At 35.7% G+C, this 139,506-nt stretch overlaps 18 protein-coding genes, 3 long non-coding RNA genes, 1 other non-coding gene and 2 pseudogenes across 38 annotated transcripts in view; 9 read left to right on the top strand and 15 right to left on the bottom strand.

Moving 5' to 3' along the window:
• LOC111206807 overlaps positions 1-9,539 on the bottom strand; it is a 27,187-nt gene extending 17,648 nt beyond the window's left edge. For 4 of the 8 annotated variants that reach the window (XR_007325280.1, XR_007325281.1, XR_007325282.1 and 1 more), the window contains exons 1-2: positions 4,488-4,611; positions 1-3,632 (exon numbers count right to left, since the gene is read on the bottom strand). The exon at positions 1-3,632 is cut by the window's left edge. This is a non-coding gene — a long non-coding RNA (uncharacterized LOC111206807). Of the gene's footprint in view, positions 3,633-4,222; positions 4,240-4,299; positions 4,321-4,408; positions 4,424-4,487; positions 8,847-9,436 lie in introns of those variants that run through there. The other 4 variants (XR_007325284.1, XR_007325279.1, XR_007325285.1 and 1 more) reach the window with 4 other exon arrangements.
• Positions 9,540-14,533: 4,994 nt separating this feature from the next.
• Positions 14,534-15,399, bottom strand: LOC125589086. Its single transcript, XM_048761316.1, has 2 exons — positions 15,147-15,399; positions 14,534-15,080 (listed from the first exon to the last, which is right to left on the bottom strand). Exons 1-2 carry the CDS (start codon positions 15,271-15,273, stop codon positions 14,707-14,709), a joined length of 501 nt encoding a protein of 166 aa, XP_048617273.1. The 5' UTR covers positions 15,274-15,399; the 3' UTR covers positions 14,534-14,706.
• Positions 15,400-17,067: 1,668 nt separating this feature from the next.
• BNAC06G43660D (beta-arabinofuranosyltransferase RAY1) lies at positions 17,068-20,433 on the bottom strand. Of its 2 annotated transcripts, none has more exons than XM_013846144.3 (6): positions 19,699-20,433; positions 19,294-19,610; positions 18,975-19,230; positions 18,230-18,895; positions 17,910-18,156; positions 17,068-17,674 (listed from the first exon to the last, which is right to left on the bottom strand). In XM_013846144.3, the coding sequence occupies exons 1-6, from the start codon at positions 19,708-19,710 to the stop codon at positions 17,265-17,267; spliced, it is 1,908 nt and encodes a 635-aa protein (XP_013701598.1). In that variant the 5' UTR covers positions 19,711-20,433; the 3' UTR covers positions 17,068-17,264. The 2 variants fall into 2 exon arrangements, with proteins under 2 accessions (XP_013701598.1, XP_013701597.1); XM_013846143.3 differs by having other exon boundaries at positions 19,815-20,433.
• A 246-nt stretch (positions 20,434-20,679) lies between these two features.
• On the bottom strand, positions 20,680-21,948 carry LOC125589085 (coiled-coil domain-containing protein 124-like). The gene is made up of 3 exons (XM_048761315.1): positions 21,279-21,948; positions 21,071-21,190; positions 20,680-20,918 (listed from the first exon to the last, which is right to left on the bottom strand). The coding sequence occupies exons 1-3, from the start codon at positions 21,834-21,836 to the stop codon at positions 20,898-20,900; spliced, it is 699 nt and encodes a 232-aa protein (XP_048617272.1). The 5' UTR covers positions 21,837-21,948; the 3' UTR covers positions 20,680-20,897.
• Positions 21,949-22,390: 442 nt separating this feature from the next.
• On the top strand, positions 22,391-23,058 carry LOC106405628 (60S ribosomal protein L27a-3-like). The gene has a single exon (XM_013846147.3). It carries the CDS (start codon positions 22,484-22,486, stop codon positions 22,922-22,924), a length of 441 nt encoding a protein of 146 aa, XP_013701601.1. The 5' UTR covers positions 22,391-22,483; the 3' UTR covers positions 22,925-23,058.
• A 591-nt stretch (positions 23,059-23,649) lies between these two features.
• Positions 23,650-25,583, bottom strand: LOC106405626 (F-box protein At1g70590). The gene is made up of 4 exons (XM_013846145.3): positions 24,914-25,583; positions 24,715-24,848; positions 24,140-24,322; positions 23,650-23,919 (listed from the first exon to the last, which is right to left on the bottom strand). The coding sequence occupies exons 1-4, from the start codon at positions 25,461-25,463 to the stop codon at positions 23,752-23,754; spliced, it is 1,035 nt and encodes a 344-aa protein (XP_013701599.2). The 5' UTR covers positions 25,464-25,583; the 3' UTR covers positions 23,650-23,751.
• Positions 25,584-28,581: 2,998 nt separating this feature from the next.
• On the bottom strand, positions 28,582-30,028 carry LOC111199520. Its single transcript, XR_002653434.2, has 2 exons — positions 29,234-30,028; positions 28,582-29,076 (listed from the first exon to the last, which is right to left on the bottom strand). It is a non-coding gene; the product is annotated as an uncharacterized LOC111199520 (long non-coding RNA).
• Positions 30,029-32,030: 2,002 nt separating this feature from the next.
• On the bottom strand, positions 32,031-35,076 carry LOC106406022 (glutamate--glyoxylate aminotransferase 2). 2 transcript variants are annotated; one of them, XM_013846607.3, is made up of 12 exons: positions 34,852-35,076; positions 34,383-34,566; positions 34,120-34,303; positions 33,943-34,024; positions 33,763-33,850; positions 33,529-33,687; positions 33,278-33,451; positions 33,068-33,199; positions 32,930-32,995; positions 32,786-32,850; positions 32,466-32,714; positions 32,031-32,385 (listed from the first exon to the last, which is right to left on the bottom strand). In XM_013846607.3, the coding sequence occupies exons 2-12, from the start codon at positions 34,497-34,499 to the stop codon at positions 32,256-32,258; spliced, it is 1,446 nt and encodes a 481-aa protein (XP_013702061.2). In that variant the 5' UTR covers positions 34,500-34,566; positions 34,852-35,076; the 3' UTR covers positions 32,031-32,255. The 2 variants fall into 2 exon arrangements, with proteins under 2 accessions (XP_013702061.2, XP_048617271.1); XM_048761314.1 differs by having other exon boundaries at positions 34,857-34,898.
• A 4,361-nt stretch (positions 35,077-39,437) lies between these two features.
• On the bottom strand, positions 39,438-42,136 carry LOC106404922 (L-tryptophan--pyruvate aminotransferase 1). The gene is made up of 5 exons (XM_013845567.3): positions 41,930-42,136; positions 41,530-41,833; positions 40,283-40,572; positions 39,769-40,058; positions 39,438-39,655 (listed from the first exon to the last, which is right to left on the bottom strand). Exons 1-5 carry the CDS (start codon positions 41,989-41,991, stop codon positions 39,456-39,458), a joined length of 1,146 nt encoding a protein of 381 aa, XP_013701021.2. The 5' UTR covers positions 41,992-42,136; the 3' UTR covers positions 39,438-39,455.
• Positions 42,137-50,065: 7,929 nt separating this feature from the next.
• BNAC06G31740D lies at positions 50,066-52,076 on the bottom strand. Of its 7 annotated transcripts, none has more exons than XR_002653280.2 (5): positions 51,808-52,058; positions 51,613-51,712; positions 50,947-51,204; positions 50,770-50,860; positions 50,066-50,460 (listed from the first exon to the last, which is right to left on the bottom strand). XR_002653280.2 is itself a non-coding variant. In XM_022689153.2 (5 exons), exons 1-5 carry the CDS (start codon positions 51,924-51,926, stop codon positions 50,250-50,252), a joined length of 615 nt encoding a protein of 204 aa, XP_022544874.2. In that variant the 5' UTR covers positions 51,927-52,076; the 3' UTR covers positions 50,066-50,249. The 7 variants fall into 7 exon arrangements, 2 of the variants coding, with proteins under 2 accessions (XP_022544874.2, XP_013698927.2); XR_002653279.2 differs by having other exon boundaries at positions 50,066-50,447; XM_022689153.2 differs by having other exon boundaries at positions 50,066-50,447; positions 51,098-51,204; positions 51,808-52,076.
• Positions 52,077-60,835: 8,759 nt separating this feature from the next.
• On the bottom strand, positions 60,836-63,867 carry LOC111212658. Its single transcript, XM_022714237.2, has 7 exons — positions 63,145-63,867; positions 62,900-62,986; positions 62,607-62,816; positions 62,256-62,420; positions 62,116-62,169; positions 61,874-62,020; positions 60,836-61,540 (listed from the first exon to the last, which is right to left on the bottom strand). Exons 1-7 carry the CDS (start codon positions 63,508-63,510, stop codon positions 61,163-61,165), a joined length of 1,407 nt encoding a protein of 468 aa, XP_022569958.2. The 5' UTR covers positions 63,511-63,867; the 3' UTR covers positions 60,836-61,162.
• An 8,322-nt stretch (positions 63,868-72,189) lies between these two features.
• On the bottom strand, positions 72,190-74,194 carry LOC125588545 (annotated as a pseudogene).
• Positions 74,195-77,953: 3,759 nt separating this feature from the next.
• Positions 77,954-79,472, top strand: LOC106404636. Its single transcript, XR_001281051.3, has 5 exons — positions 77,954-78,173; positions 78,341-78,447; positions 78,757-78,822; positions 78,946-79,007; positions 79,101-79,472. It is a non-coding gene; the product is annotated as an uncharacterized LOC106404636 (long non-coding RNA).
• A 568-nt stretch (positions 79,473-80,040) lies between these two features.
• LOC106406552 (cysteine-rich receptor-like protein kinase 3) lies at positions 80,041-83,569 on the top strand. The gene is made up of 8 exons (XM_013847244.3): positions 80,041-80,656; positions 80,956-81,344; positions 81,755-81,868; positions 82,026-82,165; positions 82,263-82,473; positions 82,559-82,793; positions 82,863-83,007; positions 83,099-83,569. Exons 1-8 carry the CDS (start codon positions 80,256-80,258, stop codon positions 83,435-83,437), a joined length of 1,974 nt encoding a protein of 657 aa, XP_013702698.1. The 5' UTR covers positions 80,041-80,255; the 3' UTR covers positions 83,438-83,569.
• A 115-nt stretch (positions 83,570-83,684) lies between these two features.
• Positions 83,685-86,338, bottom strand: LOC106403340. Its single transcript, XM_048759944.1, has 2 exons — positions 86,231-86,338; positions 83,685-84,467 (listed from the first exon to the last, which is right to left on the bottom strand). Exons 1-2 carry the CDS (start codon positions 86,336-86,338, stop codon positions 83,685-83,687), a joined length of 891 nt encoding a protein of 296 aa, XP_048615901.1.
• Positions 86,339-90,386: 4,048 nt separating this feature from the next.
• Positions 90,387-93,837, top strand: LOC106406553 (cysteine-rich receptor-like protein kinase 3). The gene is made up of 8 exons (XM_013847245.3): positions 90,387-91,129; positions 91,340-91,728; positions 91,849-91,962; positions 92,102-92,241; positions 92,316-92,526; positions 92,620-92,854; positions 92,957-93,101; positions 93,188-93,837. Exons 1-8 carry the CDS (start codon positions 90,747-90,749, stop codon positions 93,512-93,514), a joined length of 1,944 nt encoding a protein of 647 aa, XP_013702699.1. The 5' UTR covers positions 90,387-90,746; the 3' UTR covers positions 93,515-93,837.
• Positions 93,838-94,814: 977 nt separating this feature from the next.
• Positions 94,815-98,448, top strand: LOC106405965 (cysteine-rich receptor-like protein kinase 2). The gene is made up of 7 exons (XM_013846535.3): positions 94,815-96,220; positions 96,693-96,806; positions 96,899-97,038; positions 97,125-97,335; positions 97,416-97,650; positions 97,731-97,881; positions 97,965-98,448. The coding sequence occupies exons 1-7, from the start codon at positions 95,464-95,466 to the stop codon at positions 98,292-98,294; spliced, it is 1,938 nt and encodes a 645-aa protein (XP_013701989.1). The 5' UTR covers positions 94,815-95,463; the 3' UTR covers positions 98,295-98,448.
• Positions 98,449-99,038: 590 nt separating this feature from the next.
• On the bottom strand, positions 99,039-102,550 carry LOC106405968. The gene is made up of 8 exons (XM_048761311.1): positions 101,268-102,550; positions 101,140-101,173; positions 100,710-100,922; positions 100,541-100,630; positions 100,398-100,463; positions 100,224-100,315; positions 100,099-100,146; positions 99,039-99,913 (listed from the first exon to the last, which is right to left on the bottom strand). Exons 1-8 carry the CDS (start codon positions 101,690-101,692, stop codon positions 99,790-99,792), a joined length of 1,092 nt encoding a protein of 363 aa, XP_048617268.1. The 5' UTR covers positions 101,693-102,550; the 3' UTR covers positions 99,039-99,789.
• Positions 102,551-106,411: 3,861 nt separating this feature from the next.
• Positions 106,412-107,611, bottom strand: LOC125588544. Its single transcript, XM_048759943.1, has 2 exons — positions 107,480-107,611; positions 106,412-107,392 (listed from the first exon to the last, which is right to left on the bottom strand). Exons 1-2 carry the CDS (start codon positions 107,609-107,611, stop codon positions 106,412-106,414), a joined length of 1,113 nt encoding a protein of 370 aa, XP_048615900.1.
• Positions 107,612-108,612: 1,001 nt separating this feature from the next.
• On the top strand, positions 108,613-109,999 carry LOC106405966 (phenolic glucoside malonyltransferase 2-like). Its single transcript, XM_048759942.1, has 2 exons — positions 108,613-108,690; positions 108,740-109,999. Exons 1-2 carry the CDS (start codon positions 108,613-108,615, stop codon positions 109,997-109,999), a joined length of 1,338 nt encoding a protein of 445 aa, XP_048615899.1.
• A 1,623-nt stretch (positions 110,000-111,622) lies between these two features.
• Positions 111,623-114,541, top strand: LOC125589081 (annotated as a pseudogene).
• A 12-nt stretch (positions 114,542-114,553) lies between these two features.
• Positions 114,554-116,230, bottom strand: LOC125589082. 2 transcript variants are annotated; one of them, XR_007325278.1, is made up of 3 exons: positions 115,136-116,230; positions 114,936-115,043; positions 114,554-114,848 (listed from the first exon to the last, which is right to left on the bottom strand). XR_007325278.1 is itself a non-coding variant. In XM_048761312.1 (3 exons), the coding sequence occupies exons 1-3, from the start codon at positions 115,438-115,440 to the stop codon at positions 114,725-114,727; spliced, it is 513 nt and encodes a 170-aa protein (XP_048617269.1). In that variant the 5' UTR covers positions 115,441-116,230; the 3' UTR covers positions 114,554-114,724. The 2 variants fall into 2 exon arrangements, 1 of the variants encoding a protein (XP_048617269.1); XM_048761312.1 differs by having other exon boundaries at positions 115,160-116,230.
• Positions 116,231-121,607: 5,377 nt separating this feature from the next.
• LOC125589307 lies at positions 121,608-121,714 on the top strand. The gene has a single exon (XR_007325495.1). It is a non-coding gene; the product is annotated as a small nucleolar RNA R71 (small nucleolar RNA).
• Positions 121,715-126,397: 4,683 nt separating this feature from the next.
• LOC125588543 (phenolic glucoside malonyltransferase 2-like) lies at positions 126,398-126,952 on the top strand. Its single transcript, XM_048759941.1, has one exon. The coding sequence runs from the start codon at positions 126,398-126,400 to the stop codon at positions 126,950-126,952; it is 555 nt and encodes a 184-aa protein (XP_048615898.1).
• Positions 126,953-139,506: the final 12,554 nt, after the last annotated feature.

Genomic DNA, 139,506 nt, shown 5'->3' with positions numbered 1-139,506 from the left:
GTAACCCATCATTTCAGTGATAAATAAAACAAAATGAAATTGAAGTTCTTCCTACATCAGTATAAGGATATAAAACAAAATGACATAATTAAGGATATTAACTTCTTTAAAAAGATTTGTGTTAATGTTCACGGACCGATATTACATGTACATCCCCAGAGATGGATCCAAACTGCCAATCAGTATATTCTTAGCTCACTTAAAACATTATAACGGAACGAATGATCCAGAAAGCAAATTCATTCACGAGATGCATAGAAACCCATATAGAATCAAATCAAAACAAGCAGTGCGAATATGATTCGATTCTTTGGAACCCGTCACGCATTCTCCGAGGTAACCTTTCTTCACCAGCATCCCCATCAAATCTAGCCATTCGGGTCATGGGTGAGAGCTTGAATTATCAACCAAACTTGATCTGGCAATCTCGGAGTTTTGGGTTTTAGCTAGATCGTGGATATGTTGTGTGTCACGGCGTTGACTGGTTTTGGGTAGAGGATGGTTCGACGAAGTACTGTTGCAAAAACCATCGTCACGTTTTGCCTATTGGCATCTTCAAAATCATTTGTGTTAATACGGTCGGACCAAGTTATAACTTTTGTATAACCCATTTTCAGAGTTAAAGTTCATAATAAAAGAGATAAATTTCAATGTACAGTACATGTACATTTTCTTTTCTGCAGAAATTAGTGCCCCCACATGTATGCTAAGTTCTAGGGATGTTGTTATGGACAAAAAAACCCGACCCGGCCCGAACCCGAATTAAACCTGTCCAAAAAATACCATAAACTAAAAAACCCGAAAACCCCGAGTATCATTAGGGTAATCCGCGAAAAACCCTAAAACTTTAGGGTTACCCACGGATTACCCGCGAAAAACCCTATCTATTGTTTTTTTCTAAGTTTTGTGGGTTTTTAGTTAAAATTTTATATTTGCTCAAAAAGTTAAAATTTCATAATTTTAAATTAAATTTATATGCTTTCAATATTTAATTTTAATCATGTTTTGTATATAATTTGATTCATTTTCAATTTGCAAATTTATTTTTTGTAAAAAGTAACAAATAAATTTTTCAGCATTCATAATTTTTAATTTGAAAATTTATACTAGCATAATGTATGTAAATAAATAAGTTTTATGACACATTCTTGTCATCTTTTTCAGAATTTTTATTCTGTTTTAGCAACAAAAAGAAACAAAAAAAGAAAGAAAGAAAGAAAGAACCCCACATCTATTCTTCTAAATTTATTATAAAAATGGTTTATACCCACTAACAAAACCAACCAATGATCTATAGCACAAAGATAAAACCCACTGACATTGACTTTTCTTTTGCAAAATTCAAACTTTTTTCAGTACAGTAGCGACGAACACTCGGCAAGTTCTTGTGACGGATATGAAGTTTATTCAAAACAGAGTATCTATTTTTTTCTAGAAACTTTCAACAAGAGGAACAAACCCTACAGGCAAATACTTAGAGACAAGTAAATATTATGATACTGTCTTATCTCAGAACGACCTAAACGAAACTCAAAGGGAGGCAAACGGATGGTTAGAGGGAGAGAGAAAAAAAAGGCTTATTTTCGTAATAGCCATATTTCATAGAGAAATCAAGAGAATGAACATGATTTTGACAGAATGTAGTGACTGTCTTTTTGCCATCATTCCAGCCGGTTATACTCTTCTTAGTAACAGGTACCCGGTTCCTTCACATAAAGTAAACGACATGGTGATTTTGTGACCCATAGTAACAATGAGAGAATTTTGGAAGCGCGTGAAATGAAAATCAAAAGAAGAAAAATATGCAGAGAGAGGAATAGATGAAAAACGAAAGTGTAAAAGAAACAACGTTAAACAAACGGAGAATGCAAAAATCGTATTACCATACTATATATTTTACATAGAGTAGTAGAAATACAAATATAGTTCCAATTCAAATAGCATATACATAATATAGCGACAGTTGATGTCAGCATAAATAAACTGATGCACTTACTCAGTCACCCAACTTGGAAATAGAACATCTCCGCTCAGTCACCCAACTTATGCTTGTTCTATTTCATATGAGGGTATTTACCATTCTATCTGCAAGAAATATAATAGATTTACAGTTTATTATTTACTAATTTAATCACGAACAAAGACGGTGAAGTGTGCGGTTGGGGAGAGGCGATGATGTAATTAGTGCAATAAATTTGCAATTGTGGGTTACAGCTCTTCCATATTAAAGAGTAGGGAAAAGCCACGTAGAAAGTTAGATTTACTGAAGATATTTTTACTGTGGAGAGGTAAACGAGTGGTGGAAATGAGCACCGCTAATCTTAAATGGTGAAGTGAAAGAAAACCATAAATGGTGTATTCCATATAATAATCATTGTAATCTATGTGAAGACCCTCAGAAGCAACAAAGTGAAGGAAGTTACAGATTCACTGTTTGGAAGCAAGAAGGGGTAAGTTCGTGTGAGAATATTCTAATAAACCTAGTTTCATAGGAAATTTACTCTTTTCTGATACAATAATACTATTTTGAATCTGTAATGGAATAAATTTTGAAATATAAATGGATTTTCACTTACTTTTAATTGCAGATGAATAGCGAAGATAAAGTTTTACTGGTTGTTGGATCTTGGGTCAGTGGCATACATAAAAGATGGGTGTTCGAACCAGACCATTCCTTCATTGGTGAGCACTACATTAACCTCTACCGTGATATGAACATGTCTGATTTAGTCAGAGGAGTAAGAGAGAAGATAGATCCAACTTATGAAGGAGTCCAATTGAAACTATCTTATCAATACTACACTTGACATTAAACACTAGCTGCAGAGTACATCATGTATATATTTAAGTATTATAATGGGAGCTTGGAGACATGTATTTACATTCATAATGAGCCAGATGAAATACAAAACTAACTGAGGTGATAATAGAACAATTGAGAGTAATCACTAAACCCAAGTTAGGGGAATATAAACCCCAAGACATAGGTAACGGAACCCAAACCTTTTTGAAATTAAATCCACCTGGCATACTAGGGGACATATGTATTTAGACGCTTCATGAGCAAAATAAAATACAAAGATAGGGGTATGATAATAGAACACTTGACATCAAATACTAAACCCAAGATAGGGAAATATAAACTCCAATCCAGCACAGAGAAGCGAAATCTTTGGTAAACTAAATATGCGTGCATTAATACACAGAGATAAGTATTTACATTCTTAATTAGCCACACGAAATACATAATATCAGCTTCTGGTAATACAACAGTTGAGTATAAACACTAAACCCAAGTTACGGAAATATAAACCCCAATACATAGGGAAACCACATCTTATGAAAATATAAACCTCATGACCACATGGAATATGCAGTGAAAAACGTAGATACAAATTTTAGAGTGACATGTATATATTGTTGTACCTTTTCCATTCCATATACTGTATACTATGTCACTTGGATATAAATCTAATGGGGGAGTGGTAAACTACTACACCTTATCCTCCAATGCACTCTTTATCACTTCAATCCAACGGAGATTGAAATAGTTGTTAACCCTTTTCTTGCCAGTGGGTTCACAACCTGTCTCAAACAATCCACTTGGAAGCTCTAACTCGTCCATAACAAACCTGGATGTTATCAAAAAAAGATAGACAAAGAGTGAGGATGGTTCATCGTGGCAAATGCAATATATAAAAGAACAATGAGCTAAACAGAGGATGAACCGGGAGAAGAATGGAAAATCATTATGAGTGACTTTACTATTCGATATGAAATGGAATACTTTGAAAGGCATACTATTTGATTTGTTTAGAATATCTGAATACTATTCCACTTGTTAATAATAGGAACAACAAAACGTACATGAAGAACCTACTAATCAAACCACACCCAAACACCAATTGCAGCAAATCAAGAATAATGAAAACCTATAGTCTACGACATACAATGATATAGTGGGTGACGAATACTATTACATTTGAAATAGAAACCGGATCCTGAAACTCATACTATGTGTACTGACAGGATAATTCTATTGAATGATATGCTACAATCTGCACATGAATTACTAGACCACTTATTTAGAATATCCGCATACTATTCTAGTTGTTAATAATATGAACAGTATAACGTACATTAAGCATCTACTACTTAAACCACACCCACATACCAGTAGCAGCAAAGCAAACATAATGAAAACTTATACTATACTACATACAATGGTTGAGTGGTTGTCGAATACTATGACATTTGAAATGGAAACCGAATCTGAAAATTCATACTATGTGTACTGACAGGATAATTCTAAGGAATGATATTCTACACATCTTCATATGAATTACTACACCACATAGTTCACAGCATCGACATGAAACAATTCAAATTTAAAGTTCACAGCATCTACATGAAACAATTCAAATTTAAAGATGCATGGTTTTATGGATTACGCTCCTGTTTCTTTTCTCTAGAAACATTCTCTCAACCTCTTAGTCTTTCATGCACCGCGATGCTTTAGCCATATATAGCGCATTATGTTTTTTTTTTATTACTTCTATTTTTTCAATAATAGTTTTGATTGTTATGAATACTGGTTCATAAATCATAACTCCCTTTCTCTCTGTGATTTCCCTCAATTTTAGATTATCTATTTCCTTATTGGTGTTGCTTGATTTTCTAATAATAGGGAAAAATGAGAAGTGTACCGTAAACTGAGGGATATCTATTTGTGAATTCTTCTATAATCAATGGTTATCATTGAATTCATTTTATAGCCATACTGTCTTTCATCTCTATCTTCAATTTATATAAAGCAAACTTTTTTCATTTATTCACCAGAACAAAAGTTCTCAACTCCAGAGAATCCAAAAACCATAAAAGAATACCTGCTAGTCCTTTTTCAATCCTCCAAAAATGAATACAAAACAATCTAAATTGATGTTTTTCTTCTTAGCCCTAATCTTCACGGCATTGTCGGAAGCAGCAGCTAAAGTGGAATATTGTTCGACAGGGGCCATAGATAAAGTGCCGGGATGTTATGATTCGTTGAAATTAGCAGCGGAAAATGATTACAGATGGGTAAGAAACGATTGTTGCAAAGTGGTGTACTCATTTCCTCATCATTGCTTATTGCCTGTCATGAATCGCCGACATAAGGATATTAACTTCTTTAAAAAGATTTGTGATAATGTTTACGGACCGATATAACTTTTATGTAACCCATCATTTCAGTGATAAATAAAACAAAATGAAATTGAAGTTCTTCCTACATCAGTATAAGGATATAAAACAAAATGACATAATTAAGGATATTAACTTCTTTAAAAAGATTTGTGTTAATGTTCACGGACCGATATTACATGTACATCCCCAGAGATGGATCCAAACTGCCAATCAGTATATTCTTAGCTCACTTAAAACATTATAACGGAACGAATGATCCAGAAAGCAAATTCATTCACGAGATGCATAGAAACCCATATAGAATCAAATCAAAACAAGCAGTGCGAATATGATTCGATTCTTTGGAACCCGTCACGCATTCTCCGAGGTAACCTTTCTTCACCAGCATCCCCATCAAATCTAGCCATTCGGGTCATGGGTGAGAGCTTGAATTATCAACCAAACTTGATCTGGCAATCTCGGAGTTTTGGGTTTTAGCTAGATCGTGGATATGTTGTGTGTCACGGCGTTGACTGGTTTTGGGTAGAGGATGGTTCGACGAAGTACTGTTGCAAAAACCATCGTCACGTTTTGCCTATTGGCATCTTCAAAATCATTTGTGTTAATACGGTCGGACCAAGTTATAACTTTTGTATAACCCATTTTCAGAGTTAAAGTTCATAATAAAAGAGATAAATTTCAATGTACAGTACATGTACATTTTCTTTTCTGCAGAAATTAGTGCCCCCACATGTATGCTAAGTTCTAGGGATGTTGTTATGGACAAAAAAACCCGACCCGGCCCGAACCCGAATTAAACCTGTCCAAAAAATACCATAAACTAAAAAACCCGAAAACCCCGAGTATCATTAGGGTAATCCGCGAAAAACCCTAAAACTTTAGGGTTACCCACGGATTACCCGCGAAAAACCCTATCTATTGTTTTTTTCTAAGTTTTGTGGGTTTTTAGTTAAAATTTTATATTTGCTCAAAAAGTTAAAATTTCATAATTTTAAATTAAATTTATATGCTTTCAATATTTAATTTTAATCATGTTTTGTATATAATTTGATTCATTTTCAATTTGCAAATTTATTTTTTGTAAAAAGTAACAAATAAATTTTTCAGCATTCATAATTTTTAATTTGAAAATTTATACTAGCATAATGTATGTAAATAAATAAGTTTTATGACACATTCTTGTCATCTTTTTCAGAATTTTTATTCTGTTTTAGCAACAAAAAGAAACAAAAAAAGAAAGAAAGAAAGAAAGAACCCCACATCTATTCTTCTAAATTTATTATAAAAATGGTTTATACCCACTAACAAAACCAACCAATGATCTATAGCACAAAGATAAAACCCACTGACATTGACTTTTCTTTTGCAAAATTCAAACTTTTTTCAGTACAGTAGCGACGAACACTCGGCAAGTTCTTGTGACGGATATGAAGTTTATTCAAAACAGAGTATCTATTTTTTTCTAGAAACTTTCAACAAGAGGAACAAACCCTACAGGCAAATACTTAGAGACAAGTAAATATTATGATACTGTCTTATCTCAGAACGACCTAAACGAAACTCAAAGGGAGGCAAACGGATGGTTAGAGGGAGAGAGAAAAAAAAGGCTTATTTTCGTAATAGCCATATTTCATAGAGAAATCAAGAGAATGAACATGATTTTGACAGAATGTAGTGACTGTCTTTTTGCCATCATTCCAGCCGGTTATACTCTTCTTAGTAACAGGTACCCGGTTCCTTCACATAAAGTAAACGACATGGTGATTTTGTGACCCATAGTAACAATGAGAGAATTTTGGAAGCGCGTGAAATGAAAATCAAAAGAAGAAAAATATGCAGAGAGAGGAATAGATGAAAAACGAAAGTGTAAAAGAAACAACGTTAAACAAACGGAGAATGCAAAAATCGTATTACCATACTATATATTTTACATAGAGTAGTAGAAATACAAATATAGTTCCAATTCAAATAGCATATACATAATATAGCGACAGTTGATGTCAGCATAAATAAACTGATGCACTTACTCAGTCACCCAACTTGGAAATAGAACATCTCCGCTCAGTCACCCAACTTATGCTTGTTCTATTTCATATGAGGGTATTTACCATTCTATCTGCAAGAAATATAATAGATTTACAGTTTATTATTTACTAATTTAATCACGAACAAAGACGGTGAAGTGTGCGGTTGGGGAGAGGCGATGATGTAATTAGTGCAATAAATTTGCAATTGTGGGTTACAGCTCTTCCATATTAAAGAGTAGGGAAAAGCCACGTAGAAAGTTAGATTTACTGAAGATATTTTTACTGTGGAGAGGTAAACGAGTGGTGGAAATGAGCACCGCTAATCTTAAATGGTGAAGTGAAAGAAAACCATAAATGGTGTATTCCATATAATAATCATTGTAATCTATGTGAAGACCCTCAGAAGCAACAAAGTGAAGGAAGTTACAGATTCACTGTTTGGAAGCAAGAAGGGGTAAGTTCGTGTGAGAATATTCTAATAAACCTAGTTTCATAGGAAATTTACTCTTTTCTGATACAATAATACTATTCTGAATCTGTAATGGAATAAATTTTGAAATATAAATGGATTTTCACTTACTTTTAATTGCAGATGAATAGCGAAGATAAAGTTTTACTGGTTGTTGGATCTTGGGTCAGTGGCATACATAAAAGATGGGTGTTCGAACCAGACCATTCCTTCATTGGTGAGCACTACATTAACCTCTACCGTGATATGAACATGTCTGATTTAGTCAGAGGAGTAAGAGAGAAGATAGATCCAACTTATGAAGGAGTCCAATTGAAACTATCTTATCAATACTACACTTGACATTAAACACTAGCTGCAGAGTACATCATGTATATATTTAAGTATTATAATGGGAGCTTGGAGACATGTATTTACATTCATAATGAGCCAGATGAAATACAAAACTAACTGAGGTGATAATAGAACAATTGAGAGTAATCACTAAACCCAAGTTAGGGGAATATAAACCCCAAGACATAGGTAACGGAACCCAAACCTTTTTGAAATTAAATCCACCTGGCATACTAGGGGACATATGTATTTAGACGCTTCATGAGCAAAATAAAATACAAAGATAGGGGTATGATAATAGAACACTTGACATCAAATACTAAACCCAAGATAGGGAAATATAAACTCCAATCCAGCACAGAGAAGCGAAATCTTTGGTAAACTAAATATGCGTGCATTAATACACAGAGATAATATTTACATTCTTAATTAGCCACACGAAATACATAATATCAGCTTCTGGTAATACAACAGTTGAGTATAAACACTAAACCCAAGTTACGGAAATATAAACCCCAATACATAGGGAAACCACATCTTATGAAAATATAAACCTCATGACCACATGGAATATGCAGTGAAAAACGTAGATACAAATTTTAGAGTGACATGTATATATTGTTGTACCTTTTCCATTCCATATACTGTATACTATGTCACTTGGATATAAATCTAATGGGGGAGTGGTAAACTACTACACCTTATCCTCCAATGCACTCTTTATCACTTCAATCCAACGGAGATTGAAATAGTTGTTAACCCTTTTCTTGCCAGTGGGTTCACAACCTGTCTCAAACAATCCACTTGGAAGCTCTAACTCGTCCATAACAAACCTGGATGTTATCAAAAAAAGATAGACAAAGAGTGAGGATGGTTCATCGTGGCAAATGCAATATATAAAAGAACAATGAGCTAAACAGAGGATGAACCGGGAGAAGAATGGAAAATCATTATGAGTGACTTTACTATTCGATATGAAATGGAATACTTTGAAAGGCATACTATTTGATTTGTTTAGAATATCTGAATACTATTCCACTTGTTAATAATAGGAACAACAAAACGTACATGAAGAACCTACTAATCAAACCACACCCAAACACCAATTGCAGCAAATCAAGAATAATGAAAACCTATAGTCTACGACATACAATGATATAGTGGGTGACGAATACTATTACATTTGAAATAGAAACCGGATCCTGAAACTCATACTATGTGTACTGACAGGATAATTCTATTGAATGATATGCTACAATCTGCACATGAATTACTAGACCACTTATTTAGAATATCCGCATACTATTCTAGTTGTTAATAATATGAACAGTATAACGTACATTAAGCATCTACTACTTAAACCACACCCACATACCAGTAGCAGCAAAGCAAACATAATGAAAACTTATACTATACTACATACAATGGTTGAGTGGTTGTCGAATACTATGACATTTGAAATGGAAACCGAATCTGAAAATTCATACTATGTGTACTGACAGGATAATTCTAAGGAATGATATTCTACACATCTTCATATGAATTACTACACCACTTAGTTCACAGCATCGACATGAAACAATTCAAATTTAAAGTTCACAGCATCTACATGAAACAATTCAAATTTAAGAAACCCTCACACAACACGGGAAAACTCAAACCCTAAAAAATTTTAAGAAATTCTGACCTCCGAGGATGGAATTCCGTCACCGGAAGTATGGTATCCCGGTTCCTTCACGATGATACAGACAACAAGTAAAAACCCTAATTTTGACGAGATGGAAAAATCAAATCAGAGAAACAGAGAAGAAGCATATGGAGTCCTGAACTTACTGCGGTGTCAGAGATTTGAGAAACCCGTTACGCTATGAAGTTGGAGATACCGGTGGTTTAACTTGCCTCCACCGAGACCGGAATGCAGTAGCGAAGACGGAGACGAAATCGTTAAGCAGTAGAGAATACGGAGACGATCAGAAGAGAGAACGACGGAGATGCTCAGGGGATTGCATGCGGAGGCGAGTGGGTGGAGGAGAATTACGGCAGGGGCGTCTGGAGTGCGAAGAACCACCGATGAAGAAAGTGAGAATGGAGGTTGTGTGGAAACGGAGAGGACACGATTTACTTTGGAGGTAAAAAATATTTTATTTTTAATTTTTTTTTTCTAGAAGGTGAACCGGTAAATTGGAGAGTGTATCACAGTAATATTATGTATATAAGACGCTGTGTATACATCCGTTAGGGTAAACAGCTAGTCTGCTAATTATGGTTTTTTTCATGTCTATAGGCCCCAATTTCCCAAAAACAAAATAGCGTAAAAAAACAATAAAACGACGGCGTGTAACTTAACTTAAAAAAAAAAACTATAGGGTACCCGAAACCCGACAGTGTAAACCCGATAGCGTAATTTACAAAACATGACCTACCCAGAAAAAAAACCCCGCCAATTTTAAAACTTAAAAACACTGATTTTGGATTTCAAATTTCAGCAGGGTTCAGGGTACCCTATGGGTTTTTTTAAGAGGATGTTCATGCATCACGTTGGTATCGTTGATACAGTCATATTTTTTTCTCAATAATAGTTTTGATTGTTAGGAATAGAGTTTCTGCTTCATAAATCATAACTCCCTTTCCCTCTGTGCTTTCCCTCAATTTTAGATTACCTAACTAGATGATAATTTGCATCCTTCGCGGGATGAATTGTTTATAAAATATATTGTATTTAAATATTATAAATAATATACATTTTGTAATCAATAATTTTTTTTTTACATTAGATTAGAAGTGAGCATTCAAGTATCATTTTGGTTCGGTTCGGATCTTTTCGGGTTTGGTTCGTGTTTGGGTTCGGATAACCTATTTAATTTTTTTCAAAAATTAAAGTTCATATAAACTTTAAATTTTTCAAAATGTCAAAATAAAATTAATATATAAAATATAAATTTGAATAATGTATACCAAAATACTTAAACTTAACATAAAATTTTGTTTACCTAATATTTGGATAGGAAATCAATAGATATTTTTTAAGTAGTTTAGGTATTTTAAGTATCGTTTAGCTATTTTAAAACATGTACTTATAACTATTTTTATATATATTCGAGTATTTTGGACAACGTAAAAACATCTTATATATTTTGTATATCCTTTGAGATATTAAATTTAAAAATAATTAATATATTTAAGTATATAAATCTGGTTCGGATATATTCAGATATCCGAAATATTTTGGTTCGGATCAGGTTCGGCTCTGGTTTTCTAGATACCAAATTTTTGAATCCATTCGGATATCTAACCAATTTTGGTTAAAGTTCAATACTATTTTTTGGGTCGGGTTTGGTTCGGTTTTTTGGATTTGGATTTTTTTGCCCAACCCTATATTTTTATTGTAACAAAATTTTAAACAAAACTGTTGATGGTTCATATTTATTTTGGGTATGTAACAATTTTTAAACCAAAACACATTTTACTATGTACGTGATCCATTTAGTTAATCATTAAAAACTGTTCTAGACTCATTTAAAGAAAACAATGGGTTGAACTTAAAAAACGTTACTATTTCAGATTGTCAATCGACATTTTCATATACTCTTCATATACTCTTCGTCGGTGTTGTGACGAATATAAAGTGGGTTAAAGTTAGGAAAACAAATTCGTTGTGCAATCCATTTTCTCGCTAGGTGATTTCAATAGCTTATAAATAAATCTTCATTGTATCGATCTCTTGTTAGATTTTTGAACAATATTAATTACTAAAGTCTTACACTTGCTAAAATAATCAATTGTTTCTCAATTAATATGTAGGAGATTAGAGTAACCACATAAATTAAAATAATATATCTTGTTTATTTACAATATTTTTATGATAAATAAATTAAAATAATCATTTTATTTATTTTATATGGTATATATTTAAATATAAATATTTATTATTGAGACTTCCAACTCATATAGTTTTATTAACATTTGTATATTTGATGTAACAAAAACGTTTAAACCATTAACCCAAATTTTTCGATGTGATTTTTTTTGATGCAAATTTCAAAATTAAAATATTAATGTCTCGAAACGTTTTCAATGAAAATTTCAAAATTAAGATACATATTTATATATATATTATTTAATATTTAATATGAATATCCATTAAATAAAAATTTATATTAATATGATTTTATGATCATTTGTATCTTGTTACCAAAAACAATTAAGCCATTGATCACAACATTTTTAAAGTGAGATTTTTAACATTTTTTGTAATTTATAGTCGTTTTAAAAAATTTTAAATTTAATATATAAGAAAAAAACTAATTTTTTTATTATATGTTTAATGTGATTGAATAATTTCTTTTAATAATATAAAACTAACAAAAAAATGAGAAAGGATACCAAAATTGTTATCAAATTTTTATTATTCATAATCACTAGTTATCATATATATTTTAATCATATTAGATAATACCGTAGCTTTTATTTAAGAAAAAAATATAGGCTTTTTATATTTTGGGTTAATATAATGTTCCCAAGCAATTAGATTTTACACCTACAAATTATTCAATTGATTATTATAATGTCATGTAAGCCAAATTGATATCATAATTACGTGACATATAATTAAGTATATTTTATAATTAGTATAAAATATAGATTACAATTCCATTTTAAATGATTCTCAATTAATATATAGAGAATTCTTAATTGTTGTTAATCTTTTTTTTTGTCAACTAATTGTTGTTAATCTGCCATGTCCAAATTGATATCATAATTAAGTGACATATCATTAAGTCTATTTTAAAATTAGTATAAAATATAGATTACAATTTCATTTTAAATGGTTTTCAATTAATATACAAGGAATTATTAACTTGTTCCCTTAATTGTTTAACAATACAAAATGGGAAGTGTACCGTAAAATGAGGGATATCTTCTTCTTTTTTTTGACTGAAAACATCAAGGATATCTACGTTATCAATTTATTCAATAGTCAATGGTTATCATTGAATAAGTTTTATAGCCATACTGTCTTCATCTATCTTCTATATATATAAACCAAACATTTTTCATTTATTCACCTCAACAAAAGATCTCAACTCCAGATACTAGCTAGTCCTTTTTATACTAGCTAGTCATTTTCAACCCTCCAAAAAAATGAATAAGAAACCATCTAATTCGATGTTTTTCTTGTCAGCCCTAATCTTCATGGCATTGGTATTCCAACAATCGGAAGTAGCTGCTGCGAATTATTGTTCCGCCATAGATACAGTGCCGGGATGTCACGATTCGTTGAAATTAGCGGCGGACAATGATTTCAGGTGGTTAGGAAAAGATTGTTGCAAAGTGGTGTACGCAATATCTTATCCTTGCTTCTTGGATGTCTTGCATATTAATTTAACACACACACACACACACACACACACACACACACACACACACACACACACACTGGTTCAAATGTAGACGATTAACAAGATGTTCAAATGTATGGGGCAATTCACGCACGATATATAGCATATTCAATGCCTTTTCTCAAAAAAAAAAGAAGAAGATATATAGCATATTCTGTTTTTATTTGATTTCTCTATTTTTTTTTTCTCAATAATAATCTCATTACAATTGCAAAATAGTCTCATTACAATTGCAAAATAGTCTCATTACAATTGTATCTCGTTATTCAAAAATCGTAAATAACCGTTACGCATTATCGACGATTTATTGAATTAAAGAAAAAGATCAAATCTTAACTCTGTGAATTCATCTTCTTTTTTTTTGTCAAACAACAATTTCATTAAACTTAAAAGTGGCTACACTCCATAAATGAGAAATTGTTTCAGAACAGGACAACATTAAAAGACAATCACATTGACACTACTACATAGAAGATAAAACAACTTGATAGAATCAGAGGAATTACACAGCAGTGTACCAATTCATTTGAGATGATTAGGGAGGCAAAGTTGAGAGAATCTGAGAACACGTTCTGAGATCTAAAACCAATGTCTGAAGCTGTAGACAAAACACAAGCAGCCGCCGCATCTTCAACTAATGAAATCCAGTCCTCGAGACTTGGATAAGATGAGATTTGGAGGAGGGCAGAATTGAAAACCGCTTTCTTTAACCCCAAAGACCATTTAATGGTCCGTAAACGCTCGAAAGGCCAGAGCCAGTGCCATAAAGGCTGAGCTTCGCTCCAACAAGGAAGAGCACAATGCCGGCTTGAACACCGGAGACGTTTTACCTCTCATGGAGAGGGAAGATGCGGGAATGTTTCTCACTACCAAAAGATAGGATGATAAAAGTGATCTCTCCCAAAGGGAGGAAGGTAAGTATAATCTCTCCCAGTGGGAGGTAATTGAAAGAACAGTACTCTCTTTATCAAAGAGAAACTGCTGAGATATTTCTTTGATAAAGAGAGTACTGTGACAGAGAGAAACTGCTGAGATACCTCTTTGGTCATATCATTGGTCAGACCATATTCTCTCTGAATTCATCTTAGTTAACCATTTCTTAACAGTTTTTCAACCTTATATTATCTCGATTCTGTTTCTTGATTTTCATGATCTTCGCGGTCCTACAATTACATAAAACAGAAACTCTCGAGTTCACTTCTGCCTTATCCGAAACTGATCCTCACGGTGTTAAGATAAAAAACTCCTAAGAATTCAAGAATTCTAGTCACTGCCACACTGTAAGTGATGAGTTTCAATTGCGGACAAGATAGAACTGATCACGGCTCGGACTTCTTTGAACGTAGCATCCCTTGTTTGTGTTGCGATGATGCGATCTCTCTACACAGACCGGACATGTTTTCGGGCTCACAGTTGACGGAGACGAAGGAGAGCAAGAGCGAGAGGTTGATGAGTTCGACGAAGAAGAAGACGACATCGTTGAAAGCGGAGGAGAAAGGAAAACACGGATCTTAAGCGCCGTCGCAGCGAGATCATATTCCTCCATGAGGTTGGCTAGATCCTCGTCCGATGATACGGTGACAAGCCCGTCGAGATCATCCGCTGGTAACTGACACCGGAGACTGCTCACCTTCATCCCGCATACCTCGCCGAGCTTAACCGCCAACTCTGTTAATAAACACCGTCAGATATAGAGAGACAAAGAACTTGAAAGGGAAGAGAAAAGAAGCTTACCGGCAAAAGATATGGAGCGTTGTACGGAGAGGACACGTGTGTGGCCGCCGTGGTAACGTAGCTTGTTGTCGGGATAACGAGGGATGATTCTCCCGCCGTAGCTACAGAGGAATTTAACGGTGGCCATTGCTTTGATGGTTAACTGCAAGCTCAGAGGAGAAAAGTAGTGTGTGTATGGCTTTTGTTCAAGCCAAGCTAATATAAGATTCAACACTTTATATATAGAGAGAGTGTGTTTTCATGAAATGCAAAGGCGTGTGAACCGAGGAAATATGTTTGGTATATTCTCTTTTAGTGCGTGTGTGTCCATAAGTTTATTAGATTATTATTTTTATTTCAAAAAACTATTTGGCCGACGTTATATATTTTTGGAAATATTATTGTGAATCTGAAAAAGAAATAGAAAAGAAAAAGGTGCAAACTTCATAGGACAAAAAGAAGATAGCATATCACATTAAGATACTTTACCCTCGTAGTTTTACACTTTAACATACTTTATGTTTGCAGTGTATTTTCGACATGTATTGGTCTTTTTTTATGCCGAAATTGTCCCTAACAGAAAGTAAATACTTTAACATAATAGATTACAACATTGGTTCGGTCCTAAACACTAGTTTGTGGTTACTTGACAACCAAGTTCGTGGTCACGGTTTGTAAGTCTTGTTGGACTTGTGGTCATTGATTAATGTTGAAGGTATAGTCACAAGACAAACGTAACAGTTAGCCTAGTCGTAGTTGTGGTCAGTGGTCAAAAACAACTTGAAATTGTGGGCACTAGATATTGGTAAATCCGTAGATCCAGGCTGTTGGTTGGTGTATTTCCATCTTTATGGTCACTGCACAAAATCTTATTGCTCTGGCCATACCATAAACACTTGGTGAAAAAAAATAGTAATTAATGGACTCATGAAACGGTGTTGTATATTCATCTCCCACTGTAACTGGCCGCCAATACCACACCTTACCTCGTAAGCTTCTTCCAATTTCCAGAACCTCACATCGTTCACCTGACCCCTGCCCATAGTTGTCTTCGTACAAGCAATGTTCCTCAAGAACCTTACATCATTGTTATTATGAGCGTCACGCAGGTAATGGCTCCTCGAAAAATTTGATTCAGAACCATCACTATCACCATCTTCTTCAGCCACGAGTGTTGGAGGAGTGAGGGTTTATGGTGGAGTTGGACGAGATTGAAATCTTGCGGCGATGGAGACATAAAGAGAAGAAGATAAAGTTTTTTAAGTACAAAGACTTTTTGGGTAAATTACAAGAACAAAGTATATGACCAGTCCAAAGTATGTGTGAGTGTAAAATAAGAGGGTAAAAGTATGTCTAGATGTAATTTTTTTCAAAAAGAAGCCATAAAAGAACAATCAGATTCCATTTTGTTTGACAAGCGGACTTGGAAGGAACTAGACAAGTATGGATAGTTTACGGTCGATGATCTACGGTAGATTCTTCTTCTTCGTTTCATGTATGGTTATAAAGAGATATCATTTTCAGTGCCACAGCAAAAGTATAGATATTTTTCCATATCTTTTCCATTAAGAAACAATAATATGAGTTTTTTATTTTCTTTCGTTTCCTCTAGCAAACGCTATTTGATATTTTTCCATTGTCGTGTCTTGTGCAACCCGGTCCCTTGAAAAGCCACAACGACCACGAAGATTTTCATTAATGTCGTAAAATTCTTGATATTTACAAGTGAGTAGATATTTTACTAGGCACTCACATAACTTGCCTTTATAAGAATGAATATGCAGATTCGATAAACATTGGTCAAAACGTCAATTATATCGTCATATAATATCTATTTCTATTAGATATGAACTACCTACAACAAATGAAAATATTGAACGTAGCATTTGTATAGAACTTCAATCTAAATCCGAGGCTGACAAATGAAAACATATGAGCGTAGTGAGTACAATATCACCAACATCCTATAAATGTTTCATTTCAAATAACTTGCTGCTTGCAAGTTCATATATCCTAAAACTATTTCATAAAACAATACAACAAATAAATACATTTTTTTTGTATAACTATACCCAAAACTAAGATGACTTCAAATAACGTATATTTTTTTGTATAACCTTTCCTCTTTATCTCTATCCTCTACACACACATCCTCATGGATGCGTCATAGTCCCAGAGACCTTTCATCATTTGGCGTTCAAGTTTCTTCAATCTCCCACTGATCCAGTTATTATGTAAAACATAGCAATGCTTCTTCTCACACTCTCCTCTTACATCTTCCTTCAGCCATATGTCTCCGTAAGCTCCGTTAGGAAACAAATCTCTGTCCAAGAAATGAACGCTCAGATTCGTCTCTGGCTCAACGCATCTATCGTTTCCTACACGGTGGACTCCACCTTCTCCACACAATGTATCGTAGAAGCTAGGCTGCTCTGATAAACCAGAGGTTGCAGCATGTTTAACCACTTTCTCCATCGCTACTATCGTTGGTTCATCTGAACGTGCGAAGTAGAATCCTGAGTTCAACCGTCTTGGTCGGTTTATCGGTACTGCAAAAAACCAAACAAAACCAACAATTCATTAGTCATTTCGAACAAAGGTTGGTCCAACTAATGTTCTAAAACCGCAAATAAGACGCAAACAAAACAATTTTTTTAATTAAAAAATTGGTCTAGGCATTCAACAAATCAGTCTAGACATCCGCCTAATCAGTAATCTCCTACAAAACGTCTAATTACCGCCTAACCATTTCTTGAACATTGGATTCATGTCATCATATATCACCTGTTGTGTTGTATTCATCAGACTGCGCAACGAGAACAGAAGGACCAAAAGAGTGAAGCAGAGGCAATGGGTTTCTGAACCAATACACATCTACATCGCTCAAGAGAACGTTGTAGCCCATCTTTAGTATCCTCAAAACTGTTCTTGACTTGACTTTGGTCACTCTCTGGAAACACTTTGATCCAAAGTGGCAATCATTGAAGCTAATGTTCTTTGGTGCGTATGGATCAAAGAAAACTGGCAGACCCTGAACACAACACCCAACTTGGTTATGAAACTCTCTTCAATGTAGTAACAAGAAAGAGACTATTTTTGTTTACCTGAAATATAGCAAACTGATAGGTTTCGTCATCAAGTGCACAGACTAAGAAGTTTGGAACAGCGAGGCGGCGTGCCCTGCACACCCAACTCATCAGCATGTCCTTATAGCTAAACCCAGCAACTGAAAGCACAACGGTTCTGTTCTTGTCTGCAACTAACGGGAGAAGAGACTCAAGGTCATAAGGTAACTTCAACGGCGGCAGTGCCTGATCTTTCTGTACAGGATCTAACTTCAAGATTCTTGATTTGCTTCTGCTGATACAAGCTGAGATCTTCTCTCGCGTCCTAAAGCCATCTGAAGCAGTAACGAGTATGTAACGCTTGTTACACTTCAAAAGCTTTGGTAAAGCATAAGACTTGGACAAGGACCCGTAGAGCTTCCCGAGATGAGAGTTTCCTATATACTCCCAGCTTCTTGTATCATACTTCCTCTCTGCATTGCCTATGGAGACGCTAGAAATGGTGGACGTGGCGTCAAACACAAACCTTCTTTTACACGACAAAGCCTCGTTAATGATCCACTGATTGTGAGTTCCTCTTTGGTACAAGAAAGGAGGAAGCACTCCACAGTGCAAGGGGGAATCAACGTTGTTCCACGCCATGATCATGTTGCTTCCTTCACTAGAATTCGATTTCAAACTTCGTAGACTTATCATCTTCTGCAACTGTTTAAAGAAAACAAAGAGTTTGAATTGAGGGATCAGAGAATCATTTACCAATAAAAAGTTTGTTTCACTTCATTACCTCACCGAATCTCACTCTTTTCCCATTGTACTGACGCCAGAAGCGTCCTGTTTGGTCCCAGTGGAATGGGAAACGAGGAATGTTTACTGAGGAAGAAACGAGAAGCCAATCACGATCAAGCTCGTGGTCAGCGTAGTTTAGAGCGGAGATGAAATCTGGTAGAAGAAGAGTGTGTGGATCTATTAGGACAGCTATGTCGGATGCATAAGCTTCGGTTCTCGCCAGCATTGAGTGTAGAAACGGAGTACCAAGAAACCTAACAATTGAGAGAAGAATCAGCTGCGGAACCAATCATTGAAAGAAGAGAGAAAGAGCTCACGTGAAATCGACGGTGGAATCAAGGAGAAGACGGGAACCAAAAGTGTCGGTGAGGGAAGAGTTGTTGTTGTGTTGAGTGAAAAGAACAACTTTGACTTGGGAAGACAAAGCTAGCCATGAGTGAATAGCTTGGCTATCAAAGGATGAGGAGGAGGAGCTATGGAGAGCAGTGAAAATGGTGATCCTGGGAGAAGTGGAAGAATCTGAGGAGAAGGAAGGGTTATGGAGAGAAGGAGAGAGAAGAAGAGTGCCGTAGAAGGAGAGAGCGATTAGGAGAAACCCAGATAGCCAAACAGATATCAGCCCAGCTCCAAGTCCCTGTTATAAGAAGATTTCAGACCAAAACTCAAAAAGTGAAGACAAGATCTTGAGAATAACACCAAGTGAGAGAGAGAGAGAAATGAACCTTGAGCTTCATTGAAAAATTGAAGAGGAAGAAGGAGAGGAGTGGTAGTAAGAAGAATTAAAAGGGGGAAACTAAAAGAATGGAACTTTAACGAAAAAGGGAGAATGGAGAAGTACCAAAACTACAGCGGAAAGACGGCGAGAGGAATGGTATGCGAATGGAGAAAGGAAGAAGAAGAAGACATGTGAACACTTTTCGTCATCTTCAAGAAAAATGTGTTTAATATTTTTTATTTTTATTCCAGTAGTCTTCTTCTTCTCCATCAGAAAAGTAACTTTTCTTTGCAGATTCGCCTAACGACTTCGAACACGAGATGCAGGCACAATGTCACTGTTTTTGACTTTCAGACAACTCTGTCAATAACTTTCTTTTTTTGTTTGGCACAACTCAATTATAGCGTGGTTTGGTTTTCTTCAAAAAAAAAAATAGTATATAATTTATTAATATTTTGTAAAAAATGTGGAACCTGAAACACATGAGGATCCTATCACAGATTTGCCCAAGTAAAGCACACAGAAAAAGGTTCTGGAGAGGTTAAATAGCCTTGATCAAAGTTTCTAACAACTCTCGTTTCCTGGTTAGAGAGAAAATCGCAAGGAGAAGGATCATCCCTAGTGTCTAATCTATGTGTGTTGTTCTGGCAACCAGCTATCACTAAAACGCTTACACAGCACATCACCTATGCACATGAGGAACCCGTGGAGTTTCAAGTTACAAAGAAACCCACATAGATTGCTTGAATAGGAGCTCGACTGAACCATGTTCCAAGTAACTGTGTCTACACAAAGGTACCTCCTGCTGATATGTGTTTCTTCATGTGACAATCTAGCTAGCTAGGTTCTCGATCTGACAGAGTTTTGTTTTGTTAAGGTTTACTAGGAGCGTTTTCTTGCGGTTAACTACCTACCTGCTGTTTCTAAACGGCAGAGGAAAATAAATGAAAGACAAGGCATATTTCTCTAGACGCAAATTCGAACTCAATAAACGCAAAGAGTGAATGCTTAATGGACGCATACAACAAGGACAGTACTCAAAATGTATCTATCCAGTTTTACCTACTACTTATATCATAGAGTTTTTACAATGTCAGGCAAAATATGCCCAAAGCAGCTCGCTCACACAAAAGTCTCTCACACTTGACAATATCCTCTCTTCCCCCCCTTATGAGACCTTCCCTTGTTCTGGTTACGAGTTGCATTTCACTCAACAGCAGCAGCAGCCTGTTCAAGGCATATAGTTCAGCTTCCTCATTGTTTTCAACAATCCCTATTCTATTCTATCTTCCAAACTTTTTGGTATAAATTATCAACTAGACATACTACTTCTCAAACAGTTGAACAAAAGGCTGAGCTGAATGTAGTATTTAGTTAACCTGGTTAAGAGGATTATCAGGAGACTTCTTCCACATCTTCCAAATCAAATCCTTGTACTGAGTGTGAGTAAGACCTGGCTTCTCCTCCTTCAGCCTCGGCATCTCAACTTCTTCATAGGCCTATACAAATACTCATCAATCAATCAAACAATTCTCATTTTCCACCATACAACAAACATCAAAAGTATAAAGAAGCCATAGATTAAACCTTAAAGGAAGCCTTGAGCCTTTTCTCCGGGTGGCGATCAACGGGGAGGTTATCCGCGACGCTCATCTTCGCGAGCGCCTCGTCAACGGTACGCGCATCGATGACTGAATCATCACGGTTCGTATTGGACACCAACACCATCTTCTCGTACTCCTCTTCCGCCGCCATGCGCGTCTGTTTCTTCTTCGACTCCTCCGCTTTCTTCGCCAGCGCCGCCTGCTCCTCCTCGCGCCTCCTGATCAGCTCCGCCTCCGTCACCTTGGGGACCGGCGCAGAGACGCGGCTGACCTTCTTGTCCGGCTTCTTCAGAGCCTTCTCCAGCTCCCTCTCCTCCTGCTCCGCCAGGCGCTTCGCCTCCGCTTTCTTGGCGGCGGTCTCGGCCTTCTTCTCCGCGTCCTCCTCCCGCTTCTTCGCCGCCTTGGATTTGGGGCCCTCCGCCTCGCGCCAGTATTGCTCCTCCTTCTCGCGGGTTTGGCGATCCTTCTGCTCCGCCTCGGCCGCGTTCTTGCGGGATCTGGCGACCTCCGCCTTGCTGTTGACTCCCATCTTCTTCGGCATCTTCGTACGCTAGGGTTTGATTAGATTAGATCGATCTCTCGCGAATCCTCTCGATTTTACTCGCTCCACCGCAGAGAATTGGTTTATCTGTGAAATGATTTAGCGTGCACGCGACAAAGAAGATATCATTCGGTTTCTTTTCTAATCTAAAAAGCCCATTACATGTATTGGGCTGGCCTATTAACTGTTTTGGATTTGACTTCAAAAATTCTGTCAAACTGCGTGTCGTCTTGAACGTTTTCCTATATTTTACCTGGAAAACGGCACGTAGTTGATACTAATCACTAATTATAAGAAAACGCTGTGTCTGTACTATGGAGTATGGAGTGAAGAATCAACAAAAAACCTAAACAACCTTCGTAACCTAGGAGTGGAGATTCGATCATATGGTGGTGAACTCACTCTTCTTTGAAGGAAACCTTTCTGTTCAACGACGTCGTTTCGAGAGCAAGGCTCAAAATGAAAACACATGTTTTATTGGGCTTTTACCGCACTAGGCCCATATCACAAAAGGGTCCAGCTAAAAATGAAAACCCTAGGAATGCTCACAGAGAGTGAGTGAATATCCTCTAGTCTTTATAATCTGTGCTTCTTCCTTCTACAGAAGCCCTAGCCGCAGGAGGGAAAGGTTCGAGAGATCGGCGAAAATGACGACCAGATTCAAGAAGAACAGGAAGAAGCGTGGCCACGTCAGCGCCGGACACGGTCGTGTCGGAAAGCACCGAAAGCATCCCGGAGGTCGTGGTAACGCAGGAGGTATGCACCACCACAGGATCCTCTTCGACAAGTACCATCCCGGTTACTTCGGCAAAGTCGGTATGCGGTACTTCCACAAGCTTCGCAACAAGTTCTTCTGCCCGATCGTCAACCTCGACAGGCTTTGGTCGTTGGTCCCTGAGGATGTGAAGGCGAAGGCTACGAAGGATAAGGTTCCGTTGATCGACGTGACGCAGCACGGGTTCTTTAAGGTGTTGGGGAAAGGTCATTTGCCTGAGAACAAGCCGTTTGTGGTGAAGGCCAAGCTTATCTCGAAGACTGCTGAGAAGAAGATCAAGGAAGCTGGCGGTGCCGTGGTGCTCACTGCTTAGGTTTATCACAAGTTTTATTTTCTCATTTTTGCTTTTTATTGTTGAATCTTCACTAAAACTTATCCCTGTTTTGGAGATTGGAACATGGTTGTTATGTCATTGAGATTCTGGAATTTTTGCCTTTCCATTTTCGCGGGTTCTTGTTTTTTTACGCAATTCAGTAGATTTATAATTCAGATTAAGTTATTAATCAGTGGTTGTGTCACTATACTGGCATGATTGTTGATCTGAAGTTCATTCATCGTCAATTAAATATTACTTGGTAGGACCATATGCATGTTTGGAACATCTTCAGATCGATACTTGCATTCATAGTTCATTTCTCTTGTCGTTATAATATTGTGTAGATTGAATTTGATCAGTCAACCAAATCGTAGAAATTCTCAAAACATTTATAATTTGGAGCATGATCGGTTATGCGTGTCTTGCTGTTCCACCATCGTACAGTAAAGCTTGTGGAGTGAACCAGTACTCAGCTTGTTGATAATTCATACTATTGTTTGTACGCAAGATTTGGTAAACCATCCGCCATATTATATTTTATTTATATATGAAAACTATATATGAAAACTTCTTTCATCTTTTCATATGTACCGTTAGTCCGTTACTACTAGCTCCTTTATTGTTCATAAACTTCGTTGATGTTGGGAGATTTTTGAAAGGTCGACTCACATTAGCTGCTGAAGTATTGAATAATTGAACTCTGTTAAGTGAACGGGGAAAAAGAGGCAGGCACAAATTTCATATATGATATTTCGTATCACCAAACTGTTATTACAAAGAGCTACTATGACTCCTCAATGTATCTGTACTCAAAAGATGGAGACTCAGCGAGTAGCTGGTAACGCACGCCAGTTATTGGCTTGGTTTATGGCATGATCACGAGAAGTTGCAGAAAGCTGTTGGTGTATAACTTCTTTGACGTGACCCGCACCCGTCTCGCCACCACGCTCAGCGAGTTCTAAGTACATTACTGCTTTCAACAACGCTCTTTCCTGCTCATCAAAATCATAGATTCATTCATCATCAGTTCAATCTCAAACTCCTTGCATAAGCCTAAAATCGAAAATCCAACTCTATTGCAAACTTCCCCAATTTTTTTTCATCTAGTCACACACAATACTCTAACATGGTCTATATAACCAAAAGTAAAGCTTTAACACGCCTTTTGTTGAATTGAATTGATTATTGAGGTATGATTAGAGATATACTTACAGAAAATAAGGCAAGGCCATGCTCAAACTGAGCTTTACTGTGTCCATGATCAGCTGCGCGTTTCATCCACCTTCTTGCTAGCTTACGGTTTTGTGGTAACCCTTCTCCAACCGAGTAACAAAGCGAAATGTTATACATGGCTCTTACATACCCACCTTCTGCTGCCTTTAGGTACCATTTAGTCTGTCAAAAAGGAGAAATGATCAAATCACATGAGAAAGTTTGTGGATAAGACACAAGGCAAAAAACATTTCCACAAATGAACTAACCCACATGTCCAAACAAAGCATTATCACACTAAACCGAGTATGTGCAGCAATAAATATACAAAAAAATGCAATTTTTAATCGAGATTGCGTGCAGCACCCCGCCACAAGAAGACATCTATATATAGAAACTCAATTAGACAAGGAAAGAAAAGATCAGAAGAACAAGAAGACAAAAAAAATTCCACAAATGAACTACCAAACATAGCATTATAAGACTCCACTATGAGTGTGTGCAGCCATCAATATACATCCACATGGAAGACAGATATATAGAATCTCAACTAGACAAGAGAGAAGGCAACATACAGCTTCTAGCAGATTGGTCTGCACGACCCTGCCTTGGTGTAAACAAAGAGCTATCTGATACTGTGCTCGAACATAACCGTTCTCCGCAGATTGTTTCAACCACTTCATCGCTTCCTTAGGATCTGAAGGTTGACCTGAAGACACAAAATCAACCAAATTCGAACCCTAAACAACTCTAATTACAACAAGAATCCCTCACCTTGGAGATAAGAGATCCCCAAATTGCATTGACCAACGGCATCACCAAGCTCCGCAGCTCTCCTATACAACCCCACCGCCTTCTCCTTCTCCCCCTTCTCCCAATACACAAGCCCCGCGTCAACCATCGCGAGCGTGGATCCACGCGCGGCTCCTTTCAGAAACGAATCGAGAGCCTTGTCCAAGTTCGCCTTGACGCCTCCCCTCCCGTGCTTGAACCGCTTCCCCCACCGGAGAAGCAGCATCGACTCCCTCAGCGGCTGGAGCGCGTCTCTCCACGATCGGCACACCGACGACGCCGCCTGGAGGTTCGGGAGGCTCAGCGGCGCCGCGATTTTCGTCAGGATGTCGAAGGGGAGCATCGAGAAGTCTCCGGCGTCGTTCGTCGGAGGCGGAGGCGAGGAGGAGGAGGATTTTGAGATTGACTTCGTCGTCGTCGCTGCTCGGATTGAGAATCTGCTTCGTTTCTCCTTGTCGTGGAGTTTTGAGAAGGATAAGGAGGTGAATCGGGATCCTTCCGATGGGCCTGGTGGCCACGTTCTCTGCTTCATCTTCTTCTCCGACGAAAGTCCACCGTCGATTTGGGCGTGAGTCAAGAGAGGTAAGTAAAAACGGATTCGCTTTTTTTTTTTCTTTTTTGTTTTTCCGCGTTTGTTTTATTCCTTTTTCTTTTTCTTTTTATTTACGTGGTGCGACAATCGAACGGCTGTGCGATGAGTAACAGTTAATCTATGAGATTAGAGTGTGACACGTGGAGATCTTCAACCGCCAAGAATATTCAACCGAAGTGGATCAATCAAACAAACACGAGCCGTTGATATTTTCTTTTGGGCTGGGCCTTAAATTTATTGTTTGTGTACGTATTACCCTATTTAATTAATTTTGTTTTTGTGCAACCACCCTATTTTAAAATTAAAAGATGAAATATCGTTGCTAAAAATGCTGGTTTATTATCTATTCTATTAAAAATGATGTGCAAAACAATATTTTCCTATTTTAAAATGATTTCTTACTTCTTTTTCATTTCTTAATTAATTTTATCTACTTCATTTATTGTTTTTTTTCCAAATAATTCGACACATTTATTACAAAAGTACAAAACAAAATTTACCTAGTTTAAAATATTTTATTACATTTTTTATATTTTTTTCATTATTCGATGTCATTTATTTTTCGTGTTAACCATAATAATTTGACATGTTCAAATGAAATTTTTCATTAGCAACAAAAATTCAAACCGGCTAACAAAAAAAAAAATTTCATGCATTTACACAACGAGTTAGACAAATGCATTCATGTACAAGTTCATATAGAGATCAATTTTTCAGGTATCAATTTTTTTTTTTTGGATTTTAAAATTAAATTTTTTTCGGATTTTATAAATTTTCGGATGGAGTTCGAGTCGATTCTTCCGAATCTGGGTAAATTTGTAGAAACCTAAAAATATTTATATAACATATAGAGAAAATCTCTAGGATAACCATTTTTAAGTTTTTGTCACAAAAATAGTCTTTAGTGAAGAAAATGACCAAAATAAATTTTATTCAAGGGTTAACTAATCTAGATTCAGGGTTTAAAGTCAATGAATGATATTTTGGGGATAGAGTTTCAAATTTTAGAAAATAAAAAATAAATACTAAAATTTTCAAAATAAAAAAAAACTATTTTGGTTATTTTTTTAAGGTTATTTTGTGACAAAAAATTTAAAAATTGCTATTTGAGAAAATTTTCCATTCATATATCTATATGTTGTATTACGTCACTGAATAATTTATAAATAAAAAAAGGTAAAAACTAACATTTGCTAGGTGCGTGGAGTTTTTGAGCCTTGTTATATTATAAATAAAGAGTTTCTGAGCCTCTCGTAATAAAGAGTTTTTTATATAAAGAAATCATTCATTTCTTGGCAAAAAAGAAATAATTCATTTAGTTTATTATGTAAATATATCATCATTAAATATGAATAAATTAACCTGTATAAATCTGGGTCCAGCATAGGCTGATTTATTGTCAGTGCTGATATGGCTGTGACGGAGATCCTATGGCGTTTTTATGGTTGATGGACTGATGGTGATGTTTTTTCACTATTGGTGTTTCTGTAGTGTGTACGTTTCAAAAATAGTTTGAAATGTTATTTTCTTTTTGTGTGATAATAATCTTTTTGAATAAATTAACAGTTTAACCATTGACACAGTCACACTCTTTTGTTACACATGAAAAGTGCTGGTTTCTGTTGCTCAAAAAGAAAAGTGATGGTTTCTTGATCACACACGTCAACTAGTTTTGCCAAACACAAATATAAACGGAACTGTGAAATTTTACGCATTCAAATTTTAATTCCGAAGCAATCCACATTTTGAACAGAAAATGCTGATATATTTAAATACTTTGGTTTGGGAAACTACCTCGAGTATTTAAATCAAAATTGCTGCATGAAACATCATACAACGGTATAATGAAATTTGCTGGACATTGTTGTTCTCTTCTTTGGTATGAATATTAGCTCAACTACTAACAAATAGGTTTGATTGATCAGTGTGGATATAAAAGTTTGGCCACTAGAAAAGAACTACAAAATGTGATTGTCTAAAAGTTTCCTACAAAATGTGATTGTCTAAAAAAAGTTGCATGATACTACAATTTGTTTTGACTAAGGGCTAACATGATACTACAATTTCTCATGGCAATAACTATGATATGAAATCTCTGAAAGGAAAAGAAAAATAAATACAAAGATCTCCAATAGAATAAATAACATTATATAGTCTGAAATTATTGACGTAATAAAGCATAGGATTCTTTTCAGCTCGAAGCTCTGACTATTCAATTTACTCACCATTACCAAACATGATATAGACCTCTATTTAGACTTCAAGTAGTTGTAGTTGTGTGGCCATGTGGGTCAACTTTCCCTAGTTTTGAATATTTTCTTCAAAACTCTAAAGCTTTTCATTAGTTTGTTTTAAAAAGTTGAATTGGATTGAAACGATTTTTTTTTTGTCTAGTTGACCAAATTAGTGTTGATTTTGGATGTTTAAATCCAAAAATAAAATAAAAATTGAAACATGGGTAGATTGAATCTCCTTAAGTTGAATCGGTTCATTGTAAGCAAACAAATTTATGATAAATAGTTATGCAGCATAGGAATAAGAGAAGAATGAATCAAACTATGAATTCAAGTTCAAGTCTCGAGAGAAAACAGAATGTACCATTTTTTAAAAAAATATTAACTATATATAAACTTCCACCCGAAAAGGATAATAGAAGAACGGGTTACAAGCTTTGTTTGAACAAAATTTCCAAATTCAGTCTATTACAAAACTAAATTCTCCCACCCATTAAATCCGGCACAATCCGCTAATCGGCTTTTTGATATTTTTCGGAATCGGTTGTCGTTTTCAACCATAACGAAGATCACGAGAAAGTGAAGTTCTTCTTGTTATTTCAGATGCCGGATATTTCCGTGTTGTCTCCGGAGTAGCTGACTCCCGGTGATCTCCACCGAACTTATAACCATCATCGTCTAAGAAGCGCTTGACGTATGAAAGAGAGAGAGTTCCGAACATGTTATGGTCAGAAGATTCTAGATCAAAAGACTCGTACGTTTTCTTCAACCTTATTTGTTTTGCAGGATGAAAATTAAGTATATGATGAAGTTTACAAACTGAATGAGTTGCATCATCATCTATGATACGATGATAGATAAGACTAATTATATAAAAAAATATACAATAAAGAAAGAGGTCAAGACAAAGTTGTAACAAAAAAAACACATAATTAGAATAAAATTAAAACCCCTGATATTTCTTCGGTTAACAAGTCATTAACGTACGCACTAAGAAAAAAACTCAAGAGTCTTTCTTCAACTATGTCTGTGTTCTTGTGAAGACAGTGTTCAAGTCTTGAGCTTTGACTGAAGTAAGCCTCCGTCCGGTAGATTTTTTCCGGCGTTTGTCGATCTTCTTCCGCTTGAAGCTGTCGCGCCTCGGAGCCGGAGGACACACAACCGGCGGCGGAATTTTAAACTGCGGCCCTGATGGAGTTGTGAACCCATCTTCTTCTTCTTTATTCTCTTCTTTCTCCGGTTTTGGATCAACCAGAGCTTTCACCGAGATCGTCACTGCAATAGACTTTTCCATGGCCCGATCCAAGAAAACTTATGACCTAAACAAGGAAAAATAAGAGGGGTTATTAAATACTAAATAGGCCTTTATTAATTACAATTTAACTGGTAAAACTTTTGAGCGGGAAAGGTTTTTATCTAGAGTTTTCTCTGGAAAAGGAACAAGAAGAGAAGGTTTGAGTTTAGGGTTTATTTAACTGTATCTAATTGAAGCGTGAGTCCTGAGGAAGGAGAACGTACCAAGAAGAAAGAGACAAGAAAAAGAAAGAGGTGCGGAATATTTTGATCTGGTGGGGACTCTATTTTTCAATTATTAGTTTAATATATATAACGGTGATTACTTTTATTCTCCCGTGTATAAACTTTATATATAATCAAAGATTCGATAGTGATAATGTGATATACTTTATTTAATTATATCTCTTCGTTTTCATAATATATATTCCCTCCGTTTCAAAAAGTTACACAATTTAGAAAAAAAAAATTGTTTCGAAAACTATGTATTTTTTATATTTCCAATGCATTTGTTGTCAATTAGTAATGAAAAATTGTAAAATTCAAAAATATTAAACGCATTTTTTGAAGTCTTATTAGTTTAGAAATATAGAAAATATAAAATTAAAAAAAACTATGCATTAATAACTAAGTTTTATTACTCCCTCGTTTCTGAAAAAAATATTTTATAGAATATTCACGCATATTAAGAATATAATAAATGTTTACAATTGAATTTATTATTGATATCACTATATTTTCCAATAATTAACAACCAATAGTATTTAATTAATTCTGATATTTTCAATTAATATTTTTTAAAAATATACAATTTATCAGCATTAATTATTAAATGTACCTTAAAATTTTAGAAAATCTATTATTTTGGAACAAAAAAATAAATTTAGAAAATTTCACTTTTAGGAATGGAAGGAATATGTTTTATTACGTTTTATTTATAAGTGTGAAAATCCTAAAACATGGATTATTTTGAAACCGAGAAAGTACTTTACTCCCTCCGTTTCGATTTAGTTGTCGTTGTAGAAAAAAATTCGTTTCAAAATAAGTGTCGTATTAGAGTTTCAATGCAAAATTTATTAATAAGATTATCAATTTTATTTTTCTATTGGTTGAAATATGGTTAGGTGTATTGGTAATTGTGTTTTTGTTTTGAATCATATGTTTTATTAATCTGTATGCATAAAACTAGAACGACAATTAAAATCAAAAAGAAAGATTATTTAATTATAGGGTTATATCTCTTCGTTTTCATAATGCTTAATAAAAATAAACGATCGTTATCATTCTCTACCTAATAATTGGATAATTATTTAATTTTTAACTTCACCAAGTGGAATAATCAATATCTTTTATTCCGCATTAAATATACTTTTGGATAAGCTTTCTAATTCAGGGTAAATTCGTCTGATAATTCTCTCCACTTTTTACTAGATGATGTTTTAGGATTATTTACATAATTCTTTTACATTTTATAAGCAAAACATCATTAATTAATTTATCATCTAATATTAATGGTCATATAAAATAAAAATTTAATAAATTTAACATTGAAAATTAAAACTATCATCTAATTTAGAATATATTTTTTTCTAAAACTTATTTTAGTAAAAGAAGATAATATAAATCTAGGGGGGTTATTGGTTAATGAATTATCATGTATTTTAGAAATTTTGAGATTCCATTGTTATTGATTTTTGGATTTCAAAAGTCTTAATAGAATACATTGTTATTGGTTTAAGAATTTTCAAAATTCATTCAAATTATTTGTCATTCAAAAAGTTTAGTTATTATTGATTCTCTAATTTTAACTAAATCTAGTGTTATTGGGAGATGAATTTTATTCATTTTTACTCATAAGAGTCAACTTTCAAAATATCATATGTATCCATGTGATTTTCAAAATCTATGTGATAAAAATTAGAAAACAAAATAGCTATTCTTACCAAATATCTTGTGCACTTTAAATCAAAATTATATGTCCAATACTATAGTTTATAACAATTTTATATACTTTTACATTTTAATATACAATTATATTTATATTGTTTTATCATTTTTGAATATATAATTATATTTATAAATACGAAAATTTAAAAATAAAATTTTTAAAATAGTTTCAAAAAGCATTTTTGAATTTCAAAAAGATTTTTTTAATCGAATTTTTTAAAAAAACTTCGAATTTGAAAAATATAATTCTAAACTAACAAAAAAATAAAAATAATTCGAAAGTTATTAAAATTTATAAAAAGTTCGAATTTATAAACATATAATTCCAAATTAAAAAAAAAACCTTTTTATAATTTTTATTGTTTATATATCTATAAAGCAATGGGTAAAATAGTCTTTTACCTTTTTAATGAAATCTCTTTTGATCATTGCCCAATTTTGTATGTGTCACTATTATTATTATTTTTTTTAATTTGAAAGAAAAAAAGTAAAGAATCATGTTATATGATTTAGAAAATAAATAAATTATATATTTACTTGGCAAAAAAATGATAGAAAAAAGGTAAATACAAATTCATGAAAATCTATATCAATCTAAAAAAGTTATAATCAAATTTCATAAATCAATCTATATAAATTTTCACAATCCACGTAATTTTTCTTAAATCAACCAGCTCTTAAAATTCACAAACTCTATACAAATTCATCTCCGAATATGCTTTTAGTCATTCGTGCTTGGCTAAAAACATAAAAACAACCACGCGTTAGTGGTCCAGTGGTGGTACTCAACCTGGGAAGTCATGGGTTCGAGCCCCGTTGGCGGATGTTGCTCTTGAGGGCCTTCGGGCTCGATACGGACACTTCCAACTACGCTGGCCACTGGTGGGATTTACATGGGGTGATCACCAGCCCTCGTGGATGCCTTCGGCGGGCTCCGGCGGACCGTTAGTGGTTCAGATTCATCCGGACGGTCTTTAGGTGCTAGTCGGATCCCCACGGAGCATTCGGATACCACCATTATCAAAAAAAAAAAAAAAACATAAAAACTCTTTTGTTTAAAGATGTCTAAATAGAACATTTTAATACATCACTGAAACTGATGAGATGGTTTATGTTTGTTTGTTTCGGTAGATACAAAAGATTCTAAGACCATAAGAAAAGTTGTACAAAGTAGGACCAGTGGCTATAGCTTTTGAAGAGTGTGCATTGATAATAATAATGTCGGTAAGAAGAAGAAGTGATCTCAAACTCTTTTCTTTCACATCCTTGAGTAACCAAAGTTATCACCGTACTGAGACATGAACTCATCATTAAACTTCTTGAAACTTTCCATAATCTCTGGCATCTCTTCTTCTGCAGGCAGAATCGTTGTCCTCAGATGAAACACCCTGTAAGGAAACAAGAAACCAAGTTAAACACAAAAGAAATTTACAAGAACATGAATTGAGTCTGAAAGTTTTTCACTCACCCTTCTTTCTGTCCAAATCCAGAGCCAGGAACAGTGGAGATTCCCGTGGCTTCTAAGAGCTTAAGGCAGTAGAAAACATCAGGAACCTTTCCAGCTTGTTTCGCTGCTTGGATTGCTTTCGGTGGCAACTTTATCTGAGGAAACGAATACATTGCACCTTCCGTGAAGTTACAGACAACGTTTTTGCAGCTGTTGAACCCATCAGTCATGATCCTTGCTCTTCTTCTCAGTGACTCTAGTATTCCCTTGCTGTTAAAATAAAGTTTCTGAAATATCTTGATCCTTAATCAATTCAATGTTCATCTAGAGTATAACATTACCTTTCACGGACGAACTGGTCATATGAAATGTCTCCAGGCTTTGGTGGACTAACCATTAAACCCATCTGCACAAAGACAAAACCATAGGCTTCTTCAGCCACGGAACCGTTTTAGTTACTAAGAAAACTAACAAAAGAGCCTTACAAATATCTGCGCAGAGACGTTGGGACTAAGAGCTATAGATGCAACCTTGTATATCTCCTCAACGGTCTGCATTAACCAAAAAATTATTACCAAAACAAAAAACGTTATTACCAAAACCAACACGGTCAGGGCACAAACCCTTGGGGGGATGTTTGTCATCTCGAAGTAACCACCTCGTTGCCCACATTCACCCCAGTATCCTTTTGAAACTGTGTGGAAAGATATGAGCTGAACTTCCTTGCTCAACGGTGCTCCCATATCCATCAAAACCTTTTCTAAGACAAAAAAGATTAATCTCACATATGTTATGTTCCCATAGAGTAATGAAACACAAATGAAAATGATTACTTTCTTGGAGCTGATGAAGGGTCTTTCATCTTGGTATATGTTCTGCTGATAGACTTCGTCTCCAAGTAGAACCAATCTCTCGTCACAACAGAACTTCAATATCTCTCTTAAGTTAGCTTCGCTTAGACACTGACCAGTTGGGTTTCCGGGGTTAATGATCACCATTGCCCTTACCTGCCATTAGCCATGTGTATTAATCAAATAAAGAAGCCTCTGCATCAAAACAGTTTCGAGAAGAAGAATATACTGACTGTTATTCCTTGAGAGCGAGCCTGAGCAACAGATTGGCGAAGGTTGTTAACATCAAGTCCCCAGTTGTCAGTCTCTTCAAGATAGTAAGGTACAAGAGTGCCTCCTAACAGAGATATGGTAGCTGAGTAGAGTGGATACTGTGGCACTGGAACCAGAATCTAACCAACCAAGAAAAGCTTGTGAGCCTAATAAAACCAAAAGAAATGTCTTATACAGAGAAACAGGTTCATTACTCCGTCTTTCTGGTTGCGTATGATACAGTTTAAGATTTGCATCACTCCTTTGCTAGCTCCATCAGTTAGAAATATGAGTTCCGGATCGCTGTAGTTTGATGGTAAGAAGTCAAAGGCTTCAGGATATTTTTTAAAATTATTATTAACTTGGGGGTATCCCGGACTTGTGGAAGATATTACCTTGGATATCCATCACGCCGTTGGATGAACTCAGCAACTTCCTTTCGAACTCCGGGAAGGCCTCTTGAGTCACTGTAAGCACCTGATTTAAAGATTAAAGAAAAATTGCTTTTTAAAAAAAAACTTGTAGACATAAGCAATGGATAGCTACTGAGTTTCTGTGTAGTAAGGACATACCAAGACCACCAGAGGTTAAGGAAAGATAATGCTTAGCTCTTGCAATAGCGTCTGCTGGGAATATCATGCCAACATTTGGATTGTCTAGCAGAAATGGAGCTTGGCATAGAGCAACCACCTGACGAGGAAATGTCAGAGGCTTCTGTCCTAACGCATGAGGGTTTCCAACGTTTGTGAAAATGATCTGTTGCATATGTTAATCAGGTTAATAAGAGCAAATGAAAGCTCATGAATTTTGCAAAGGGCATAACAGAATCTGTTACCTTTTTGCCTTCTTTCTGAAGCTCGGAAGCACGGAGATAGAGTTCGCCTCTGACTGCATACTGACAGTTCTTCACGTTTTCGTTCAGTGATTCGTAGTCTAATGCCTTGAGAGACATTTTCAGAATTGACTTTTTACGCAGAAAGCAAAAGACCTTGCTTAATCACACACTTAATCAATAACACCTACAAAACCAATACAAGCAGGTGTATAATAAGTTGATGAAGTAATCACAGATTCACAGCGGCAAAAATTTAAACTACAAAGACCAAAACAGAGTTTATAACGAGACTAATCATAAAGTGAAACGGAGCTAAACCCTTCTTTACTCCTGGGTTTGTATAGGTACTATCAATAGAACTAATCGTGTCAGTACTCTATAATAACTATTCATAAACACAAGATTCATGATCTAAAACAGAGATTTGACTTTTGAGTCGATTAAGAAAAGTTATCAATCTTAGACTTACCTAACCTTCGGCTCAGTTTCGTCACCTCCAATCCAAAGAAAGACTTGAGTGCGCTTGCTTGCTTAATGCATTACTTTATTTATATGAGATAATTTGTGTAAATAATATTCAGCAGATTACAATTGGGTGTCTGACGTGAATTTGGACACTCGTCGAGATCACGATCAGATCATGTGGCATTAGGTGAGCGCAAAAAGACGAAACAAAAGACTCTTTGTAGCTTTATGCGTATCTATTTTCTATTGATGCTTCACAACGGATAAAACAAAAGTTAGAGACTTTGTATGGACTCTGTTTCTTTATATTTTTGCGCCACAACTTATAGAACCGTTCCACGTTCATTCTCCGGACACTGACTCTTTTGTTTCTTTCCCATTGTCTTCAACACAAAGAGCGACTCCCTCAGAATCTTTGACGTGACTAATAATCCTCGAGCTGAATAGGAATCATATGAAATAACTCCACTACGATGAATTGTTAATCACATATATAACACTTCTTCACCAGATTCTGTACATGCATTCACAACAATCATTTATGTTGTGTTGTCCACTCTGTAACAACACTCGGTTTTCAACAACAACCAAAACAGTAGGTTTCTCTATAAATTTAAAAAAGAACCGGAATGGTGTATGTCGAGACTCCAAACTTTATACAAAGCTAATTAAGAACCAAGAAGGGTATCCAAAATCATAACCAAACAAGCTGAAAATTGTATAAAGTTTGAAACTTTCGATAACTATTTAAAGTCCAGTACCCGAACATGAGCTCACCAATGGATTTTTAAGTCAGATTTAGAGAATGAAAGATGGTTGGTTACATGATCTTAACATAGTATCAAACACCTTAAAAGCCTGTTCATCACTAAGGGGTCTTGTCTGAGACTTAAGTCTCTAATACATAAGCAGTACTACCGTGCCTACAATTTGAGAGGCCTAAGGCAAAAAACATGATTTTTTTTTAATCCTACTGCAACAAGTATAAATCATAAGCCCTTTAACAAAACAAAAAACTAGTATAAATCATATAACTATTTTATGAAAATATGAAGTAATTTAAAATTAATGAGTTAAGAACAAAATGTAGAAAATCATAAGAGTGCATACAGCAAAACCGAATAATGAAATCTAAAAAGTTTTTTCTTTGTAAAATTAAAATTAAAATGAAACATATATTTATATGGAATATATACATGAACATAGTTATTTCTAACAATATTTCACATAACTTGTTTATTGTGCATTCCATTAAACCATAAATGAATGCATATTTAGTAAAAATGGGGCCCTAAATTGTAATTGAAAAATGGAGGCCTAAGGCTGTCCTTTTTTCCAACAAGGGTGAGCATGCCCCGTACACAAGCACTCTTCTAACAATTTGCTGTCACATCTTGCTCTTATTGTCTTTTTTTAAACCCAACGACTGTTTTTTCTTTAAACCCAAAGATATTTGTTATCTTCAGACCACCGGGGAGCTTCAGTCGCCACGAATGTGAATGTCGGCCGTTGCAGTCGGTGAAAGTAAACCGGAGACATGAAGAAGAACACAGCGAGTCGACGTGGAGAGACTTCTTGATTTAATTAGAGATATATATTCCACATCGGAAATTTATTGAGACATTAAATAATATATAAAGGGTTAGGATCAATCCACTGATCACAAATTTGTTTTAAGTTGGAAGCCCATAATAAACTCGAATCTAACATGGTAGATTGGTCCGAACCCTTTATATATTTCTTAATGTCTGAATGAATTTCAGATATGGGATACATATCTCTCGTTGTAAACCGTTAGAATACGTTTTTATTACATAAATTCAATCAGACCAGTTACTTGAAATTAATATGTTATCTGGCTGCTGAGATCAGTCACATTCATTGAAACTAGGCCTATTTAATAATGGGCTACAGTTTTGTCGACCAACTCTGAGTGGTTTCTTTGAAGCCTATTACAAGATGGGCTTATTAGACTCAAATAAATCATCTTCACTTACAGAACTGATAAAATAAATATATAACCTTTTAACGAAACGAGTGCCTGATCGTTTAGCTCATTTGGTACGAGGGCTATGCTCGACCTCAGGGTTCGATCAAGGCAGAGAATAGAGAGAGAGATAGACTGAGGAAGAGATGATGTAGTGACAACCAATGAGGTATTCAAAAATACCTCTCTTTTATAACTGGTGTTTATTCTTATTAGACAAATTATATTCTTCTTCTTTTTTCATTGTAAATTATAAATTCAACCTTAATATAATGAGATATTCCAAAATACCTCTCTTTTATAAGTGGTGTTTTTTTCTTATTAGATCAATTATCTTCTTCTTCTTTTTTCATTCAGCCCATTTTATTGGATTTTATAGATATTAATCTTTTAAATTTAATTTTTTCAATAGGATTTAATTCTAACATTTGGATAAGTTGAAACTGGAACCATTTACCTAAAAGTAAATGATAAATTTCACCTTAATATATTTACGTTCTATGTCCACATAATGTGAACGTTTATTATTTCTGCATATTCTAGATAACTGAGTATAAATATTTTTAAAATAACGAAATTAATTAATATTTTATTTTTATTTGTTTATAAGCTTAAATCATTTTTTTTTATACATATGAAAAGCAAACAGAAAATATTTGTTATGGAACAAATATATATATATATATATATATATTTGATTAACATGTGTTATCCCGAACCTATGAAATGGTTGGACAAATCTCGAATACTCCCGGACAAAAATAAATTTATTAAATATTGAGATGTTATCCTATTAATTAGACATATGATTTTGAACATAATAATTATGATCAAATCAGTTATTCATTTTAATATGTTAAGATGCATATATTGTGCCAAATTAAACCATATTGTTAATGCATATATTGTTAATGGCATTTGGTTTGGTTCTACATCTTTACTGTACTTTGTAAATATATAAAATTATATGACACCTGATATATGTTTTCTCAAAACATAGAAAACAGATGTGTTGATAGATTGAAATTAGATTAGCAAACATATCGATTAATATTTTGAAAACACATGCACGAATATAAATATTTACAAATTTAAATAGATTATAATAATTAGTTAATATTTTATTTTTTATTTATTAAGAAAATTAATTAATTTATAATATATATACATATATATATAATAATTAAATAGAAGCTTTATTTACTATTTGAATTAGATATATGAGTTATGGTATAAAATTATAAATTGGTTTGATTTGACAATTCATCTAGGATAAGCTAAAAACTACTAGTAAAAAAAGACCTTAGAGCATCTCCATTAGTGAATTTATGGGGAGTTCACTTAAACTCCAAAAAAAAATATATTAAAATAATGAACAGTGACGAACCTGCCTCTCCTCAGTTCTCTCCAGTGAACCTGCGTCCGGCGAGTTCATCACTGTTTCACGGGCCCCACGAAATGTGGGTTCGCGATTGGTTCGATTTTTTTTTAAATCAAACAAAAAAATTAATAATAAAAAATTATAAATTTGAACCCACTGGGGATGCTATTTGTTATATGGCTTTTTCATAACCATTAACTATATACCTTGTTCGGAAACTCGCTAGGCGCTACGCGTGCGGCACACATGGGCCTAGCGATTTTTTGAAAAACCGGAAAAAAATCGGGGAGTACGCGGGGAGGAATTTTTTGTACTATTAGATGTATAATTCATGTATAATACGGTATTGTACGTATGATACCACATTTCATACATATAATATAAAAAAATTATATAATACTTATTTATGAAAAACACATCATTGATACTAAAAGTCAGAGGAATAGATACCAATTAGATCACAAAATATAATTCTACTTCTTTTAGTTCACATCATACAAAATATAATCCACTTACAAGAGACAAAATATATTGTTTTGATCTTGAGAACAACAAAAAGAAATTTAGGATTGCACTTTCAATCCTCTATTCTCCAAAAATCAAACAAATATATTAATCTTGATCTTGTAGTGGAGTTGATGCGTTAGAAGAAGTCACAGCTTGATAACATGAAGTCACAACTTATGTATCTGAAAGTGAAGACAAAAACAGGAAAACATGTAAAATCCTAGTTAGAGAAACTAAAGACAGACAATGCATTCAATTTACCTTGTCGAAGAGGCTGTAAATTATGAAAGACAGGATTTTCCTGGAAGACATCAGGTTCAAACTCCATGTCCACAATATCTTCATCTTCTGATTCAAAGTCATCATCATATAGATCTCTCACTCTTGGGGCTTGGGTGGTAAGAACAAAACCAACGTCACTGTCCAAAGATTTCCAGTTCTGTTCTCGGGAAAGGGAAAAATAGGTGAAAAATTCACTTTTTTATTACTAATGGGCCTTTAATATTGGGCCAAATTATACTAAGTTAATATGACCGATTTTTTTTGTTCCAACGATTTACAATTCCACGCTTAAAATACGGTCTCCGCGGGTATAACTCGGTGGACTGTAGAAACCAACCGAATTGGTTCAACTCGCTACGGTGAGCACACGGCTTACGATTACTCGGCCGATTACTCGGCTAGGCGACCGAGTTTTTGAACAAGGACTATATACATATGAAATGAAAGCTTTTTATAGGTCAATGCTTTTAATGAGCTTCATGTTTGCAAGCCTCTCGAGAAACACATTGAAAACATCTTCATGACTAAGCATACTGACTCTGACATGCTTCTTGTCAGAACCACAACGTTCACCTGCTCTGCTCATAACCTTACGTCTCCTCAATTCGTTAACCAGATCCGTCTCTTCTTTCGTCCCCAGCCACGCAAACGCTGCAACCAAAATTAAAACACCGACCGTTACGTCTTATTCAATTTACAAAACAACCATCTGCTACAACAAAACAAAACACTTGTCGTCAAGTGAATAATTTATTTTTAATTACCAGGATAAGATCCGAGTGTTTTGCCAAAAAAGTTGCAATAGGCTTCAGGGTACTTAGGAAGAGAGAAGACATCGCTTTCCTTCACCACTCCACGAAGCTTCTCCCAACGGTTTTTCATCATCTCATGACCATACTCGAAGAAGTTCTCGGTTTCGCTCTTACATGTCTCCTTAAGAACTTTGAGAATCTTAGCGGTTCGAATCTGTGACTCCTTAGACACACCAATGGAGTTCACTGTTATGTACTCAACCATCTTCTTTGCCACCTCCTTGTCCTTCACTAATGCCCACCTTCACCAGCCAAACAAATTAAAGAAGCCCATTAGTTAGGTTTTTAATGATGTATTGTTCTAATTAAGTTTAAAGAGTTTAATGATCAGGAATTCAGGATCATAAAATATCTAATGGTCATTACTCGGGTTCAAATTCAGTAAACATGCATGTGTAATCCAAATCTAGTTTAATGCATGTTATCATAAATGAAAGAAACTAATGCATAACCCATAATATCTTACCCGATGCGGGACCCAGCGTGGCCTGTGATCTTGGAGAAAGTGAAGAGCATGATATCATGGTCTTGGCGGCGAGTGATTGGAGTGTAATGTGGCCAGTAATAGGCAAAGTCATGGATCACTTTGCCTTCGTCGTCATCTGGACGGTTCACCACCGTCTCTCTGATGGTGCCGTCTGGGTTATTGGGTGACGTCACCAGCTCGATGTAAGGACCTTTCTTGTCGAAACCCCACGCGTCTCCTTCCCACTTGTACATACCCGACCGAACATACGTTGTCTCCTCCACATACGTCTGTTCAATTATTATTTTTTATACAAAGTATTTTTATATTCTCCAAAAATGAAATAACTAAAGTTTACAAAAAATGAAATATTTAAGAAGAGAAAAATGGTTTTTGGTAAAAGCGACAAAAATGCGGGCATGAGCATGTTACTGATGTCTTTGCACATGAATTGACAACACATGTAGTATGAAAAGTGTTTCTGTAAATTGCTAAATGAATAAGAGTGAAAAAGATTGGTGAATGTGTTGTGTTTGAGAAACATGTCTGTCACTGTGTCTTTTAGATATCCGACCTAGGCTTTAAAAGCAAGATCCCCTTAATCTTCACATTAAATCAACACTTTGATTAAATAACGGCTTCGGATTTCATCTAAAGTTAGAATGAAAATCATTGAACAAGACCCTAGTAGCTAATGAATCTTTGAGAACTTTTATTTTACGTAGATCAAATAAGAAAATAATTCTTTAGTGTTTGTTTTTCATAAATGTTATTTATGTAATATATGACATCCTAAAAAAAAAAAATACAACTGCTCCTTTGTCGGGTTTACAGTTAGTTAAAAACTGTGTATATATTTAATATTTACGATGTCTAGATTTAGTTTATTTATCTAGCTGATTTTAAGTAACTACTCTCTAATGCAGCCATGAGCCATGTATAAAGTTCCACAAAATATTTTCTCACTTAATCAAATTTAATTTAATAAATAAAAACAAAGCACCCAAGATATAGATCTGACTTTATCAAAACCCACTCGAATTAAAAAACAATCAATCACAGATTCAGAGTTGGGGTTTGTTTAGCTAAAAAATCTGTTTATTAGTCTAATATATTTTGTTAGTTGCTTAAATAATTAATAATAAAAACATTTTGTCAACGGAAAAAGGAAGATTTAAAATAATTAAAACCGAAAAAGATACGAGGAGGAAGAGCTGAGTTTTAGTTCATTAGTGGTGGGGACTTACGGAGTAATAAGGTGCGGCGGCGACGACACTAACAGGTTGGGTCCCAGCGAGTGAAGATAGTGCATGGACGGCCGCTTGACAAAGCTGGGTCGAACCGGTCCCAACCACGATGTATCTATCCTCCGTCGCTGCGTTTCCGACCGCATCATGCAACTCCTTGATGGCTTCCGCAAGCGTCGGCTCAAGGAACCAGCACATGTTGTTCACGTCGCTGAAGTAACTCATCAAATCACAACCACGTATCGTCACCGTACACCTGTCACCAATCTTCCTCCAGTATTCTTCATACGCCGTTGGATCTCCACTGTAATAATTTTTTTATAAAAGATTTTTATTCGAATTTTTAGCCGATGATTTTGCAATGCAGTTAGGGAATAAGTGAAATTAAAAAAAAACGTACTGATCCAGATTGATGACGGAATCTGACAAGGAGATGTTCTTCATGTTCTCCAGTTTCACCATCTTCTTCTTCTCGGTTTTGCTTATTCTTTGTTTGGTTTGTAACAGAGTTTAATGATTAGAAAGTAGTGCAGATGTGAGTGTATTTATAGAAGGAACGCGATATATTATTTCAAATGGGAAAAATCTTACAAGACATTCATTTTCTTACTAAAGATATTCATTTTTTTAGAGCAAAGAATATAGGTTTTAAAGGTGGGGTTCTTACAATAGAGTTTTTAGAATCATTAGCCCAGTCTTTTAACTGGGTTCTTAGTTTCGGCTAATAGACAGTTTTTAGTTTTTCTTAGATTTTAATTAAGAAAAGTTAAAAACCATCTCTTAAGTTAAAAATCATCTCTTAAATAAGAGATATAAGAGTCGTCTCTTACCTGAAAAATGTAAAAACAAAAAAAAAGTGTCAAATCATAAGTTAAGAATTTTTAAAGTATGATTATTGGGGGTTTCTTAGAGTGAGGTTATTAGCGGAATATAAGAATCCGTCTCTTAACTTTTAACTAAAAAAATTAAGAACCGGCTCTTAAAACTCTTATTTAAGAACCGGTTCTTAACTTTTTTAGTTAAAAGTTAAGAGACGGGTTCTTATATTTCGCTAAGAACCTCATCCTAAGAACTCCCCAATAATCATGTTCTTATTGGTTCCATTTGTGTGTCTGTCTTTCTCTCTTGCCTTTTTCTGTCTTTGTTGTTTCTTTCTCTCTTAAGAACTTCGAAAATGTTCTCCCATTGGATATGGCAAATTACAAAGGGTTTTAAGCTTCACAAACTATAAAATTTACAATTAAATTAATCATTAGAACCCATGATGAGTTCTAACCATTGGAGATGGTCTTAATGGAAAAACTTTTTAATCAATATTCAATTGTAGAACAAAAAAATAGAAGTAGCTGCCAATATACAGCAAGAAATTTAATACATATGTAATATTAATCTTTTGAAAGTATTTTCCAAAAACATGTCTTGTACGACTTTAATTTTACTTAGGAAACTTGCAACATTAATTTATAATTTTGATTTTATGTTTTTGACATTTGCAGTAATATCACTGAAAATGTTAAATATTACAATTAAAAATTAATCTATCAGCACTAAAAAAATATTATATATATACACAAAACCAACAAGTTACCATGTTTTCACTAATAAAGTTTTATCTGCTAATGGATTAGTATATCTGTTTTTCTTGTGATCATATTCTGACACGAAGATTATATATGGTTATATCATTTCATAGAAACTCCTAACCCTACATTGAAAAAATGTTTCTTTTTTACTAAAACATTGCAAAAATGTTGAGGTAAATAAATATGCTTTGCATCTCCAAGTCAGATAATAGCAATATTAACCATTACATCATCTTTAATTTTTTTTAACTAATATCCTCTAAATATGTTATAGTGCCAAAACATTATAGGGTTTTTAACTAAATTATCATTATTTGGTGTAAATTTGAGTTTTGCCCCGACTGGTTAACAAAGTGGGTTGTAATAAATGACCGGTCCATTTTTTTGCATTAGTCGGAAAGTATTCTAGATTCGGATCAAGAATCTATTCTATAGCATTACATATATTCTTCTTGGGGCCGGTCGGATCATCCGATAGGATATATATAAAAAAAAACATTATAGCGGCCTTGGCTTATCAATGCGTTTTATCGAGTAGACCATGATATGCCTACCATTTTAAAAATGTCGCGGATAAAAGAATTCTAAAAGTGTGCGTACTACACTAAAATTTACCAAGTTAATTTTGATCATGAGTTCAAGGTATGTCTTTTTGAAGGATCGTGTTAGCACGTGGAAAGGTTGGATATGATTATGTGTCTTCCATATTAGCTTTGACTTTAAATTGTCCACTCTCTCATAATTGCAGTTTCACCTTCCTTTTAATTCTCCTTAAATGTTTCATAATATTCTAATTTTATAAGTAATATATTATCTGAGAGTGTTGGCCAAATGGCGGGCTTAGTTTAGTTAAAACGTTGAGAGAAAGGACAAGAACATGATTAGTCGGTTTGCATGCTTTGTGCTCCCACTTCACTCGCCGTTGTTCTTGTTACTTGTCGACGTTAATTAAACACAAACAGATTCAAATCATATTCCCACGTTCTTTCATATGGATTAGTCCCGAATTTTTTTTCTTCTTCTTTTTATTTTAGATAAGTCTTGAGGATCTATTCTATTAAAACAACAACATGACTTATTGATATAAGTGTGATCCAACTATTTTAATACAATTATTAAAAAAATTTATTAATCATTTAAAAGAAATATTATACAAAAAAAAATAACTAAAAACAAAAATATAAAAATTAAATTTTTAAAAAATATAAAATAAAAAATATATCCGCTTTTTTCAAAATCTAGTATTCATTAAACGACCAAACCCATGACGGATATCGGGATGAAGTTCTAGAATCCACCGATTTTATATCGTAAACTTTGTGTTGCCCCAAATTGGTCAAGGCCGTATATCTAACTAGTCCCATCCATTTTCAGCTACGTCTATTAGGACTAATAAAGGCCCATATTTCTTCACTCGTTAAGAAATTCTAATAACAGCTGCTAAGGGGAAAGTATATCTATGTCTAACACTCTTTTTGGTTAAATGAAGAAAAGAGTTCAACACTTCTTTTACTCTATGAGTAGTAGGCGTGGGCATATTAACCGAAACCCGAACCGATCCAAAAAACCGAACCGAAAACCGAAATTAAAAAAAACGAACGGGTTTAGGATTCAACCAGTCCGGATACTCGTACCCGATTGGTTATATCCGATACCCGAACAAATTATCCGAAGTACCCGAATATATATATATATATATATATATATATTACTAACCCTAAACTTACATTTTTCATTCCATTCATCTTTCAGTTTTCACCTTCTTCGATGTATATGTTCAGTACATACTTAAATTCATTTTATGACCGATTACATGTATGAATCACTATACTTTGCGATTTTGATTTATGTTTGATTACAAGTAGGATTTGTGATTTGCTTTCTCTTTGCTCTTTACACAGGCATGAGCTCAAACATTCGTGATTATCCAGGTTTGACTTATGTTTGATTTTGATGCCTCTTTGATTTTGATTTATGAATAGATGGATTCTTTACCATTTTCTATTCAAGATAATACAAATAGAAATTACACAAGAAAAAGAATACGGACTCGTGTTCCTCAACGTAATAACAAATCAGAAAGATCATAAATCTTAGATTAAGTTGTTCAATCTTCTAACTTCAACAATATTGTTTTTGGTCTCACAAAGTCAAATCAATGATATATAGAATTTTTTTTATTATATGTTACACAGTTCGGTTATACCCGAAATAACTCGAACCCGATCCGAAGTATAAAATAACCTGAACGGGTTCTGTACCTCTCTATCCGAAAATCCGAAAACCCGAAGTACTTGACCCGAACGCCCAGGCCTAACGAGTAGTGTGCTATGTTTAGTTAGGTTTTAGAGGTTTTATGAACCGAGTGAAAACTTATTTGTATATATATACTAGGGCCGGCTCGCCCTACGAGCGGGATGTCTATATTTGTATTATGGTAATTTGTATAATTAATTTTGTTGGTTTTGGGATTTTAAATATATGGTTGAGGTATATGGATTTTTTTGGGTTTTTTTTTGTCTTTTTTTAACTAATGATCTTAGGAGCGTGGTTCTGCCTTTATGGTGTCTTTTTGAAAGAAATGTAGTTTATATATTGTATTTTGATGTATTTATGTACTTAGATATCTGATGTGTTGGGTTTAATATTGTCACTATATTGAAACGTTTAGATGTTATGGTTTAGGAAGGTTGTATTATTTTTGTGTGTTGCTATTGAAACGCATTTGTTGTATATGAATCATATGATTGAATTACGTGGAATTTTTTTTTGCTATGAAATTATAGTTAAATAATATATTATAATTTGAAATAATATATTGCTCGATGGTAAATACTAACAATTTTTTAAATGATATGTATCTATAAAGAAAGTTTGTATTTTAGAATATAATAAAATGTGAAACTATATATTATATATATTATTGTTATATGTTTAAATTAACAATCAATTTACCCTTTATATTGTTGGATCGGAAGTTATTATAATATAATTCATGTGGTGCATCTAATAATTTTTTAGTAGATATTTCTTTAACATTTTAGAAGTAACTAATATTTAGAAAATATGCGTTATGACTTCATAATATATATATTTTTTCAATGATAACATTGCATTGGCGTGTCTCATATATAACAAAGAGCTTATGTTGTAATTGTGTGTACTTATTTTTGGAAAGAAATTTTATGGTTCTTCATGAACAGTTTGGGTAGTACTGATTTTTAGTCTCAAGTTTAGGAATAATAGGATTCATGTTGATTATATGGGTTTTTGGCGTATTTGGTGTTATTGGTTTGATTAATAATTCTACGGGATTGGTTTTTGCTATACAAATTAATTGTTTGTAATAAATCTTATGTATATTTTTACCAAATTATTAAATACATTATGCATTATTATTAATATAAGCTTTACAATTGCACAAATATAATTATATGATGAGATTTTTTATTTAAAAAAAATATAATTAAATATATTTTACTATCAATTTGGAATACTAAATGGTGTATGATATATTCAAATATCAAGATTTTTATTAAAAAATAGAATAGTGCCGTCATTTTTTAACGTAATACAGATTAAATTATTAGAAAAAATATTCAGTGTACGTATATCAAATCATTAAAATACATTTTGCATGTCTGTGGTTGGGTGGTCAAGGCGTTCCGCGGATCCACAAGGGACCCGAATTCGAATCCGTACCACACCAGATTTCCAAACGTGTGGCCACCGAGGGTTTCATATTCTTTCTGGGGAATGGTTTACCATTTTTTTCTTATTAATTGGTGAAGTGCGTTGACTCGTTTGTATCTGTTACTAACATCATATAATATTAGACTAAATAAACTATTAAGATCATATACGTTCATATCTTGACGGCATAATCATAAAAGCCCTTGTTTTTTCTTATCATTGATCTTATGGGCACTACCGATAATAATTATGGTGTACTAGGATAGGATAAGATCCGCGCCTTGCGCGGAATTAAGTTATTATTTTTATTATATTTTGGAGAATGAAACAATAGTTTGGCTTCATTTGGATTAGGGGTGTTCAATCCAGATATCGGGTTGGTTTCGATTCGGTTCGATTTTTTTCGGTATTTTGGTTAGTAAAATATAACTACTATTCTAAATCCATATTTACTTTGACTTTAGTCTTTCACATACTTTTGAAAGATTTCAACTGGACAACTAAATTGATCAGCCAATCTTGTTGCTTTAAATCATTAGTATATATATATATATTATTTAGTTTGAATATTTATTAAATAAAAATTCATATGCGTTATATTTTATGATCATTTGTAACTTATTATAACAAAAAAAAAAAATCTATTGATCACAAAATTTTCAGAGTGAGAATCTTCAAATTTCTAATAATATATAGACGTTTTGAAAAATTCAAAATATAACATATAAGAAAAAATATAAATGTTTTTATTATATATTTAATGTGATTTTTTTAATATCCTTTAATAATATAAATTAAAAAAAGAACTAAGATACCAAAATTGTTATCAAATATTTATTATTCATAATAATTAATTTTCATATATACGTTAATCATATTAGGTAATTTCGTAGCTTCTAATTAAGGAAAGTGCAAAAACAATATTTGGTAGATTATTTATCAATTCGAATATTCGATAGTTAGTTTAATAAAAAATATAATGTAAGTTAAGATAGACCAACCTATTTTTTTAAGAATAGTATATTTTATATAGTCATTTATTAAATGAGAATTTATAATCATACACTTCTATGATCATTCATATCGTTTTATAACTGAATATTTAAATCATCGATAACAAAATTTTCAATGTGAAATCTTTACTAAGTTTATAATTTATAAATGTTTTTGAAAATTCATTGAAAGTTTTAATATTAAAATATTTATGTAATCTTATGGTATATAGTTTAATCTATATATATATATGTTTTATTATTAAATGATATTTTTTACTCATATGGTTTTAAAATCATGTGTATCTTCTTATAATATTAAATAAAAGTTCATATTAATACAATTTTATGATCATTTGTAACTTATTATGACAAAAAAAATAATCTATTGATCACAAAATTTTAAGAGTGGTGAACTTCAAATTTCTAATAATTTATAGACATTTTGAAAAATTCAAAATATAACATATAAAAAATATAAATGTTTTTTATTATATATTTAATGTGATTTTTAATATATTTTAATAATATAAATTTTTTAAAAAGAACTAAGATACAAAAATTGTTATCAAATATTTATTATTCATAATAATTAATTTCACATATATGTTAATCATATTAGGTAATTTCGTAGCTTTTATTTAAGGAAAGTGCAAAATATTTTTTGGTACGTTATTTATCAATTCGATAGTTAGTTTAATAAAAAGTGTAATATAAGTTAAGATGGATCAACCTATTTTTCTAAGAATAGTGTATTTTATATAGTTATTTATTAAATAAGAATTTATAATCATACGGTTCTATGATCATTCATATCATTTTATAACAAAAAATTTAAATCATCGATAACAAAATTTTCAATCTGAAATCTTTAATAAGTTTATAATTTCTAATAATTTATAGACATTTTGAAAAATTCAAAATATAACATATAAAAAAATATAAATGTTTTTTATTATATATTTAATGTGATTTTTAATATATTTTAATAATATAAAATTTTTAAAAAGAACTAAGATACAAAAATTGTTATCAAATATTTATTATTCATAATAATTAATTTCACATATATGTTAATCATATTAGGTAATTTCGTAGCTTTTATTTAAGGAAAGTGCAAAATATTTTTTGGTACGTTATTTATCAATTTGATAGTTAGTTTAATAAAAAGTGTAATATAAGTTAAGATGGATCAACCTATTTTTCTAAGAATAGTATATTTTATATAGTTATTTATTAAATAAGAATTTATAATCATACGGTTCTATGATCATTCATATCATTTTATAACAAAAAATTTAAATCATCGATAACAAAATTTTCAATCTGAAATTTTTAATAAGTTTATAATTTATAAATGTTCTTGAAAATTCATTGAAACTTTTAATATTAAAATATTTATGTAATCCTATGGTATATAGTGTTTAATCTATATATATATATATATTTATTTATTTTATTATTAAATGATATTTTTTACTCATATGGTTTTAAAATCATGTGTATCTTCTTATAATAAAAATGTTAAACCATTGATCATTAATTTTTAACATAATAATTTTAATAGTTTTAGTCATTTATTGTCGTTTTTAAAAATTCAAAATATAACATATACGAAAAAATCTAAATTTTACTTTTATAGCTAATTTGATTGTTTAATTTATTTTAATAATATAAAATTAAACAAAAAATGATGGAGGAGATATAAATTGTTATCAAATCTTTATTATTAAAATCATTAATTGTCATATATATATTAGTCATTTATGGTAATTTCGTAGGTTTGATTTAAGAAAAGAAAATAACATATCATATCATTATATCATATAGTTTGACCAACTTATGTATCTAACAACATATAAAAATCGAATGTGGACCTACTTATTTTTCAATTGAATGTAATTGACTACCTAATTGAGTGCCACCTATGCATTGGGGGCTATTTTAATTAATACAAAATTAAGGTTACATCTTTTTAAATGTTCCTCAATTAATATATAGGGGATTTAATGGGAGAGCATGTAGACAGTTAAAAGGTCTACGCGTGTAATGGGCCTTGAACTTAAGACGATGAAAAACTAACAAACCTAAAATCTAAATTTGGAAAAAAGTTTGGATGCGCATCTTTTTCTCTATCGGTTCTGCACCAAGTCAATTACAATTTACAGCAAAATACGTACACGTAAGCTAGGGGAATCCGTTTTGATTACACTGTGTTCTATGGAAATTGGAGACAGACGTAGAGAGTAGATAGCAACTAAGAGGATGTATAAAAAGATAGTTTTATAAATATTAGAAATTGCGAGTGTATTAAACTTAGAACCAGAGGAATGATTGCTGCGAACATTGTTCTGGAAACTAGGAAAAGTTTAAACGAACCTAAAAACGGTAGGTGGTCTGAGTGAGTGTGTGATGAGTAGTGCATGCTGAAGTTACTTCAGTTCAAGGAACTTCATGAACTTCGTGATTTGTTTGTAACAAAACAAACTGTGCATGGGCTGTCAATATCTCCAAGGCTACATTTTTTGGGTGGCATGATTAGCATCAAGTTTGTCCCGTATCTGGCTCTCTTCATAATTGGGACGCGCAATGATAGCGTCACTTGTTTCCAGCATGTGTTAATGCTGGGTAGTTGCATAATCCTTTTTTTCTTCATTGTAATTCTCGAAAGAGTCAAGCCATTATAAAGACATTGGTTTTGGCTCTTAAGTAGACTCAAGTTCAAAATATTTAACAAAACTTTCATGAGTCAAAAGATAGAAACGTATAAACATGTTATTGTACCACATCACTGAAAAAAACATTATTAGTTGGAGTACGTAAGAAGACAGAAAGTTGAAGATTTATTCAGAGCTATTTTCCTTTCGTGTTAAAATTTACAAAATTATCTTACCATGAAAAATGTAAAAAAATATAATCAGTAATATTTATTATTGTTTTCCTATCTATCCCATCGTCTAATCTATGTTTACCTGTTGCTCTTCTATCTTCGCTTTGTAGAGACGAATGCCATTGACAAATGGCCCCAGGTTTGCACGCATCAATGATACCATTGGCTCCAAGCTGTACACAAAAAGAAGAACCAAGATGGTTAAAATCATCTTTCATTAGTATGTAACTACATAACACATAAATTTCCCTTGAATCACCTTTTGATTTTGATTGCATTAACCCCACTCATTTCGGGTTCCATCAGTTCATAGACCATGAAGTTGTCAACAGCATGTTGACATCAAAAAAAAAAAACAAATAGGACAAAAATCGGATAACAATTCTTTCACTAAAAATATAGTTTCTCACCTTATAGACATCCTTCCCAAGGTAGTCTGATCCCCCATCACTGAGCTCAAGAGTCTCGTAGATACCAGTGGAAGCTCCACTCGGAACCACAGCTGTAACCTTGACACCTTTGATGTGTGGACATCGACATATACCGTGAAACAAAACATATTACAGACACATCATGAATGCATTTTTAAAAATATTTTGTTTTCACGTCTGCATTTCACATAATCTTTTATATTCTTAGTTAACCTCTTGCAATATAATCATTAATAAGCAATTATAAATACCAAAAAGGCCAATATAACATTGCAGGAGATGATGATGATCAATATAATAAGAACACCAATCAAACTGATTCCACTCATACTTTAAAAAAACTTAACCGTTAGAAACACAAGAGTTTGGGGAGCTTGAAACTTCTAAAACGTAAATCTGACTTTGTACTATGGATTCAGGACGGTGGAAATGCCTAAAGAACTAACCGGTCAAAGACTCTGTATATGAGCAAAAGGCGGATGTAAATAACACACCTGAGAGTCCAGTAGGAGCATATCCACTTCCATGGTGGACAGTCCTAGACTCCCAAAAACATAACAAACGGACTTGAACAGTGGAGGAGGAGTAGCCAGTCTGCAGATCGGAGAAGAAGACCAAAACATTCACAGAATTAGCTCACTGGTTAGTTTTAAGAATGAGAGGATGATTATCGAAGGAGGAAATCATACCTTTTTATAGATGAACCTCCACCGCCTTGCAGATCCTGAAATCGCATTGAGTGTAGATCATGTGTGAGAGAGTAATGGAGGGTTTTAAGGTGATAACCCGATAACACGTAACGTTGCATTACTTTGAGAAAGAAGATGGAAGATTGATTTCGAAGACCTAATCGACATCTGTGTTCTAGAGAGGTGAAGAAGAAGGAAAAGGGGTAAACCCTAACTGAAACGACAAAAAAACCCGACCAAATAACTCAACAACTAAATGAAACATGAAGCCCAACTGAAATAAATACACGGATAACGTTTAAGGCCCAACAAACTGCAAAGAAAATGATACAGTGAGTTTCAGCAGCAGAGACACGTGTCGTGCCCAGGATACACGAATTGATGACGTGGAATCCGACGTGTCACGTCCAGGATTGAGAGAAACTGTACTTTATATATAAAGATTTCAAATTGATTTAAGGGGAATTGAGTTGTATAGCCACAAAAAATATCATAATTAACTATCTAACAAAAAGAAAAAAAAAGTTCCTCCATTATTTATGAAATATATATATTTTTTTTTTGGAACACTACTTTTTTTAACTTCAACTTGCTTGATTACAAATGATAGAGGGAATTGTCCATCCTCTTTGATTGAAAACATAAACTACAGTAGCATAAGATAAAAAAGATAGGTCTTCAAAAGAAGAAGATGACAACGAATTCAAGACGGTGCTTGAATGCGTCAGTGTAGCCTTTCCGACATGGTCGGATAGCAGAGAAATAGTCATCTTAAATTGTGACGTTAACATCCAATCCGCACCTCGGAAACTCATCGAAACGAATCCCGCTGCATCTTCAGGCCCCGAACAGACCGCTCCACAAGATAGCAAGACAATTATAGATATGAATGAACACCTCCATAAGATTGGAGGGAGAACACTCCTTATAAAGGAGGCAAATGATGGTAATGATGGTCCCGGTGAACCCACCGGTAAATGGTAAGATAGACTACTCTTAAAACAAGATACATGAAACCTTATATGCAACTCTGTCTCCGTAAAAACTCCGATGAATCCACCAGATATTTTTAGCAGATTAATCAAAGCGACCAATCCACCCCACATCAAAGTGGGCTGTGAGACTGCTAGGTTGAGATGGGGACCTTGGAGTCTTGTTGGGCTTGTCAAACCCACTGCAAAATGAAAGTGGTCCATCTCAAGACCAAAAGGACTCGTCCTTCTTCGGTCAAAGAACCTGATGAACTGCGAGGAATGATGGCCGAGCAAGGAAGAGGCGATGTTTAAACGACACGGCGGCGGAGTTGATGATGATAGAGGGGCGAGCGGCGTAGGAAGGCTGATTACGCGTTTAAGCACACACCAATTAACCTAATGTGCCAACAATACCACAATCGAATGGTATGTCATTGTAGCATTTTAGGATCGAATCCACAGAGAACTAGAGATTTATAACACCAAGAATACACAAACCTTCCTAATCTAAGAAAACAAGAAGATAAATGATTTGTAACAAACTAATATCCTAGAAATATAAACAAGGTGATCTCAAATCCAATCAAGAAATAAGTGCAAGAATTCAATCAAATACTAAGGATGGATCCATGGTAAGGATAATTGATATAAGGTGATCAAGGTTCAATCTAAAGGTGGCAACTTTCAATCAATCTATCAACCTTAGGCTTAGACACAATCCTAAACAAACTCTATCTCTAGATGGATGTTCATTCACTAAGATAACTCAAGCATCAAATCTCTTTGGTTGAATATTATCTAAGCAATCATTAAAATCAAGTCTATTAGCAATTTTAACACCTTTAACAACAAATCTCTTTGGTAAAGAGTGTTAAAAACTTAGGAGAGTTGGTTCAGACATTTCATCAAACACCTTTCGGGTATGAAATGTCTAGAGCTCAATTTTAGAGAGGCCAACTCTAAAATAGCATTAAGATCACTCAACAAGCAAGAAATAAGAAGGATCTACAATAAAACACCCTAAATCTACACTTAATCACCCTAATCTACCTTAACCCATGAATCCAAGGAGTGTCTACTCTCTAATCTCCATGAGAAACCTCAAACCCATGATGGATTCAAGGCTCATCATGTTTATGAGAAGGAGAAACAAGATATAATATGAAGAACTTCCTTAGATTATGATATAAGGATTCAAGCTTTTTACAAAGGAGGCAATGTTCTTGAGAGAAAAATGAGATTATCCTCTCAGATTAGGTATTAAAGGTGTTTATAGATGTCTAAAAATGAGCTGGGTTAACCCAACAAACCTGGGTTAACCCACAAAAACATAGATATTTTTCTCCGTAGTGACCAGAAAAGGTCGCTACCAGAGGTCACTACGCCTGTAGCGACTTGTCATGCCCGCTACGTGTAGCCGCTAGGATACTTGGGAAATTTTAGAAGTCTTGAACGCATAGCGACCTCGTAAAGTCGCTATGGCTGGCCGCTGTAGAAGGCGCTTCAAATCTAGCGGCCTCTCCATCCCGCTATACACGCCCGTTATAGTACTTATCTTCTGTAGCGACCAGCCTTTGCCGCTACGCCTGGCCGCTAGGATCCTTCAACGACTCATCTACATTCTTTGGGCATCGAAACACTCCTTGGGGCACATAGTTCATCATGAAACTCCCTCCAACACCTGATAAGGACTAATGCATGGAAATGCAACCTAAACATGTGTAAATGCTATTCCAAAAGACCAATGTGCACAAGAAAGGATAATTAAAACAATGTAAATATGCAAGATATCAACTCCCCCAAACTTGTTCTTTACTTGTCCTCAAGTAAACATTCAAGATCAATTAAAGAGGAGGGAATTGAAAATGGAAACACATAACCAAAAGAGACACTTTCTAGCCTTCAACCTAACATCCTAAAAGAAACATAGCAAATAGCATGAACAACTCTCTAGTGCCCTCTAGTTTCTCAAGGCCTATTAAGACTCTTTTATCTATACACAAGGCTCATTGTCATCCAACCAACAAGTTCCTTAGCCAACTCTCACATTCATTCACACACACACACACACAAGTTGAATTCTTGCAAATGGATATTTGATCTCAATCATTTGGTTTGGTGAGAAAGAGTGGTCTAGTGTGAAGAAAAATGGGTTTCAATTGCATCATTTATAGTGGCTCACACTCAACAATATGAGCAAGATCATTATGCAAAATTTATCTAAGAAAATGAGCAATTCATGCATACAATGCTTGTTCTCATCATTCTACCATTTTCTTAAGTAGCTTTAAGTTCTACCATTCCTTTCTTTCTTTCCTTTGATTTAACTAACTAGAGACTTGTTCTTTTGAATTTAAACTTTTAGACTTAGCTCTCTTCTTTTCTTTTCCCCCACTCAACTATTGTTTCTTTGATTCCTTTTTTTTTTTATATTTGGGAGGGGGTTCTATTGATACTTTAGAGCTTTTCCTTTATAACTTTCTTTGTCCCTAGGGGTTTCTTACCTTAAACACTCTTTTTGGTTCATCTCTTTCGCTCAATCTCTCTCATTCCCAAGATCAAAAGAATTTAAGCTTACAAACCCAAAAACAATCCTAGAGGCTAGCTCAAATGAAGTCCCAATGCTAGCCAAAGATTAGAACAGCCCCATTGTCGCTCCTAATACTTTAAAGATTTTGCACATGACATGCTATCAATAAAAGACCTCACTCAAGCAAATTAATGTTGGCTTCAAAGAATGGTGAGGGTTAATGGGTATGAGAGTGCCATTTGGGTTAACAAAGATTGGTACAAGGAGAGAAAGATAACTCAAATGTGTATAATATCCACGATCAAGTATGCAAATGCCCATATGCAAGAGAGATTAAGTTCATTAAGCCTTAGTTCATTTGGAGTTGGTTTCAAAAACAATGTCAATCATCAAGCAAGCAACATGTGTCAACAAGAGTTTTCAAGGCTCGAAGCTTACAAGCTTTTTCAAAAGATGCTTAAGCTACTTGATATATTTAGCTAGGATGTCAAATCGAGTTCTAGACATGTGTTCTTTACAAAGTCTCCCTATGCATGAATACAATCTAAATGCTTCTAGACTCAATCCTACAGATGCAAATGATGCAATTAAATTTTTCATTTTTGTTTTGTTAGGTATGCACAATGGAATACATGAGACTCAATGACAAGTAGACAAAACAAAACACAATATGAGATAGTAGACTCTCCCCCAAACTTACTTCACACAGTCTCTTATGTGAGAGTAAACTTGAAAGAGAGATCAAAGGAGAAATAAAAGATGAAAGAACTAAGTATTTACAAGGGTGGAATGCACTTACTTGAAGTTGGCTGTCATGATAGAAGGGAAATGAAGAGGGAGGACTTGTTGTCGCCTTGGAATTTTCGACATGATCTTTGGGAATTTTTGAGAATTCCCCCAAACTTGTCCCTAAGCTTATTCAAACACACTAAAGCAAGAACAAGATATACAAAAATATATACAAAGGATACCATGGGACTTCCTCCCAAGTGAGCTTGTTTTAAGTCTCTAGCTTGACTTTGTGTGCTTGCTAATCATAAGTATCAAAAGGCTGAGCCAACGCACCTTTGGTCTTTCTCCTACAAGAACAAGAAACCAAGTGTGCAAAGAAACACACTACTGTCCATAGAAAATAGACAGATTTTTCCTCAAAGAGCTTCACTAAAGATATGACATGAGTTATGAAATGCTCCTTGAGGTTCAGATGATCATGAGAATCAAAAGCATTAGGTGGAAACACAAAATCAACTACAGGTTCAAACGAGGTTTTAACAAAGTAGTCAACTCTATCTCCATCAATCAAATAATACACAATGTTCACATTCTCATGATAGTTTTCAGCATGGAGGTTTTCTGTCTCAAGCAAGAGCTTATCCACATCAAGTTCATCCCCTAAATCAGCAAGTTCAAGAAGAGGTCTAGAATTCTCAAGCAGCAAAAAGTTGGACTCACGATCAAATGAAGCACAAATATAGTTCTTGACAAAGCAAACTTCAATGTGATCTTTAGCAAGTTTTTCTACTCTCAATTCATCTAGTTTCCTAGTTTCACATATCAGATCAAGACATTCATTTATGAGCACAAGAGAATCAAGATCAGGGGCGTTATCCTCACCACAAGGCAAGCAAATTTTCTCAAGTTTAAGTTCTAAAGTAGAAATGCTTGTACCTGCCAGCTGGGGTGGTGGAACCCAATACATTACCTCATCAAGGGCACAAGCAGCATCAAACTCATACTGAGTAACATCTCTTCTTTCAAACTCTGATCTATCCCTAATAAGGTGTATCCGGACCATTTGTGCTAGGTGTCTTATTGGCTTGCCCCAATACTCTTTCGTTCTCTGAAGCCGGTGTAACTCCACTCTCTGATCTGGTGTGAGTATGTGTATATCAAAGGGCGGTGGCTTCACATATGGCTGATCTTCAATGTGATCTTCAGATGTCTCTTCCTCTTCTTGTGGCTTCTCAGAGTAGCTTGAAACCATCTCTACAAATAACAAAAGCTAGAAGAAGAGGTTAGTAGCTATACAAAAGCAAAACAAAGCATAAGAAAATAAAGTTTAATCTCAAGAAAGTTTGAAATCCTAATGACAAATCTACTTGGTTCCCCGTCAACGGCGCCAAATTGATTACGCGTTTAAGCACACACCAATTAACCTAATGTGCCAACAATACCACAATCGAATGGTATGTCATTGTAGCATTTTAGGATCGAATCCACAGAGAACTAGAGACTTATAACACCAAGAATACACAAACCTTCCTAATCTAAGCAAACAAGAAGATAGATGATTTGTAACAAACTAATATCCTAGAAATATAAACAAGGTGATCTCAAATCCAATCAAGAAATAAGTGCAAGAATTCAATCAAATACTAAAGATGGATCCATGGTAAGGATAATTGATATAAGGTGATCAAGGTTCAATCTAAAGGTGGCAACTTTCAATCAATCTATCAACCTTAGGCTTAGACACAATCCTAAACAAACTCTATCTCTAGATGGATGTTCATTCACTAAGATAACTCAAGCATCAAATCTCTTTGGTTGAATATTATCTAAGCAAAATTAAAATCAAGTCTATTAGCAATTTTAACACCTTTAACAACAAATCTCTTTGGTAAAGAGTGTTAAAAACTTAGGAGAGTTGATTCAGACATTTCATCAAACACCTTTCGGGTATGAAATGTCTAGAGCTCAATTTTAGAGAGGCCAACTCTAAAATAGCATTAAGATCACTCAACAAGCAAGAAATAAGAAGGATCTACAATAAAACACCCTAAATCTACACTTAATCACCCTAATCTACCTTAACCCATGAATCCAAGGAGTGTCTACTCTCTAATCTCCATGAGAAACCTCAAACCCATGATGGATTTAAGGCTCATCATGTTTATGAGAAGGAGAAACAAGATATAATATGAAGAACTTCCTTAGATTATGATATAAAGATTCAAGCTTTTTACAAAAGAGGCAATGTTCTTGAGAGAAAAATGAGATTATCCTCTCAGATTAGGTATTAAAGGTGTTTATAGATGTCTAAAAACGAGCTGGGTTAACCCAACAAACCTGGGTTAACCCACAAAAACATACATATTTTTCTCCGTAGTGACCAGAAAAGGTCGCTACCAGAGGTCACTACGCCTGTAGCGACTTGTCATGCCCGCTACGTGTGGCCGCTAGGATACTTGGGAAATTTTAGAAGTCTTGAACGCATAGCGACCTCGTAAAGTCGCTATGGCTGGCCGCTGTAGAAGGCGCTTTAAATCTAGCGGCCTCTCCATCCCGCTATACACGCCCGCTACGGTACTTATCTTCTGTAGCGACCAGCCTTTGCCGCTACGCCTGGCCGCTAGGATCCTTCAACGACTCATCTACATTCTTTGGGCATCGAAACACTCCTTGGGGCACATAGTTCATCATGAAACTCCATCCAACACCTGATAAGGACTAATGCATGAAAATGCAACCTAAACATGTGTAAATGCTATTCCAAAAGACCAATGTGCACAAGAAAGGATAATTAGAACAATGTAAATATGCAAGATATCAAAGGCAGCGACAGTGATGATGGAGGACACACAAGGTGAGCCCAGACAAGACAACCCCCGACAAGCTTCCAGATCTAAAATCCGAGTTAAATGTGGAGCCCCACGGACACCGGATTTACAGACATAGGAAGCTGAAGCTTGAAGTTGGACTTGGAGCGGTATGGAAGGCGGATGTCGGAGGGGATTTTCTAGCCAAGGAAAAGTCGTAAGGAGGAAATGGAGCCTCATAGATCTGACTCCTGACGGAACCGGACTAGCAGAGGTATGGTGGTGACGACGTTGAGCAGTGGAGCCGAGTGGAAACGGTAACCGGGAGCCCCCGGAGAAACACGAAATTGAAGACATCTTTGACCCAGAACAGGTTTTACAAGCGGCGAACGAAAGGCGAGATCTTGAACTTGAGCTGATACGAAAAAAGAGAGGAGGACGCGGAAGTTGAAGGGCCCGACGCCGGCAAGCCGTGGCTCTACCGGCGTCGAAGTGAGATGGTTGAAGCGGCGCCTCGATTATAGGGACAGAGGGAAAATATTTAGGGCCACCTTTTTATTTATGAAATATATATATACTATATTACCCTTCTTAGTTACCGGTTAATAAAAAAATACATTTTTCTTCTTCTTCTTTGATTATCATCTATTGCCACTCTTTTTCCATCTCCACCACCTTACCCTCCGTCACCGTTATAATACGCTATCACCAACTTCACACTTTGCTTTGTATTTATTGTGTCTTTAATCGCCACATCTTTTTCTTTCATCATCATTTCTTTTAGTTATTAACCAGATATGTAATTTTCGATTTTATAGTTTTGCCACTAGATCCTTCAAAACAACCACAATCTTTTTGATACCGGTCTCCATTTCTTCCGCCGTAACCACCACCACTCGTGTATATTATAAGTTACCGATTGTACTATTCTACTTGAACAATATGTACTATGTTATTTCGTTGTTACTATTTTATTTAGATCTGCATATTTTGATATTTGGGTTAGAGTTTATATTTCTTTTTAGGGTTTAGTGATTAGTGTTTTAGGTTTAGTTTGTTGTAGGTTTGAGTTGATGTTGGGGTAAGCACTACCTCACTTCTTGCAATCATAAATATTTAAAAATTTAAACAATATGTACTATGCTATTTTGTTTGTTACTATCCTATTTTGATAATACTTAATACTATGCACTATGTGCATATTTTGATATTCGGGTTAGGGTTTATATTTTCTTCTAGGGTTTAGTGATTAGTGTTTTGGGTTTAGTTTTCGAAAGATTTGGGTTGAAGTTGGGTTTAATTTTATTATTTTGGATATGTATAGTATATTAATATATTTAAATCATTTTATAATTTCATTAACATAAATTATACCATTTAGCATGGTCTATTCTATTTATATACTATCACTTTAATCAACGTAGATGTCATAACCACCACTAGTCTAATAATATTTTTATTTATTTTTATTAAAATGACAGATGTTTTTTGGATGTTATTACCGGCAACTGGCTTAAAAAAATGAGAGAACTGAAAGAAAAAAAAAACAAAATACTATGAGATCTAATAATCTCAAATCATATGATATATTCTTAATTTTTACTCCAAAATTGGCTGTCTCACCAATAAGCCAGCCGGAGCATCCTTAGCCTAACTGTTAAAAGTTTGCTTTAAATAGCATCTGGATGCATTTAACGAAGACCATTAAAATCTGCATTTTAGTTTATGGTACCACATAAATACATCTCCACCTCTAATTTTCATCTTGCTTATTAAGTCTTCATTATAATATTTATTCAAAATAGACAGTTCATATTTGTGACATGAATGTTGAATCTAATCGTCAGAATCAATATTTATAACCATCCCCAGTTAATGATTCGGTCTCTGCTACAGCTAATTCATACTGTTTCCACATAACTGCCTTCTGGTCCACAAATGACGAATCTCACCATTGTAGATTTTTTTCAAAAGAAAAAATAAAGTTGAGAAGAAACTTAATTTTGATACGAGTATAAGACATGACAATACAACATTCGGTCTTATGAATAGTCTACATTTACACATTACAAAAATCCGTAAAATATCACAATTTCCTAAAAATAAAACAAACAAAAAATATAACACTGCCCAACTTTATACTTACCATCTGTGAAAAAACAAAAACAAAGTGCCCTCGTGGTGATAAATTCATCCACATGATATTTGCAAACACACCTAGCCGCAAAGATACTTGTAAATTCCTTTCTAATCTCAAAAATCATTAAGCCACTACATGTAAAGAATAATAGTAACGTACGTTTCCTGATTCTTCATGGACATCTAGGGTTTTTCCCTGGACCTCCATAATAAAAATAATTACCCCACACACGATTCGTCCCACCTCTTATATCATAACAATTGGGATGATCAGCGAGAATCTTTAGATTCGAAACGGGAAGAAGAGTATTGTCCCAATCAACCACTTGGAGATTCCGGAAATACGATGCTTTACCAAAACCTTCACCGGCAAAATGGCCACTGCCCATTTGGGTCGAAGTGTGTGAACCACCAGGTCGGGTATTCACAATCTCGCCTCCGAACTGGACCATGCTCCCATGTTGCTTTAGATGCGTGAATAGAAACGCTGGCCAGTAACCGACTAATGTACCCGACCCGAATTGTAGCCACCAGTGACCGTGCTTGGGATCCTATAAATAAGTAACATATTGTTAGTATTATGACTAATACAAATTTATAGTACTTTAGGATTCGTGGAGACACATCTTATAAAGTACAATGAGCTGTGTTGACTTGACGCAGGAAACATTGATGTGAACCATGTGCTTTGAATTCTTTTCTTAACTGTTAGATATGATTGGTAACGCTATTGAATTACAGAAAACATATATAAAATGAAATAAACGAGATAATGACTGATGATTCACAAAAGTGTATGTTAACTATGTGATTGGCAACTTACAAACTAAAAGAGTATAAGGTAAAAGTTTAATTAATAGATATGGAGGAGTGTAGATGATTACCTTCCAGATTAATAAGCTTATATCGAATTGTCCACCTCGATACGAAGATCTAGGAGAAATTGCAGCTCCTATCGCGATTCTCCGGTTGGTTTGAACAAAACCGGAACACAACAAATTGTAGCAACCCGTCGATCGGTATGCATCGGACTGAAAAATCATCATCAATACCATTGTTAGCAAATGTTAATTCAATCAAACTTATTTACTTTAGCATAGTAAAACAAAAGTAATTAAACATTTACCGTCCAATAGGTAAAGAATCTTGGGTAAGTATCTCCGTATAGCTCAGGACTAATCTGTAATCAAATTGCCACATTAGTCCATAAAAAAAAACTAATAAGAATCGCAATATTATCATTATTATACTATGTTAATGACGTACTTGCCAACCGGCTTCGATGGTATTAAGATCGTGAGTGAACGAACCGGCGATAACCCAAATCTGAGAAAGACTGAACTCGTGTTGGCTAGCAACACGTGGCGACCATACGTTTATACTTGCTTTAGCTCCGTAGTATTGTCTCCCGGATACGTATCCCACCGCATGCTACAAAAATGTATTCATTTTTATTTTTTATATTGAAAATCGAATTGTTTTTGGAGTTTGGATACAAGTGCGTGCAAAGAATTGCGTAAAAGCTGAACTTTGGTATCATTATATATCTTTTTCTTTATAGGAAAGCTCTGACTTTTTGGTTGATTGTTAGCATAACATTAATAAAATGGTACTTACTTCGTGTCCGTTATTTGTGGAATCTCTCCTCACGCGCCTGATTTTCCGACCAAATCTCCGAACAGAACTTGCTCTTAGCATGTCTTGTTCCGTTGTTCTTCTTACCGGAATTGTGCCTTCCGGGCAAAACTCGCCGGATAAACTCCATAGTTGAGAATCTTCGTAGGATTTTTCATCTTTGATGTATCCTTTGGGGAGCTCAGGTGGATCCTAATGGAAGAAAAGTTGAATTCTTTACTGTCTTATGGTTTTTAAATGTGGAAAGACCCAAAGTAAATGGAGAAGTAGTTTACCATTGGTCTCTGTCCCTGTAAGAGAGGATGATCGAAAGCAGGTTGCTGATGAGACAAAACACAATCTATTGTATCTCCATCTGAGCTCTGCATAAACATAACACATAGAGAGAAGAAACAGAGTAAGAAAACAGAGTATCTGCAAGGAATTGTTTTTTTTTTAAATCAACTGAAAATAGAGTTAACAAAGAGATCTTTCTAAATGCATTGATCATATTGACAAATTTGGAGAATATAGAAATTGCCTGAATGGTTTTGACGGCGGGCTTGTTGATTTTTTGGAGTTCTTGTCTAATCAGTTTCAGCTTCTGGAGCTCTTCTTGCGGCCTGAGAGTTTGATCGGCGGCGGTAGTATTTGAGGGAGAAGCGGTGGAGAAGGAAGAAGAGACAAGACATAGTAATAGAACCAATCTGAGGAAGCTAGAAGAAAACATGGTAATGGACTTGAATGAAACTTGGTGCGGACTATGATGATGATGAAAACATCTGATGTGCTGTTGTTTTCTTCTTCTCGAGTAATTCAAAAGACAACATTTAATAGGGTTCCTTATTGTTGTTGTTCGTCTCCTTGATGTTTCTGACACATCTCCCAACAAACACATTAAACACATAATCACTTTCTCTAAGAAACCCCAGAAGAACAGAAAACAATAAAGAATGATTCAACAAAAAATTATTAGGGTTGAGTGTTGCGAAAGTTTTGGGCATATGGGTACATAATGGTGATATTAATACAGGGTTTGTGATGGAATCAAAAGTTTATTTTATCAAGGGTTTTGCAAATTTTTAGAAACATTAATAAGTAAATGGATAAAAGAAGAGGTAGAGAGGGAGAGAAGAGAAGTAAACTTTATATTATATGAGAATAGTCATTTATAGGGGAAACTTGGATTTGGTGTAATCATTCTTTGGTTTGAAGAAAGGGACCAGGGTTCAGATGAAATTGAGTACCTTTGAATTTGGGTTTCTTCAAACTTTGTTGCTTTCTGGTGTTACCCTCTCTTTCCCCATCTTTTATGTTTCTTAAACAGTTTATGTAGTCGTTAAAAAAAAAAAACAGTTTATGTAGAATCCTGTAAAATTTACATTTATGTTCCATGTTACAATTAAGAAAATATTAGAAATCTAACATTTTTTATTCCACCGCAGTGTACTTCTGGAATATTATAATGTTTATGAATTCTCAAAGCAAACAATCTAAGATGACTTTTTTTTATTAAGAAGTGTTGAGTTTACGGTACGTAGTCTATTTATCCTTAATTAATCAGAGACTAAAGTATGCTTATAGATTCTCTCCAAGCTGGAAGAAGAATATACCACAAAACAATGAATTTGCCAAATGTTAGCCAAAAAAAAAACAATGAATTTGCAGAAAACAAAGCGAGTTTAGTGATTCAAAAGTATTATAATACCATAGCTAGTACGCGTTGTGAAATTTAATTGTCGAGACTCGAGAGTGTCTATCCTTTGAAACATAATCATGTTGTCTCTCAAACTCGAGGGATTGATTTAACCAAGCATGCATACTTGAATCGTATGTATGTTGACCAAACATTATAAGATTCCAGCGACAATATTACAATTTTCTCCGAATATAAATATATAACATCTCGTTATAATGCAACTACAATGTATAACAATACATATACTTTATTTTAAGATAATAATTATATGTGGGTCGTTCTAATGAAAGGGGGTCAATAGGTATTTAAGTGGGTGCGGTCCTCGTAGGGACACATATACATTGATGATCGTTTGTTAGGCCATTTATTTTCAATTAATGGGTCATCGCCTTCCCATTTTTTAAACAATTTTCAGAAAATACTATACCATATAATTTTTTTTGGTTTTTTTTAAATCTTTTACCATAATGTTTCTTTTTATTGCTTTTAACTGAGTGTACAGGGTTGACCATATGGAAGCTTATGATTGATTTCAGTTTGGCATAACATGCATTATCGTAATAGTAGCCAAATTCAAGTTCACAATTCTCATTTATATAGGATGTTCGATTCCCACTCATAAAGCTTTTCACTCAGAGTAAATGATATACAAATCTACCCCATCTTCAACTAATTAGATATCTAGACATCCACAACTGATGAGTGATGATGATAAAACTAGATCATCTAGACACATGCAGTAGCGAATCCAGAAAATATTTTGAGTGGGGGCAAAAAAAAATTATTTGATACTTTACATAAATGTGTTTTATATCTTTAGCATAGATAACATTTAGAAGAAAAATAAAATAAATAATACAGCTAAAAGATTTTTTTTAACTGAAAGAAGAAAAATAATGAACCCACAAACAAAATAAAATGAAAAAAACTGGAACTATTTGTGAGAAACAAAATTTAACTGAACGAAGATATCTGCTGACAAAAAAAAAGGAAAAGAACGTGTGAGGAGAAAAAAAAATGTAACACATGAAAAAAAGAAGAAGGTAAATGCACATATTAGTGGGGAAGGTAGGTTTTGAACCCAAACCTAGTGGGGGCAAAGAAGGATTTGGCCAACTAAGCTGCAGATAACTCACATTTTCTAATGCATAAACATTTATTTGTAACCTTTTGTGGGGGCAGCTGCCACCTTCCTAAGCTACCTCGATCCGCCCCTGGACACATGAAATGAACACTAATTTTGTTAACATACACATATTAAAACATTTGAATAATGCAACGAATCATGCAGACTGAGTCCTAATAACAGTTGAATTTGGATAATGCTATAAGAGGAGGAATTGAGGAAATGGGTTAACTTTTATCGTTATTAAACTTAAATGCATACTTATTTAGGTCAATTTTAGTAAAAATGTGCTTTTAAAAATTTGAAAATATTTTGCATGATTTCATGGAGTTGGTAATTCATACATCAATGCATTTCGGGTTTTCTACTATGATAGCTATATAAGTACTCCTCCACGTTATTGTTATAAACCGTAGTTTGTATTAATTAAAAAATGTTATGTTGAGTTGTCATATAATTGGAATGCTAATTTTGTTTACGTGGCGGCTTGAGAATCAATTAAAATTTTTGTCCAAAATTAAATTGCTAGAAAATGTTATATTATATAGTATCTCCATTATAGATCATTCATTTATCAAACTGAAATTTATTATATATTCTTTTCTTAAATAAAATCTACGGAATTACCTAATGTGATTAAGATATATATGACAATTAATAATTTTAAATAATAACGATTTGCTAACAATCTGTATACTTTTTATCATTTTTGTTTAATTTTTTTTATTAAAATAAATTACATAATTACATTAATCATATAATAAAAAATTAAAATTTTTGTATATGTTGTATTTTGAATTTTTTAAAACGAGTATAAATTACTGAAATTGTTAAAAGTGTCACATAAATTTTCATGATCAAGGTTTAAATTTTTTTCTATAATAAGATAAAATGATTGTAAAATCATATGAATAAATAATTTTATTTTAATAGGTGTTTATGTTATATATATATATATATATATATATATTTTTCATATCGTTTAAATTAAACTATACATAATATGAAAATACATACTTATATTTTGATATTTGCATTCAACATATATTAAAATTTTAATATTTTAGTTTTGAAATCTTCATTGTTTTTTTAAAATGATTATAAATTATTGGAACCACTAAACATTCCACATTAAAAAAAAAATCTTTGGTGTAAACTTTGTTACACAAATATGCAAATAATCATCAAATCATATGAGTAGAAATCTCATTTAATAAATATTCATATTAAAAGTATACTATATATCTATGTTTATATTCCCTCTGTTTCATAATAAGTGTCATTCTAGTTGTTTTTCTTGTTACACAAAAAGTGTCACTTTATAATTTCAATGCAAATTATACTTACTTTCAGCTGAAAATTAATTGCAAACTGCATTGGTTTTATAAATAGTTTATTTATCTCAAATACTATTGGCCAGAAAGATGTAATTAATAACAACTTACATATATTTCCACTACTTTCTTAGTCTGTGTGAAAAGTGTTCAAGTGACACTTATTCAGAAACGGAGAGAGTATCATTTAAATTTAATTATATATCATATACGATAGATAAAATTGATTGTTTTGATTTAGTTACCCTAAAATGATTGTGAATAAACAAGAGCTGTCGTTTGATTTATATGCGCACGCCAATTTATTACTCCTTCCGTTCCGAAATATAAGATGTTTAGAAGAGTTTTTATGTTCCAATATGTAAGATGTTTTCATATTTATATGTAACTTTAAGTTTATCAAAAACTGTGTAACCAATCAAATTTAATAGTTCTATTTTGTAACTGGTTGAATAGTTTTTAATTTAAAATTTTAATGATACTTTTAGATAAAAAGTAAATTTCTTAATAAATGTGTTTTACCTAAAATATCTTATATTTAGGAACCGAGAGAGTATATAATAGTAATTGATTTCTTAGTTATTTAATATATAATTATTATTTTATTATTTTATAATATGCAGAAAAACATAAATAAGTAATAAATACTCCTTCCGTTTCAGATTACTTGTCGTTGCAGAGTAAAAATTTTGTTTCAAAATTAAATGTACAAAATTAAATGTTTTCTTAATATGTGTGCCGATGTCTAAAACGACAAGTAAATCTGAAACGGAGGGAGTATAAAATACTTATTCTACACAAAGCGCAGATCTTAACATAAGTATGTGTATCTCTTTAATAATTTTAAATCTTAAACATTTTCTAAATCTCAGGCAAAAAAAAGAATGAAAAAGAATAAACTAAAAAAAATCAATATTTATATCGAGTAATAACCAAAATGAAAAAAAAACGACACAAAAAAAGAGAAAAATATTGAAGATAGCTATGATTGGTACGTGAACGTAAACTTCTCATAACCATAATTAACTTTTAAATTGCTAAATCATGATATAAAACCGAGCTGACATAGTTTCATTGTAACCAAATAGTAGACCTGAGATTTTTCGGCATAAACGTTAGGTTCTTATGCGATAAGTGATTTTTTGACCTAAAATATTTTTAAAAATGGGATCAGCTCATCAATCAACAAATTATGTAATTAACGAAAAAAATTAATTTTTTTTAATGGCTAAAAATATTAATTCGATTAAGAATATAAATTTTATTTTTCTATACGATATTTCTTAAATAATTTTCATATAAATTCGCCTTGTACAAGACGCATGTCTTATCCTAGTTATAGTCACAGCAAGCACGTCATATTAATTTTGGAAGGATATGTATATATACAATTTTGGTTGTTAGTTTTTAAGGCAATTGAAACATCATTATCACAATAAGTGTGTATATATATAGGTAACACAATACTAGTAATTAATTTCAAATTTTATGTATTTCCAGAATTGGTTAAGTGGTTGAGCTTGGGCCATACGCATGCGTGCACATATATATAAAATTTCTAAATACGTACGTAGAGACACTTACGGAAAATACATGTAGCAGAGAAAGTATGGAGAATCATTACCTGAACATATGGCCTATTATGACAGTGGATCAAACTTAGAACATACTAATCAAGATTCTAATATAGTAAAAGTTAATATTCAAAAAGAAAGAAAATATCATAAAAGTTGAAGAAATGAATCCAAATAGTGAATAATGTGAAAGTAAAGGTCTTCTATAAAGCGGGAGAATTTGATTCCTGTCAACAAAAAGAAAATCATCTAGGCGATATAGCTTTGGTGGCTCATAGGAGTGTTATTTTTTGTATATTATATGTAAATCTCTGAATTATGACTCGTGGTTCATAGGGGAGAATTATTGCGACCACTAATTGAAAAATGAATCACCACATGTTTTCATTAATCGACCACTAATTCGAGACTATAAAATCATCACTTCACGTTTTGCTTTTATTCTTGCCAACGTTTTGACGTAGTATTACGTAGGATTCATTTTTATAACAACTTTTGTCGATTCAGTTTTTAATCAAACCTTCCCTGCTCAAAATAAAATATGTCTCACATGATATTTTGTCGTTTTCATACTCCGGAAAACTAGGCATAATTCAACAAAGCCGATTCCTCATCATAAATTCCACTACACCATCTCTGTGTGAAGTGCGAACAAATTTAAATAACTAAAATAAAATATACTAGCATTTAAACGGTTCTAAAACAGTCTAGTTTTTAAAAGAAAGAAAATATTTTTACACAAAAAAAAAGAAGAAAAATAATCATACAGTCTAGTTTCCTTTTAACTAAAAGAGGGAGAAAGAGAATATGAGAAAAAAGGGAAGAAAAAGAGGAATATTGAAGCAAAAGGAGGATACAACAATTTGATGCAAGACCAATGATGCTGTCTAAAGCCCGTCCCATGCTCAGCTTTTTCTTCCTCGAGGTTAAAATTTTATTTTATCTGTGGAAATGCCATTAAGTACTACTCTCTCCGTTTCATAATACTTGATGTTTTGTAATTATGCACAAAGATTAAGAAAATTACATTTTCCTAGAAAAATATTTTAAAGATATAATTTTAAAATCAGTTAACCAATTATAAAAAAAGACTGTAAAATCTATTTGGTTAAACAGTTTCCAATAAAGTTAAAGTTAACTTTAAAATCTCAAAAATTTCTTGAAATCTCAAAACTTTATGTAAATTGAAACAAAATAAACCTTCTAAAACATCATCTATATTGAAACGGAGGAAATATTTCATACAAGTACCGTCGAATATTTATATTTATACTATATGATTCGGCATCCGACTATGATTAGTCGTCATTTTGTGTATGAGGTGTTTTACAAAGAGGCGTGATTATAGTTTAGGACCACGCACATTATTACAGCTACATCATCATGATACAATGCATATGTGACCATAGCTTTACTTAAAATTGGGCCTGGAGTTTTGTTATATTGGGTTTTATATGGGTTCTTCTAACCCATCCAGCTACTCTGCTCAAACTTACATATAGTTTTTTATACATTTTCTTTTTAAAACAATAACATCATCATCTAAAACTTGTTATAGCAACCTTAAAACAGAGATATATTTAATGTTCATAGAGCTTATTGACAAGGAAGCCTTAGACACTGGCGAACCTAGGTAGAGAACAATAGGTGCACTTGCCCCCATAATAATTTAAAATTTTAGTATATTTCTTAACAAAATTGATGTCTACACCTATAATCATATGTAAATTTACACCTATTCTAGCATTTGTGCACCCACCGAAAAAAATCTTTAGATTTGCCCATGGCCTTAGAGAGCTTTATTAAGACACCAAGCAGAAATATATTTGATCTGTATCATAAGAAAGATGTATAGAAGGAAAGTTGCTTGAGGGCAACTCTCTAGGTTACTCACAGAGTTCTCATAACATTCCTACTTAAATTAATCTACTTGCAATGAAACCCTAAGTCCCTAGCAAAAATGTGTTCAAAATAGCCATATTATAGCCGGTGATTATATTTACATAAATAACCGTCTGTTTGATTGTCAATCCGTGTTTGGGCTTGTCCGTCTTGACGTAAATATCTGAAAGAGACTTTACAATAAGAATTAATATACAAATTTGGGCCTTTTCTTAATTGATAAAACCTATCATCAAAAATATGTTATTTAGATGTGCCAACATTTTAAAGAAGCCAAACGCAAGAAATATATAGAGATGAGTAGCCACTGGTCAACAGTTATAGGAAACAAAGAAGATAAGAATTTATTAAAGTTTCAAGAACTTCAAAGAAATTTTGGTGAAATAGAGATGGGAATCTGGACGCTGATGCTAAGAAAGCATAACTAGATAAAGAACTCAAAAGCCAACAACACAAGCTTCCCATTGTAAGCCTATTAATTTCCAAATGTTGTAAACGAACATTATTTTGTCAATTAACAAAAATCATAGAGATGTCACTAACATTATTTTGTCAATTAACAAAAATCTTAGAGATGTCAAAATGAGTTTTTATAACAACTTTAAATGGTTTTTAATATAAATTAATATATATTTAGACTCATTTGGTTTAACGGATTTTAAATATATTATTCTATTAAGACACATTTACATAAATATATTAGAAATAAAAAGTTAAAAATAAATTTTACACTATTTTTAAAAAATTAAATTAAATCAAACATAATATAAGAATATTTATGTTTAAAAATCAAAAATATTTTTTTAGATTTATAATTAAAATGGATCTAAATGGATCTAACCATATGTACAATCATATTAGATCTTAAAAACATTGATTTAAACGGGTTTGGAGTTTAAAAATGGATGAATTCTAAATTTGACGAATCTAAATGAGGCAAGTTTGCATATTTTGATATTTTTTTAACATATCATTTGATCATTTTCATTTAATTTTTACAAAATAAAAAATCATGCGCTTTAAAAGCGCGGATCAAAATCTAGTTTTTTTTTAAAAAACAATAACATTATCACCGAAAACTCTGGTTTGTGATAGGAAATTAAAGGAGAGATAGATTTAATCTTTATAGAGCTTATTGACAGCCTTAGAGAGCTTTATTAATTTACACTAGGGGTATAGCCCGCGCAAGCGCGGAAACGAATAAGTTATTGATCGTTGTGTAGTTTTGTGTACGGGATTTTGTCGTTTACTTTTTTCCACTTTTGTTTTTTCGTGTTGTATATAATGGTGATGAACATAACATTTGGAAGTCACACAGTTTGATTAAGTTAATATAAGAATGACCGGCGAATTCATATGCATTATTTTCGTAATGATTTGATCGACCATTAGCGTTATTAGCGCTTTCATGTTCAAAAGATAAAGTTTATGAAGTTGTTTAGTATTTACTTAGGTAGTTGTTAGTATATAAAACAAATAGTGTAAGGAACAAAATATAAAATTTGAACTCAAAAAATTAAACAATTTATCGAACAATAAATTAAATTATTTTCTTATTTTACCTAAATTAATTTCAAAATATAGAATTGTAATAAACTTTTTTTTTAAAAAAAAAAATTAATAACTCTAGAAAAATTTATAAAATTATACGGTTGCAAAATTATTTATTTTTAGAGTTTTACTCGACTTTGTTAAAAATAGTTTATGGTGGACAAAAAAAATGTGAGAAATAGGTAAACCAAAAAAATACACCACTGACAAATCTTGTATGAGTTAGAACCAGTCGACGTTTCATTAATAATCCAAAATAGAAATAAAATCTCCAAACAGAGAAAACATGCAAGGGAAAAAATATCCAAAGTTTATGATGGAAAACAACGATAATAGCAGTTTTTAAAAATGCATAGAAAAGACGTTGACGGGCTGATAGGAATATAATAGATATTTCCAATCAGTCACGGCAGCGCTTGCGGTTGTTCTGAGCGTCTGAAATCTCTGGAGGATCTGCTGCAGCACATTCCTCATCGACCTTGTCTCCCAAAACAGACGGGCCCAATGATGCTGCCAATCCTACGTCACCTTCACTGCTTGGAAGAATGTTCTCACTGTGCTCCTGAAATACATGAACGTGATGACAAGTAAAATTTGACAACCTTGCCATGGTTCTCTATGATGGTATCTTCAGTGATGGTGGAGATAGTGAATGTACGGTGATTGCTATTAATGGCTTCCATCAATTTGAGAGCTCTCCATGTTTTGGGCTGGATCTTGGCAAGTAGCTATGAATACATCGACCTAGAGGGCCTGCAACAACATAGACGGTGAGGTTCTTGAGTATATTGAGCTCCACCAAGCTAGACACACTCGTTTTCAACACCTTGTTCCCTATCTGTCTTCTAATTACTGCCATGTCCCTCGATGCAGTTCACCGCAGCAGGTTTGTTAATGTCGGAGAAGAAGTTATCTGACCAATAAATTTCAAGTTTTTAAGTCTCAAGATGACACTAAGCTAAAAGACATTGTTTTAAAATCAAACCAATAACATATAAAAGGAACTCACCATAGATTCCGATCACATCCATGTCAGGGGAATCATCGCTGAGGAACTCAATAACATTATGCACACCTTTGGTTACCATGTCCATCCCCATTGCACCACACCGGTGTTACAACTGAACCATACATAGCCATTTTTTCCCTGCCAATGTACAGTGAACAATTTGTAGCCTCGTAAATCTAATTAACATGCATCCACAAAATCATTATTTCATCAGCAAAAGTTTCAATCTTGAGTCGAACCACAGCACAAACATAAAAAAATTTACATCTTGGTGGTACCTGTTGAAAATGACAGCCGACGTTTCGAAGTGATCTTGATTCTCCTAGGAAGGCTTAAATTCCATAGCACGTTGGCACGACAAAAACCGGACAATAGGCGCTCTAGTTGTACCGTCCTTCAGCTCCGCCTGAGACGTACCCAGCCTTGCAGCCTCTGTTAGTCCTAGCAACCAAATAACTTTCCATTATAGCCCATGAGAACAGAGTTTACATCATATTAGTTAATCAGACAACTTCAAAGCGATCAATCAACTTTCACGATCGACCCCCTATCGTAGCGATGGATGGTAGTGATTCACACGAACTGGGATAGAACCGTGGATCTCGGAATTCTGCCCAGAGAAACATACGCCTAAAGTATTAAAACTGATAGCTTGAATATTGATTAAACAAATATGGTATATAGTATTCCATAGTAAGTCAAATTGTCAATACCTTTTCCTGGGTACTATGTTATAGGTGGAGAAAGGTGGTGGGGACAACGACCGATTAAGCAACAACAACCCTGGAGGCTGACATCTTCGAAGGTTGGCTAAAAGCTGCGACAGTTTAATTTAGGAGTAATTTAATAAGAGATATGGGTCTCAAGGTTTGTTTGAGGAATTATATATACTGAGACGGATCGTTTCAGAGGTGAAACGGTACCATAACTGATCGTTGGAAATATAGAGAGGTGAAGATGAAAAGTTTCAGAATTTTTTTTTATAAGCTAAAAGGGTAACGCTTCGATTTATCGGTGGAGACAGAGTACTATAAAAATCCTAGATACATACAAAAGAGATTTAGCCCACTTATAAGTTTTATTGGGCCAGAATGTGGATTTTACTAAATATGTTTGGATGAACAAAGTTACACGTGAGTATTGAAACATTACAGTTATATGTGGGATCCACTATAAAAAATCCTTCATAAATATATATTAGTTTCGGTAATCAAAGTACAAAGTATCCTTTAGTTTAGTGGTATAAATGTTGGTGTTTATATCACAGTAACCAGGGTTCGAGCTACAGATTTAAAATTTTTTCACACTTTTTAAAAGTGGAGTCCACTTACCTGGTGACGTGTCTGTCTCAGAAGTGAGGCAACTGCCTCATTATAATGTAGATTTGTTTGGGCTTGTCTGTCTTGTCTTGTCTTGACGTAAATATCTGAGAGAAATTTTACAATAAGAATTAATTTACAAATTTGGGTTTTTTCTTAATTGATAAACATACCATCAGAAACCGTAAATGTTAAAAATAGTTTTGGGATCCCCTAGACAGTAAATAATATAATATTATTGTTAAAATAATAATAATAAAATAATAGTAGAAATAAAAATATAATAATTATTTATAATTTTTGAAATATTCTTTAATTCAATTTTATAATTATATACTTTTTATTACTAAAAAAATTCTTTAAAATTTTATGTAGCTTTTAAAAAACTTGCAATTTTCTAATCCAAATACCATTACTTTTTTAATAACTACAAATTTTAAAAATAAGATTTATTTTTACGTTTTAATAACTATATACCTAACCTTTTTTTTTTAATTTTGAAAATTTTTATTTGATATATTTTAACCAAAAATAGATAAAAATATTTCTAAAATTATATTTTAAATATATACATATATATTATTATATTTAAATTTAAAATTGAATTGTAAACAAATAATAACATCTAAAAAGTAAACTAACAAAATATAATTTTTAAAAATATAATTTATATTTAAAATTTTATTTTCTGCGCATGGTGTAGGAAAACACCTAATAAAACCAAATATATCAATGCATCGAGGTAGTCTGTTTCATAAGTGGGTTTTAGTAGAAATGAATTAATTGTGTTTTTTTTTTCATCAATAATTTCATTAATTAATGGGACAAGCCCAACAGATACAAGGCCCAACCACTAAGAACAACCTAAAAACACAAACAAAGGCCAAAAGCCCAACTAAAGAAATCCTAGAAACCAAAAAGGGTGCCGCCGCTCCCGTGAACCACCGCTACGAGCCACGACGACCCCCCCCCCCCACATCAAGCAAAAAGCCCCGATGAAACATCCATCGATCGATCCACCGGTACACACCACAGCTCGTCAGCTCCACATCATCTTCACCGTAAACGCCTTCAAAACCGGAGATTCTATTATCGGAGAGCATCAATCGCAAGGACGAGATCTCATCCGCCACCATTAATCACCAACACTGAGAAGAAGGCTTCGCTCAAACCATCACCAAATACCACCGGAGAGCGTCAATCGTCCTCTGACGCGAGCTCCTCCATCAAAACCAACCCGAAATCGCAAAACCAAAAATAAAAAACTCTAAAACAAAACTAGGGAACCAAAAGCCGGCGATGCAAGGCAAAGAACACCTTCACCCCCCCCGGAGACTAAAGCCGGCGAAAGCAGAGTTGAGGAAGCCTCCACCTCCCGGAAACAAAGCCGGCGGCGATGGATCTGTAAAAGCCTCCATCTCCCGGAAACGAAACCTAATCTAACAAACCGACTTCACCCCACCAACCTTCCATACGATCGCGTCGTTACTCCAGACGCAGCGCCACCAGTGATGCCGGTTCACTCCCCGAGGTGACGACGACGAAGGAGGCCTGGACCAGAGCTCCGACAAGGTGATAGGGAGAGGACGCGTAGGGGAAGCAGGGGAACTTTTAAACGGAAGAGCGAAGGGCTCCGGCGTACGGCCGGCGCGTCACGCGCCGGCCGTACGCCGGACCCAAAATCGGATGTACTTTCTCTCTCTGGACTTTCTCTCTCACGTGGTTATGGATATTTGTGTTTAAAATCTGAAATTCACCTTTTATATATATTTTGGAATCTTTCATATGCTACATCCAAAACCATAAACTTCACCAAGCTGAGTTGTTGATTTCACAGGCTATCTACTGTTTTGAGTGACACACAAAGTTGAAAAAGAATACTGACCATATAAAAGTCAATTGCTGTGACAGAAAACATTGCGCAAAATCGTATGGTATAAGAATTACGACTAAAAATTATCTATTTTATTAAAGTAAAAGTAGCTTTTGTTTGGAAACATAGATAACAGTTTAAAAAAATGATGTTTGGTAACATGGATAACAGTAAGTTAAAAAAAAAACGTAATGAGATTATGCTATTAAAAAAATAGAAGTTCATTACGTTATATTAAAAAGTAATGAGTTTATGTTACTTGATATACATATTCAAATCAAAATAATAATTTAAAATTGATTTATATTAATTCATTCAAAAATATACATATATTTAAAATTTGATTTTTACTAACATATTATCCAATAACCATTATAAAAATGTTTTCAATATATATAAGAAAAATACAATACAAAGCCCAATTTCAAACAACAACTTAAATTATGGTTTTTATATTTCACATTGAAATTTAAAAATATAATATATGTGATTATTTATATGATTGTATGTATAGAATATTATTAATTATAAGAAAACTTATTTGATGGTACATGTAAAATACGATTAATTATATGATAACACATATTTTTGTAACCTATGATGACACATATATATGATATATAATAGTGATTAGGGGTGGACGTTCAGGTTCGTTTTCGGGCTTGTTTGGGATTTCTTGTTCGGTTCAGATCTTTGAAGATTTGGTTCGGATTTGGATACCAATTTAAATTATTTTAAAAAATTTAAAATATATTATATGCTTTAATTTTTAAAAATATATAAATAATAGAATATATTACATATAAATTTGAATAACATATGTCAGAGTACCTAACTTAACATATAAATTAGTTTGAGTTAGATATTTGGATAGAGAATTAATGATTATTTAAGTATTTTTGGAGTTTTAAGTATATTTTAACTATTTTAGATATTTACGTTTGATTATTTGTATATATTTTCAAGTATTTAAATGAACTTAAAAGTATCATATATATTCTGGATGTTTTGATATATATTAAATCTAAAAATAATTAATATATATAAGTATATAATCTATTTTGGATACCCAAAATACTTCGATTCAGATCAGATTAGGTTTCAGTTCTTCAAATACCAAAATTTTGAATAATTCAGATATTTAATCAATTCCAGTTCGGATTTGGTACTACTTATTCGGATTGGGATCGGTTCGGTTCTTTGAATTCAAGTTTTTTGCCCAACCCTAAATAGTGACCTAAAAAACAAATAGTTTCATATTTTTTTTAAAATACATCCGCACGCCCGCGCGGGTAAAAATCTAGTGTCCATTATTTATGAACTGTAATGACTTTCAATCCTAATCTAGCAAATTCTGGCAGCTAAAAGCCTAAAACTAATTCTTACTGAATAATACTTTTCGTTCCACACAAGTCAGATGTAGTGACTAGTAACTTTTTTAAAAACTTGTGGAGCTTTTAATGTCAGTGATTGTGGAGTATTCTCTTATTGACACGGTTTAGATGCCAAACTATAAGGTTCTCTGGCACATGGAAAGAAGTTAATACATGTCAATGCCTAATTGATAGCAGTCCTTAGATTTTGTTAATGTTACTTCTCATTCATGCGCAACTCTTGCTGAAAATAAGTTTCCATACTTACAAACTTCTTTTATCTTCCTCATGTAAAATCTAATATCTGATGAGATATAGAGTGTTGTAGAAACGGGTTGACTTTAGCCAAAGCTTCTAGACAAGAAAACTTCTCACAAAACTTGCCAAGTGTAATTTGCTATAATTTTTCAAACAAATCTCCCTCTCTATTGTGTTTGCTAAGAGCATGTTTATTGGTGTCTCTTAAGAGGGGTTGTTAGCATAAATGAGAATTAAAATAAAAGAAAAAATGTGATTAAAGCAGGAGACGTCCCTTAATTAGGAGCGCGAAGGCACGGGTCTTAGCCGCCACGTGTCGCATTACTACTGGGGGAGAACAGTGGTGTTGTCTCGACCGTGAATTTTTTTTTTTCTTTCTCTCCTTCGGTTTCTCTTCTCTCCTGCGAAAGGCGATTCAATGGCGGGCTCTATCGGTTGGTCTTCTCTCGTCTCGCTCTATTCGTCGTTACACCTCTTCTTACTCTTATCCTCCATCGTCTTCTCCACTATCGTCTCCTCTCTGTTTCAAGCTTCTCTTTGGTCAAACAACAGGTAAGCCCGTATCTCTTCTCTAGATCTATAGTAATATGATGTGCGAATCAACGATTTGATGTTCCTGATGCAAAATTTTCAATCCAGAATTGAAATTTCAAAAAAAAAATTTGGTTTCTTGATTGAGAAATCAGAATGATGAATCTCTGTTGTGTTGTTGTTATAAGGTCTGGTGAGCAAGCGTGCACTGCTTATGTGATGTTCAAGGATTCTTATTCTCAAGAAACTAAAGTTTTACTCACTGTATAAGACCGTGTACAACGAGAGAGGAGAGGTAAGAGCTGCTTGTTTGTGCTGTTTTGTCTTTGTGTAACATCATGTTCGATCAAGAAAGGATGAAACTTTGTGTTTAGCTCTTTGTTCCGGGTCGATCTTGATCCTGTTTTGCTAAAATGTTTGTTTAAAATGTACTTTGTTTCAAAGTTTGTATAAAATGTTCAAAGTTTGTTTAAAAAGGTTCAGGTGTCTGTCTTGTGTCTATGTATACATTAGTACTGTAAGATGATATGTTTTTTGCTTTGTTTTCCAGCGATTAACTATGATAGCTGTCTAAATGTTTTGATGTCTTCACTCTTCTTATTAGGTTTCTGGGGAACAACACGTTGAATGGTTCATTGCCCACTCAAAAGAGCCAGACTTTGAGCAATATGTGAGTAACAAAAGTCCTTTATAATTGTTTCGTCTTTCAAAGCCACAACGGGTCCCCTAATTGTTAGAAAACAAATCCTCCTGATTTTGGCTCAAGTTTTGTACTTATTCAAGTTGAAAAAAGTGTTTTACCAGGACTGAGCTGCCTGCAGAAAGACTTCCCTTGCAATCGAGGCAAAGCATTATGTAAGTGTAACAAATGGACAGTGCTCGTGTATACTGTTGGCAAAAAATTGCTTATGATCTTTTTCTATTTTATTTTATTTTGTTTATGTCTAGATTCTGAATTTTCGATCAACTGCGGAGGCCCACCAATACGGTTTGTTAGCGGAGCATTATTTGAGAGGGAGGACGAGGAGCTGGGACTAGCTTCATTCGTTGGAATGTTTCCGCAAGTAGTACTAATGTATACACAGCGACTTCACAATCACAGTTTATCAACACATTATCAATCACAGTTTGTTTAAAATGTCCTTTGTTTCATAGTCTTGTAGTCTTGTGTCTGTCTTGTATTCAGGAGATAGAGGTCAGGTGTTGTAGTCTTGTGTCTGTATGTATTCACGAGACACACTCATCCTCTCTATCTTTCACCTCACGTTTTCTCTCCATCCTCTCTATCTTTCATCTCACGTTCTCTCCCTTCTGTTTCCATATCTGAAACAATTTATATTTTATAAACAAGAATCTAAAACAAAACTTGCATGGCTTCCTCTTCTCATCACAATTTTTGGTCAATATTTTGATCAAACTTTCAATCAAACATTTGAGAATTTGTGCAATAATTTTTATTGTGAAGGACATTTATTAAGAAACTACCAAAAACCACTATTATTAAGTGTCTTTTAACAAAATTTTTTATTTTAATTTTAATAGTTAAAAATTCACTAAGGTCTACTTAAGAACTACCTAAGGGTTTTATCAATAAACATGCTATTACCAATAAACACGCTCAAAGTCTTTTTTTAACCATGTATTGTGTAGCGTGAGATACTGAGGAAAACAAAGAAAAATAAAATAAGCAAATATTATCGTTTCACCAAAAAAATATAATGTGGTGACGGCGCCACTAGTGGGGCACACCTTAAACATAAGTCAAAGATGGTTATTTTTTAAAATGGCTAAATAGTCCTAATATATGTGTTGAAAATAAAAACTCGAGACTATTCGTTACAATGGCAAATTATATAAATCGATTGTTGAAAAAGGACGTCGACGGTTAGTCAAAAAAAGGAAAAAAAAAGATGGTCGATGCATAGAGGTGGCAAAAAACTAAAAGAATGATTGAAGTTTCTTTGGCTTTGAGACGACCCTTGCAATAACGCATATGGCGACTATACAGAGTACAAAAAATTTTGAAAAACAATAATAGTTCTAGATCTTGCCATAACAAATGCTATCTTGCTCAATCCCACAAGGTTAAACACTAAAGTCAAGATGTCGTCTTTCATCACCAGTCTCTCTGTCTTTTCGTTACATCTTCTTCTCCTCCTTATGGGTTTGTTCTTAAACCCTGTGATCTCTGATCCTAGAGGAGAGACGGTCGCTCAGATGTGCAACAACAGAACAATGACCCCGCAGCAAAAAAGTCTCGTCGTCACCAACTTCCTCGCCGCTATGGACGCCGTCTCTCCACTGCTTGAAGCTAAAGGTTATGGTCAAGTAGTCAACGGCACAGGGAACTTAACAGTCTATGCTTACGGAGAGTGTATGAAAGATCTTGACAAGAAAGATTGCGACTTGTGCTTTGCTCAGATAAAAGCTAAAGTCCCTCGTTGCTTGCCCTTTCAACAAATTACCCGTGGTGGTCGTGTCTTCTCCGATGGATGCTACGTCAGGTATCATTATCACCTCAGTCTGAAAATCTGAAATTTTGAGTATTTGATTATATGATACTCTGTTTGTTTCATGTATGCTTTAAAATTTTCATACATATTAATAAAATTAAATATTAGTTATGGATCCATAATTTATTATTATCTATTTTTCATAATTCTAAGCTAATCGGAATTTAATAAATGTAATTAGTTTTAAAATTTTAGAATTAATCATTATTACTAAATAAAAATGTATAAAAATAGAAAAAAAATTTCTTCTAAAGCATGCAATTTTTTATCAAACTGATGGAATATTGTAGGTACGACGAGTACAACTTCTTCAACGAGACTTTAAGCTCGCTAGACCAGACTAATTGTTCCGAAAAGGAGATAACCGGAGTAAACCGGACGTTATTTCGGGATAATGCTGCGGAGTTGGTGAAATTTATGAGCGAGGAGGCGGTGAGGAACGGTGGTTTCTATGCTGGATTTGTGGATAAACGTAACGTGACTGTTCACGGTTTGGCTCAGTGTTGGGAGCCTCTTACTCGTAGTGGTTGTGTTGAGTGTTTGAGTAAAGCTTCAGAGCAAATCGGTTCTTGTTTTGGTAATGAAGAAGGTCGAGCTCTTAACGCTGGCTGTTACATGAGGTTTTCTACTCACAAGTTTTACAATAACTCTGGAAATTCAACATCAGATGGAAATGGTGGTAAGTTGATAGAGCTTGTATTGTGACCAAAGTCAGTATATACTCACTCCGCTTCGAAATGTAAAAAAATGTTTAAAAGTGTTTTTAATGTTTTAATATAAGATATTTTATATATTTAGGTAAAAGGTAACCTTTGATTTTATTAAAAATAGTATAATGAATGATATTTTATAGATTTCTTTATAATTAACTGAATAGTTTTAAATTTATATTTTAATAATATTTTTAAAATAATTTTTAACAGTTGTGAATTGTTTTAAAAAAATCGTACATTTTGAAACAGAGATAGAGTATATTGTAACATTTATAGAACGTTTGATTATGGATTAAGAGACAAAGTGATTGCATTGATTTAGAAACGTATCACTAACAAGGTCGATTTATTTAAGTCTCCTTGTGTTTGTTGATAGGTCATAACCATTTGGTAGTGATTTTGGCGGTGACATGTTCGGTGGTGGCATTTGTTCTGTTGGTCTCTGCTGTTGGTTTCTTGTATAGAAAGAAACGCGCCAAGAAGCTAAGAGGTTTGTGACTTCTGAATGTTTTGCAAATTGAGTTCTTTGTTGAATCAGTTAGGTCTTGAAGTAGCTTAGTTTTTGAGATAAGTCATTGGAGTATGAGTGGTTATAGTAAAGTAAAAGTCATGATCTAGATAAATATTTTTTTTTGTATGTAATGTAGAGAATAAGCAGCTAGGGCCACTGTTTATGCTTGCCAACAAATCCAATATATGTTTCTCCTACGAGAATCTCGAGAAGGCCACTGATTACTTCAGCGACAAAAATAAGCTAGGACAAGGAGGATCTGGTTCTGTATTTAAGGTAGGTTGTGTTTTTAACTTTTTATTATCTGTTCGTTTTTAGAGTTTCTTTTTCGGATGTTCCTATTCTTTAAGTCTTTGCCCTTTTTGTGCAACAGGGAGTTCTTCGTAACGGTAAGAATATTGCGGTGAAGAGACTGTTCTTCAACACAAAGCAATGGGTTGATCATTTCTTTAACGAAGTCAATTTAATAAGCCAAATCGACCACAAGAACCTTGTCAAGCTGTTGGGATGTAGCATAACCGGACCCGAGAGCCTTCTGGTTTATGAATACATCGCGAATAAAAGCCTACATGACTATCTTTTCGGTTTGTATTTCTCATCTTAAACATTTGTGCGGTTACCATATCTTAATTGTATCATATTTGACCTCTTACTACTGCTTTTTAATAGTAAGACAAGATGTTCCACCGTTGGATTGGGCGAAGAGGTTCAAAATTTTACTTGGCACAGCAGAAGGAATGGCTTATCTTCACGAAGAGTCGAATCTGAGAATCATACATAGAGACATCAAGCTGAGTAATATACTTCTGGAACATGATTTTACTCCGAGGATCGCTGATTTTGGACTGGCTAGATTGTTTCCTGGGGACAAGACTCACATCAGCACTGCCATTGCTGGTACACGGTAAAGTCTCTAAACTGATCTTTTGCGACATTTTTTACTACACAATTTTTATATTTATCTTGAAAACAGAGGCTACATGGCGCCAGAATATGCTGTTCGAGGAAAACTGACTGAGAAAGCAGACGTTTACAGTTTTGGAGTTGTTATGATTGAAGTTATAACCGGAAGACGTAACAGTGCCTTCTCACAAGATGCTACTTCGATCCTACAAACGGTACCTCTCTCAAAGTTAATTAACCTTTTTTTTTTACCTTGAGTGATCTAAGCTCAAACCCTTTTCTTGAATATTGAAAATGAAACTTCAGGTTTGGAGTCTGTACGGGACAAGCAACCTTGCTCAAGTTGTAGATCAAGTTTTGGGGGATAACTTCAACAAGATGGAAGCGTCACGGTTGCTTGAGATCGGTCTGCTTTGCGTTCAAGCGGCGTTTGAACAACGGCCTGCGATGTCTGCGGTTGTGAAAATGATGAAAGGGAATATGGAGATTCCGACGCCGAAGCAACCGCCGTTTCTGGATCCCGGGAGTGTATTAGAGGCGAGAAAGATGATGTCTCCGACGATGGATTCTCCTATGGAAGATCAATCTCAGTCTTCGGGTTGGAGGAGTGACAACATATCTGAGAGTTTCTTTGAACCTAGATAAGCTTTAAGATCTGTTTATATCCGTGTCATATGTAACTGAGATTCCAATAACTCGTGTGTAACTAATTGAGGGTAACGTATGAACCATGACTGTTATGTAACCTAGGAAGTGAACACGTTTTTTTTTTTTTTTTTTTTTTCTGAATGAATGTAAAATTATATTCAGACAAAACCGTGTTACATCTAGTGCTTCTGTTTTTTATTTATGTACTCTAATGACTATAAAGAATAAAAAAACTTCATGTCCTTTATGGGGCTTGAACATCTCGTGTGCCAAACCAGGTGCACAAACTCCTCTCCAAAAATGCCTGACCCTTCGCTTTGACTGCAAGTAGATGTAGCCGAATTGTTTTATCTACAAGTTTGCTTAGAGTTGTAGCATCTTTTGGTTCTTCTCCATGTCTTCTTGAGTTCCTTTCTCTCCATATACTATGCACTTCTGCCTGCAATGAGTATCGGATGAGGAACATTTCTGTTGAGGGATAGCTCGATCCAGCGACTTTTGCTACGATATCATTCCAATTAGTGGTGACTTCGTTCTTTAGAAGCCCCTTAACCAATGACTTCCAGACTTTAGCGGAGTAGGGACACTGAAAGAAGAGATGTGAGCAGGTCTCTTGAACTTCATGGCATAAAACACACTCTGTGTTTATAGCAACATTCCAAACTTGCATTTTATCCCCTGTTTGCATTCTGTTTCTCATTGCAATCCAGAGCATAAATGAGTACTTCGGAGTGGACTGAGGAAACCATACACCTCTGCTCCAAGAACATATTTGATGCCGAGATCTCAACTGTAACCAAGTCTTCTTAGTTGAGAACCTGTTTACAAATTTTCCCTCTACGCTTCTCCACAGCTGAACATCGTCCATTTCACTAACCCCTCCATCTCGCAGTTTATCAATCTCATCCTCAATATCATTAAGAATGCTCACTCTGTGTCTCCGCCTTCTGTGGTTAGCTAGAACGTCTGCCATCACAGCATTCTCTGCTATGCCAAGTGCTATGATACCTCTATCCCCAATCACCTCCTTTAAACATCCAATCAGTGAACACGGTTAAAGCTCACATAGAGGGCAAACTCCGGTTTAGTCTTGGTTTAGATTTATTTATAATCTATAGTACAGTAATATTTAAATTACAACCGTTTGTGTAGGCCTGGACATTTCGGTTTTGGTTCGATTTGTTTATTTTTTTTTAAAAAAATCGATTTTAAAGATAGAAAATCTTATATATTAAAAGAGAAGTCAAAATTTTGACTCATGTGTGATTTTTTTAAAAATAGACCTAATGGATCTATTACTAGAAAGTCATGTTACATTTAATCTCTAATCTTATCATTATTATAGATCTAAATAACTCACTTTCTAGATTATAAGAAATAAATAATATGTCTACTACATTATAGAAACTAAACAACTATCAATCTTTTCCAAGCAAAAAAAACGTGATCTGGAAACAACCAATTCAACAAAAAATATACGATAAAATTATTATGTTTTAAAAAGTGATAAACACACCTCATATATATTATACTAATATATACCAATGTAAAATTGAAAACAAAATGTTTATATAAAAATAAATGAAAATAAACATCTGCACGGTTCGACGTCTAGTTTGATTGGTTATTTATGAAATTTGGCTCAGATTTTAGCTTTTTCGGTCACTGTTTTATGCGGACAAATAATGTTTTCCATTAACAGACATATATTTCATATTTTCATTAGTTTTATTCTTTATGCCTTACGAGCTTGAACAATGTATCCCCTTCATACTAGAGGACTCTATATATTTGTTATTGTTTTCCAACTGTGTGTATCATTGAAAATAGTCTATGGCCTGTAAAATCAACGTTTGGATACCTTTAGAAGAGTTGTTTTTTGGGTTTAGATAATTTTTAGTATCAGATAAAATTATATATGAACCTAACCAATTTGAAAATTTATTATATCTGAAGTAAATTTATGAATTTGATACTGAAAACTAAAAATAAAAAAATTCATGTTAATTCAAATATGAACATGAAACTAGGAAACATAAGAACCTAATTCAAATATAAACGGAGATTCAAAACATCCATACTTTGATACATACTATTTTGATGCTAAGATGATGATGATTCAGTTTTACATGTCAAACCGGATGAGATAGAGACGTTGGTAGAAACGGTTTGGCATTAGCCAGAGCTGCTAGAGGAAAAACCTTGCGAAGTACAGTTTGCTGTATTTTGTTCTTTTTTTTATCAACGCTGTCTTTTGTTCAAACAATTCAATTCCCTATTGTGTTTGCTGAGCCTCTTTTTTTTTCTATGAATTGTGAATGTAAGATATTCGAGGAAAACAGAAAAAAGGAGGGGAAATTATTGTTTCACTAAAATAGCCATGTAAGTCAAAACAATTATGGTGTTTCTAGATGGTGACGGCGCCACTAGTGGGCACACCTTAAACATAAGTCAAAGATAGCATTTTTTTAGTTGCCCACAATATCTTGAAAACAACAACCTCAAGACTATTCGTTTCGTCGGCCCAAAGAAAACAAGATTTGGAGCATATCAAATCGTAGACTTTTTTTTTTTTTTTGCCATCTATAGTATTATTATAAGGGTCTAGATCCAAACTGGATCAAACCTGACAATATTTACAACCAAAGCCCAAAAAGGCTCAAAACAACATAAAAACATATTAAACAGAAGCCCATTAAAAGTAAGCCCAACACCGAAACCAACCCGACACGTCAAAAACACGTGTTTACGCTTCAACTGCGAGACAAACACGTGTCACCATAACCCTACTTCTTTTCCACCGCCGAAACCAAGCAGCGTTTCACCAGAATCCCCCTGGTTCACATGCATCTTCCACGGCCGTGCTCTTTTCTTCGGAGAGCTTTCATCGATCAACATCGATATCTCATCCAGAGCCACGAAGCCGGCAGACACATGATTAAGAAATCCAGAACCTCCATTTCGTTTGTCTTCCACGCCTTATTTTCATTTTTGGAGAGCATCAATCGATCTATTCGAGATCTCATCCAAGAAAGCCAATCCGACAAACCAGAACACCGTAACAGATAACCCACCGTGAATAAAGATCAAAATCCAAAACCGGCGACGCAAGGTTTTGAAAGCCTCCACTCCCCAGAATCTAAGCCGGCGACGACGAAACTAACAGAGCTTCCTCATCCCGGAGTCAGAACAATGACATGCACAGCGAAAAAACGGAAAAAAAAAACACAAAAACCGGATCGGCGGTGGCTGTGGAAGCCCACTCCGCCGACCGGAGAACACTATTTGCGGTGGTGATAAAACTAGAGAGAAGGAAGAGTGTTTTCTCTCTCCTACGTTACTCTTTGTTTTAAATCGTAGACTTAAAATGCATGACTTCATCAATAAACAAAAAAAATAAAAATAAAAAATAAATACAAGAGCCTTACTGTCATTTCAATACACGGTTTAGTCTTGATTCGAGAGATCAGAGTTTAGTTTTCTAGATGTCGGTCATGGTTTGGGCTTTTGTTTTCTGCAAGAAAAGGATACATTAATGCAAGTAGATATCAATAATGCCACATGCACGGCTTTGGTAGCTTGGATTTGACATTGACCTGATAGTCATTAGTCACGAGCTGGTCGCTTTGCATAACCAATTTTTGTTTTATCATCTTGTCCACTTGAGTTTTATTCGTTGTAAACTCTGTATCTGTACCAATAATTTAACAAACCGTGTTGCTCACTTTTTAGATTTATATTTTACAATCCGTCAGACAAATCGAGATCTTCCGTTAAACTAGTCACGGAGTTTCGAATCTTTCGATTAGGTTTTGTAGTTTGATCAAACTAATGTTATATGATATGCATTGACTGCGGTTGAATCCCAATATTCTAGAGGTTATGCAATAAAATATGAATAAGCAGAAATATTTATCGTAATACACTGTAAAAAAATTCAACAATGTTTAAGGTGATGATTGTTTTTCTAGTTTTTAGATTCTAGTTTTTGGTTTTGGTTTTTAGATTTTAGTTTTTGACTTTTGGTTTTTGATTTTGCAGTATATTGGTTTTTTGAAAAACATGAATAATTGTTTTAGATTTTGGTTTTTAGTTTTTAGTTTTGGTTTTTATTTTTAAAATTAATAAAATAAAAAATTATGGATAGTAAAATATTTATTCTGAAAATAATAAAATATAAAACACTGTCATTAAAATACACATAAATTTATTTACAAAACTTATTTTTAAAAAAATATAAATACAAAATAAAACTATCGTAAATTCCATATAAACATATATATATATATATATATATATATATATTAAATTTTATCTTGAATGCCTTTCATATTTGACCTCAAATGCTATTATACAAGTAATTGAGCATTATAAAAATATTAATATCATACATTTGATATTTTTCTAAAATAATTTTTACACATATATATCTATGGTTATTTTTGTTTAAATAATTTCTATAGAAATTAATTAAAATAGTAACTTTTAAAATAAAATTTCCTTTTGAAATATTTTTGAAATTCTTTTAGTTTGCAAGTAAGAGAACTTCTTCTAATTTACAAGTATGATCAAATATTTTTTGAGTGTTGAGAAGAAAAACTCGAAAGTTGTATGTATAATCACTTACCCATTTTATATTAATAAAGTACAAAAAATGTATTGATGATGTGATGGTGAAAAACGGATGATAGTGGGAATGAGGCAAATACGAAAAGAAAGACCAGTTACAAGAAAAAAAAAAATTAAAAGAAAGACCAATTAAAAGAAAATGATAAATAAAAATGCATAATAAAAACAATTTTCGTAGAAAACTGCTAGAAAACTAAAAAAACACATATTTTGGTTTTTGTGTAGAATTAGATAGTTATTTGACCTAGTTTTTATGGAATTATTTTTAGCAAAATCTTGAGTGGCAAATAAAGTGGTTTTTCAGAAACAAAAACCAAAAACCATTTTAAAACTACGAATAATCGACCTCTAAACCAGTTTGTCCTTTTCTTTTAGTCACATGTATCACCAAATTTCTTTGAAAGTATTTTATCTAATTGTTTTCTAAGATCCCAAACGAAAGAAAAATAAAGACACTGATTAGTTCACAGCCTAAGTATAAAATAACTATATAGCATCTTGCAAGGAGAAGGCTTATATATGTCCACAGTGTACTCATAAAAAACATACATGCACATTACGTAGTATGTACTTCTTGGTAATTATATACGATTTATCACTTATCAGGATATATTTAAACCAGAAATGCAATTTTCAAAAAGCGACGTTTGAGGGTTTGGACATTTATAATTCTGTCATTTTCAGAAAATATATACGGAAGATTATATTAATCGATGGTTGAAAAAGATGGTCGACATATAGAGGTGGCAAAATATTAAAAGAATGTTTGAAGTTGCTTTGGCTTTGAGATGACCTTGCAATGAGGCATATGTCGTTATCAGTAAGGCATAGGGATTAACCCTATTAGAAGAGAGATTGAGGTTGCTGACTGATCTAGAGACAACCCTCACAATACGGCATATATATTATGCGTGTGATTGGTAATATCAGCCCAACTTGAAAGAATAAAAATGAAGAAATGAATGGAACTTGGTGTGACCGGTAAATATCAAAGAACATTAAGAATGAATAGAAAAATAATGAATAGAAATAAAATTTTGAGAATGATGAGGAATGAGAGTTCTTTATCAAAATTAACAAAGAACAAATTTGTATTATAATTCTCTACAAAAAAAAAAGAATGAGAAGGAATGAATAGAAAAATATATTCCTCATGAAAGGTAATATTTTTTAGGAACGTTAAAGAATGTAGTGTTTTTCTTCGTTCTCCTGGTTACCATTCAAAACCTGAAATAAGAGGAAAATGTAAACTTTAGAGTAAACTTTTATTCTAGAAGAAAGAGAAGAAAAAATTAACTGCAAAAAACATAAAAAGATAAAACATTTACTATATATCAGCGTAACTCATTTTATCTTGATTGGGTGTTTATGGGGCAATTTGGTGAAAACAGTTTTTACTCTACAAAATTTGCGCTAAAAGTGACTTTTAGGTTATGACTGGTAATTATAGCTGAATTTAGAGGAACAAAAAGTAGAAAAAATGAGAGTAAAAGTTGTAGAGGAAAAAAGTAATAAAAGTACAATTAAAAAGTGGAAACCAGCGCAACACTTTTCCTCCACCAAAACTGTAAGGAACAAAATAAATGATTTTACATTTGATTGTACAGTAATTAAAGTAAAATCAATAAAATATTTTTTCACCTGATTGGGATAGTTTTTGTAGAAATGAAAGTAATTATGTTTTCAGTTGAAAAGTTATCGCTGGAAGTGCCAAACAATCACACACTTAATCACACCCTATGTCATTAGAGTTAGTTTTCTACTGTAACATTTGAGCTTATTTCTATATTTTCTCTATATGCTATTATATAGAACATTCCCCTCTCAAATCGGGATTTGGGGTAGTGTATCGTCTTCTCGGTGAATCTGAAGATCGTAGGCCATGGTGGCCATCCCGCAATCTGAACAAGCCTTGAACCGATTTTGATGAGCTAAAATTGGGAATGGTAGATCCAAAACTAATAATCACTATGCTAAAATTGCTAATCCAATTATAAAACTCACGTAACCCACATAATCATTCAATTTCCTTGTCATTTCTATCCAATATCCATTCTCATAGTTTTGATTCTTCGTTCTCTCTTTAAGATAGTCTTGTGATTAATATTATGACCCACGTACTACTTAGAAACTAACGACAAGTTGACAACTGGAGTATCACAGAATTTTAGTTTTCTTTTTCGGCGCAAAAAGACAAGGGTTACAAAACCGAACATATCCAAACTAGTGACAAAGCGCTGACGTCATCTCCCACCCATAAACCGTACAGAGCAAAAAAAACATAACTCCAAACGGCGTCGTTAGTTGTTTTCATTTCTAATTTCCCTGTCCTAAATGCGATCGCTCTCTTTCCTTGAATCATCATCATCGAACTCTTTGACTCTCCACACCCATCTTCTCTCCCAAGCAAAGACGAAAACTACAAGTTGAATTTTTTTCTTTTTCCGATTGACCCAACAACCGCAAATCGAATTTCAACTTCCTTTTTTTTTTTTTTTTGAACAACTGATCGAATTTCAACTTCCAGATTGGTGTCTCTACCTCCTTTCCCCATCTCCCAAATCCACTTGAAGAGAAAAAAACAATAAAAAAAAAAGAAAGCAGAATAAAGATCAAAAACTCCAAAACAAATGTTATATTACTAAACTCCCCAAGACTAAACCCTCAAAAAACCAAGATGACAACTTTCATCTCCAACCTCTCTCTTCTCCTCCTTGTCGGTTTGTTCTTAAACCCTGTGATCTCCGATTCAAGAGGAGAGACGGTGGCTCAGCGATGCAGCAACAGAACAACGACCCCTCAGCAAAGAAGTCTCGTCGTAACCAACTTCCTCGCCGCCATGGACGCGGTGTCTCCGCTAGTGGAAGCTAAAGGCTACGGGCAAGTAGTCAACGGCACAGGGAACTTGACGGTCTATGCTTACGGAGAGTGCATGAAAGATCTTGACAAGAAAGACTGCGACTTGTGTTTCGCTCAGATCAAAGCTAAAGTCCCTCGTTGCTTGCCCTTTCAACGAGGCACTCGTGGCGGTCGTGTCTTCTCCGATGGATGCTTCATTAGGTATCATTCTCGTCTCAGCCCGAAAATATAATTTTTTTTTTTTTTTTATGAATTATGTTTTCTAGTTTTCATACATTAACATTAAATTTTAAATTTTAAATATAAATGCATAAATTTTTTATTATTATTTATTTTTCATAATTCCAAACAAAACAAGTATATTTTTAAAAAATCCAAAATTTAGTTATATCTAATTTTATACTTGATTAGGTACGACGAGTACAACTTCTTCAACGAGACGTTAAGCTCGCAAGACGTGACTAATTGTTCTAATAAGGAGATAACCGGAGTAAACCGGACGCTATTTCGGGATAACGCGGGGGAGTTGGTGAAGTTTATGAGCGTGGAGGCGGTGAGGAACGGTGGTTTCTACGCTGGATTTGTGGAGAGACGTAACGTGACGGCTCACGGTTTGGCTCAGTGTTGGGAGCCTCTTACTCGCAGTGGTTGTGCTGAGTGTTTGAGTAACGCTTCAGAGAAAATCGGTTCTTGTTTGGGTAAAGAAGAAGGTCGAGTTCTTAACGCTGGCTGTTACATGAGGTTTTCTAATCTGAAGTTTTACAATAACTCTGGAAATTCAACATCAGATGGAAATGGTGGTAAGTAGATAACACATGAAATGTGACTTAAGATTAGTATATATATTGTAACAATTATGGAATGTTTAAGAAACAAAAAAATGGTGGCATTGAAATAGAAACATTTCACTTGATGATCAGGTCATAACCATTTGGCTGTGATTTTGGCGGTGACATCTTCGGTTGTGGCTTTTGTTCTGTTGGTCTCTGCGGTTGGTTTCTTGTATAAGAAGAAACGTGCTAAGAAGCTAAGAGGTTTGTGACTTTGCAAATTGAGTTGTTTGTTGAATCAGTTAGGTCTTGAAGTAGCTTAGTTTTTGAGATTAGTAATTGGGGTTTGAGTGAGTCTTGATCTTACTAAATACATTTTGTGTGTGTGTGTAATGTAATGTAGAGAAGAAGCAACTAGGGTCTCTGTTTATGCTTGCAAACAAATCTGATCTTAGTTTCTCCTATGAGAATCTCGAGAGGGCCACTGATTACTTCAGCAACAAGAATAAGCTAGGACAAGGAGGATCTGGTTCTGTATTTAAGGTAGGTTGTGTTCTTATTTCTCTAGAGATTCTTATTCTTTAATTGGTTAACTCTTTACCCTTTTTGTGCAACAGGGAGTTCTTAGTAACGGTAAGACTGTTGCGGTGAAGAGACTATTCTTCAACACAAAGCAATGGGTTGATCATTTCTTTAACGAAGTCAATTTAATAAGCCAAATCGACCACAAGAACCTTGTCAAGCTCTTGGGATGCAGCATAACCGGACCCGAGAGCCTTCTGGTCTATGAGTACATAGCGAACCAAAGCCTCCATGACTATCTTTTCGGTTTGTTATTCTCATCCTAAACCTTTTTTCCCGGTTACCGTGTCTCAATATATAGTTTATTATTGACCCGTTCTTGCTACTCTTTTGCTTCAGTAAGACAAGATGTTGAACCGTTGAGTTGGGCGAAGAGGTTCAAGATTATATTTGGCACAGCAGAAGGAATGGCCTATCTACACGAAGAGTCGAATCTGAGAATCATACACAGAGACATTAAGCTGAGTAATATACTTTTGGAACATGATTTTACTCCGAGGATTGCTGATTTTGGACTGGCTAGATTGTTCCCTGAGGACAAGACTCATATCAGCACAGCCATCGCCGGTACACTGTAAATTCTCTAAACTTATCTTTTTTTTTTTGTGACTTTGATGATTACACCATTTAAAAAAAATCTACTAATTTTTGAAGTTATTCCACTTGTGAAACACAGAGGGTACATGGCGCCAGAGTATGTGGTACGAGGTAAACTTACTGAGAAAGCAGATGTTTACAGCTTCGGAGTTCTTATGATTGAAGTTATAACTGGAAGACGTAACAACGCCTTCTCACAAGACTCTAGTTCGATCCTCCAAACGGTAAGTAATTATCATTTTTGTTCTTTCTTGAGGGTTTGTTTTAAGCTCAAACCATTTTCTTGAATCTTGAAAAAAAAAAACTTTAGGTTTGGAGTCTGTACGGGACAAGCAACTTTGTTCAAGTTGTGGATCCAGTATTGGGGGATAACTTCAACAAGATGGAAGCGTCACGGTTGCTTGAGATCGGTCTGCTCTGCGTTCAAGCAGCGTTTGATCAGCGTCCTGCCATGTCTGCGGTTGTGAAAATGATGAAAGGGAGTTTGGAGATTCCTACGCCTACGCAACCGCCATTTCTGAACCCAGGGAGTGTATTGGAGATGAGAAAGATGATGTCTCCGATGATGGAAGATCAGTCCCAGTCTTCGGGCTGGAGGAGTGACAACATATCTGAGAGTTTCTTTGAACCTAGATAAGCTTTAAGATCGTTTTATATCCGAATCATTTTTTTTTTGGATGGATCTCAATCTGTCATATGTAAAAAGAACTGAGATGCCGATAAATCGTGTGTAACTAATTGAGGTAACGTATGATCCACGCCACTGTTATGTAACCTAGGAAGTGAACACGGCTAGAGCTCACTTGGTGGGTGGAGGGCAAACTCCGGTTTAGTCTTGGTTTAGGTTTGTTTATAAATCTATAGTACGATTCGATTAATATTACAACCGTTTTTATGTGATTTTTTGTTCTCAAGTTTGTATGTTTTTCTATTTCAAATAAATCACTAGTTTTGTTTGCGTTTTCATATTTGCAAAAGTTATTTTAATTTAAATATGCTAAGAACAATTAAAAGAAAACTCCTCGCAAAAAATAAATAAATCAAGGAGCCGTGACGGTGAGGACGACTACTAAACATGTTAAATTATAAAAATTTCTGGTGAAGAATAAATACGTAAAAAGATTATATGCATTTTGGTCTGCCCAACATAATTTGTTTGTTACTTATTATAGATAAGCTGTGCTTTATTCTGAGTTTGTGACCCCACTATATAATTTTCAGCATTGATTATCCAACTACGCCCCATGTGCTTTTGTATTTTTATTGACTACAAACTTTTGACAATGGCAACTTGACCTTGTTAATGGCTTTTTTTTTTAAATTTCTAGAACTTTAATGGTAACATACCAAACCATTTCTTTATTGTAACGTCCTCTATTATCTACCGTTAGTTTATCCAATTGACATTTCTTAATTCTTATTTTTTGGAATGTCGTCATACAATAAAGGACATGTGAAGTTATATTTATTCTCTAAAGAAAATATTCAGAATTATTGGAATTTCTAGACAGGCCGGTCCTATGTAGGCCTAAGTATCCGGGTAATTTTAAGGTATCTGGATCCAGATCCTTATCCGGCGGATCTATAATTTTACTATTCTTATCCGGATCCGGGATTCTAGGATATTCGGGTGTCGGATATCTTTTTAAAAATTGTAATATCCGGCGGATATCCGGATCTAGATTTGAATATTTAAAATAAATAAAAAATAATATTAATATATATAAAATATTAACAATAATTTAAAAATAAAAAATATATAATGTTTTTAATTATTTCTATGTATAATATTACAAAATTTACATAAAATTTATATATACTATTATAAAACTGAAATATATTAAATAAAATTAATTTTTATATATAGATATTACTATTTTTGAAATAGTTATTAATAAAACTTACGGATCCGGATATCCGGACTAAAAAATTAAAATATCCGGATCCAACATTTTATTATCCAGATCAAGATTCGGCTCCTTCGGATATCCGGATTTTCGGATCGGATCCGGATCGAATTCGGATCTCGGATAAAAGTCCAAAGCCTAGTCCTATGTATTTAGACTCCTAATATCCAAAAAAAAAAATATTTTTTATCCATAATCTATATAAATTTTAGTGTGTAGTAGCTGGAGCTTCAGCACCTTTAGCTTAGTACCAGTGTAGGATAGTGAACCAGTAGAGATAATGAATGAATTGGGTAAAGGGAATTATCCAATTAAACCGAACCGGCTCCACACCAGATCGGATCAACTAAATAATCCACCGTTTTTTTTTAATGAAAACCGACAACTATTTGAATAAAGACAACGACTTCAACTCAAGGTTGAGCCGGTTTCCAAGTGTGATTCCGAAGATAAAAAAACTACTACTTTTTTGACTAACCAGTAGAGAGACAAAGAGAGATAGAAACAGCAAAGTAAGTTGACTATTATTACAACACAACCATTTCGTCAAAGTCAAGCTGTTGAAAATTCAACTCTTTCATCATTTTCATTCATCTTCTTTAATCTTTGCTTCCTCCATTTCAAACCCTCTGATCATTCAAGAAAAAAAATATCTTTTCAATCAAGCAACAACAAAACAATGAAGAAAGAACCAACTCATCATCGCTACCTTCCATGCCTCTTCCTGTTTCTTCTTTCACTACTCCGACCAATCACCTCAGACCCTAGAGCACGATCCGTCAAAATCACTTGCTCACCGCAGCTCGAGCACAACGAAACCGTCTTCGTCCCCAACTTCGTAGCCTCGATGGAGAAAATCAGCCAAGTAGTCCAAACCACCGGTTTCGGAACCGCTCAAACCGGTTCAGGACCAGACGGTAACTACGCTCTCGCACAGTGCTACGGAGACCTCCCTCTAAACGACTGCGTCCTCTGCTACGCGGAAGCGAGAACCATACTTCCAAAGTGTTATCCTCAGAACGGAGGTAGAATCTTCCTCGACGGATGTTTCATGAGAGCCGAGAACTACAGTTTCTACAAAGAGGTCAAAGGACCTGAAGACACCGTCCTTTGCGGGAACGCCACGAGGAGGAACAACGCCACTTTCGGTGACGCGGTGAGACAGGTGGTGAGAAACGCGGTTGCTGCGGCTCCTGGGAATGGAGGGTACGCTCGCGGCGCGTCTGCAAATGGAGAATCTTCTGCGTTTGTGTTGGTGAATTGCTGGAGAAATCTGAGTCCTGAGTCTTGTAAACAGTGTTTGGAGGATGCTTCTGCTTCTATGGTTGACAAGTGTTTGCCGTGGTCTGAAGGACGTGCGCTTCACACTGGATGCTTCCTTAGGTACTCTGATCAAGATTTCTTGAACAAGATTCCACGAAACGGAAGATCAAGAGGTAATACCATAGTTCTAAAATTCGATTTAGGAGTTGGTCTTGTCCGAAACTATTTTCTAAAATCCAGTTTATATAACTCAAATTGATTTTTTTTTTTAAATTGTTTAAATCGGTCTAAACTAGTCTACACATGTTAATTTAATAATAATGTTAATGGAAATCCACGAACTTGTCTAATTTCTTTTGTTTGTTATAATGTAATTTTGATAATTCATAGTAATAATTTTATAATTAAACCAAGAACTAAAATATTTAATATAAATTTAAAATATATATATAAAATCCTAAAATAAATCAAGAATTTGTTAACACCTAAGCATCCAAGTAATCTTTATAGTCACCAGTCCTCTATAAAATGTCTAGTAACCGCCTAATGTTTCTTTCACGTTGGGTGATACATTTTTTTTTATAGAATCTGCTTTTAAGAGTGTTCATCAATCATCATAACTCTAATGAAATGGTACTTATGCAGGTTCTGTAGTGGTGATTGTTGTCTCAGTCCTTAGCTCTGTGATTGTCTTTATGGTTGGAATAGCAATTGGTGTTTATATCTGCAAAAACCGAACCATACAGAAGAAGAGAAGAGGTCAGTCTATGTTTCACTATCTCCGATTAATCGGTTAAAACAAGAATTGCAGTGTCTTACTAAGTTTTTTTTTTGTTGTTTTTCTTATACAGGATCTAATGATGTAGAAAAAATGGCGAAAACGCTAACAGACAGTAGCTTGAACTTCAAATACTCAACACTAGAGAAAGCAACAGGCTCCTTTGACAATGCGAACAAGCTTGGACAAGGAGGATTTGGAACTGTCTATAAGGTATGGAATATGATCTAAAGCCAGCTTTCTTTTATCTTCTTTATGTAAGCAAAGGATTGAGTCTAGTGGCATCTCTCTTGTTGTAGGGTGTTCTTCCAGATGGACGAGATATCGCTGTGAAGCGACTGTTCTTCAACAACAGACACAGAGCAGCAGATTTCTACAATGAAGTCAACATTATCAGCTCCGTTGAACACAAGAACCTCGTTAGGCTTCTTGGTTGCAGCTGCTCAGGACCAGAGAGTCTCCTTGTCTATGAGTATCTTCAGAACAAGAGCCTTGATCGGTTCATCTTCGGTAAAGATTAGATACTATTCCATGAGAGTTTCATTCATAGAATCTTGCTAAAACCCGGTCTTTATTATAACATTTCGCAGATGTTAACAGAGGCAAAACACTAGACTGGCCAAGAAGATTCGTGATCATCGTTGGAACAGCTGAAGGGTTGGTGTATTTGCACGAGCAGTCTAGTGTGAAAATCATCCATAGAGACATAAAAGCAAGCAACATTCTGTTAGATTCAAAGCTACAAGCTAAAATCGCTGACTTTGGGCTGGCGAGATCGTTCCAGGAGGATAAGAGCCATATCAGCACAGCCATTGCAGGGACTCTGTAAGTACATTCAGAAACAAGATCTTGTCACTTGAGATACTTGAATGTTTTGTCTGAAACCGTTACTTGTGAATCTTTAGAGGTTATATGGCTCCTGAGTACTTGGCACATGGTCAGCTAACAGAGAAAGTAGATGTCTACAGCTTCGGTGTTCTTGTACTAGAGATTGTAACTGGAAAGCAGAACACAAAAAGCAAAATGTCTGATTATTCAGACAGTTTGATTACAGAAGTAAGTTTAAACCATTTCACAGTAAATCAGATTACACTTTCTCATACTAACTTGTGTGTTACGTTTTGGGCTATTAAAAAAAGGCGTGGAAGCATTTTCAGACAGGAGAGTTGGAGGAAATATATGATCCAAACCTGGACTGGAAGAATCAGAATGATAGTTTAATCATCAAGAAGGAGATAGTGAGAGTTGTTCAGATAGGGCTGTTGTGCACTCAAGAAATGGCGTCGCTAAGACCATCCATGTCAAAGGTGTTGCATATGTTAAAGCACAAAGAGGAAGTGTTGCCGTTGCCAAGTAATCCTCCGTTTATGGATGAAAGAGTTATGGAGTTTCGATATGGTTCTGATGGAGATTCGGCTGCTTGTGCTTCTCTTGCCACTGTCTCTCAAAGTTCCTTCTACGGTAGATGAAGCCTTTGAAACATCGTTAAGGCCAAACCGAAGTTTTGTGTGTATAAACCAGTAAGAAGAACTAAAAGCTAGTATATAGAGATAGATGTGAACTTGAGTAGATTTTGTATAATGTAATGAAGATATGCCATGGAGGTAGTGAGTTCAGTCAATATATGTACTAAAAAGTAATATACTAGAAGAGAATGTTTAAGCTCAAATCTTGCATCTGTGTAACTTAATAAAAAACATATATTGATCAAGAATGATACCCGATTCAAATGCATTGACATACAATCATATTGTATTCTGAAAAGAAAAACGAACGACATGTGTTTGAGAAGCCCGAAGACAATAATGTTTTATAGGGATATATTCTCAAGCTATACTGTTTTATAATTTTTGTTTTGAGAACGGGAAGGGATTATAGCTTAGATTTTGTGATGGTTTAAATTCAATTAGGCTTTGTTTTCTAATGGAATAAGTTGGATTTAAAATATTCGATATATGCGTTTGATTCATGACTTTCTCAAAGCAATTTGCCGTGATTATTGGATGTTTTGATGCTTTTGATTGTGTTGTGGGATTATTGTTTCACAGTACGATATTGCTGGGATCTTGAGAACCTTGTGATACAAGGCATGGTTATTTAGGCACTTGTAATCCTGATGAAAAGGTAATTTCGTTTTAGGGTACTTTTGCCTCAAAATCTTCTCTATGCCTGTCCTGCTTTGATTGTATTTTTTAAAAAAGTGGGAAAGATTAGGTCGTGATCTGAACATCTCATTTTTTATTATTACTTGTACAGCACATTTTCAAACTCGGCAGCTGTTTTATATTAAAGTGTTGTGTTTCGATTTAAATCTCATTTGGCAATCTCTACCTTGTTCTTCACCAATGAGGCAATGACACTACACGTCGTCGAGGTTGCCCGAGTCACCCCCGCTCCTGACTCGGACTCGGTCCTAAACTCGGCTCACTCGCTCACAATCCCATTGACTTTCTTCGATCTACCATGGCTAATGAGGCGGATGATTTTTCCGGGGAGAGAGGATTCGTCGCGGCGGTTTGGTGAAAGGCCTGGGTTCGAGAAAGATAGAGACGGTGGCGGAAGAGTTCAAGATTGGGTTCGATTCCATTGGTGAGAGCTCGCAGATTGGGTCGGTGGCCATGTCAAACCGGTTCGGAGTATACGAGTCGGATTTCGGGTGGGGAAGACCGGTTAAGGTTGACGTTGTCTCCATTAGAGGAGACGGGATCTCAATGGCGGAGAAACGTGATGATTCAGGTGGCGTAGAGATTGGATTGTGCATGAAGAAGGCTGATATGGACATCGTCTTTACTTTGTTCAACAGTGGTTTGCAAAACTAATCAAGCCCTCATGGTGATTTTAATGTCATTATTTACAAAAAAAAAGTTGATAAAGAAGGCAGGAGAGTGAACCTGTACTTGTCATTAAGAGCGAACTTTGTACTTTGTACTATGTACTATATACTATATATAAGCTTTTAAGTATCTATATGCTATCTAATACTATATGGTTCATCTGAGAAACATTTGAGAGCCACAAGTACTTCAACTTCACGATCAAAGCAAATAATCCAAAGCATGGTAAGTGCATCAACCCAACAGCAGCATACCTGCAATGCCCAGTTAAAAATTACTATGTAGTGTTTAGTTCATTCAAGATCAAGAATCAGTTTCATAGTCTACATTTTCAGAACCGAATGCAAAAATTTGGATAGCCGTGAAGTTGAGTTTGATCTCTACTTTTTGGTGCTCATAACCGATAAAAAGGATAGGGTGGTGAGTTTGTGTAGCGTACCATAAAGGGGCATAGGGTGATGACAAATCCAAGAATGGGTATGGCCACCTGCACCAAACAGATTGTTATACTATTTTGTTCATGGAAAAGTTAAAGAAGGATAGATAGAACCATATGACTGTTACCAGAAGGAGACACAAGCATGAACAATCCATTGGAATAGCACGAATACCCCGGTCCATACAACAAAATATGAAATCCTGAACAATGGGAATCGCTGGATACAAAGATACCATCATTAAAGTCATCATCATTATAATCATCATCATGTTTTTTGTTGTCTAAGCATACATACTAACCAGAGAGTTCAAGAAAGTTTCACCGAGGAGGAAGACAGCGTTGACCGAGTGCATAACCACAATGAACTACAGTTTAAATGTTTGGTCAGATTTGAGCATACAACTTACAAAATATGTGACAAATTCTTGGTTAAAAAACTTACAAAATTGAGACTAAAATCTTTGGATGTGAGAAAAGGGTAGATAATGAACCAAAACACACCATCTGTGAGCAATACAGCTCCAGCACAAGTCTACAATTCAGAAAACATGCTCAGAATCAGAGAGAAACGTGAGCAGATAACTTAATACTTAAAAGCAGCAAACACTTACTTGAAAAAGAGCCTGATGGATGTAACCCATTGTAGATGCAACTTGACGTGTAGACGTGTTATGTCTCTCGTGTCCGTTTGAAGATTTAAACACATTCGAATTTTCGCCATTCCTGGGAGGTCTATATGACCCTAGCTCTTCATCAACAGTACTGACTCCGTTCAGACAGTTCTCACCAGACTTATATCTGTATATGGACAACAAGGCTCCAAGCTGCATAATTATACCAACTCCAATTCAATGATTTTGCTCATTAAAACACTTTGAATCCACACAGAAACACCTCTAATTATCCACTTTACTAATGAACTAATCAAACTCAGGGGCCTATTAGGATCTACAGACATATATTTTATACAGAAAAAGCTGATACTGATCATAAATTAATAAAGCATGTGCAGTACCATGACAAGGTGAAGAAAAGCCATACCCCAAAGTAGATTGTGACCAATATGAAAGTCAATCTGATAAGAACAATCAACACTCATCAGAACAAGTGAATGTAACTTATCTTCACAGTGTAATATCTTGATGTAACCACTCGAAAATGAAACTCACTGTGTGTAGAAGATGAAGATGCTGGATCCTTCAGCAATGGCATTACCAGAGATGAGTCCCAGAAGAACAACAAAACAGAAAACTCGAAAACCTAAAAGCCAATTCGGATGAATCCTTGCCACGCAAGTATTCCAAGTTTCATCATCGTATACAACTCCTATTGGTTCCCTTTGATCACCAGCCTTGCGTTTTATAGGTCCTTCGTATTTCCAAATTAGGAAAAAAGATAGGAACAGGGACGTTAAGATGAAGACTGCGCAGACAAAGAATCTCCAGTTAAGCCAGTAACTTGGGATGTTTGTCTCTGCAGACATTGTTGGTTGCCACGTATGTTCTGTTGTACCTGTAACGAAACTCGAAAGATCAATTCGGCTAAACACATTCGTCATCATCATCCTCATTTGGTTATTTTTTTGGTTTAGCATTAAACAAGAACAAGAAAACTTTAAACATCCATATTGCTTTCAAAGCAAGAAACAGATTCTTTACTTAACCAGAACGAGACAAAAGAAAGAGATTAAACAAGTATCACAGAATCGTAAAGGAGGTTGATAATACTTGAAGTAAAGCTTTGCTCCACTCAGGTATCAGATTCCGTGAGTAGGGAGATTTGGTTTTGTGTTCTTGTAATTAATTATCACTCTCCACTCCACACGTTTATAACAAATTTATTCATTTTATACTTGGAACCATTGATTCTTAAAGAAACCAAATCGAACGGTCATAAGAAAAGGTTCGGAAAAGCTGAAGACTGACGTAGACATTACCCCGTTGCATGCATTTACCATCCATAAATGGGCCGCAGGCCCATTACATTTTACAATATTATTATAAGATTTAAAACCCTATTTTTTGGTAATCATAAAACCCTAATTTACTTGTTCTTTATAGTGCCCTGATTTTACTTGTTACTTGTTAGAGCCGTTATAATCTAGGTTTAATTTTTGCTCCAGGAGAGAGAGTTTGAGGATGGTTTTCGTGAATCCCTCGATGTGGAAGAAAATAATAAAAGATCGAAGCTTCATCTGGATCAGATGCTTAGACAAGGCGAATATAAGGGGTGCAAGACGAACACCAAAGTGAAAAAGACGCAAGCATAAGCATAAGAAAAGTGAAGCTCGCGGTTCTGCAATTTTACAGCGGTTGATGGGTCCGATAACTTCAGAAAAGAATGTCCGTCCGTTAAATGTGGACCAGGTACTTACGTATTACGTTCAGGGAAGTCACGTTGATATGCACTATTATTGAAAGTGAGGAATGACGTATATATGTCTTCAAGAAGCATGACGACAAAGAATTGTTGACTCATAATCATAGATGATATATTCGTTTAATTATTTGTTTTGAGAACGTAATGAGATATTGACTTAAGATTTTGTGATGGTTTAAATTCAATTGCGGCATTTTTAGGGATTGAGTTGGTTTTGGTAATCGTATTCGATATATGCGTTTGATTTATGTTTCTTTTCAAAACAATTCGGTATGATTATTGGGTGTGTTTTTTTTTTTCTACTTGTGTTGGGATTATTATATTATGGTATTTTTCTTCTTAGATCCGGGTTTCCCATGGAATTTCAACAGAAAAGTAATTGGTCCTAATGTTTTACATATTAATGTTACTCTTTTTGAACTTCTTATTTGAATTTCAACATACCTCTTCAAAATAATGGTTTTTATCGACCAATTTCAAATCGAATCTCTCTTTAAGACCGATAATAAACCCTTCGATCACCCTATTTGAATCAACAAACAAAGCTCTGATACTTGCTAAATTTGAGGATTATCGTTGGTTCTAGACATATGTTTTATCATAAAAGTCAAATATTGGCTTATTGCATCATTGTTGACAATGCAGCCGCTAAGTATATCTTTAGTATCATTGTTGACAATGCAGCCGCTAAATTTATCTTTCTTGAAAAATTGAAGAACACATTCAAATCTTATATCTCATACGAGATTATATGACTAATAATAGTATAGTCAACAGTAATCATAAAGATATTTTCTATACTACTGTACCTTATTCATATAATTATTTAAGATAATAACCCAATGATGCAACAATTGGTATTTATTTGATTATTAGTTCTATGCCTAAAATCAATGGTTAACTTTTCTCAAATGGAAGTAGCAAGCGTTTGCATTAGTAAGATGAACTGCAATAATTATATAACTAACGTTCTTCATGGGAGCACTCTCATCTTGGGAGCTATTTTTGCTTACAAGAACAGCATCATTTTCAAAAATTTATAATCTTAGGAAGTTGTCTTGAAATAAGGATGTGTTTATCTTCACTCAAATGTTTGTGAACAACATCAAACCGAATACGTAAACAACTATAACCAAACTGAAGAAAAACTGAAAGTATAATTAAAAACGTGATTTTCCTGACAGGTTATATTTAACCAACTAGGCGCACAAAATAGTATTATAAAAGGATCATGCCGTCTATTGTATGGTAAATCAAATCCAACACAACCTTCTCGGCTTTACTCAAAGTATTGTGTTCCCCTTGAATCTTCTGTTCCGTTATTACCAATGACAATACACATCGTTGAGGTTTCAGAAGTCACCCCCGCTCCCAACTTAGACTCCGTCCTAAACTCCGCCAACTCGTTAGCAATCCCATTGACTTTCTTTGATCTACCATGGCTAGTGTTCAAGCCAGCCAAGCGAGTCTTCTTCTACAGACTTATCGAATCGACTCGTGAGCATTTCCACTCATTCATCCTCCCTAAGCTCAAGCTCTCCCTTTCCCTCGTCCTCCGCGACTACCTCCCTCTCTGCGGCCGCATCACTTGGGAGCTAAACGAGCCCAAACCAACAACATAAGAAAGGTCTGGTCGAGTGTGTAGCAAGTATCTCAAGCATCCTATATTTCTCCTGCACTCTTTCTCATATACATTTTTCTCATCCTCCGCTTTAGACAACTTCAAGTTAGAATCCATCGGTATGTGCACGACATTACAGTCCTTCATGCATGTCTCTGGAAGTATTTTCATCGCATATCTTTCCTGTCGCAAAGTGATCCCATCTGAATTTTGTACCACTCCAATTCCAAGATAATATGTGAGCTTGCCCAAGTTGCTCATCTCAAAATTCTTCGCCATCCCCATCTTAAACTCTTGTATTTGATCAAGGCTCGATCCTGTAACCAAAAGATCATCCACATACACCGCTACTAAGAGAGTGTTGTCTTTACCTTGCTTCCGGTACAAAGCCGGTTCCTTTGAGCACCGCGAGAAGCCTAAGCCTCCAAGGACATTGTTTAGTTTTTCATTCCAAGCACGCGGAGCTTGTCGCAGACCATAGAGCGCCTTTCTCAGCTTATACACTTTGTTTTCCTGTCCTTTAACCACATACCCTTGCGGTTGACACACAAACACCTCTTCCTTCAGATCACCGTGCAAGAATGCTGTCTTGACGTCTAAATGATGAATCTGCCAACCCTTTGATGCTGCCAAGGCAATGATAAACCGCACTGTTTCAATTCTTGCCACTGGTGCGAAGACTTCGTCAAAATCAATGCCGTGTCTCTGTATATAACCCTTCGCGACTAACCTTGCTTTGAACTTATTTATACTCCCATCTGCATTCCGTTTAACCTTGAAGACCCATTTGAGGCCGATGGCTTTTGCTTCGTGTGGTAAGTTAACCAGTTCCGAAGTTTTGTTTTTGATTATAGAGGCAATCTCGTCATCACAAGCATCACACCACACTTTCTTTTCCTTGGCTTCGTCATAGTCCCAAGGTTCATCATTAATACTCAAAAGAAGTCGCTCACTATCAAGTTCGGCTAAGAGAATATAATCATCAAGATAGGCTGGTGCTCTCTTCAAATGTTCGGATCTTCTTAGTATACTAACGACATCATCATCCTCTATGTTATCTATCTCAGCTTCAACGTTTGGAACATCTGCAGCTTGATCTGCCCTATCGATGGTATTGTTATTTCCATCGCCTGTGCTCTCCTTATCATCATCTCTATCGATTCCTCTGTTTCCAAAGGTTCCAAACGTCACGTTGAAGGATCCTCAGTTTTCTAATGCGATGTTCTTCCAGTTCCACATCTTATTTTCATCAAAAATAACATCTCTGCTGACGATTATCTTGCGAGTAGTGGGATCGTACATTCTGTATGCTTTCGATCCCGGTTCAGTGCCTAAGTGAACAAGTATGCGAGATTGATTCTCCAGTTTCTTCAGATGCGGTGTATCAACTTTAGCGTAGCCTATACAGCCAAATATGCGTATGTGTGAGACATTAGGTTTCTTCTTCTTCAAAGCCTCATATGGAGTCTTGAACTCCAGTACACGAGTGGCCACTCTGTTGATGATGTACGTAGAATGTCTCTACGTAGAATGTCTCACAGCCTCTCCCCATAAATAATTAGGACACTCCATCCCTTTCAATATACTCCTTGTCATTCCCATCAGAGTCTTGTTGCGTCTCTCCACAACTCCGTTCCGCTGCGGCGTGTAGGGGGCCGTAAAGTGCCTGATAATGCCAGTAGCTTCGCAAAAAGTTGTGAACTCCGATGAGGTGAACTCACCACCACGATCAGTTCTGAGCGTTTTGATGCTTGCTCCTGTTTCCTTTTCAACAATGGTTTTAAAATCTTTGAACTTCTTGAACGCTTCTCCCTTCTCACTAATCAAAATAGACCACATATAACGAGAGCAATCATCTATAAGCACAAATATATATCTCCTTTTGGATGGAGTTTGAGGAGAGATAGGTCCACACAAATCACCATGTACTAGATCAAGTACTCTTTCTGCTCGGTATGTAGTTGCATGCGGGAATGAGTGTCTTGCTTGCTTACCAAGCAAGCATGAAGAGCAGGTCTCTCTTTCAACTTCGATCTTAGGTATACCAGTCACCAAATCATTCTTGATCATCTTAGCCATTGAATCTCTCCCTATGTGTCCTAGGCACGCATGCCAACGATTCGAGTCACTCAAAGTAATAGCTTGGAGGCATATTGGATCAACAATATTAATGAGAACTTTATATAGCCGGTTTCTTGACCTATGGGCCCTTGTTGTAAGTCTTCCATCCTTGTCTCGCAAGATAAGATAATCATCCTTCATCATAACTTCGCAACCAGATTCAGTAGCTTGTCCGAGGCTAATTATATTACTTTATAACTTTGGTATGTAGTAGACATCAGCTATGATTCTCTTTGCTCCATCTTTGCTACAGAAGAGAATATACCCTTTTCCTTTGATGTCAATGCGTGAATCGTCTCCAAAGCGTACCTTTCCTGTTATTGACTCATTGATTGTCTTAAAATAGCTCCTATTCTCAGTCATATGGTTACTAGCCCCATTATCCAAGTACCAAACATTCTCAGAGATTATCTCAAAATCTTGTGGATTGATGTTTTTCTCATTCAAATACACAACCTCATTCATCATCAGTTCTTCGGCTTCAGTCGTATCATCCTCCTTTTCTTTAGTCTCTGTGGCCTCTTGTAGCTTCAATAAGCGATCAGAGCATGATGCATAGTGTCCATTCTTATCGCACCTAAAACATGTGATTTTAGACAAATCAACCTCACCGTAATATCGATCATTGTATCTGTCATTGTACCGTTCACTATATCGTCCTCTTCCTCTGCCTCTGTTATAGTATCTTCCTACACGCCCCCTACCGCGATAAGATCCATTGGAGTCGTGGTTTGAGACAGAGTGAGAGTCCGAATTTGCATACATGAGCTTTTGATTGTCTTGTGGCTCATCATCCTCCAGAGCAACACGTTCCTCGAATGCTTTGATGCGTCCTACTATCTCCTCAAAGCTTGTAGACTTTAGGTCAAGAACCTGTTCCAACAAAGCCACAATATGAATGTACTTGCTGCGAGGAAGGCTGGAGAGAAACTTCTTAACCAACTTAGTCTCTTCAATGCTCTCTCCAAGAGCGGTTGACTTAGACGAAATTTCTGATATCCTTCCCGCTAGATCATCAACTTTCTCTTCATCTTTCATTCGTAGTCTATCAAACTCAGCCATAAGAGTTTGTAGACGAGCCTCACGAACTCTGTCTGCCCCAACATGCCTCGACTTTATTGCTTTCCAAAGCTTCTTAGCCGTGTCCAATTCTCCTACCAGCAGTATGAGTGTCTAAGGTATGGATTAGAAGAGCAATGCAATCGCCATGTTGTTTTTCTCAGCATTAGTGGATTCTTCTTCTTCTATAATCTCCCATACGTTATGCAGTTTGAGCAGAACTTTAATCCTTATTGCCCATACTGTATAGTTAGCAGAGTTTAGCATCGGACAACTAAACGTAGATGGCTTGCCGCCTTTAGGTTTCATCACGAACGTAGACAAATCTCCCATAGTCTATATCTTTGCCTGGATCGAATGCTAGTTAGCTCTGATACCAAATGTATTTTCGATTAAGCAAAACACAAAACATACTTTAATAAGAATTTGCTCTCTTATTAATCAATCTCAAAGCCTTAGAAAATCACTCAAAAACTAAAGCACATAAAACTCATGCTGTATCACACGTTGATACCTCCATATATATATAAGAAATTAAAGTCCTAAACTCACGACTCATATAATATTTAGATAACTTCTAAATATCAAGACTTTCCTATTTTCCCTAATCCATATCTCGGTATGAATTATCTCTTAAGTATTTCAAGCTGATCCAACAGCAACCGCTAAATTTATCTTTCTTGAAAAATTGAAGAACACATTCAAATCTTATATGTCATACGAGATTATATGACTAATAATAGTATAGTCAATAGTAATGATAAAGATATTTTCTACACTACTGTACCTTATTCATATAATTATTTAAGATAATAACCCAATGATGCAACAATTGGTATTTATTTGATTATTAGTTCTATGCCTAAAATCAATGGTTAACTTTTCTCAAATGGAAGTAGCAAGCGTTTGCATTAGTAAGATGAACTGCAATAATTATATAACTAACGTTCTTCATGGGAGCACTCTCATCTTGGGAGCTATTTTTGCTTACAAGAGCAGCATCATTTTCAAAAATTTCTAATCTTAGGAAGTTGTCTTGAAATAAGGATGTGTTTATCTTCACTCAAATGTTTGTGAACAACATCAAACCGAATACGTAAACAACTATAAACTAGTTTGGTTATAGTTGTTACATGTCCTAAATTGAAGAAAAATTATAAGTATAATTAAAAACGTGATTTTCCTGACAGGCTATATTTAACCAACTAGGCGCACAAAATAGTATTATAAAAGGATCATGCCGTCTATTGTATGGTAAATCAAATCCAACACAACCTTCTCGGCTTTACTCAAAGTATTGTGTTCCCCTTGAATCTTCTGTTCCGTTATTACCAATGACAATACACATCGTTGAGGTTTCAGAAGTCACCCCCGCTCCCAACTTAGACTCCGTCCTAAACTCCCGCCAACTCGTTAGCAATCCCATTGACTTTCTTTGATCTACCATGGCTAGTGTTCAAGCCAGCCAAGCGAGTCTTCTTCTACAGACTTATCGAATCGACTCGTGAGCATTTCCACTCATTCATCCTCCCTAAGCTCAAGCTCTCCCTTTCCCTCGTCCTCCGCGACTACCTCCCTCTCTGCGGCCGCATCACTTGGGAGCTAAACGAGCCCAAACCTAGCATCGTCGTCTCTCAAAACGACGCCATTTTGGTTACCATCGCTGAAACTGACGCTGATTTCTCTCTTCTTTCCGGTTATGGACAACGTCCAGCTTCCGAGTTACACAACTTACTGCCTGAGGTACCGGTTTTTGATGACTCAGCGAAGGTCTTATCTCTTCAAATAACGTTGTTCCAGAGCCAAGGATTCTCCATTGGCGTCGCGGCACACCACGGCGTTTCAGACGGAAAAACGTCAACCATGTTCGTCAAAGCTTGGGCTCACGTGTGCAAACAGCACCTCAAAGAAAACAATGTCGTTGTCCCTCTACCGGAGACTCTAACTCCGTCTTTTGATAGGTCGTTGATCAAAGATACAACAGGACTCGATGAACAGATGATCAAGATCGTGAGATCGATGAAACAAGACAAAACCAACGTGAGCAGAAGCCTGAGTCCTATTCCTGCATGGGAACTTGGAGACGACTTCGTTTTCACCACGCTCGTGCTGTCACGCGGTGACGTTGAAAAACTCCGCGAGCGAGTCAAGAGCAAGTCACCAAGTCAGCTCCACCTGTCGACTTTTGTCATCGCTTACGCTTACGTGTGGACATGCCTCGTGAAAGCGCGTGGAGGAAACATGGAGAGACCCGTGAGTTTCCTCTTCGTTGCGGATTTCAGAGAGCGGCTCGATCCGCCTCTTCCGGCGACTTACTTTGGAAACTGCATGTTTCCGGCGGGTAGCTACAACAGCAAGACGGCGGCGGATTTCGCGGGAGAAGGAGGGTTTGTAACAGCGGTGGAGATACTCAGCGGTTTGGTGAAAGATTTTAGTTCAAGAAAGATAGAGACGATTGCGGAAGAATACAAGATGGTATTTGATTACGCGGTTGTGTCCTCACAGTTCGGGGCCGTTGCTGGGTCGACCCGGTTGGGTGTGTACGAGTCGGATTTCGGGTGGGGAAGACCCGTTAAGGTTGATGCTGTCTCCATTGATGGAAACAAAATCTCAATGGCAGAGAGACGCGACGAATCAGGTGGCATCGAGATCGGAATGTGCATGAATAAAGCTGAACTTGACATCGTCCTTACTTTGTTCAGTAGTGGTTTACAAAACTAAACGTAAGTTTAAGCTTAGCTCATTTGAGTTGTTCTTGTTTCTTGTTTCTTGTTTCTTGTAATGCTTTTGATTACTCAACGTCAGTTTCCTACATTGTTTTCAATAAAGGTTAAGCTTAGCTCATTGAGTTGTTCTTGTTTCTTGTAATGCTTTTGATTACTCCAACGACAAGTGTTATTGCAACGTGCTTTATTTATGAAAGCTAGCATTTGAGAAAGATATATAATCAACAGTTTTAAGCATGTCTCTGACCATAAAATAGGAAGAATTTACATATTTATTCTTTGAATATTTGGATGAATGAGGTATTGAAATTATCTTACAACCATGAACCAATCTCCCGACAACGTTTACTGCTGTCCACAAAAAAAAAGAGGAACACTTTCAAATCTTTTTAATAGTGGGAGTATTAAAAGTGGCATTGTCAGTAGTGATACTTTGGATCATTGTCAGTAGTGATACTTTGGGGAGATCTGGAACCATTGATTCTCGCAGAAACCAAATCGAACGGTCAAAAGGAAAGGTTCGGGAAAGCTAAAGACCAACGTAGTCATAGATATGTCAATTGGACTGTGCATGTTCACGTGGGTTTGTCAAGTACAATCTCATTATTTGGACATGTATGGTCAAAACTCAATAGATCATGTCCAAATAAGACCAACCCCAATAAGACCATAACCAAAGCATTATCCATGGGACCCAAAAAAAAAAATTATACTTTTGTTAGAATTTTTTTTCTTTTAATTTTACCAAAAAGTAACTTACATAGTTTTACCAAAAAGATATGATTTTATCGTTTTTGTGGAAAACTTGATTAGACATTATTAATGGAAAACATGATTTGGCGGTTTTGGCAAAAAAAAAAAACATGATTTTACAGCTTTGGCGGAAAAACGTGATTTTACGATTTTAGCAAAAACATGATTTGAAGTTTTTTGGCGGGAAACGTATTTTAGCGGTTTTGGTGAAAATGTGATTTTACGGTTTCGACGAGAAAAAAATAAATTTACGATTTTGACAGAAACATAATTTTGTATTTTTGCGATTCTTAAGAAAAAAACGATTTTACAAATTTGACGAAAATGTGATTTTAGCCCAAAATTTTAAAACCCTAATTTTTATTGTTTATTGCACAGTCCTGTCCAAATATGTTTGACCCATTTATTTTTGGTTAAAATTGGATTAGCCCATGGTCATCAAGAACAACTGACATCCCTAGACGTAGACCGTAGGCTTTTTTTTTAACTCAACAATAACTTTTCTTTAACCAATTTGGGAGGAACATGATTTACACCACAAAGGTTTTAACCACATTTACAAACTGAGATCTCTAGTATCACCTAAAGCCACCAATTGGTCCTTATGCTACCTGAATTTGGACTCAGATGTAATTCAACCCAGTGAGGACACCACTCTACTTACGACACAAGTAAATCTGCCTCTTAGACCCCTACATTCGACCTCGAAATACAAAGATAGTAATCAAACCAGAAGACAATGAGACGCATATAGTTTCAGTTAAGTTACTAACAAACGGTCGATGCCTAAAGTTTTGAGTTCAGTCCATGTACCATTGTTCACCACCAATCGGCGCATCCCTAGTTGCTTCTCACGTCCTCCGGTAATCACCATCCTGATCCTAAGCCAAAACCGAACACTCTGTCCGAAGTGAAATGCGGACCTTGACTACAGCATAGAGGCATGATCACTGGTTTAGGTTTCGAGAGGCGCGTTGCTTGAACCACCGGACATGCCGGCGCTGGGAAGTACTAAACTCCGCCGCGCTTCAGCACCAAAGCCCTCTTCTCCGGTTGACAACTCCATCGATGAGAAGCTTTGCCACGCGTCACCTCCAGAAACCGATGGTCAAACCTCTCTACATCATATATTCACACCGATCCTCCGTCCTTCTCACTGCCTCAGGGGAAGGTAGATCCGTGATGGAGGAGACGTCTACTCCAACCACGCGCTGTCGACGTGAAGATTCTGGCGCAGATCTCAAAAACAGAAAATTGGATCTGACCAAGAGACCTCGGTCTTAAAAGCCGACTCTCTCCACCGCCGTTCGCCATAAGTCTCGCCATCTCTCCATAGGAAGCCAAGAGCTGCCTCCATTGACCGAAAGGGCACTCCGGAGAAGATCTCAAGTAACACAGAAAACAGAGCATGTCGACCTAGGTTAGACACGAGGTGGAAGAGAGCAAAAGGAAAATCGAGAAAAAAGGAGAGGGAGAGCGCCTCCGGCGCCGAGAGGCGGCCACCGGAACTAGGTTTTTTGTCGCGGTTCTTCGCTAGAGAGAAGGGAAAGAGCGTAGAGAGAGAAAATTGTTTTACGTAGACAGTAGACTTAAAACCCCGTTGCATGCTTTTACCATCCACTGAACGTTAGGCCAGCTCCATCGGAGGATTTAAACAAGGGTTCTTTAAAAAAAAAGCAAAAAAAATAAATGAAAAAAGAGGAAAATAGACAGAACCGCCGTCTAAAACAGCACTTGTGGAACTGCAAAAAACCCCTAAAGCGGCGGTTTTTTATAGGTTAATCGTTTTAGACAAAAGGGAAAAATATTAGGACTCTTCGTCTCTCTCTTTCGATGATGTCTTCTTTCATCGCGTGAAATCTTAATTCCTTTGGAAGTGCTCTGATTCTTTGATCATACTCGAGATTAGGGTTTAGGATCAGTCCATCAATGGCGTCCATTACTATATCTCCTTCTCTTCTCTTCTCTTTCCTTCACGAAATTTCACATCTTTTCCATCAATTCCACACCATAGAAGAAGCTCCGTGTCCTTCATTCGTTTTACTTCTAAGAACCCTTCTCCGTCCGCCACCACCAGCGAGGAGGACATTCTCCGTTTCGTGACGAACTCCGATGGAAATACGACTCAGCTCGGCTCAGCCTCGTTGGCACATTAGCTTTCGAACCTCTCATAGTTTATTATTTACTTGTACGTCACGTTTCCAAACTCTGGGCCTTTGTTTTATATTAATTACTGTGCTCTACTAATTTTTTTTTTTTTGGCAATTTTCTACCTTGTTCGTCAACAATGACGACAATACAAGTCGTTGAGGTTGCCCGAGTCACCCCTGCAGCAGTCGAGTCGGACTCGGTCCTAAACTCGGCTCACTCCCTCACCATCCCGTTGACTTTCTTCGATCTACCATGGCTAATGCTCAACCCAGTCAAGCGAGTCTTCTTCTACAAGATCACCGCGTTGACTCGTGAGCATTTCCACTCCTCCATCCTCCCTAAGCTCAACCTCTCTTTTTCCCTCGTCCTCCGCAGCTACCTCCCACTCTCAGGCCGCATCACGTGGGACCCAAACGAGCCCAAACCGAGCATCGTCGTCTCGGAAAACGACGCCGTTTCGGTGACAGTAGCTGAGACTCGCGCTGATTTTTCTCTTCTCTCCGGCTACGGACAGCGTCCAGCCTCCGATGTACACGCCCTGATACCCGAGTTACCGGTTTCCATTGACTCAGCGACGGTCTTGTCGATTCAGATCACGTTGTTCCCGGGCGATGGATTCTCCATAGGCGTGGCCGCACACCACGGCGTTTCAGACGGGAAAACGTCAACCATGTTCATCAAAGCTTGGGCCCACTTGTGCAAACTCGACAACAACGCAGTCTCTCTACCAGCTAATCTAACTCCCTCTTTTGATCGATCCTTGGTCAACGTCAACGATCTAACGGAGCTCGATGAGGAAATGATCCAGATCGTGACATTTCTAAGAAAAAGACAAGACAAAAACCAGAAGCTTATGTCCGAATCCCGGGAGAGAAATCGGGGACGACGTCGTCCTGGCCACGCTCGTGCTGACTCGCGATAACGTGGAGAGACTCAGGGAGCGAGCCAAGAGCGAGTCAACAGATGGGAGTCTTCTTCTCCATTTGTCTACTTTCGTCATCGCCTACGCGTACGCGTGGACCTGCCTTGTGAAGGCGCGTGGAGGAGAGGGAGATCGGTCCGTGAGTTTCCTTCTCGGAGGAGATTTCAGAGAGAGGTTGGATCCGCCTCTTCCGGCGACCTACTTCGGAAACTGCATATTCACGGTGGGTAGCTATAAACGGAAGGCGGAGGATTTTTCCGGGGAGAGAGGATTCGTCACGGCCGTGGAGATCATAGGTGATTTGGTCAAAGGCCTGAGTTCAAGAAAGATAGATACGATTGCGGAAGAATTCGCGGCTGGGTTTGACTCCATAGGTGAGAGCTCGCAGGTGGGGTCGGTCGCCGGGTCGACCCGGTTCGGAGTATACGAGACGGATTTCGGGTGGGGTAGACCCGTGAAGGTTGACGTTGTTTCCATTAGAGGAGACGGATTCTCAATGGCGGAGAAGCGTGACGAATCAGGTGGCTTAGAGATCGGAATGTGCATGAAGAAGCCTGACCTGGACATCGTCCTTGCTTTGTTCAACAGTGGTTTACAAAACTAAACAAGAACTTAATAAGGTTAAGCTCATTGAGTTGTTTCTTGTTATACTTTTGATTATTACTCCAACCTAATAAGTTTTATTGATATACTACAAAAAAACTTTATTTATGAAAGCTAGCATTTGAGGAAGATTATCATTAATTTTAAGCATGTCACTAACCATAATATAGTAACCCAACAGCAGCATACCTGCGAGGTCAATTAGAAATTACTATGTAGTCAATCATTCAAGATCAAGAATCAGTTTCATTATCTAATTTCCAGAAGTGAATGCAAAAATTTGGATAACCGCTACTTGAGTTTGATCTCTACTTTTTGGTGCTCATAACCGATATATGGGATGGAGAGGTAAGTTTGTGTAGCGTACCATAAAGGGGCATATGGTGATGATAAATCCAAGAATGGGTGTGGCCACCTGCACCAAACAGATACCACATTATTATACTAATATGTTCATAGAGTCATGTAAATAAAGAAAAAAAAAAAGAGCCGTGACTATCACCAAAAGGAGACACAAGCATGAACAATCCATTGGAATAGCACGAATACACCGGTCCATACTACAAAGTATGAAACCCTGAACAATGGGGACTGCTGGATGCAAAGAAACCTGCAGATCAATTGGTGACAACTCGTCATGTTGGAGTGTTGTTAAAGGGTGAGTCTTGGGTTCGAGTAATGTCAAGCGCATCAATAACCTACGTGGGAGACTCAGTGAGGGCTCACATGTGAAGGGTTAGGGTCGATGCCCTGCAGGGTTGTGAGCTGGGTTCCGAATGAGCGAGACGGGTTGTCTCACACTTGCTTGGAAAAGAATCTGATGAATGTAACCCAATGTCGATGCAATTTGACGAGTACACATGTTGTGTTCCGTTCGAAGATTTAAACACATTACTATTCACAGGAGGTCTATACGACCCTAACTCTTCATCAACTGTTCTGACTCCGTTCAGACAGTTCTCACCAGATTTATATCTGTATATGGACACCAAGGCTCCAAGCTGCATTATACCAACTCCAATTCAATGTATATAAAAGCATCAATGTAAATGTTGCCCATTTAACACTTTGATTCCACATAGAAACACATCTAATAATAAATTTTACTGATGAACTAAGTTAAACTTAGTTATTAGGATCTAGAACATATAGCTGATACTGATGAATTAATAAAGCATGCGCAGTACCATGACTAGGTAAAGAAAAGCCATACCCCAAAGTAGATTGTGACCAATATGAAGGTCAATCGGATAAGAACAATCAACACTCATCAGAACAAGTGAATGTAACTTATCTTCACAGTGTAATATGTTGATGTAACCACTCAAAAATGGGAACTCACTATGTGTAGAAGATGAAAATGCTGGATCCTTCAGAAAAGGCATTACCAGAGATGAGTCCAAGAAGAAGAACAAAACGAAAACTCGAAAACCTAAAAGCCAATTGGGATGAATCCTTGCCACACAAGTATTCCAATTTTCATCATCGTATACAACTCCTATCGGTTCTCTGTGATCACCAGCCTTGTGTTTTACAGGTCCTTCGTATTTCCAAATGAGGAAAGAAGATAGAAACATGGACGTTAAGATGAAGATTGCGCAGACAAAGAATCTCCAGTTAAGCCAATAACTTGGGATGTTTGTCTCTGCAGACAATGTTGGTTGCCACGTATGTTCTGTTGTACCTGTAACGAAACTCGAAAGATCAATTCGGCTAAACACATTCTTCACCATCATCCTCATTTGGTTATTTTTTTGGGTATAGCATTAAACAAGAACAAGAAAACTTTAAAACATCAGAGCGAGACAAATGAAAGTAAAACAAGAAGAGATTAAACAAGTATCACAGAATCGTAAAGGAGGTTGATGATTCTCGAAGTAAAGCTTTGCTCCACTCAGGTATCTGATTCCTTGAGTGGGGAGATTTGGTTTTGTGTTCTTGTAATTAGTTTTCACTCTCCACTCGAAACCTTTATAACAAATTTATTCGTTTTATACTTGGAACCATTGATTCTCTAAGAAACCAAATCGAACGGTCATAAGAAAAGGTTCGAAAAAGCTGAAGACTGACGTAGACATTACCCCGTTGCATGCATTTACCATCCATAAATGGGCCATTACAATACTATTATAAGATTTAAAACCCTATTTTTTGGTAATCTTAAAACCCTAATTACTTGTTCTTTACAAAGCCCTGATTTTACTTGTTACTTGTTACAACCGTTATATTCTAGGTTTTAAATTTTTCTCCAGGATAGAGAGTTTGAAGATGGTTTTTGATATTAGGAGTTTTCAAAGCTTTGTCTTAGTATAGTGATTGTCGAAACAGTTCTGAGGGATATCAAATCACTGAGAATGCAAGTGCTCACTTAATCTAAGTGCAACCAATGATTTAGATGGGTTTTAAATTACTACTAATACTAGAAAGCAATTACAGAATGATACTTTCTTGACTAAGGGAAAAGAGAACTCATGGGCATAGGGATTAGACCTTGGGTGATCAAGTATCGAACTAAGGATAGCAAATGATCAATCAAACTATCAACCTTAAGCCTAGACACAATTCTAAGCAAGCTCTATGTCTAGATAAATGCTCATTTGCTAACATATCTCAAACATCAAATGTCTTTGGTTGAATAATATGAAAGCAATCATTACTAACAAGTCTATTAGCTATCTTAGCACCTTTAACAACAAATGTCTTTAGCAAAGTATACTAAAAGCCTAGGAGAGTTGTCTCAGACATTTCATCAAACACCTTTCGGGTGGTAAATGCCTATTGATCAACTTTTGAGTGGCCAACTCAGAAGATGCATTGGGAATACTCTACTAGCAAGGAACAAGAATGATCTACACTAAAACATCCTAGAACTAACCTAATCACCCTTAATCTCCCTAACCTATGAATTCAAAAGGTGATTACTCACTAATCTCCATGATTCCTCTTAAACCCATATTGGATTTCAGATTAACCATGTAGAGAAATAGATAAGAAATCAACAAGAACACAAGATGAAAGCAATGAAATCTGAATCAAAAGAAGTTTTTACTAGTTCTTCTCTCTCGAAAAGAGATTGTTCTTCTCTCTGGTGGCTCTCCCAGTACTTAACTTAGGTTTAGGCAATCTAAAAACAGTAAAACAAATGACCAAAAGGCCCCTGAAATAACATAAAAATCGTCCAATCAAACACGCGGAGCGACCTAGCATAGTCGCTCCCAGGAGGTCGCTCCCGACGCGTTTCTTTGTGTCTCGCCCCGTCAAAACGCGAGCGACTTGAGCTGGTCGCTCTGGCTGGTCGCTCTGGCTGGGAGCGACCTTGGTAGGTCGCTCTGAGGGGTCGCTCCAGGATGCTCGATTTTGGTGTCTCCGGACGAGAGGACGCGAGCGACCATGGTGTGTCGCTCCAACAAGTCGCTCCGGACTTCGGGAGCGACCTCAGTGGGTCGCTCTGAGAGGTCGCTCCGGGCTTCGTTTTGTGTCGTCTCGCCATGGAAACGCGAGCGACCTCGGAGCGTCGCTCTGACAAGTCGCTCTGAGAGGGGTGTCTCACGATAAAAGCGCGAGCGACCTCTCCATGTCGCTCTGGCTGGATCGCTCCGGGATGTGTGTCACAGCGACTTCACGGCGTCGCTCCGGTGAGGTCGCTCTGGTGCGCTGCTCGTCCGTTGATCGCTTTAAACACTTCTTTTGAGCTCCAAATGCACCCAAATGCCTCCAAGAATCCATGTGGTACTCCAATACCTGATAAAGACTCATGTATGCAAAATGCAACCTAAACATGGCTAAATCCTAGTATATATGATCAAAATGCACATGGGTGAATGGATAAAACAATGTAAATATGCAAGATATCAACTTCCTCAAACTTATTCTTTTACTTGTCCTCAAGTGAACTTTCTAGAACTCATAGGGAGAGAGGTTTGAAGGTGGGAACTCATAGCCAAAAGAAACACACAAAGCACTCAAATCAACATCTCAATTCAGCATTAGTACACCCTCTCTTATTATACTCTAGCTTCTCTAGGCCTATTCAACTCTTTTCATCCCTACACTCATTATCATGCATTCACACATGCAAATCAGCCAATTCTCAAGTTCATTAAGCATAACATCAAGTGAATTCTTGCAAATGGTCAATTGGTCTAAATCATTTGGTTGAGTAAGGGAAGGCTTTTATTCAAGTGGGTCAAGAGGTTCAAAATCCATGATCTTTTAAAGTGGTTTACACTCAAAACAAGTAGCCTTGACATTGCACATAATATATCTAAGAAAGGGACCAACTCATGCATACAATGCTCAATCTCCATTGTTCTACCCTTTTCCCAAACATACAGGTTACACAATCACTTCCCAATGTCAAAACCCAACTCCCATCTCTCACCAAAAGATCCCAAGAATACTTTACACATAAAACTCTTTTTTTTAAAATCTATAAAGGATTTTCTCAACTTCTAAACAAATCTTAGCTCTAAACAACATTGCTAGCCCTTTTTTTTTTTTTTTTTAAATATATATATATATATATTTTTTGGGCCAAGACTTTTCATAAACTCGAGCTAGACGTTTATCTATTAATTCCAATAAGATTATCCATTTAAACACAAAGAGTCTATTCTTTTCCTTTGAAATTTTCATGCTTCCAAACCATAGTCACCACACTCACCCCCACCTATAGCTAGACAATAGAGTGCCTAATCTAGCAAGAATGAAGACCAAGCATTGTCGTTCCCGATACTCTCAACATTATGCACATGTAAGGCTTTCCGAAAAAGGCCTCACTTATCAAATAATGAAAGCTTAAAAGAAGGGAAAGTTTTTGGGAGTGGTCTACCACTAGAGTTTGTCAAAATAAGATTGGCATATAGGATGTGAAAACTCAAGTGTGTATAGCCATGACTCAGTACACAAGGGACCATGAGCAAGAAGCATTAAGTTCATTCATTTCAAATAAGGTTGTAATTGGCTTCAAAGACTGAGTTTCAGCAATCAACAAGTTTCAGGAAGAGTCTTCAAGGCTCGAAGCATACAAGTGTTTTTGAGAGGTGCATAAGCTATTCAGGTGCAAAGTAATGTTCTTTATAAGGCATTTCAAATCATTGCTCCCAATGCAAGTAAATGCAACCTATATGCTCTAGACTCTCCTAGAAATGCCAATGATGCAAACTAAATGAATTTTTTTTATGCAAATATATATATGTATAATGCAATGCATGAGACTCAAAATCATCAAAGCAAACGTGATCAAATACTTGGTACCTCCCCCAAACTTAAATGACACAGTCTCTGTGTTGTCAAGGAGAGAGAGATACCCAAAAAGAGAAAACTAATATGCAAAAACGAAATGGTATATACAAGGGAAAGTAGTGGGTTACCTTCTATGGAGAATGAGTAGAGGGAGATGCTCCCTCCTCATCGTCCTCAGGTGGTAACTCTTCAAGGTGCTCATCAGTAAGAGTACCCATCTCTTCAATGTAGAAGGCTTGCCCGAACACAGTTGGTTTCTTCATTTTCTCCTTGATGTAAAAGTGGAGAACATGCCCTTTACCCAAATGGAGATCAATCGTGCCCTCTTTCACCTTAACAATTGCTCCTGCTGTAGCTAAGAATGGTCTTCCAAGAATCAAAGGGTCCTAAGCCTCGTCCCCATCTCAAGCACCACAAAATCTGTAGGTATCTCATACCTTCCAATCTTCACAGGTAGGTCCTCTAAGATGCCCACAGGGTACTTCACTGAACGATCAACTAACACCAGAGAGAGTTTACACTTCTTGTACTGAGTGAATCCAAGCTTCTTTGCAACAGACAAAGGCATCACGCTGACACTAGCTCCCAAATCGCAGAGACATTTCTCAAATACCATAGGTCCAAGAGCACAAGATAGTGTAAATCATCCTGGATCCTCTAACTTCTCTGGAACATCAAGCCTTTGGATGATGGCACTACACTCATGGGAATCATCATGCTTTCCATTTCCTTCTTCTTTGCAGCTACAACATCTTTCAGGAACTTGATGTATTGAGGAATCAACATGAAAGCATCGATGATGGGCATTGCAACCTGAGCTTCACTCATTTGCTTCTCAAACAAAGCCTTGTACTTCTCTAGCAGTTGCCTCTTGAATCTACCAGGGAATGGTAGTTTGGGTTCATAGGGAGGAGGAACAAAAGAATTCTCACTTGCTGGAGCAAGAACTTCACCATCTTTCACTGTTTTCTTCGCTTCCCCAACCTTTCCTTTACCCTTGGCTTCCACAATCTTCTCCAAGATTTCATCATTGATTTTCTCATCAACAATCACCACTTCATCATCTAAGTTGATGGCCACCTCTTCACCTAGTTTTTCAGCATCCCTGGTGAGGGTTGTAGGAGGTAACTGCTTACCACTCCTAAGGGTGATAGCTTTGGCCTCCTTGGGGTTTTGGTCAGATTTTCCAGGTAGAGATCCTTGCTGGCGAGTCTGGTGAGTGTTCATGAAAGCAAACTGATTCTCTAAATTCTTGACTGTAGAAGCAAGATGTGAGAACTTGTTGTTGAGCTCATTGTAGCTCCCATCAATCTTGGAATGAAGGTTCTTCAACTCATAACCAACATGCTTCTCACTTCTAGTCTGAGACTCCAAGATTTGTTTCAGCAGGGTGTCAGTGCTGCTCTCTTGAGGAGCAGAGGAACCAGATGAGGGGTTTTGCTAAGGTTGATAGCTGCCTTGCTGGTTGTTTCGAGGCGGATAACCACTTTGTTGGTTGTTGGGATATGATTTCTGTTGGTAGTTATTGTACTGAAAATTGGGCTCTTTTTTGTACCAGGTACCATTGTTGTTGATGAAACACAGCTCTTCCTGACCTTCCAAACCTTCAACCTCATGGACAACAGGTGGTGTCTCTTGGCTTGGGTTACCAACAAAGTGCAGTTGCTCTTGTGTGGCTTTATCAGCAAGGAGGATGTCTATCTTATCCTGTAGAGCTTTCAACTCCTTCCTCGTCTGCTTATCATCTGTTCGACTGCTTCTGTCGTGGTCTCCGCTGTAGACTGCATCACTCTTTACCATGTTGTGAACCAGCTCCTCTGCATCTTCCTCAGTTCTCCCCAAGAAGAACCCATTGCTAGCTGTATCCAGTCTGGCCCTGTACTTAGGAAGAGCACCACGGTAGAATGTGCTCAGCAAGCTCTCCTTAGAGAAACCATGGTGTGGGCATTGAGATTGGTAGCCCTTGAATCTCTCCCAGGATTCACTGAAGCCTTCTAAGTTCTTCTGTTGGAAACTTGAGATCTCATTTCTCAGCTTAGCAGTTCTTGAGGATGAGAAGAATTTCTCCAAGAATGCTCTCTTGCACTCATCCCAAGTAGTGATAGAGTCGCTGGGTAGAGACTTCTCCCACTGACGTGCCTTATCCCCCAAAGAGAAAGGGAATAACTTCAGCTTCAAGGCATCCTCAGACACACCATTGGTTTTTGACAACCCACAGTAGCTGTCGAACCTATCCAAGTGATCAAATGGGTCCTCTAGAGCCAAGCCATGATACTTGTTGTTCTCGATCACGTTGAGGAGTCCTGACTTGACCTCAAAGTTGTTGGCTGCCATAGCCGGTGCTCGGATTCCCAGTCTATGACCATGAATGTTGGGCCGGTCATAAGCACCAATGGGTCAAGCTGCCCGTGGTTGGTGTTCTGCCCCTTGTGGTGGATCTGCCATATCAATATCCAAGTGTGCTTGGTGTTCTTCTTCTTTTCTAGCTCTAGCACACTCCCTCTCTAAAGCTCTGATGTCTGCTACTATTGGAACTAGGTTTGATGGACCCCTGCTCCTCAAGTTCATACACCTGAAACTTAAATGTAGGTGAAGAGGAAGAATCAGTAACAAAACAAAATTAAAATGACTTAGTCTCAAGCAAGTGACTAAATCTCGATGTTCAAATCTACTCAGAATTTGGCAACGGCGCCAATTTGATATTAGGAGTTTTCAAGGCTCCTAAGACAAATGTTGTAGTATAGTGATTGTCGAACCAGTTCTAAGGGATATCAAAGCACTGAGAATGCAAGTGCTCACTTAATCTAAGTGCAACCAATGATTTAGATGGGTTTTAAATTACTACTAATACTAGAAAGCAATTACAGAATGATACTTTCTTGACTAAATGAAAAGAGAACTCATGGGCATAGGGATTAGACCTTGGGTGATCAAGTATCGAACTAAGGATGGCAAATGATCAATCAAACTATCAACCTTAAGCCTAGACACAATTCTAAGCAAGCTCTATGTCTAGATAAATGCTCATTTGCTAACATATCTCAAACATCAAATGTCTTTGGTTGAATAATATGAAAGCAATCATTACTAACAAGTCTATTAGCTATCTTAGCACCTTTAACAACAAATGTCTTTGGCAAAGTATACTAAAAGCCTAGGAGAGTTGTCTCAGGCATTTCATCAAACACCTTTCGGGTGGTAAATGCCTATTGATCAACTTTTGAGTGGCCAACTCAGAAGATGCATTGGGAATACTCTACTAGCAAGGAACAAGAATGATCTACACTAAAACATCCTAGAACTAACCTAATCACCCTTAATCTCCCTAACCCATGAATTCAAAAGGTGATTACTCACTAATCTCCATGATTCCTCTTAAACCCATATTGGATTTCAGATTAACCATGTAGAGAAATAGATAAGAAATCAACAAGAACACAAGATGAAAGCAATGAAATCTGAATCAAAAGAAGTTTTTACTAGTTCTTCTCTCTCGAAAAGAGATTGTTCTTCTCTCTGGTGGCTCTCCTAGTACTGAACTTAGGTTTAGGCAATCTAAAAACAGTAAAACAAATGACCAAAAGGCCCCTGAAATAACATAAAAATCGTCCAATCAAACACGCGGAGCGACCTAGCATAGTCGCTCCCAGGAGGTCGCTCCCGACGCGTTTCTTCGTGTCTCGCCCCGTCAAAACGCGAGCGACTTGAGCTGGTCGCTCTGGCTGGTCGCTCTGGCTGGGAGCGACCTTGGTAGGTCGCTCTGAGGGGTCGCTCCAGGATGCTCGATTTTGGTGTCTCCGGACGAGAGGACGCGAGCGACCATGGTGTGTCGCTCCAACAAGTCGCTCCGGACTTCGGGAGCGACCTCAGTGGGTCGCTCTGAGAGGTCACTCCGGGCTTCGTTTTGTGTCGTCTCGCCATGGAAACGCGAGCGACCTCGGAGCATCGCTCTGGCAAGTCGCTCTGAGAGGGGTGTCTCACGATAAAAGTGCGAGCGACCTCTCCATGTCGCTCTGGCTGGATCGCTCCGGGATGTGTGTCACAGCGACTTCACGGCGTCGCTCCGGTGAGGTCGCTCTGGTGCGCTGCTCGTCCATTGATCGCTTTAAACACTTCTTTTGAGCTCTAAATGCACCCAAATGCCTCCAAGAATCCATGTGGTACTCCAATACCTGATAAAGACTCATGTATGCAAAATGCAACCTGGCTAAATCCTAGTCTATATGATCAAAATGCACATGGGTGAATGGATAAAACAATGTAAATATGCAAGATATCAGTTTTCGTGAAGCCCTCCGCCTGAAGAAAATAATTGATGCAGAGAGATATTTGGATATATTATAAATATCTTAATTATCTAGATTATTATTTATTCTGGTTTTATCTTAATTAGTTATAATTATCTTAAAGATTTTTAATAGTTTTTAGGTTATTTGGTTTTTAATATAAATAGGCGTCTATGTCTAGATTTGTATTCAGATTTTGATTGATTAATAAAAGAAGTTTTTCTAAAGAGGTTTCTATAAACCACTGAGAATAATTTTCTAAAGAGTATTCTAAAGAGATTTCTAAAGAGTATTCTAAAGAGTTTTTATAAACCACTAAGAAGAGTTTTCTAAAGAGTTTTCTAAAGAGTTTTTTAAAGAGTATTCTAAAGAGATTTCTAAAGATTATTTTAAAGAGTTTTCTATAAACCACTGACAAGAGTTTTCTAAAAAAGTTTCTATAAACCACTGAGAAGAGTTTTCTAAAGAGTATTCTCAGTGGTTTATAGAAACCACTGAGAAGAGTATTCTCAAACCCCAAAGAGTTTTTGATTAAGCAATGTGAAGAGTATTCACAAATCCTAGTTTCACAAACCCTAGTTTTCGGTATTCTTAGAATCAACGGATCTAGTTCTATCCCTAGAAGCTTCCGCTCCATCAATAATAAAAGGGTAGAAACTTCATCTGGATCAGAGGCTTAGAGAAGCGCAAATATGGGGTGCAAGAGGAACACCAAGGTGAAGAAGACACGCATAAGCATAAGAAATTTGAAGCTCGCGGTTCTGCAATTTTACAACGGTTGATGGGTCCGATAATGTCTAGAGCTTCAGAAAAGAATGTCCGTCCGTTAGATGTGGACCAGCTACTTATGTTCATGGAAGTGACGTTGATATGCACTATTATTGAAAGTGAGGAATGAGTCATTCCGAATGACGTATATATGTCTTCAAGAAGCCTGACGACAGAGAAATGTTGACTCATTCTGTCATTCATAATATATACGTTTAATTATTTGTTTTGAGAACGTGATGAGATTATGACTTAAGATTTGTGATGGTTTGAATTCAATTGCGGTAATTGTATTCGATATATGCGTTTGATTCATGACTCTTTTCAAAGCAATTCGGTGTGATTATTTGGTGTGTGTGTTTTTTTCTGCTTCTTGTGTTGGGATTATTATTTTATGGTACAAATTACAATGTTCCCGGATCTTGTTAGATTCGGGTTTGCCATGAGATTTCAACTTAGAAATATCTAGTTCTAACCTTTTACATATTAATGTTAGTCCTTTTAAATTTCTGATGTAGATCTCAACACATTCTTTCGAAATGATGACTCTTATTGATCCATCTTAAACCAAATCCACCTTTAGATCGACAATAAACTTTTTTTGGGTCACCCTATTTGGATCAACAAACGAGGCATTGATACTTGCTAAATTTGAGGATTATCGTTGGTTCTAGACATATGTTTTATCATAAACGTCAAATATTGGCTTATTGCATAGGTTGCTTTTATGGTATTGTAAAGATCTTAGTATCATTGTTGACAATGCAGCCGCTAAATTTATTTTTCTTGAAAATTTGAAGTACACATTCAAATCTTATATCTCATAAGAGATTTTATGACTAATACTATAGTCAATAGTGATGATAAAGAACTTATTCATATAATTATTTAAGATAATAACCCAATGATGCAACAATTGGTTTTGGTTTTTTTTTTTTTTTTTTGATAATCCAGTGGTTTCCCACTTACGTGAGTCATTCCCCTGGGCCCCGTTAAGCAGCGGTCCACTTCACCCGGGAGGGCTTTACCTGGGCTGGGGACAAGACCCAACACCCAGTACCGCATTTGATGACAGGATGGGCAGTTCCCCTCCGCCTGGCGTCGAACCCGGGAGCATGACAATTGGCTCCCAAAGCCCTTACCAAACGAGGTACCACATCCCGTCAAACAATTAGTATTTGATTATTAGTTCTATGTAAATCAATGGTTAACTTTCTCAAATGGAAGTAGCAAACGTTTGCATTAGTAAGATGAACTGCAATAATTATATAACTAACGTTCTTCGTGGGTGCACTCTCATCTCGGGAGCTATTTTTGCTTCCAAGAGCAGCATCATTTTCAAAAATTTATAATCTTAGAAAGTTATCTTGAAATAAGTATGTGTTTATCTTCACTCAAATGTTTGTCGGTTTTCAACATCAAACCGAATACGTAAACAACTATAAAGTAGTTTAGTTATAGTTGTTACACTTGAAGAAAGTTTATAAGTATAATTAAAAACGTGATTTTCCTGACAAGTTATATATAACCAACTAAGCGCACAAAACAGTATTGTAAAAGGATCATGCCGTGTATTGTATGGTAAATCAAATCAAATCCAACACAACCTTCTCGGCTTTACCCAAAGTATTGTGTTCCCCTTGAATCTTCTGTTCCGTTATCACCAATGACAATACACATCGTTGAGGTTTCACGAATCACCCCCGCTCCCAACTCAGACTCCGTCCTAAACTCATCCAACTTGTTAACAATCCCGTTGACTTTCTTCGATCTACCATGGCTAGTGTTCAAGCCAGCCAAGCGAGTCTTCTTCTACAGACTTATCGAGTCTACTCGTGAGCAATTCCACTCCTTCATCCTCCCTAAGCTCAAGCTCTCCCTTTCCCTCGTCCTCCGCGACTACCTCCCTCTCTGCGACCGCATCACTTGGGATCCAAACGAGCCCAAACCGAGTATCGTCGTCTCTAAAAACGACGCCGTTTTGGTTTCCATTGCCGAGAGTGACGCTGATTTCTCTATATTTTCTGGCTATGGGCAACGTCCAGCTTCAGAGATACACAACTCACTGCCCGAGGTACCGGTTTCCGATGACTCAGCGTCGGCCTTGTCTCTTCAAATAACGTTGTTCCCGGGCCAAGGATTCTCCATTGGCGTCGCGGCACACCACGGCGTGTCAGACGGGAAAACGTCAACCATGTTCATCAAAGCTTGGGCTCACTAGTGCAGACAACACCTCGAAGAAAAAAGTGTCGTTGTCCCTCTACAGATGTTGGATAATTCCAATTAACTTGAGGAAGTTAACTCATTAAAGTGAAATTTGATGGGTTAAGGAAAAAAGAAAACATATGGAGCTTATGAATGTTTCCATATTATTATTAGGAAAAGATGTAGCTTCGCCCTTAGGAAAAGATGTAGCTTCTTCCTATATAAATAGTTCTCATGGAGAGATGTTCCATTAAGAGAAACACATTGAAAGATTTAGTTTTGAGAGAGTTTCTAAATCTAATAAGAAGAGAATTTCTTATAATTTTTGTGTTTGTGCAACTTTAATTGGTATTAGAGCCAGGTTTCGAAGGTCGTTTACAAGAGGAGTTGTAACTTCGATCAAAACATGGGAGACGATTCTCAAGCACGTGATAAAGGTCTTGAGATGAAGAAGGACATACGATGTCCGATGCTAACATCGACCAACTACACCGTATGGTCGATGCGAATGAAAGTGATGCTTTGTTTATACGAAGTTTGGGATACGATTGATCCAGGGAGTAACGATGCAAAGAAGAACAATATGGCGATTGCTCTAATCTTTCAATCAGTCCCGGAGGCGCTAATACTTCAGATTGGAGAACATGATACATCGAAGAAGATTTGGGAAGCTATCAAATCCCGTAACCTAGGTGCTGATCGCGTGAGAGAATCAAGGTTACAAACTTTGATGTCTGAGTTCGACAAACTGAAGATGACAGACACATACACGGTGGATGACAACGCAGAAAAACTTTCAGGCTTAGCATCGAGAGCAGCCGCGTTAGGAGAGATAATGGAAGCATCGAAGCTGGTAAAGAAGTTTCTGAAGGGACTTCCAAGAACAAAGTTCATTCACATCGTAGCTTCGTTAGAACAAGTGCTGGATCTAAATTCAACGGGATTCGAAAACATTGTTGGGAGATTAAAGGCTTTCGAAGAACGCATCAAAGAAGAAACCCAAGATGAAGGTCAATCGAAGCTCATGTTTGGAAAGAATGATATGCAAGGTAGTGGAAGCCATAACAACTCGCGAGGAAGAGGCATAGGTAGAGGTTATGGTGGAAGAGGAAGAGGACAAGGAAGGTCTAATGTTTATGATGGTCATAATAAAGGAGGAGAAGCTTCAGACAAGACCAAGAAGGACTACTCTAAGGTTAGATGTTGGCGATGCGACAAGATGGGGCACTTCGTGTCACATTGTCCTACACGACCAAGAGAAGAAGCTAACCTAACGGAAACACAAGAAGCAGATGCATTATATATGCATGAAGTAGTATTCCTCAACGAAGAGAGAGTGTTTCCTAAGAGGTTTGATGAATGCGATGGAAATACGAGTATATTGTACCTTGACAATGGTGCAAGTAACCATATGACAGGCAAGATAGAGTTCTTCTCAAACCTAGATGAGAGCATCAAAGGCAAAGTCAAATTCGGTGATGGATCAAATGTCGAGATTGTTGGGAAAGGTTCGATCACGTTCATCGTAAAACAGGGGAGAGAAGAGCACTCAAAGATATCTACTACATCCCAAGTCTTAAACACAATATCATAAGTCTTGGACAAGCAACCGAGATGGGTTGTGAGGTTAATATGAAAGAAGACTTACTGATGCTGAAAGATCCCCGTGGAAGGCTATTAGTACAAGTCACAAGGCAACCAAACCGATTGTACAAGACGCCAATGGAGGTTGAATATCCGAAGTGTCTTCAAATACAAGAAACTGATGTTACATGGACGTGGCATGCACGGCTAGGACATGTGAACTATGGAGTCATGAAGAATATGGTAGAAAAAGAGATGGTAGTAGGGATGCCTCAGGTGATACACGAGAAAGATGTGTGCAGCGCCTGCTTAGTTGGGAAGCAAACTCGGAAGTCTTTCCCGCCTAAAGCAAAGTATCGAGCATCACACGCATTGGAGTTGGTACATGGTGACTTGTGCGGTCTGATATCACCATCAACACCAGCAAACAATAGATATGTATTCGTCTTAATTGATGATTACTCAAGATATATGTGGACGATGCTGCTAAGAGAGAAGAGAGACGAGTGAAGCGTTCGATCGGTTCAAAATGTTCAAGGAGTTCGTGGAGAATCAAACGAAGCTACAACTCAAGAATTTTCGCACCGATAGAGGAGGAGAGTTCACATCTTCTGATTTCATTCGATTTTGTGAAGAAAACGGTGTAACTAGACATCTCACCGCATCGTATACACTATCAACAAACGTAGACGAAGAACCAGGATCATTCAAGCTTCCTCATATTGATGTTACAGAAGAAGGAGATGGTGATGAGCATCAAGATCACCAACACCACGAAGAGCAAAACAATAATGAAGAAGAAGAAGTTGTAGACGCATGTGAACAAGAGAAACTAGCAGAGAACAACGATGCAAACCAAGACCAGCATGTAACATCAAGATATGGTCGTAACATCAGAAAACCAAAGCGGTTCGATGATTACATCCTACTTGCTGAATTTGAAGGTGGCAGACTCTTGCTCACCATCGATGGTGAACCAGAAAGTTACATCGAAGCTGCAGTTATACAAACTTGGATCGATGCAATGAAGGCAGAGATCGAATCTATCATCAAAAATAAGACCTGGAAGCTCGTCAAGAAGCCGGCAGGTGTGAAACCGATAGGTTTGAAGTGGATCTATAAGATCAAGAGGAATGCAGATGGAACGGTGATCAAATACAAAGCAAGGCTAGTTGCAAAAGGTTACGTGCAACAACAAGGCATAGACTTCGACGAAGTATTTGCACCAGTTGCTCAGATAGAAATCGTACGACTACTCTTGGCGTTAGCAGCAACTAATGGATGGGAGATCCATCACTTAGATGTGAAAACTGCGTTCCTGAATGGAGACTTAAATGAGGATGTATACGTTACTCAACCAGAAGGCTTTGTGGAGAAAGGAAAGGAGGATCTTGTGTACAAACTTAGCAAAGCACTATACGGTTTGCGTCAAGCTCCGAGAGCTTGGAACATCAAACTCGACCGTGTTCTCAAGGAGATGGAGTTCACGAAGTGCACCAAGGAACCTACAGTATATCAAAAGAAACAGAAGGGGGAGCTTCTGATCATAGCTATATACATCGATGACTTGTTTGTAACAGGGACTTCGCTCAATGTTATCAAGCAATTCAAAGATGATATGTCAAGAAGATTTGAGATGTCAGACCTCGAGATGCTTACATACTATCTTGGTATAGAAGTAACGCAAGGAGCTGGTGGCATTCACATCAAACAAGAAGGATACGCGCTAGGTATACTTGTCAAGACGAAGATGGAGTCATGTAACTATATTCACGTTCTGATGCACACGAGTTTGAAAGTATCAAAGGCAGAGGAGGAGCCTGAGATTGATGCAACATTGTATCGAAGCACTATAGGATGCTTAAGAGAGAGTCATAGAGAAGCAGTGAAGCATCTATACTCACGTTCTGATGCAACATCGTATCGAAGAAATGCGATGCACCTATTAACGGTCTATGGAAGTTCATCGGAGTTCAGAAGATCAACATACCCGAGATTCGAGTTGGAATTAAGGGGGAGAATGTTGGATAATTCCAATTAACTTGAGGAGCAAGTTAACTCATTAAAGTGAAGTTTGATGGGTTAAGGAAAAAGGAAAAAGGAAAACATATTATTATTTCCATATTATTATTAGGAAAAGATGTAGCTTCGCCCTTAGGAAAAGATGTAGCTTCTTCATATATAAAGAGTTCTCATGGAGAGATGTTCCATTAAGAGAAACACATTGAAAGGTTTAGTTTTGAGAGAGTTTCTAAATCTAATAAGAAGAGAAGTTCTTATAATCTTTGTGTTTGTGCAACTTTAACCGGAGACTCTAACTCCATCTTTTGATAGGTTGTTGATCAAAGATACAACCGGACTCGATGAACAGATGATCAATATTATTGGAGATCTAGAAGATCAACTTAAACCAACGGTCAAGATATACATCCCCTATATATTATTTGAAAAGCACCACAACTTCTTTTTGTAGCCACATGTCATCAATAGAATGATTATTGAAATATGTCAACAAGATATTCTTAGAATCATTAGAGAAATATGTTGGTCTATCTAATTATATAATAAGCTTTTTATTAAACTAACAATAAATTCATCATTAATGTACTTTATTATTTCTTTAAATAAAATTTACGGAATTGTCTAATGTGGCTAAAGTATATATGACAATTAATGATTTTGAATAATAAATGTTTGATAAAAAAAGTGTATTTTCTATCATATTTGTTTAATTTTAAACTATTAAATAAGTTAAACAACCACAATAACCATATAATAAAAATTTAGATTTTTATGTATATGTTATATTTTGAATTTTTACAAATGGCTATAAATTACTAAAACTGTTAAAAGTCTCACATTCAAATTTTTATGATCCATAGTTTAAATTTTTTGTTATGACAAAATACAAATGAAAACAAAAATCATATAAGTAAAAAGTCTAATTTAATTAATTATTAAGATTAATATATATATATATATATATATATATATATATATATATATATATATATATCGTTTTAAATTAAACTATAAACCACATAAAATACAATATTTTAGTTTCAAAATTTATTTTGAATAATTTTTTGATAAAAGTTTTGAACGATCATTGGCAACTTTTTTTTTTTTAATTATAAATTACTAAAACTATTAATCCCACAATGAAAATTTTGTTATCAGTAATTTAAATTTTTTTCTATAAAAGATACAAATGATCAAAAAAACTATATGAGTAGAAATCATCATTTAATAGACATTAATATTAAAAATATACTAAAATATATTATCTATGTTAGTATCATTTAAATTTAATAACATATCCTATCAAATATAAAAAAAAAATATTTTATAGATTAATAAAATTGATTTATATGTTCGCACCAATTTAATTATATATTTAATATTTACTGACTTTTAATTATTTAATATATATTTATTATTTTATAATATGTAAAAATATTTAATACTTAAAATAATTTATATATATAATGTTGATCCCGCGCAAGGCGCGGGTCTTAGCCTAGTCAATATATTAAAATAGAAAACTTATCATTATCTATTATATATTGTTTCATATTAGTTTAGGAAATTAGGTTGATTTATCCTCTATATAAACTATGCAGCTTGTAACATTATTTTCATGAGATTCTAATATAATTCTTCCATAAACACTTTTGTGTTCTTTATTCTCATCAATTTGTCATGGTATCAGAGCAAGAACAAAACTAATCGCTTAAATTCATATTATTCCTCGTGTTGCTTTGCGAAAATCGCAGAACAACATCACTTCACTCAGAACTTCTTTATTCACGACTTGAAGAAGAAGATTTTCATTCAGTCATAGTCTTGTTTTCTTTGCAAAATCGTAAATCAGTTGTCTTTGCAAAATCGCAAATCAGCAAACTTATTCTCTATTCCTTTGTTTCTTAATTTGAAGCAGGAAAAATTCATTCAACAATTTAAACATTCATTCATCAACTTTCGTATGGCTATTAGCTCACGAAAGATTCAGATTTCTCGATGGCAGTCTACTGGCAGCCGATTCACCCTACCGTGAAGATTGGACAACAAACAATCATCTCATTATAGGATGGATAAAACAAACAATCAAACCAAAAATCAGATAATCTATCTCAACTCGCGAAATCGCAAAAGAGTTATGGGATATTCATCAAGCTTCTGCAACATTAACACCTATCATTGTTTCACAAGCCTTTAGATTATTTTTACTACTATATTTTGAAGATTGTCCAATCTCATACGTGTTACCACGTATGAGCTTGAGGGAGGGTATTGGAGATCTAGAAGATCAACCACTTATTTCGGGAACTGCATGTTTCCGGCGGGTAGCTACAACAGAAAGACGGCCAAGGAGTTTGCTGGAGGGGGAGGGTTCGTAACGGCGATGGAGATCCTCAGTGGTTTGGTGAAAGGGTTTGGTTCAAGAAAGATAGAGACGATCGATGAAGAATTCAAGATTGGAAATGATTGCGCGGTTGTGTCCTCACAGTTCGGGGCGGTTGCGGGGTCGACCCAGTTGGGTGTGTACGAGTCGGATTTCTGGTGGGGGAGACCCGTTAAGGTTGATGTTGTCTCCATTGAAAGAGAAAGAATTTCAATGGCTGAGAGACGTGACGAGACAGGTGGCATCGAGATTGGAATGTGCATGGAGAAGGCTGAACTGGACATCGTACATGCTTTGTTCAACAATGGTTTACAAAACTAAACGTTAGTTTCCTACAATTTTTCAATAAAGGTTAAGCTCATTAAGTTGTTCTTGTTTCTTGTAATGGTTTTTATTACTCCAACTACAAGTGTTACTTGCATGGTTATTATAAGGTACTGCTTTATTTATGAAAGCTAGCATTTGAGGAAGATAATCAAACAGGTTTAAGCATGTCTCTGACCATACAATAGCAAGCATTGCATATTTTTTTCTTTTGAGTATTTTGATGAATGAGGTGTTAAAAATATCTTATAATCATCGCCCGACAATTACTGATAAGACTTATGCTTTTAAAAGATTAAAGAACGCTTTCAAATCTCTTTTCATGTGGGAATATTAAAAGTGGCATTGTCAATAGTGATAGTAAAGATAATGTTCAATGATTATTTTCCGCAAATGGCGTATTTTCTTTGGATTCCAACGGCAACATCATCTTGATGACAAGATAGTATTGTTATGATGAGAAGGTGATTTCGTTTTAGGGTATTTTAAAAGTGGGAAGAGCTAGGTCGTGCTCTGAATCTGAACCACTCATCGTTTATTATTGCTTGTATAGCACGTTTTCATACTCTGGGCCTGATATGGACATTGTCTTTACTTTGTTCAACAGTGATTTATATGTTCCTTAAAAACGAACTTTGATTTCATTTACAACGAAAATAATGGATAAAGAAGGCAGGAGAGTGAATCTGTACCTGTACATGAGAGTCTTTAACAACTATTTTCTTTGAGCTCTGTACTATAACTCTATAAGCATTTGAGCATATATGCTATCTATTACTACTATAATTCTTCTGAGGAACCTTTTGATAGCCACATGTGCTTTCACCCATCTCACCGAGTGCCAGCATACTTCTTTGTCCTCGCCAAGCCCGGAAGCTGCAAATTTACAACGGCTAGCACACCAAAAGTGGTTTACTTTGGCTCGTGCTGAGGACAAATTCCTAAGACAAAGGTCGAGAATTCAATGGTCTGTATATGGAGATCCAAACACAACTTTCTACCACAGGGTGATAAAGGCAAGGCAGAGCCAAAATCATATTCACCTTTTGCTAGATGAAAACGGAAATGTTATCAACTCTTTGGATGGCATAAAGCAGCACGCCATAGAGTATTTTCAGAACATCCTTGGAGGAAATAATGTTCCCACTACCTCCACGCCAGCTGACATAGCTTTGGTGCTGCAAACAAAATGCACTCCAACCGCTATTAATGTTCTCTCAGCCCCGTTTACTGATCTCGACATCCAGGCAGCTTTCCTATCACTTCCGAAGAACAAATCTCCAGGATCTGATGGCTACCCTGCCGAGTTCTTCATTGGAAATTGGACATCAGTGGGTCGTGATATGATTGATGCTGTTCAAGAATTTTTCAGGTCAGGACAATTACTGAAGCAGTGGAACGCCACGGTTCTGACTCTTGTTCCAAAGAAAACTAATGCAACCAGGATCACAGAATTTCGACCAATCTCCTGCTGCAACACGGTATATAAAGTCGCCTCAAAACTGCTTGCTAACAGGCTTAAGGACCTCCTCTCAGCCCTTATCTCATCGTCGCAGTCAGCTTTTGTTCCGGGCCGTCTGCTGGTGGAAAATGTGCTATTAGCAACAGAGTTGGTTTCAGGCTACAACTGGAAGAAAATATCGAAGCGCTGCATGCTAAAGATTGATCTGCAGAAAGCGTTTGATACCTTAGACTGGGACTTTATTCTGTTCACTCTAGAGGCATTAGACTTCCCGCCCATGTTCATCAACCTCATCAAGCAATGCCTAACGACGACCCAATTCTCGGTTGCTATCAATGGAGAGTCATGCGGATACTTCAAGGGAACCAGAGGACTAAGACAAGGCAACCCCCTATCGCCTTATCTATTTGTCCTAGCGCTGGAGGTTTTTTCACAACTTTTGAGAAATAAATATACCGACGGGTCTATTGGCTATCATCCGCAAACCTCAGAGCTTCAGGTTACTCACTTATCTTTTGCTGATGATCTCATGATTTTCTCTGATGACACTGAAAGCTCTGTGAAATGCATTACTGAAACGTTAGAGAATTTCGCCCTATGGTCTGGTTTACGCATGAACAAGTCAAAAAGAGAACTCTATACGGCTGGTTTGAACAATGGTGAAACCTTAAACATCTCGCGTCTTGGTTTCAACATGGGTTCAATGCCAATCCGATACTTAGGACTCCCCTTGATGTAGCGGAAGCTAAGAATCTCAGACTACCGGCCTCTCCTTGATAAAATCTCTGCAAACTTCAACTGTTGGTCTGCAAAGGCTTTATCTTTCGCAGGGAGAAGACAACTCATATCTTCTGTCATCTACGGCTCAATCAACTTCTGGATATCTGCGTTTATTCTTCCAAAGGGTTGCATAAGAAAGATTGAAAGCCTTTGCTCTCAGTTTCTTTGGGGAGGAACTGAACAAAGGAGATGAGTTGTGAAAATCTCATGGACCGCTGTCTGTTTGCCTCGGATTGAAGGTGGATTGGGATTAAGGGACATTGGCCGTTGGAACAAGAACCTCTGCTTGAAGCTGATATGGAACCTCTTTACAAAGGATGATTCTCTTTGGGTTCAATGGCTTCGCTAGTATAGGCTGAGGGACAAAATTTTTTGGAGCATTGATCAGAACAAGGCCACTTCGTCCACCTGGAGATCCTTACTCTCACTGCGTGATCTCGCTGCTAGGTTCCTACGACCCAAGCTTGGTAATGGTCAGCTCCTCAGCTTTTGGCATGATCACTGGACACCACTGGGTCGCCTTATCGAGAGATTTGGAGATTCAGGACCCAGGGAACTGTCGATAAGCATTACGGCGAAAGTTTCCCATGCTTGCGATAATATAGGCTGGCTATTAAGGGGAGCACGCTCTCCTGCTGCAGAGGAACTACAGACCTATCTCACAACTATCCCTCTACCCACTATTACTTCATTAACTGATCATTATGTGTGGGAAGTAAATGGGGAGGAGCTGGTAGAGTTCTCCACCGGTAAAACTTGGAATGTGGTGCGGAACAGAGGAGTGGAGCAAGCATGGACTAGAAGCATCTGGTTTAAGGGTCATATTCCGAGACATGCGTTCACATCATGGGTTGTACATCAGGATCGTTTACCAACCAGATGAAGGCTTCTGAGATGGGGTATGAATATTTCTTCATCTTGCTGTCTATGCGATACAGGGGAGGAGGACAGAGATCATTTGTTTCTGAAGTGTGATATTCATTTCGGGCTTTCCATACCTGGACATCGTTTGCGGATTGGACAGCTACAAGAGACTCGGTCACTAGCAGAACTCTCAAACGAATGGTGGCACAAGCTACAACTTACAACATCTGGATCGAGCGAAACAACAGGCTTCATGCACAAGAATTCCGCACTCCAGCTGTTCTATTCAAGATCATTGACCGTTCCATCAGGGATGCTATCTTGGGCAGGAGAAAATTCAAGAAATTCAAACTTTTGATGCAACTTTGGATACGCTATGAGTAATCTTTTGGGTCCTCATTTGATGTTAGTTTAGCCTTGTTTATTTTTTGCCAAAGCTGACCTAATTTAGCTTTAAAACTTTTGTAGCATTACAAACTCGTCTCATATTATATATGAAATTCACATTTTGGCAAAAAAAAAAAAGCAAAGATTTTAAAGCATGCATGGTACGTGCATCAACCCAACAGCAACCTGCAACATCAATTAAAAAGTACCATGTAGTCCTAAGTCCATTCAAGATCAAGAATCATTTTCAGAATCGTATGAAAACCTTGGATAACCGGAAGTTTTTGATCTCTACTTTTTGGTGCTCATAACCAATATAAGGGATAGGGCGATGAGTTTATGTAGCGTACCGCATAGGGTGATGACAAATCCAAGAATGGGTATCGCCACCTGCACCAAACAGATACCACATTTATTACCAGAAAAAAGACAGAAGCATGAACAATCTACTGAAATAGTAAGAATACGCCAGTCCATACCACAAAGTACGAAATCATGAACAATGGGAATATCTGGATACAAAGAAAGCATCACCAAAGTCATCATCACTACAATCATCATCATATTTTTGTTTTTGTTTTTGTTTTCTAAGCATACAAACCAACAGAGAGTTCAAGAAAGTTTGGCCACGGAGAAAGACAGCGTTGACCGAGTGCATAACCACATTGAACTACAGTTTATATGTTTGGTCAGATTTAGCATACAACTTAGAGCACCGTTAGGTTGTTAAAAGAAAGTTCTTGTCAGAAAAATATTAATATTATAATATAATTTGTGGTTTTGACTAAAATTTATTTTCTCAAAAATATTTAGACAAACAAGAAAATGATACATGTCCTTTACATTGTTGCAACTAGTTTTTAATGCAGTACTTTAAAAAAAAATTATCTTCGTCTCTCTCCAATTTTTTATTTTTTTTTTCTTTTTTCTAAATTAGTTAGAACCCCACTAAAACATACTGATGGATAGAGATGTTAAAGTAGGGTAAAATAACCCAGCCCAGTCCAACCCATAAATAACCCAACCTGCAAAAACCCAAAAATATCAAGATTGAAATCCAAACCAAAAAAATAACCCAATGTGGTATGAATTTACCCGTGGGTACCCAAAGTATTATCTTATTTACTCTAAGGATCATGTAAAATATTAATATTTTTAATGTGAACTTTAATATAAAAACAAGATTTTGCAATTTTATAGAAAACTTGTTTAAGCCCAAAAACTCGTTTACGATTTTGGCGAAAAAACTCGTTTTTTCGGAAAAAAAAATATTTTGTAATTTTAACCGGAAAACTCATTTTGTGGTTTTAGCAGTAAACATCGTTTTGACAAAAAAACTCATTTATGGTTTTAACGAGAAAACTTGTTAAGTTGTTTTTGTGGTTTTAGCGGAAAATTTTCTTTTTGCGGTTTTTAGTCGGTAATTTTTTTTTTGTGGTTTTGGTTGGAAAACTCGATTTTTGCGGTTTGCGGGAAAACTCGATTTTGATTTTGATGGGAAAATTTGGTTTTGCGGTTATGGCGGGAAAACTCGGTTTTGCGGTTTTGGCGGGAAAATTCGGTTTTTCGGTTTTTCGGTTTTGGCGGAAAAACTTATTTTTTCGTTTTTGGCGGGAAAGCTCGGGTTTGCGGTTTTGGCGGGAAAGCTCGATTTTGCGGTTTTGGCGGGAAAGCTCGGTTTTGCGGTTTTGGCGAGAAAACTCGGTTTTGCGGTTTTGGCGGGAAAACACGATTTTTCAGTTTTGGTGGGAAAACTCGGTTTTTTGTTTTTGGCAGGAAAACTCGGTTTTTCGGTTTCGGCGGGAAAACTCGGTTTTTCGGTTTCGGCAGGAAAACTCGTTATTATTTTGATGGGAAAACTCGATTTTTTCGGTTTTGGCGGGAAACTCGATTTTTCGGTTTTGGCGGGAAAACTCGATTTTTTTAGTTTTGGCGGGAAAACTCGGTTTTCGGTTTCGGCGGAAAAAACTGTTTTGGCGGGAAAACTCGGTTTTTCAGTTTTGGCGGAAAAGCTCAGTTTTGCGGTTTTGGCGGGAAAACTTAGTTTTGCGGTTTTGGCGGGAAAACTCGGTTTTGCAGTTTGCAGTCGGAAAACTCAATTTTGCGATTTTAGCGGAAAATCGATTATACGGTTTTCGCGGGAAAATTTAGTTTTGCGGTTTTGGCGGGAAAACTCGATTTTGCGGTTTTGACGGAAAACTTAGTTTTATGGTTTTGACGGGAAAACTCGGTTTTGTGGTTTCGGCAGAAAAACTCGGTTTTTTGGTTTCGGCAGAAAAAACTTGTTTTTGGTTTCTGTGAGAAAATTTATTTTACGGTTTTGGCGGAAAAATTCATTTTTTTTGTTCTGACGAAAAAAAAACGTTTTTGCAAATTTTATATAATTTAATTAAAATGGTGAAAATCTATATATATAATTGAAAACCCCATTACCCTTTTGTATTTACCCAACATAAATATGAGTTTTAAAATTAATACCCATGGTTGACCCAATTAATCTTAGATGGGTAAAAAACCAACCCATTATTAGTGGGTTTGGGTAAACCCATGGGTAATTACCCATGTTAACATCCCTACCGATGGACGTGCTCTTAGAGCATGATTAACCCTCAAAACCCCTTTGGGTTTCTTAATTTTTTTATTTGATTAAAAAAAATAAAAAAAAAGAAACCAATCGCGGACCGCCACGTGTCAGTGAGACCCACAAACAGTCGAAGAAACCACCGAAAGTCGATCCTTATTTGGTGGTTTTTAACATGTTTCT

Source organism: Brassica napus, chromosome C6, assembly GCF_020379485.1.
Source record: "Brassica napus cultivar Da-Ae chromosome C6, Da-Ae, whole genome shotgun sequence".
Lineage (NCBI taxonomy): Eukaryota > Viridiplantae > Streptophyta > Magnoliopsida > Brassicales > Brassicaceae > Brassica > Brassica napus.
Note: the sequence above shows the minus strand (reverse complement) of the source record. Positions and strands in the feature narration are given on the sequence as shown.

Coding starts and splice junctions, on each gene's coding strand:
- LOC125589086 (XM_048761316.1), bottom strand. CDS start 15,273: ATGGCCACCGTTAAATTCCTCTGTAGCTACGGCGGGAGAATCATCCCT. Junction 15,081..15,146: donor ACGCTCCATATCTTTTGCCG/GTAAGCTTCTTT, acceptor GTTTATTAACAG/AGTTGGCGGTTAAGCTCGGC.
- BNAC06G43660D (XM_013846143.3), bottom strand. CDS start 19,961: ATGGAGAAGAAGAAGACTACTGGAATAAAAATAAAAAATATTAAACAC. Junction 19,231..19,293: donor GATTCCACCGTCGATTTCAC/GTGAGCTCTTTC, acceptor CTCAATTGTTAG/GTTTCTTGGTACTCCGTTTC. Junction 18,896..18,974: donor AAAGAGTGAGATTCGGTGAG/GTAATGAAGTGA, acceptor TTCTTTAAACAG/TTGCAGAAGATGATAAGTCT.
- LOC125589085 (XM_048761315.1), bottom strand. CDS start 21,836: ATGCCGAAGAAGATGGGAGTCAACAGCAAGGCGGAGGTCGCCAGATCC. Junction 21,191..21,278: donor GGCTCAAGGCTTCCTTTAAG/GTTTAATCTATG, acceptor GTATTTGTATAG/GCCTATGAAGAAGTTGAGAT. Junction 20,919..21,070: donor CTGATAATCCTCTTAACCAG/GTTAACTAAATA, acceptor TGCCTTGAACAG/GCTGCTGCTGCTGTTGAGTG.
- LOC106405628 (XM_013846147.3), top strand. CDS start 22,484: ATGACGACCAGATTCAAGAAGAACAGGAAGAAGCGTGGCCACGTCAGC.
- LOC106405626 (XM_013846145.3), bottom strand. CDS start 25,463: ATGAAGCAGAGAACGTGGCCACCAGGCCCATCGGAAGGATCCCGATTC. Junction 24,849..24,913: donor GGGGATCTCTTATCTCCAAG/GTGAGGGATTCT, acceptor TTGTGTCTTCAG/GTCAACCTTCAGATCCTAAG. Junction 23,920..24,139: donor ATGGCCTTGCCTTATTTTCT/GTAAGTATATCT, acceptor TTTGATGAGCAG/GAAAGAGCGTTGTTGAAAGC.
- LOC106406022 (XM_013846607.3), bottom strand. CDS start 34,499: ATGTCTCTCAAGGCATTAGACTACGAATCACTGAACGAAAACGTGAAG. Junction 34,304..34,382: donor TTCAGAAAGAAGGCAAAAAG/GTAACAGATTCT, acceptor CATATGCAACAG/ATCATTTTCACAAACGTTGG. Junction 34,025..34,119: donor CTTAACCTCTGGTGGTCTTG/GTATGTCCTTAC, acceptor TCTTTAAATCAG/GTGCTTACAGTGACTCAAGA.
- LOC106404922 (XM_013845567.3), bottom strand. CDS start 41,991: ATGGTGAAACTGGAGAACATGAAGAACATCTCCTTGTCAGATTCCGTC. Junction 40,573..41,529: donor CCGCCGCACCTTATTACTCC/GTAAGTCCCCAC, acceptor ATAATTGAACAG/ACGTATGTGGAGGAGACAAC. Junction 40,059..40,282: donor CACGCTGGGTCCCGCATCGG/GTAAGATATTAT, acceptor TGGCTGGTGAAG/GTGGGCATTAGTGAAGGACA.
- BNAC06G31740D (XM_022689153.2), bottom strand. CDS start 51,926: ATGCAACGTTACGTGTTATCGGGTTATCACCTTAAAACCCTCCATTAC. Junction 50,861..51,097: donor TTGGGAAGGATGTCTATAAG/GTGAGAAACTAT, acceptor TTTTGTGTACAG/CTTGGAGCCAATGGTATCAT. Junction 50,448..50,769: donor CGAAGATAGAAGAGCAACAG/GTAAACATAGAT, acceptor ATTACAATGAAG/AAAAAAAGGATTATGCAACT.
- LOC111212658 (XM_022714237.2), bottom strand. CDS start 63,510: ATGTGTTTAATGTGTTTGTTGGGAGATGTGTCAGAAACATCAAGGAGA. Junction 62,987..63,144: donor CCGCCGTCAAAACCATTCAG/GCAATTTCTATA, acceptor ATGTTTATGCAG/AGCTCAGATGGAGATACAAT. Junction 62,021..62,115: donor GATTCTTTACCTATTGGACG/GTAAATGTTTAA, acceptor ATGATTTTTCAG/TCCGATGCATACCGATCGAC.
- LOC106406552 (XM_013847244.3), top strand. CDS start 80,256: ATGTCGTCTTTCATCACCAGTCTCTCTGTCTTTTCGTTACATCTTCTT. Junction 80,657..80,955: donor TCCGATGGATGCTACGTCAG/GTATCATTATCA, acceptor GGAATATTGTAG/GTACGACGAGTACAACTTCT. Junction 82,794..82,862: donor ACTGCCATTGCTGGTACACG/GTAAAGTCTCTA, acceptor TCTTGAAAACAG/AGGCTACATGGCGCCAGAAT.
- LOC106403340 (XM_048759944.1), bottom strand. CDS start 86,338: ATGTTGATCGATGAAAGCTCTCCGAAGAAAAGAGCACGGCCGTGGAAG. Junction 84,468..86,230: donor GTTTCGGCGGTGGAAAAGAA/GTAGGGTTATGG, acceptor GGATGTTTAAAG/GAGGTGATTGGGGATAGAGG.
- LOC106406553 (XM_013847245.3), top strand. CDS start 90,747: ATGACAACTTTCATCTCCAACCTCTCTCTTCTCCTCCTTGTCGGTTTG. Junction 92,242..92,315: donor GATCTGGTTCTGTATTTAAG/GTAGGTTGTGTT, acceptor TTTGTGCAACAG/GGAGTTCTTAGTAACGGTAA. Junction 92,855..92,956: donor ACAGCCATCGCCGGTACACT/GTAAATTCTCTA, acceptor TGTGAAACACAG/AGGGTACATGGCGCCAGAGT.
- LOC106405965 (XM_013846535.3), top strand. CDS start 95,464: ATGAAGAAAGAACCAACTCATCATCGCTACCTTCCATGCCTCTTCCTG. Junction 97,651..97,730: donor ACAGCCATTGCAGGGACTCT/GTAAGTACATTC, acceptor GTGAATCTTTAG/AGGTTATATGGCTCCTGAGT. Junction 97,882..97,964: donor CAGACAGTTTGATTACAGAA/GTAAGTTTAAAC, acceptor TATTAAAAAAAG/GCGTGGAAGCATTTTCAGAC.
- LOC106405968 (XM_048761311.1), bottom strand. CDS start 101,692: ATGCTAAACCAAAAAAATAACCAAATGAGGATGATGATGACGAATGTG. Junction 100,923..101,139: donor TGGTCACAATCTACTTTGGG/GTATGGCTTTTC, acceptor ATAATTATGCAG/CTTGGAGCCTTGTTGTCCAT. Junction 99,914..100,098: donor TCACCCTATGCCCCTTTATG/GTACGCTACACA, acceptor TGGGCATTGCAG/GTATGCTGCTGTTGGGTTGA.
- LOC125588544 (XM_048759943.1), bottom strand. CDS start 107,611: ATGGGAGATTTGTCTACGTTCGTGATGAAACCTAAAGGCGGCAAGCCA. Junction 107,393..107,479: donor TTCTGCTCAAACTGCATAAC/GTATGGGAGATT, acceptor TCCATACCTTAG/ACACTCATACTGCTGGTAGG.
- LOC106405966 (XM_048759942.1), top strand. CDS start 108,613: ATGACAATACACATCGTTGAGGTTTCAGAAGTCACCCCCGCTCCCAAC. Junction 108,691..108,739: donor TCCTAAACTCCCGCCAACTC/GTTAGCAATCCC, acceptor CTAGTGTTCAAG/CCAGCCAAGCGAGTCTTCTT.
- LOC125589082 (XM_048761312.1), bottom strand. CDS start 115,440: ATGCAGCTTGGAGCCTTGGTGTCCATATACAGATATAAATCTGGTGAG. Junction 115,044..115,159: donor TCGACCCTAACCCTTCACAT/GTGAGCCCTCAC, acceptor ATTGATCTGCAG/GTTTCTTTGCATCCAGCAGT. Junction 114,849..114,935: donor CATGCTTGTGTCTCCTTTTG/GTGATAGTCACG, acceptor TGTTTGGTGCAG/GTGGCCACACCCATTCTTGG.
- LOC125588543 (XM_048759941.1), top strand. CDS start 126,398: ATGACAATACACATCGTTGAGGTTTCACGAATCACCCCCGCTCCCAAC.